Below are 138350 nucleotides of genomic sequence, written 5' to 3' on the forward strand. Positions count from 1 at the left end.
TTCCTGCATGACTCCAAGCACTTGCTCCAGCCACAATACACATCCTCTTCAAAAGGCACAGGCTAATTTTAAGCAATGCAGGCTTATTTTATGAAATGTAAGGAAATTACAATTCGGGGGGCCCACTGATTCGTACAGCCAATGAGCTGCACATTAGTGCTGGCTATACGCAGGCAGTCTCGAATTATTGTTTGGGTTGCACTTAAATCAATAGGTGCTGCCTGGAGACTGTACATTACAATCCCCACATCCATTTTCAGGGGCCACCCCCCAGGTGACAGTGCAGAACAACCTTGCTATTTCTGATTCTGCAGCACTGATCATGATTGGTCTTTGATCACTGAATTTAAATGTTGTTAAGGACTGTTTCTACAGTGTTAAGCACTCTCTATCTCAAACCTATGCAGATGCTCTTAATGATTCAAGAAGTTATGAGGCTAAACAGCCATGGCCACTTTCAAAGGTGTTTATATTCCTCATTTTTCTTTGTAGATTGCAAAGTCAATCCAGTTGAAAAATTCAATAGCTTAGTCAGTGAGCTCAATATCTGAGAATCTATTATATATTGTGTAAAAAGAGACACAACAATGGAAACCAATTCATTTAATGAATAGCATCGGATAAACTGAATGCTCACAGCAATGCTACATTCAGTGAACAAACACTGAACATGCAATGTTAACCCTTTACAACCAGAGGTGAATCAACACTAAGCCCTGAAGTCCATTTATCTGACCAGATTATTTAAATATTGTTGAGAATGTGCAACCCAATGTAGTTTAGAACTAAGACATAAGATTTGTCTTCCATATTGCCAGAAACACAAGAAAAAAAAGTTTTTTTTTGCCTGACCAACATGGCTTCTCTAGGCTACAGACTGCAAGTACCAGAGCAGGCACTATTTGTAATGTTGTCCATCAGCCATGTATAATGAATGGACCCAAACAGTGAATGCAGCTTTCTCCCAGCTTGCTCTCACCAGATGGTCATGCACACACACTATCCAGGAAACCACTAACAGCAGCTAAGTTTATTTTTACCCTTTCAGACCATTCATACATTCAGCCAAAACTTGATTGTGTGGGCTTTTGGGAGGAGAAAACTTTGCTGCCCAACTATTTTGCATTCTTTGCCCCAGTCAAAACTAGCTTCAGTCTTATTGAAAATGTACGTCAGCATCCAATACAAAGATGGAAAGGGAGTATGATTGTAAACTGTATGATATGTTTGACTTGATTTATCATTGTCACATGTATTAGTATACAGTGACAAGTATTGCTTCTTTTGCACTACACAGACAACGCATACCATTCATAGAGAAGGAAAGGAGACAGGGCAGGTTGTAGTGTCACAGTCATAGCTAGGGTGTAGAGAAAGATTAACTTAATACGAGGTAGGTCCATTCAAAAGTCTAGACGGCAGCAGAAAAGAAGCAGTTCTTGAGTCAGTTGGTACGTGTCGTCAGTTTTTTGTATCTTTTTCTCACAAAAGAAGAGAGCATGTTCACGGTGCTTTGAATTTAATCTGTTATATTTGCCTGTGTCAATGGATGAGAGAGTCAATGGATGAAAGGCTGGTTTGAGTGATGCACTGGACTTCGTTCATGACCCTTGGTCTTGGACACAGCAGGAACCATATCAAGCTGTGATACAAACGGAAAGAATGCTTTCTGTGGTACATCAGTAGAAGTTGTGATATGTGTGATGCACCTGTGTTCCTCAAATAATGCTAATTCTGTCCATCTGTAAATTCTATGGATCTAGGTGCCTAACAGGGGAAGGAAAAAAAATCACTTACCCAAATACTTCAGTTTGATTGGGACAGTCCAGGTTGTGAACAAACTGATTGTTTCAGGGTTATGTAATAATCTCCCCTTTTCTCCTTCCCCTTGGTTTTTCTTCTTCCATTTATTTTTCACACCCATTTTCTTTCCAGAGCTGGTCCTTTCCTCGTTTCCCAATACCCATGCTAATTATTCATATAGCAGTTTCAATAAAACTTAGACAGCCTTGCACGACTGCTCTATCAAAGCTAGCCTGCAATAACAGGCTGCCCGTCCACCATAATTCAACTCTATATACTATATGATTTTTAATAAACAGCTATACGAGAAAATCTTACAGAAAATGGCATCCAATATCACCTCAGTAAATATGCACCTTTCTGAAGCTTCTAAACCCTTATCTCTGCTTACCAGAGTCTGTTGATAATTGCAGGAAAATGAATTGCTTAATTTCTGGCACACATTGTGCAAATTATTTCTACATGATAACATAAACCTTTGAAGGCAAAAAGGCTTTGCTTATTTGCCAAAAAGCAAAGAAAGTATATATTTTTTTAATTATGTCACGGAAAACATATTTCTGTTTCTTGTCCAGGGTAGTGAAGAAGCTTTTCTCTTTTTAAAAAAAAATCCCACTTGGGGATCACATATTCAAACCTCTGCTGTGAATTCTGCCAGATGTCATTCTGGGAAAGGCATTGGTGTACACTCAGTTGACATCCTCTATAAATATATCAAAGAAGCAAATCATGGCATCCAGTTCAAATGTGATCATCCAAATCATCAATTGGAAAGGACCAATGAACCAAAAAAGTGACTTTTTAATTAAACAAGAGATTGATACAATGTAGGCAATTTTATGGTGAACCCATTTATGGAACAACCTAGGGTCATAGGGTGGAGGGTTTCTGTCCCGCCTGCCCTGGGAATTGTATCAAGCGGAGGGGCGCATACCATGCAAAGGTCCATTGACCTTGGGTGGGATTTGCTGGTCTTCTGGGTGGGGCGAGTGCAGCTGGAAATCCCGTTCAAAGAGTCATAGAGAGAGAAGGCATGGAAACAGACCCTTGTCCCAACTCGTCCATGCCAACCAGGTATCCTAAACTGAACTAGTCCCATTTGCCTGCAGTTGGTCCAGATCCTTCTAAATCTTTCCTATCCATGTACCTGTCCAAAGGTCTTTGAAATGTTGCCATTGTACCCACCTCTACCAACTCCCCTGGAAGCTTATTTCATACATGCACCACCCTCTGCGTGAAGAAGTTGCCCCTCAGATCCCTTTTAAATCTTATCTCTTTCATCTTAAACCTATGCCATCCAGTTTTGCACTCCCCCACCTTATCCATGCCCCCCCCATACATAGTGTTCAATCACAATAAAACAAAACAGCTTTTTTATGTTAACAGATGGTATAGATGAAAATGAGAGATCAAACCTTGTATTGGTCTGAATTTAATAGCCATGATGGTGGTTTTATTCACCAGCCAAAAAGCTGGGGGCAGTGGTGCGAGGGTGCTCTCTGACACGTGATCTCTGAGATCCCCGAAGAGATTAAATGTCAATTGGGGAGGTAACTACTTACATCTAGGCTTCTCATGCCTCCTCCAGGTTCCACCTCAACAGCTGCCAGCCAGGCAGGGGACTGGCACTCTTCAGTCCCAGCAGTGACACTAGAAGGAGTGTCCATTGCTGGAACTGCAGGCTTAAAGAGCAAATCATACAGTGCAGAAGGAGGCCATTCAGCCCATCGAGTCTGCACCAACCACAATCCCACACAGGCCCTATCCTCATAACCCCATGTATCATCATGGAAGCCCCAAAAGACTGCAGAATGGTGAGACAGGGAAGGGTGGGGTGGATGGAAAGAAAGGGCACACCTCAGTGAGGAGTGGTCTTTGCTGCCCCCTTAACTGCCTGATTGACTTGCTAAACTCAGATTTCTCATACCTAATAATATCCTTTACACAACGGATGAAAATGAAAGAAGATGCATTCGATTTTGTTGGGAAAGAAAAGATATTTGTTGACCTAACTGGTATTAGCAAGATTATAGAGGAATCAAATAAAATTGATCCGGGCAAATTATTCTGCTTTTTGGTGTTCAGGGTAGTTGTTATTTTCTCTCACTGAAATATCATAACCCGTTTAGAAAAGCCAAGCCTTTTTAATCGATCCTTCAAAATCTGCCTTGACTACACCCACACGTATGAACTCTGGTGCTCACACAGACATGAGTGGGAATCTTACCAAGAGTTATTGACGTGTAAAATTTATGTTAAAACTCCTTTGAGCACCCGTCTATCCAAACTTCACAGTGGTTAGAGTTTGCATGATGAATCATCTTTCTTGCTAGTCTCTGGCTGCAGTTCCAGTCCACAACAGGCACTTTGGAAATCATCCCCCTTTTTGCAGGAGGTGTAATTCCAATTTGTAGATCTCCCTTTAAGTGTAACATCTCCTTCTGTCAACAGTAAATATTCTTCACTATGTTGAAGACAAGATAAAGATTTTACCTTCCATAGAATCATACAGTGCAAAAGGAGGCCATTCAGCTCATCGAGTCTGCACTGACCACAATCCCACGCAAAACCTATCCTCATAACCCCATGTATTTACCCTACTAATCTCCCTGACATTAAGGGGCAATTTAGCATGGCCAATCCCACACTTCTTTGGAGTGTGGGAGGAAACCAGAGCACCTGGAGGAAACCCATGCAGACACAGACAGAATGTGCAAACTCCACGCTGGCAGTGACCCAAGCTGGGAATTGAACCTGGGTCCCTGGAGCTATGAGGCATCAGTGCTAACCATTGTGCCACCGTGCCACCCTTCCACAACTTCAAAACTTTTAAAAGAAGCTGCAAACATTGTAGAAGAAAATGCATGAGCGTTAGTATTTATTGCGTCTTTAGAAAGTCTCCCATTTTGTTATTCTTCCTGATGGAATTTAACGCTTGATCTTGACAGATGCCAAATCAGTATTATCTTTGCCTCATCTAAGTCTCTATGGTAGCATCTATTTTGGAAAACCAGATCACAATACTCCACCAATAGACTTGCCACTGAATGATTTAAACTATGTAAACATAAAGGTCTCACAAACTTTGTGATTGTTTCTATGTTCAGGAAGGAGACCGTTCCAACTGCAGAAACTACAGAGGAATTTACCTGCTGCTTGCCACAGGAAAGATGATTGCAAGGATTCGCTACAACCTCCCAACAGTTGAGGAATTCCTTCCACAGTGCAGTGCTGTTCTTGCCCATCCAGAGGCTCTGCTGACGGGTATAGGAGGAGAATATGGTGGGAAGCCCAGAAATAGGTTTCATGCCGATCTGAATTTACAGTGGGCTCTTTCACTTGTGCCTGCCGTGGCAGGTCTTGTGAGCCTCATTTACACCCCATTAATGGTTTACAGATGTAGTCTTGACTCCCTAACACCAGATCCTCCGTGATGTCACCAGGAAAACATGTTGGCGTGGAATATGTTTGGAGCAACATGATGTGCAGATGTTGGGACTCCCCTGAACAATGCCTAGGGCTGTCTCTGGAGTTTGAGATAGAGTTCGCCCACAAACCTAGTCTCTGGAATACCACAACACTGAGTCAGGGAAGAATCTGCAGGTGTATCATCCAGATTTGGTGCCCCAGAGGGGGTCCATCATGTAGCCCGAGAATGTATTTGGAGATGTATTTGCGCTCTCAGGAGATCCAGCTTCCAATCTCAGAGCGCTCACACAGATCTATCTTCATTTTCAGGATGTCCATTCTTTTTCTTCAATCGTGGGTCAATGACATTGGACACATTTACAAAATGTCACCCAAACACGACAGTGGACTACACTCCATGCAGGCCTGCCCCGCCACTGAATATGGCATGAAATACTCAGGAGCATAATTAGTGAGGTCAGGGCCAGATGATTTGGCATGTTTTCTCGGCTTTGGGAAACGTTCCATGTTTCTGAACCTGCCATGGCACTTAGGGCTTGATTTTACCATTTTCATTCTAAGTGCTGAATCTGGGCGCAATTCAGATCCGACTTGGAAATCTGCTCTCAGGTGCACCCATACCACTCAGCCTGAAAAAAAAAATCGTGATTCTGAATCACGCTGTGGGCAGGGTTTAGCGAGCCTGAAATAATCGGAGCAAAAAATTTAAAAAGTGTGTCAGATTGCTCCCGGCTGCAGAAAGTGGAGAAAGCAGCCTAGGAGACATCACTGCCCCCCTTATCCACCCGTTCCCCTGCCACCCAGACCGATCGCTGCCCCCTTCCCCTCACCGATCACCTGCAGAGTGGCAGCGGATCCTCTGTCCCCCCATCAGAGATCCATCTGCCACCCCCCCCACCAGTGAGCGATCGGGCCTTCCCCCCACCCCCACCAGAGATACATCTTACCCACCTCCCTCCTCTTCCCCCCAAGAACAATCTGGCCTCACTCCTCCCCCTCACCCAGAGAATGATCTGGTATCACTCCCCCCCCCGCCCCCCCCTCACAAGAGAATGATCTGGCCTCACTACCCCCCCACCCCAACCACTACCAGTCAATGATCAGCCCTCCCCCTATCACCAGACCACAATTGGCCCTCCAACCCCACCCCCCTCCACCAGACAATGATCGGCCCTCCCCCCCGCCACCAAACAATGATCGGCCCTCCCCTCCCCCCCGCCACCAGACAATGATCGGCCCTCCCCCCCCCCCCCACCAAACAATGATCGGCCCTCCCCTCCCCCCCGCCACCAGACAATGATCGGCCCTCCCCCCCCCCCCCACCAAACAATGATCGGCCCTCCCTCCCCCGCCACCAAACAATGATCGGCCCTCCCCCCCCCACCAAACAATGATCGCCCCTCCCTCCCCCACCAAATAATGATCGGCCCTCCCCCCCCCACCAAACAATGATCGCCCCTCCCTCCCCCACCAAACAATGATCGGCCCTCCCCCCCCCCACCAAACAATGATCGGCCCTCCCCCCCCCCCACCAAACAATGATCGGCCCTCCCCCCCCCACCAAACAATGATCGGCCCTCCCTCCCCCACCAAACAATGATCGGCCCTCCCCCCCCCCACCAAACAATGATCGGCCCTCCCCCCCCCCCACCAAACAATGATCGGCCCTCCCCCCCCCACCAAACAATGATCGGCCCTCCCTCCCCCACCAAACAATGATCGGCCCTCCCTCCCCCACCAAACAATGATCGGCCCTCCCTCCCCCCACCAAACAATGATCGGCCCTCCCTCCCCCGCCACCAAACAATGATCGGCCCTCCCTCCCCCACCAAACAATGATCGGCCCTCCCCCCCCCACCAAACAATGATCGGCCCTCCCCTCCCCACCAAACAATGATTGGCCCTCCCCTCACCACCAGGCAATGATCAGCCCTCCTCCCACCACCAGACAGATCGGCCCTCCCTCCCAACCAGATAATGATCTGGCCTCACTCCCCTCCCCCCCAACCAGATAATGATCTGGCCTCACTCCCCTCCCCCCCAACCAGATAATGATCTGGCCTCACTCCCCTCCCCCGCCCCGATCAACCAGATAATGATCTGACCTCACTCCCCTCCTCCCCCACCATCAATCTGAGTCAGAGAGCCATTGGTGAACTCACCTCTTAGCAACTGGAACACCCGATTCAGACTTTTATTTAGCATGTCAATTTCGGCGCGGTTCCAGATCGGCGCACACAGTGGTAAAGGGGGAAATGCTGATAAAGTTGGGCGGGCAGTTCATTAATACAATTTAAATACATGCAAATACATTTAAATCGCTGTTTGCGTCCATTTCGGATACGAATTGGATCGCAGCCATTCCCGTAATGGGTCTCAGTAAAGTGGCCATCTGCATGGACGCGGGCATGGACCACGTTAATGGCCGCACACCCGACTTTATCATGTTTTCACGCCCATTAGGGCTCTAAGGCTCCATGGGAGAATTCCACCCATGATTGTCACTGAATGACAAAGTCAAGAAAAAAGAAAGAGCAGCACCAATTGCTGCACATAGCTTTTCTTCACCTCATGAAAGCCTTTGACTTTTTCACCCACAAAAGCTGATGGAGCATCCTCCTCAAATTTGCATATCCTCATGAAAGAGGGTATCTGAAGTGTCCCACTGGGGTTCCCTGTATTTAACTGACCTCACGCAACCAATACATAGACTGCAAAAGACAGTGTATAGTTAAAGAATGAAAAGAAATTTATTTGCTAATGCATGCAACAGGAGAGAGAGGGGCACAGTCAATGAAGGTTGAGTGTCCTTTCTGAGCTAATCTCACAATTGTAAAATTGTTATATTATCCTGAACAATTCATTATCCCACCCCACCTCGTCAATCAGACTGGAGGGTCCAATTACAATATTACACATTATTATCTTGCCAATAACGTCCCACCTTCAACAGAAATAGGAGATCATTAGCTAATTGCCCCTCTAGGTTCCTCCCCTGTTACTAGGAAACCTAACTCACATCAATTCTGGTAACCAAGGCCATAGCTAACATCTGTCAATTTTAATTGGTGAAACGAGTCATTCTCTGCCTGAATCTGGCCTCTTCTTATCAGCTTGAGAGACTTTTCCAGCCTGACTACCTATGAATGCATCTTTACATATCAGGCCTATTAAACTTGCTTTTGCGTATCCAAAAACAGATAAAAGAAACTGTCTTTCAGGTCTCCATTGTATTAAAAGAAGTTGATCTGTCTACCATGTGTTTCCCATCGTGCTGCATTCAGAACGAAGTTGGCCAAGGTGCACAATACATTTTTATTGAAAATATAGTTTAAGCTTATAATACTTGGCTAATTTGGGGCCATAAAATATGTTTACAGTTTATAATACTTTTGCATATTTTGTTGCAGGCACATTGTGAATATTTATTATGTATAAGGCACTTTATAATTACCTTAAACTAGTCTATTTATTTTAGTAAAATTAAAATGAAGGGCTGCATACTAAGAATTCTATACTACCCCCCATCACCTCCGAAATTAGTCACAATCCTCCACCTACTCCACCATGACAAGTAAACTGACATCCTCATTAATGGAACCACCACACACTCTATCCCCAGTGAAAACTGGGGTCAAACAAAGCTATGTCATTGCATCAGCTCTTCCTAATTTTTCCCACTGCAATAGTGCACCCCACCTCCAGCAAATTACCCACAGATATGGAGATAATCCTCAGAAAAGGTGAGAAACTATTTAACCTAAGCTACCACCATGATTACACAATGTTCAGCACTATTCATGACTCAGATATTGAAACAGTCCATGCCCAATATAACATGGGCTAGCAGTGGTCAATCATCTCAGCTCCACAACACCATTGCAGGAGTTCTTAAGGATAGTGTCCTAGGTCTAATTATCTGCAACTGTTTCATCAACAACCTTCCCTCCATCGTAAAGTCAGAAGTGGGATGTTCACTCATGATTGCACAATGTTCAGGATCATCCACAACTCCTCAGATATTGAAACAGTCCATGTCCAAATGCAACAAGGTCTGGACAATATCCAGGTTGGGTTCTGAAGTGGCAACTAACAGTCATGCCTGGCAATGACCATCTCCAACAAGAGAGAATCTAACCATCAGCCCTTAACATTCAATGGCATTATCGTTGCTGAATCCCCTACTATCAACACCCTAGGGGTTACCACTGGCCAGAAACTGAACCAGACTAGCCATATACTATGACTACAAGAGCAGGTCAGAGGATAGGAATCCTACAGTGAGTAACCCCCGCCACCAATCCCCACCCTCCCACCTCTCCCATATCTCTGGAAAAACAAAACAAAATCTACCATCTATAAGGCACAAGTCAGAGGTTTAATGGAATACTCTCCACTTTCCTGGATGAGTGCAACTCCAACAACATTCAAGAAGCCTGACACACTTCAAGACAAAGCTGCCCACTTGATTGGCAGCCAATTCACAAACATTCACTCCCTCCACCACCAATGCACGGTGGCAGCCATGTGCACCATCTACAAGATGCACTGCAGCAACTCACAAGCCTCCTTAGACAGCACCTTCCAAATCCATGACCACTATCATCTAGAAGGGCAAGGGCAGCAGATATATGGGAACACCACCGCCTGCAAGTTCCCCTCCAAGCCACTCACCATCCTGATTTATGTCTCCGTTCGTTTACCGTCGTTGGGCCAAAGTCTTAGATCGTCCTCCCTAACAGCACTGTGGGTGTACATACACCACAGGGACTGCAGTGATTCAAAAAAGCAGTTCACCACCACCTTCTTGAGGGCAATAAAAGACAGGCAATAGATGCTGGTCTAGCCAGCAATGCCCACATCCTGTGACCAAACAAATTCTTAAAATACCGGCTATGATTTTCGAAAATTCTGTACATTATAGCATGGTCCTACTAACAAATATCCACCTCCTTGGCTAACATGCTGCTTGTGAACAGTTAGTTACTTGATCATTCAGCAATGAAAGGATTTGGCAGTGAAAAAGCATTTACATTTATATGCAGTTGGATACTGATCCAGTTACAATTTTATTCAGAGACATCCCAATGCAAACCTCTGGGTCTAATGTGTACTGTATTCCAATGTGGATCTCCCATCATGATTACAATTCCTTGAAACCGCTCAGTGTTTGCAAGACAGAATTTCATCTTTCCTGCAACTTTGACACTGGGAAAAAAAGAGAAAATAAAACTAGGAGACTGATAGAAAGCAAAGACAAATGAAAAAAAGATAAGTAAAAGGAGAGAAGAACCATGATGTGAGTGAGAAAGAGAGAGAGAGAGGGAGCAGCTTGAAGGGGGGGTGGTTTTAGGAAGTATGAGTTTTCTCACAGCTTACTGAGGCAATGTGACTATAAAACATATCCTCTGGCAATGCTATGGGAAACGTATATCCATAAATATGTGATAATTATAATTGAAATTGTAAAGTTGGTGTCACATACATTTCTGCTTGGCTCAAATATTATGTTTCAATAACAACAAACTACATGTAGAAGATAAAATAACATCTAAATAGATGCAAGTCAGTAAATTTCTGTAGGTTTTTGTTAAGCATGATGATTTGACCTTTCCTAAGGGGACGAACCAATGATTTATGCTGAGCAGCCAATCTAATGACAACACTTCCTCAACAAAAGTAATGAGTTTTGATTGACTTAATTAGAACATTTACTCACAGAGAGGACTCTGTGGCCTTAGAGAGACAGGTACCATAAACAGTGGTCCGCTGTTACTCTCTTCAAGACAGTTCTTTTGTGGTGGTATTCCTGCCTCAGAATCAGAAGATGTAAGGTTCAAGAATACTCTAAACAGTCCTAGTGATTGGAGACCAGAATTTAATCTTTGGTTGATATTGAATGGGGTATTAGGGGATTTTCACAGTAACTTCATCACAGTGTTAAAGTAAGCCTACTTGTGACTAATAAATAAACATTAAAACTTTACTCTTATTTGGACCATGTAACAATTGGTACAGTTGCAACATTTCCTCTGAGATAGAAGGATTGACTTTTTGGCTGCATTGCTGGCAGCTTTGGCAAACAGAATCCATCGCATTAGCTCTAGATACAAGATTGAAGTTCAGTGGAGATAATTGCGTTCAGAGGATGTGGACGCCCAGCCCCCACCATTGTAATGCATAGATGGATCTTCAGGCCTGGTTGCAGCCTATCAAGCAAAAGATACTTTGAGAATAAGAGTCATGGGAAAGGCAGAAAGGAAAACCACGTCCACTATTAGGGAGGTATTGTGGCTCAGTGGATAGTGTCGCTGCCTCTTAGCCAGACGTTTTGTGTTTGAGTCTCACCCCAGGACTTGAAGGTCATGGAGGTATACAGCATAGAAAAAGAACTTTTGGCCCATCATGTCTGTGCCAGTCAAAGACAAAACATCAAGCTATTCCAATCCCATTTTCCAGCAGATGACCCATAGTCTTGTATGCCTTGGCAGCACAAGTGCACATCTAAATATTTAAATGTTATGAGGGTCTCTGCCTCCACCACCCTTTCAGGGAGTGTGTCCCAAACTCCCAACCACCTTTTGGGTGAAAAAGTTTTCCCCTTTAAATCTTCTGCCTTGCCTTAAATCTATACGTCCTAGTCATTGATCCATCCTAAAATGTAGACACAGTACTCTAGCTGTGGCCTAACCAGTGTTCATGTAGTTCCAACATAATGTACCTGCTCTTAAATTCTATGCATCAGCTAATAAAGGTAAGTATATCATATGCCTTCTTAACCACTTTAAACACTTGTTCTGCTACCTTAAGGGACTGATGTACATGCACACCAAGGTCCCTCTCTGATCCTCGATACTTCCCATGGTCCTGCTATTCATCATGTGTTCCCTTGCTTTGTTTGTCCTGCCCAAGTACATTAACTCACACTTGCCTGGATTGAATTCCATTTGTCACTGATCAGCCTGTCTACATCCTCTGGTAATCTAAGGCTATCCTCCTCACGACTTACCATTCTACCAATTTTTGTATCATCAATACTGTTTAACCCTCCTACATTTGAGTCTATATCATTTATATAAAACACAACTAGCAAGTGCCCCAACACTTATCCTTGCAGGACAACATTGGACACTTATTTGTGTTGTTTTTCAGCTAATCCCTTCTTCCAAAAAAGGAAAAGACATCTCCTTCCACCCACCACCCTTCCCCCAACCTTCATCTAATTCCCACGCTTACCAAACTGCCACTCTCTTTGCTTGTTGCATTCTGTTGTTACTATAAAATATGGTCCTTTCAAAATATAGACCACAAAACGAAGACCTTACAAACTATAAGCAATAAAAGTAGTAAATACTTACCTGACTGTATTCACCCAAATAGCTGCTTAATCTTGTCTTGAACCACTTTTGAATCCTGACATCACCTCTGGAGCTCTAAATTCCAAGCTATCACTCCAAATTTCTCACTGCAGGTTTTCCTGTGAATTCACGCTTTGTCTTTTCAATAAGAACTGAGTGCAAGGATACTTTTCCCAGACTGCTTCACTATGACACTGACTGTGAGGACACTCTTCCCAGACTGCTTCACTCCAACGCTGACTGTGAAGACACTTTTCCCAGACTGCTTCACTACAACGCTGACTGTGAAGACACTCTTCCCAGACTGCTTCACTCCAACGCTGACTGTGAAGACACTTTTCCCAGACTGCTTCACTACGACACTGACTGTGAAGACACTTTTCCCAGACTGCTTCACTACGACACTGACTGTGAAGACACTTTTCCCAGACTGCTTCACTACGACACTGACTGTGAGGACACTCTTCCCAGACTGCTTCACTACGACACTGACTATGAGGACACTCTTCCCAGACTGCTTCACTACAACACTGACTGTGAGGACACTTTTCCCAGACTGCTTCACTACAACACTGACTGTGAGGACACTTTTCCCAGACTGCTTCACTACGACGCTGACTGTGAGGACACTTTTCCCAGACTGCTTCACTACGACACTGACTGTGAGGACACTCTTCCCAGACTGCTTCATTACGATGCTGACTGTGAGGACACTCTTCCCAGACTGCTTCATTACAACACTGACTGTGAGGACACTTTTCCCAGACTGCTTCACTACAACGCTGACTGTGAGGACACTTTTCCCAGACTGCTTCATTACGACACTGACTGTGAGGACACTTTTCCCAGACTGCTTCACTACGACACTGACTGTGAGGACACTCTTCCCAGACTGCTTCATTACGACACTGACTGTGAGGACACTCTTCCCAGACTGCTTCACTCCAACGCTGACTGTGAGGACACTTTTCCCAGACTGCTTCATTACGATGCTGACTGTGAGGACACTCTTCCCAGACTGCTTCATTACAACGCTGACTGTGAGGACACTCTTCCCAGACTGCTTCATTACGACACTGACTGAGAGGACACTTTTCCCAGACTGCTTCACTACGACACTGACTGTGAGGACACTCTTCCCAGACTGCTTCATTACAACACTGACTGTGAGGACACTCTTCCCAGACTGCTTCATTACGACACTGACTGTGAGGACAGTCTTCTCAGACTGCTTCACTCCAACGCTGACTGTGAGGACACTCTTCCCAGACTGCTTCATTACAACACTGACTGTGAGGACACTCTTCCCAGACTGCTTCATTACGACACTGACTGTGAGGACACTCTTCCCAGACTGCTTCACTCCAACGCTGACTGTGAGGACACTCTTCCCAGACTGCTTCATTACGACGCTGATTGCAAACTCACCATTCCCAGTTTGCTTCATTGCGACTGCATTCATGATGTGACCAAACAGGTTTGAGTGCCAAGCTGTAAAATCCTTCAAACGTGTCAATGGCTGGTGGTAAGAGTGGGAGGAACTTCTGGTCAGCCATGCTTGATGTGTAGTTCCCTCAAGCAATAAGCCTCTAACAACAGACTTGTGACCTGTTCCAGGAATAAATAGCTATGGAAGCAGACGAAAGTCTGCCTTAGTGCACCATTGGGTGCGGAAAGTGAATTATAATGTGCACAACTGTTGTCTAATAAGTGGTTTAAGAATTCCATGTAACATCCTCCCCAGAGTAAAACACAAAAAGGACAAAACTACTGTAAATGAACCCTGAGTGTTCCATTGTTAGTAATAATGAATGAATACTGAAACTGCTGATACATATTTTAGTAAATATTGATGAATTTACCTTAATATAGAATAATTAAAAACGAGATATTGACTAACTGAATATAAAAAGGCCATGTTAAAACTGATGTTACAGTTATTGTTTGTTGTGTACTTCTTGCTACTTAAGACAATCATTGATAATACTGTATTGTCAATAACATTTGGGGCCACCAATTGCAGCAACACCATGATGTAAAAGCAACATCAGTTGAAATCATGTATAGGATGTGAAATAATGTTTGTTAGTTTAAGCAACATCAACACCGCCTGATTGTATCAGTTAAATATTACAGAAGTGAGTTGACAAGTCTGTTCAGACACCTAGTAATGAAGTGTCTTATGCTGTTTGATTTTGTGCATGAGGGAAGTTATGTCCCTTCATTAGAAAGACGCGACTGTCATTTTGTTTTCATTCAGTGAATGCACTATATTTTTAGATTTAATAAAAAATGATTTTCAAAAATACTCCAGGAGGAAATTTAGCCGTGCCATTTGCAATTACAAGTGCTGTAGAATTTATTCAGTTACATTACCAGATTGTTCCTAAGCATTGAATCCACGTCTAAACAAATTTTAGCATGCATGTGCGTTGTGATTTTAAAGTCATCAGACTATTTTCTGGCCTCTTATTGGAGTCTTTGCCAATAGTTAGGTAAGATTCATGATGGTGCCATTTAATTTGGCATTAGTGCTAAACTGTGCACATTTTCAATGTCTTTGGGTTGCTCCTCGCGACAAAGGCAGCTTTTTTTTTCAAGCATTTCAATGCAGGACAATAGATTTTAATAAGGAGGTGGGGGAATGATGGGGGACAAGTTTGAATGGGAGGGGATGTGTTGTGTTATAAAGGATTAGACAAACAAATTGCTCAAACCGTAAAGTGAACAAAGGTGTACGTGGAACGTGTGACCTTGACGCAGAGCCTTCCTGTTTGTCCAGGCAGCTCTTTTATAGCCCACATGCTTCTGCTGAATTGCCACAATCCTCCAATGAAAACCCACCCCTGTCATGTCATTGTACATGGTTCACGTGTCTGCCACCAGCATTTTACATTTTCACATGGATTGCGTAGGCATTAAGTCGCCACCCAAATGTGAAAATGATGCCTTCTGAATCCATTTCCCGAACTGGCCACTCTCAGATTACAGATTGGTGTACTGACCAAACCCCATGTCTTGTCCTTTGGTACAAATGTTTATTTCCACCTCCAAAACATTTCACTGCTGTGTCCCTAACCCAGCACCACACAACTCTTCCTTCCCACAATAAGCATCAATGAAATCCTCGTAAGTTACACTGTCTCTGTTCATTTTTAGTAATCTCCTCATAACCGTGCTCTGAAACCTAGCTGTCTGTCACCAGTCCTAACATCTGCCTTCTTGGATCAACATCCATTTTCATTATACCTATCCATCAACCACTTTGGGACTTTTTGCACGCTATCCAATTGCTGCATTTCTGTTGGCCCATGTACTCACATCTGTAGGTCCTGAGTCTCAACTCATATTGTTTACACGCATGCTTGACATGGCAGGTCCTCTTATTGTCCTTCTCCTGCTCCACAGCTGAGATAACTCTAGTGCCTCAATGTCAATGCCTCACTGCTGTGCCAAATTGAGGAGCATGCAGGAAATGACCACTATTCTCAACATCCTCGCAAATGAGAACTGCAGCGTTCCTCCTGAGACATAAAGGTCTCTGAACCACACCTTCAAAAGCCCAATAACCTGTTTGATGACGGTCTTCATCTGTAAGTGGCTGTTGTAAGAGCAACATTGGGGCCCTGTCTCTGAACCACCTCCTTAATGGGTGTCCTTTTGTCCCTAAGAAGACAACTACTAATCTGGGGACTAGCTGGAAAAATAGCAGCAGAATGTTTCAGAATCATGGAATCTCTACACTGCAGAAGGGGACCATTCGGCCCATCGAGTCTGCACCAATAATAGTCCTACTTGGGCTCCATCCCTATAATCCCATATAATCCTCCTGACACTAAGGGGCAATTCCACCCAGATCTGTTCCCTTCAACACCAAGTATTTACCCCACTAATTCCTCTAATTTACACATCAAGCCCCCTGACACTAAGGGGCAATTTAGCATGGCTAATCCACCTAACCTATACATCTTTAGAGTGTGGAAGGAAACCAGAGCACCCAGAGGAAACCCACGCAGACACAGGGAGAATGTGCGAATTCCACATAGACAGTGACCAGAGGCCAGCATTGAACCTGGGTCCCTGGCAGCAGTGCTAACCACTGTGCCACTGTGCTGCCCCTAGAACGAAAGTGTCCCAGCAGCTGGTAAGGAAGCGTGTTCATATGTTTAGGTATATCTTAACTTTACACAACCTGCACATTGATGAAGTGGAATGGTTTTCTGTTCACAAATGTTTCTAGCTGCTGCATTGCTGTTTGTAACCATGCAGGTATTGCCTACAACTCCTTGAACGTTGAGGAAGTATGTCTCTGCAGGTGAAAAGTATGATCCTCTACAGCTGTGACACCAAATTTTTATGGAGGCTGATGTGTTCCCCAACCCAAGCAAAGAATTCATTGGTGAAGGTGGTAATGCCCCAGTGAGCGTCTGATTGAGTGATGCCACAGCAGTCTGCGGCAAACCCCTGGAAAGAGCTGACTACATAGAAATTGAGAGCCAAACTTCAGTGTAACAACTAGGGCTTGGGGATCAGTTGATCAAGGCACAAGAGTCATCAACTTGGGTACCATCAACATTAGGCAGTAAGAGTACTCAAACTTCCAAGCTTTATTACTTGTACAAGAGGAGAACATACATGCAGTGAAATGCACTGTTGGGTGTTCTGTCAATTCATACAGATAATTAGAAATTACAGTTAATTACAGCAAATGAGAAACAAGCAATTTTCTAATCCTTCATTTGCATACATAGTCTACCTATCATAGCCTAGCTTTTGCCCTTAACCAATAGAAAACCATCTCCTTCTAACCCTTTATTAGTATAACATGTCACAATATCTTGTTTTCTGGGTATTTGTCATGGTAACTCGTCTTTGTTACATCCTGTAGCCAAGGCCAGGAATGCAGTGTTTATGAAACTGACACAAGATTAGATTAGTCTCCTCACTGAATACACAAGCGCTGACCTCATCTGAAGCCATGTCTGATAATAAGCACTTTTCAGTCTTGCTGATAGACTTGTCTGCCATAGTTGTTGTAATTTAATTTCCACACAAGATCTCCCTTCACCACCATGGAGCAGATTTCTCAATTTCACTTGAAACACAGAGCCTTTTCCTACATTATCTCTCAGTCATGTCGACCGAATCCCTTCGGAGAATTCATTATCCTTCCATCAGGGTAATATCCCTTCCTCTTCCTTCCTGCAATCCTCTGTGATGGTGAGTTGACCAATTCCTGGATGGGTTCCCTGGCTCTGGTTGCAAGCTGCTAACACTGGCCTTGCTCTATCACCTCATGTGAGCGATGAAACCCATTTTTTATTCTGCTTCTCTCCTTCACTGTACACTCTTCAACCAGTAAAGCTGACAGTCTATCTTGTCTGCCACTTGATTGCCCAAGGTAAGGAATAAACTAAAGGGGCATAAAGATATGTCCTTCCAATTCCACAACAGGTCCTCGTTCCCTTCTTTGTGGTCTGCCACAAACCTCTGTCTGTGAAGGAGAACTTCTGTCTTCAGAATTTAACTTAATTAACCTTACATGCACATCTTCAGAAGCCTTCAAAAGCTTTTACGGCTTGTTCATAAAATTGTGACTCACACATTGTAGCAACTAAGTTTGCACTTATTTGAACTCTGAAGCACAGGTTTCAAATGTTTGTGCAAATTTCTGATCCGCACATGTACAAATCACGCCTTGCCCCCTTTCCCCTAATGGCGAAAATAGTTTTGACGGAAAATAGGGTGGCATGAAACTTCCAAATTTAGGTCCTGGCAGCTAATTTTAAAGGTCTGTGGTGTCTTCTGCAACTATCCAGCCCTAAAACTCCAGTCCTTCTCCAAAATGCTAGTCACACTTGGAAAACGTGACTAATTGCACACACGGAAAATAGATGGTTGACCATCAAATGATGAGTCACAACTGGTTAGCTGCTCATCAGCCCTAATATACATTTGATTGAGAAAACTGAGAAAAAAATCCCTAACAGTGTCTTTAACTCTGTGCTGGTGGACAGAATGCTGGAGAGAAGAATTGTTCATTCTATTAAACTAGTCTGGATTCAAAAGTATGTACTGAGAGTGATGTGGGACTGTTGGTGTGGATGAACAGATCAACATTTTGTAAGATCTATCTAGCCATATTTAATGTATCAGCTTTGAATTGACCAAGCATCTCAAGTCAACCATGAGCATTGTGATATACAAGTGGCACTACAATGCAAATTTCAGACTATGCGAATCCCCTTTTACTGTGAAGACCTGGTTTTAACACATTTTGAGATTCATTTTCTGTCTTGGAAGAGCCCCACAGAAGAAAATGATATATTTAAAGCAAATTGCTCTCAAAAAAGGGGAAGGACCGACAAAAGGCTTTGTTGGGAATTTTCTGGATGGAAACGATTCTTTCTTCTGCAGAGAGTTCAGGAAATTCCAATCTTCCCACTAGCCCTATCGTGTTTAAAGTGGGGTTAAAAATATAAATCTATGTTTTCTGTTATATAACCCTGTTTTGGAAAAGCACAATCTTCAGATGGAACTTTTCAAATGAAGATTACTTTCCCGGATCTAAGATCAACTTGACTTTAAAGTGGACACTGATGCCCATGACTCCACTAGTATTGAATAATACTGATACCGTTGCCATAGTAACTGTTTAGCCATTCTAATCTTCTGATCTAATCATGCTAATGTGTTCTGCCCTGTTGTCTTCCACAAAATACTAATCCAAAACCCCGCATTTTAATTCCATTGATGTCCCCTATCCCGACCGATCAAAGACTGTCATCCTGATCCAAGAAGGGAGGCTGATGTGAATCAGGACTCAGGAGTTTTTTTGTTATAACTGACAAGTGATGGGTGGCACCTTTATATCCACCAAAAATGGGCATAAAAGTGTTTCAGTGTTTGAAGTAGCAATTTCAAAGGTTCAGCACATGTAATCTGCTCTGGACTCAGTATGAGATCAACCCAGCATCAAAAGGTCACTGACACCTGCGTTCCTCCTGTGCCCACCCCCACCCCCTCCTCACCCTCTCCTCTCTTCCTGCTGTGGGTTAAACAGCAATCCCTGACCGCACAGGCTAAGCAAATGTGGCATTCAGACCATGGTAAGAGTCAACAAGCTCAGGACTATCTCCTAATTGCCACACGTGAATTTTTTTTGTCTTACATTAAGGAAGTGATACAGGCATTGAGAGGTTGTTGTAAATTCAAGCAAAGTCTATTTTAGAATGCATGATCATTCAAGGAACCCATGCAATGTGCATAAGGAAGAACTGACTATGTAAGTATATTATTCTCACTATCGTGACTCTTTAACACAACAGGATGTAAATCTTACACATTTTGATCCCAAAACTCATATGAATTCAAAGAATGAAACAGACTCCAGCTACTTATATGACCAGTTTAGGATTTCCATGAATTAGCTTTTTGAGCGAAATGCTGTCTCACAATCGCAGCATATTTAGCAACACGGTGGGGAAAAGCTTCAGCAATCATTAGTCATGCAATCACATCCTCTTACCTTCTTTTATTTTGGTCAGTTAAGGTGATGCATTCGCTTCTGAAGCATGACCGAGAAAATTCAGTGAGGCTTCCACTGAGGAGCAGCAGCGGCAGCAGATGGCTTTGCTCACAGACGTTCGTACCTGTACCTCTACATCACTGTCAGCCAGTAGTACTGAGGAGCTCTCTGCAGCTCTGCCAGCCCGATTCTCACTCACTGAGCCCAGCTTTGCTGTGGAAAACCAGGACTGGATTTTCATCATCTGTGCCACTGGGAGATATGAGAAAACGTACCGTCCCCCTGGCAGACTGGACTTTTCTGTTCCGGTGATCAAGATGGAACAGTCAGCAGAACAGTTAGAAAGATAATATGAATTTTGATTTGCCTTAGTATTTATCTGTTTTTGTTTTTCAGATATATTTTTTAAACTTTCGGAGAAGCTGGATCAAAGGGTCTGTCGCATCACTAGTAATGTGTTGGAATTGTACTCACATCAGCTTCCATCATCAGCACAAACTGAGCCAGATTAATGTGTGCATTCATTCTGGTTAAACAGAGCTCTTGTTCCCACCTTTATTTCTACAGCACCCGTGTTACTGTGTTATGTGTGTGCTGAATCTCAATGAGTGTCTATTGAATCTTTAGGAGAACAGAAGCACAGGATGGTGCAGGAAAATCTAAGTAATGACAGATTTAAGGGTGTTGACGCATAGAATCGAGGAAGAGTATTTCAAAGGCCAAGAAAGGAGCTGTTGTGGAGATAAGAATGATTCACAAATTGGTACATCTCTGCTGCTGTCTTTGATCAGGAGATTAGTTAATTTATATTTGTGTAAGATCCCTGTATCATGGGTCATCATCTATATTGGAGTAAACTAAAAACAGCTTTAGTGAGCCTGATTCTATGAAGTATCTGAATTAACAGCAGTAGAGATATGATCACTAACAGAATATATTGCTTAGGAGAAGAAACTGATCTTATTGCTGTGAACTAGCTGAGTTAACTCACAAACCAGGTTAAAGTCCAACAGGTTTATTTGGAATTACGAGCTTTTGGAACACTGCTCCTTCATCAGATGAAGTAGGTTCACAGACATGGCATATAAAGGCTTGACTATTGGTATGTGAACCTACCTTCACTCACCTGATGAAGGAGCAGCACTCTGAAAGCTTGTGATTCAAAATTGGACTTTAACCTGGTGTGAGACTTCTTACTGTACTCACCCCAGTCTAACATTTCCACATTGTAGCTGAGTTAACAGTCTAGCACTAATTTATAGGATTTGGTGTTGTGTTATGATCTCTCTAATGACCAATAATATTTCAGAAGTAATTGAATTTCTGGCTAAGAGTTCAGAATTTAAAATTTTACTGTAATAAATGACTAAAACATACAACAACTGAACATAATTTTCTTTTCATAAGCATTAAACTACAGAAAAAATATCTCATTTTAATACTTATCATATACTGCACTCCCTACAGAATTACAATTCTTATCGCAGACAGTCCACAGTTGCTCCCACCTTCAAAGGTGTTCTTTCCTTTTAAGTTTCCCAGCTGGATAAGCTCCAATCCCAGAAGCGATGCCCACAGTGAAGGCTACATTTCTTCTTCCTAGCTTAAGCAAGGTGAATCTTCTAGCCTCCTTTAAATCCTCACAAACTCAGCCTCTTCAATCTCAGCATAAGCCCTCACCAGTGCTCTGTGTGATGAACAGTATTAACATTTTCTTTGCTTCAGGTGCAAGACTGATTACTTTTTTCTCCTGTTCTCTGTCTCTCAGATGACTGTAGACCACAATCTGCCTTTGATAGTCATTGTTTTGTACAGAAGCTCGTAACCTGATCCCAAAAATGGTAGACAATGAGTGTAACTCCAATTATTTCAACATACCTTCCTTGCATGGTCAATGTCAGCATTATATTTTTGATAGGTTTATTTGTTAATGAACCTGGGTAAGTATTCAGAGTCATCCACAACAAGAAGACACCAGGCTCGATTTTCCATTTGTGCAGAATTAGATATCTCAGCTACAGGGCAGTAAAGGTTCTTGAATTGGTTTTCGATTGTAACCTTATCTCAAGAATGGCTTCTTCTGTCCTCTTCCTCATGTCAAACACATTAATCATTCATCCAATTAAAAATTATAATTAGTTATCTTTGATTCCCAACTCCCATGCATCTTTGAAGTAAATTGACAACTTGCACTGCAACTGTTTACAACTTAACACTAACAACATATTTCTGGGACTTTGGGAGACCCGGGTGAATTTTTTGGTTCTGTCCACCACGGGAATCGTAGCGGTTCCGGGGGACCATGGAAAGGTCCATTGACCTTTCTGGTTTTGGGGCAAGCCTGGCTGGAAATTTCCACCCTTAGAGTCTACTCATGGTAAACTCAGAGATTGCTACCATTGTTAAAGTGTAAATGCCTTGCATATTCTTCTCAGTAAACTGTTTAGGCCTTCCTTTGATCCTAATAATCAAACTACCCAGGCAGACAGCAAAACAGATCGTGATCCCCTTCATTTAGTCTAAAGTTAAATGTACAGCCCCTTATTCCAGGGGTGGTGGGACTATCTTCTGAAGAGGGATTTGGCAAACTGGGCCTGTATTCTGTGGAGTTTTGAAGAATGAGAGGAGATCTCATTGAAGCCTACAAAATACCTCAAGGAATAGACAGGGCAGATTCAGGTAAGATGTTTCCCTCGGATGGGGAGTCTAGAATCAAGCGGCACAATTTCAAAATAAGGGGGCCACCACTTAGGACCGAGATAAGGAAGAATTTCTTTACTCAGATGGTTGTGAATCTTTGGAATTCTCCATCCCAGAGTGTAATGGAAGTTAGTCATTGTGTATGTTTAAAGCAAAGATTGATAGATTTCTGATTATGTAAATAATGTAAATGAGAGATAATAGCCAGAATTTTACCACTCCGCCCACTATGGAATCAGAGCATGTAAGGGGCAGACAATGGAAATGTCCATTGAACTTGGGTGGGATTTTACGGAGAAAGGCCGTAAAATCCTGCCCCGTGGGTGTTAAAGGCACTGAAGTGTCCAATCAGCCATGATTGTATTAGATAGCGGAGCAGGCTCGATGGGCTGAATGGTCTACTTCGGTTCCTATGTCCTATGTTCCTAAGATAAGATAATCTACTAAACCTCATAACTGTAACAAGTGCACTGGGTTAGGTACTAGTCTTTCGGTTCTGGGATTTGAACTCAAATCCAATTCCAAACAGTCTGTAGATGATCCTTTGAAATGAGTTTGAACAGTTTCAATTCAGCTCCAAATATGTCTAGGTCCATATCAGAGCTATGCCTAGTTTGGCATTAGTTGGCTACATCTCAGAATCTCAGTCAGAGAGGTCACGGAATGATTGACCTGGGAAATTGCAAATCCTTACCTCTATTAAATTGAATGAGTAAGAGATGCTCTTATAAAATTGAAGGTAAAATGCTACAGCAGCACAGAGTGTACTTTACTGCTTAATGCTGGTAACTGTACGTAAAGCTGTTCTATTTCACAACTGTGCACGGGCATGACAACATGCAGAAAGAAAACAGTTCAGTACAGATACAATAATTGATGCAGTTTTTAAAATATAAATTCCCTTCTCTTTCTTAGAGGAATAGGACAATATTTCATTTTTACTACCCACAAGCTTGATTGACTATTCTTCACTCTGAGCCTAAACAGCATGTGTGGATGGACTTGTGACCAAAGGGGAGAGGGGAGGAGGGGAGGTGCAGTGGCGGGGAGGGGTGAAGGGGTTGGGGGGGTAGGGGGGTGAGTTCCCCTTCATCAATCACATGCATGAATACTTTTAAGAAATGTCACCAATCAGAAATAAGAATCTCGTGTGAATAATTCTTCCCTCTCCTGTCAGACTGAGTAACATTACAAACCAACTGAAGGACCTTTACTGTCCTATAGATCTTGTGGCACAGTGGGCAGCATCCCTGCCTCTGAGCCAGAAATTCCAGGTACGAGTTGCACTCCAGGATTCGATGGCCAAGGAAGGTGCGTTCATAACGCGGAGAGTATCAAGCTGCAAGTGCTTTTGCCTTGCCAATGACTGGCAGTAAGAGTAAGGGAGGCTCCAAGTCAACCATGCTTGATATGGAATGGCATCCCTGAAGCTATAAGTCTTGTGACAGGCTAGCAACCTGCTCCCAGAATTGCTAGGGAAGGGAGGAGAATTGAAATTGGAATTGGAGTTACTGTCCTGTAGCTGTGATCAATTAATTCTGTGTAGATGGGAAATTACATTCTTGGTATAGATGAGTCAGTATACTTAAATTGGTTCATTCACTGATGCACCTATCACGGCAGTAATACTGACACTGACCATGCAAGGAAGCTACTTTAAAGTAATTAGAGACATATTAATTAATACATTGTCGTATTGCGAGCTCATCAGTGATCTTGTAGTCTCCTTGTATTTGCATGTTAAATCTTCTTCACCATATTCTCAGCAATAGTGTGATGGGTCTGATCATCAACTTGCAACAATCATGTAGAGGTCATTACTGTACAGTTAGTGTTTAACCTTAGATATACTTCTGATATTTTTATTTGAACTGGATGTGAAACTATTCTCATTCAGAGATATTTAAGCAATGTATTTACTATATTCCTCAATTAGTCTTCCCAGCAAAGAACAGGAAACAATCAAAGATGCCCTCAGACCAGCTAGTAAACAGACCAAAAGCACTGGCTACAATGGTGGAAACTATACTCAAGTAGACAGCTTTATGAATGTTGATATTTACTCAATCAAATCACAGAAATATCAAGTGTGCGTACTTATTTTTTAAAATATTTATTTCAATTATTCTTTTGCTTTAAATAAAAGTAGAACAAAATCAAAACTGTCAATATTGGATTTTGTAAACCGATCCTAGTGGTTATATTTGCTTTTTGAAAAAAAAGGTTGGGGGGTGGTACAGAGGAGATGCTGTGGGTTTGTTACATAAGATTAAAGCTAGAAGGGGCCCATCCATTTCAAATGGTCAAGTTCATTCAATGATCTAATGAGATACTGCTGATTTCCTGAGATGTTACTCTCCTTTGGAACAGTAAGTTTCAGAATCATCCTGAAAAGAATATTTCATATTAGTATTATTATGTTGTCTTACAACAACTGTATTATTGCTTGTTGAGAAGAATTCATGTATGTAGACAGAGGAGATGCCCAGTTATCTGCAGTGGCCTTATTTGAAAGGACAGTGGGTTTTCTCTGATATAAATGGAAATATCTGTAATATTATGGAAATATATATTGCTAAAGAATAGTAAATGGACATTTTTTCATCATGTTTTTTAAATCTTATTTGTTAATCACAAGCAGGCTTACATTAACAGTGCAACGAAGTTACAGTGAAAATCCCCTAGTCACCACATTCCAGCGCCTATTTACCTAACCAGTGTGTCTTTTGGGCCGTGAGAGGAAACTGGAGCACCTGGAGGTAACCTGCATGGACACAGGGAGAACATACAAACTCCACTCAGACACTGACTCTTGCTGGGAATCAAACCCAGGTCTCCAGTGTAGTGAGGCAGCAGTGCTAACCACTGCACCACCACACCACTCCTGATAAGGTGCTGACAGGATGATGCTTAATTCATGCTGCCTGCAGTATCTGCTTGACACATCAACCAGGAATTGCCTAAACTTGCCAAGCTTTTAGCTGCATATAAGACAGCTGAATGGATCTTTGAAATCGAATTTTAATCAACAGCTTAATTGGAGCAATCTTTTATGTTTGCATCGCTACCATGGGGAACCTGAAGAGCAGAGAAAGATGTAATCAGATGTACTTTTATATGTGGTTGAACATGGCAGGAGGGACTGAGTACATGCAAATTCAATCCCACAGAAAATTTATCATTAGCAACTGAGAGTGCTGACCTATTAAAGAAGACTGCCCACACATTAAAAGCTTTTCTAATTACCTAATACTGCAAGTTGAAGGAATTGTTGTAATCTAGCTAAATCTGTTATGCTTGTTTATGCTTCTGTTTCAATATTTCTGCTCATTAAACTTGATGTGAAGTTTGCAGGATGAATTTGGGGCACTTGCTAGCAGTCAGGGAGAACATAGTGATAGCCTATATCATTTTCAGTGTATGGCCATTGGTAAAATAATTCATTTTGTGTTCATTGTCTCAATGACTTCACACATAGGTAACATGTTGACTCATTGATTTAAAACAACCTCATTGCCATTTCCAAGAATTTCAATAAACTAATCTGGCAGTGAAAATGTTCAGATTGCTCGCAGTGATTCATCTACAATTCCTGAGGTGGAGGAAATGTCACAGGGGCATTAAACTATTCACTTAAAATGAACAAAGAAACCTTTGAAATGCTTTTAATATTTATAAACATATTGGAGATTAGAGAGGGAGCGAAAGGCTTGTGGCAATTTGCTCTCTAATTGGGTATAAAGATTCTCTTTGTGAGGATGGCACAGTGGTTAGCATGGCTGCCTCACAGTGCCAGGGACTCGAGTTCAATTCCAGCCTTAGGTGACTGTGTGGAGTTTGTACGTTCTCCCTGTGTCTGCGTGGATTTCTTCCGGGTCTCCAGTTTCCTCCCACAGTCCAAAGAAGTGCAGGTTAGGTGGATTGGTCTTGCTAAATTGCCCCTTACTGTCTGAAGGATTAGTGGGGTAAATTTGTGGGGTTACGGGAATTTGGCCTGGGTGGGACTGTTGTCAGTGCAGGCTTGTTGGGCCAATTGGCTTTCTTCTGCACTGTAAGGATTCTGTTCTATGACGATTAACATGTCAGGTGACCAATAGCCAGGGCATGGGGAGGAACAACTGGTGAATCATCCAAGATCATGTCTAACCAGTGTTAGCAACCCAACAAGAGAAAGAGAGATTTCAAATACTGGCCTGGGTAGCCACTTCTGTGTTCATATATTGTCAAAACTCCACATGCGGAGTCTTGTCAAGACTGAAACAATTTATTAGCCTATAAATCACTGAAATTCACATCTTTCTGAGTCTCAAGTGCTGGTACATTTCGACTAGTGAATATATTTTCCCTGTTTTGATCATCACCTGTCTTTCTAACTTAATAGGTCAATAATAGGGACACAAACATGCGTTGGAGCCACAGAAATGGCAAATGTCGAATACATAAGAACATAAGAAATAGGAGCAGGAGTAGGCCACCCAGCCCTTCGAGCCTGCCCCACCATTCAATAAGATCATGGCTGATCTGTCGTGTCTCAGTTCCACATTCCCATCGCTAACACCCGGCAAATTATTCACGTCCTCCTCCGTGAAGACAGAAACAAAAAAGTTATTCAAGACCTTAGCCATATCCCCATCCCCTACCGGCTAAGGTCTTGAATAACTTTTTTGTTTCTGTCTTCACGGAGGAGGACGTGAATAATTTGCCGGGTGTTAGCGATGGAAAGGTGGTAGGACTGGAGGGTCTTAATGACATTACTGTTACTAGAGAGGTGGTGCGCGACAGACTGGAGGGGCTGATTGTGGACAAGTCCCCAGGACCGGATGGAATGCATCCGAGGGTTCTGAAAGAAATGGCGGAGGTGATAGTGGATGCCTTGGTGGTTATTTTCCAGACGTCGCTGGATTCCGGGGAAGTGCCGGAGGATTGGAAAACGGCTAATGTTACGCCGTTGTTTAAGAAGGGTGCCAGGCAAAAGGCGGGGAATTACAGGCCGGTTAGTTTAACGTCTGTGGTAGGTAAAATGTTAGAATCCGTCATTAAGGAGGAAATTGCGAGGCATCTTGAAGGGAATTGCTTGATAGGGCAGACGCAACACGGTTTCATTAAAGGGAAGTCGTGTCTGACAAATTTACTGGAGTTCTATGAGGATGTGTCTAGGGCGGTGGATAGAGGAGAGCCGGTGGATGTGGTCTTTCTGGATTTTCAGAAGGCGTTTGATAAGGTACCTCACAAGAGGTTACTGCAGAAGGTCAGAGGACATGGAGTTGGGGGTAGGGTGTTAGCGTGGATAGAGGATTGGTTGTCAAATAGGAGGCAGAGAGTGGGGGTCAATGGGTGCTATTCGGATTGGCGGTTGGTGACTAGTGGGGTGCCCCAGGGGTCGGTGCTGGGGCCTCAGCTATTTACCATTTATATAGATGATCTGGAGGAGGGAACCGAGTGTAGGGTGTCGAAATTTGCTGATGACACCAAGATTGGGGGAAAGGCAAATTGTGCGGAGGGTGTGGAGAGTCTGCAGAAGGATCTAGATAGGCTGGGCGAATGGGCCAGGAAATGGCAAATGGAATTTAATGTTGGCAAGTGTGAGGTGGTCCACTTTGGTAGGAAGAATGGTAGGAAGGACTATTACTTACGTGGCGAAAAACTGCAGCAGGCGACGGTGCAGAGGGACCTCGGGGTCCTTGTGCATGAGTCGCAAAAACCCAGCCTGCAGGTGCAGCAGGTGGTCAGGAAGGCGAATGGGATGCTGGCCTTCATAGCGAGGGGGATTGAATATAAAAGTAGGGAGGTCTTGCTGCAGCTGTATAGGGCATTGGTGAGGCCGCAGCTGGAGTACTGTGTGCAGTTTTGGGCGCCGCACCTGCGCAAGGATATTTTGGCCTTGGAGGGAGTGCAGAGGAGGTTTACTAGGCTGATACCGGAGTTGAGGGGGTTGAGCTATGAGGAGAGGCTGAATAAACTAGGCTTGTACTCGTTAGAGTTTAGAAGAATGAGGGGAGATCTCATTGAGACGTATAAGATGATGAATGGGATGGATAGGATAGAGGTGGAAAGACTCTTCCCGCTCAAAAAAGACAGTAGGACTAGGGGGCACAGCCTCAAGATAAAGGGGGGGTGGTTCAGAACGGAGTTGAGGAGGAACTTCTTCACTCAAAGGGTGGTGAATCTCTGGAATTCTCTGCCCGTTGAAGTGGTGGAGGCTGCCTCGCTAAATATTTTTAAGAAGCGGGTTGATGGGTTTTTGATAAGAGAGGGGATTAAGGGTTATGGGGAGAGGGCGGGAAAGTGGAACTGAGCCACGACAGATCAGCCATGATCTTATTGAATGGCGGGGCAGGCTCGAAGGGCCAGATGGCCTACTCCTGCTCCTATTTCTTATGTTCTTATGTTCTTATGTTCCCGCCCTCTCCCCATAACCCTTAATCCCCTCGCTTATCAAAAACCCATCAACCCGCGTCTTAAAAATATTTAGCGAGGTAGCCTCCACCACCTCAACGGCAGAGAATTCCAGAGATTCACCACCCTTTGAGTGAAGAAGTTCCTCCTCAACTCCGTTCTAAACCGCCCCCCCTTTATCTTGAGGCTGTGCCCCCCTAGTCCTACTGTCCTTTCTGAGCGGGAAGAGTCTCTCCACCTCTGTCCTATCCATCCCATTCATCATCTTATACGTCTCAATGAGATCTCCCCTCATTCTTCTAAACTCTAACGAGTACAAGCCTAGTTTATTCAGCCTCTCCTCATAGCTCAACCCCCTTAACTCCGGTATCAGCCTAGTAAACCTCCTCTTCACTCCCTCCAAGGCCAAAATACCCTTGCGTAAGTACGGCGACCAAAACTGCACACAGTACTCCAGCTGTGCCCTCACCAATGCCCTATACAGCCGCAGCAAGACCTCCCTACTTTTATATTCAATCCCCCTCGCTATGAAGGCCAGCATCCCATTCGCCTTCCTGACCACCTGCTGCACCTGCAAGCTGGGTTTTTGCGACTCATGCACAAGGATCCCGAGGTCCCTCTGCACCGTCGCCTGCTGCAGTTTTTTGCCACGTTAGTAATAGTCCTTCCTACCATTATTCCTACCAAAGTGGACCACCTCGCACTAGCCAGCATTAAATTCCATTTGCCATTTCCTGGCCCATTCGCCCAGCCTATCTAGATCCTTCTGCAGACTCTCCACACCCTCCGCACAACTTGCCGTTCCCCCAGTCTTGGTGTCATCAGCAAATTTCAACACCATACACTCGGTTCCCTCCTCCAGATCATCTATAAAAATGGTAAATAGCTGAGGCCCCAGCACCGACCCCTGGGGCACTCCACTAGTCACCAACCACCAATCCGAATAGCACCCATTAACCCCCACTCTCTGCCTCCTATTTGACAACCAATCCTCTATCCACGCTAACACCCTACCCCCAACTCCATGCCCCCTTACCTTCTGCAATAACCTCTTGTGAGGTACCTTGTCAAACGCCTTCTGAAAATCAAGAAAGACCACATCCGCCGGTTCTCTTCTATCCACCGCCCTAGACACATCCTCATAGAACTCCAATAAACCTGTCAGACACGACCTCCCCCGAACGAAACCGTGCTGCGTCTGCTCTATCAAGCAATTCCCCTCAAGATGCCTCGCTATTTCCTCCTTGATGACGGATTCTAACATTTTACCTACAACAGACGTTAAACTAACCGGCCTATAATTCCCTGCCTTTTGCCTGGCACCCTTCTTAAACAATGGCGTAACATTAGCCGCTTTCCAATCTTCAGGCACTTCCCCGGAATCCAGCGACGTTTGGAAAATAACCACCAAGGCATCCACTATCACCTCCGCCATTTCTTTCAGAACCCTTGGATGCATTCCATCCGGTCCTGGGGACTTGTCCACAATCAGTCCCTCCAGTCTGTCGAGCACCGCCTCTCTAGTAACAATAATGTCATTGAGACCCTCCAGTCCTACCACCTTTCCATCGCTAACACCTGGCAAATTATTCACGTCTTCCTCCGTGAAGACCGAAACAAAAAAGTTATTCAAGACCTCAGCCATTTCCCCATCCCCTACCACTAAGTCCCCCCTCTCATCCTCTAAGGGTCCAACGTTCACCCTAGCCAGCCTCTTCCTTTTTATATATTTATAAAAACTCTTGCTATCCTTTTTTATATTAAGCACTAGCCCAGCTTCATAGTTATACAACTGGGTGACTTGCCAATATAGATTATGATATTATATCAGTATCAAGGGGTTTTCATGTTAGAACGTATAGCTGATCTGAAGCTTTACTGTACATGTAGTGACTGACCCGTGTTTGCCCTTTTCCATTTTTGATACAAAAATTGAAAAAAAAACCCTTCTCTAGCAGGGCTGTCTTTTTTTAATTTATTCATGGGAGTCACTGGCTAGCCAGAATTTATTACCCAACCCTCATTGCCTGAGAGCAGTTGCTGTGACTCTGGAGTCACATATAGACCAGACCAGGTAAGGACAGCAGATTTCCTTCCCTAAAGGGCATTAGTGAATCAGGTGGACTTTTCCCCAACAATGGTTTCACAGTCATTGTTAGATACTTAATGCCTTTTTTTTATTGGATTCAAATCCTGTCATCTACCATGGTGGGATTTGAACCCAGGTCCCCAGAACACTGGCTGAGTTTCTGGATTAATAGTCAAGCAATCATACCATTAGGCCATCACTTCCCTCTTTTGTGAAGTGTAAAATTCACCCCAAGACTAGAATAAAATATGGATTTCCCCATGTTTCAGGAAATTAAAGGCTATAAATAACCCACCAGGCTATTCTTGGACGCTTCTGTCTAGTCAGTTCTGGCATTGCATTGTTGGAGAACAGGTAAAAGTTTTAGATAGAAAGACATTTCCCCAAAGGTTCAGGAGGTTTCACCATCAACAGAAGTAGATAAGTTATATAAGATTTATGATGAAAAAGGGAATAAGTCAAAGTGATATTTTTAAACCATCTAGGTTATGTCAGAGTTAATGCATTTTATGGAGCAAGTGGATATTGCATATTGTTAATATTTGACGTACAGACTAATCTTTCAAATTTGAAGTCACTGCTCCTCTCTAAATATCAGTGATTGTAGGAAATATTGCTTTATGGTTAGTGATGAAGTGATTGTATTTGCCACAGACTTTGAAGAAAACTGCTCACAAAGATCCAGCCATCTCTGGAGCCTGAATTTCCCTTTTCACAACATCAGTTTGAATCTAGCTCCAAGTCAAGTAGATGGTGTCATGCTTGCTGAGTGTTGTTGGAGCTGCACTCATCCAAGAAAGTGGAGAGTATTTGTTAAGTTGGAGACTACCGGGGGAGGTAGTTTCAAGTAACTCACACGGAGGCAAGCCATAGGAACAAACAGGGTTTATTTAACAAACTGTTCTCGCACTCCAGCCCATAGCTGCCTGTAGGGCAGGTCACCCCTTGCCCTGGGTCATCTAATCCGTCCTCTTAAAGGGGCTACTTCCAGCATACATAACAGTATTCTAACATTCTCCTGTCTTGTGTCTTGCACATGCCTGACAGGATTTGAAGAGTTAGGAGGTAATTACCCGTTACAGAATTCCCAGCCTCTGACCTGCTCTAATACAGTGTTTATATGGTTGTTTCCAGTTAAATGTTTGATCAATGCTACACCCCCAGGATATTGCTGGGGGAGGGGAGAGGGAGGAGGGTGGCGGGACGGGGTGCATACAGCAATTGCACGATGTTAAGTGTAAATGGCTGCATTCTCTCTTTTTGGAGATGACCATTGCCTGGCATTTGTGTAGCTCAAATCTAATCTATTTGCCAATTATCAGCACAAGCCTGTTACCCAGGTCTTGCTGCATGAGGGAACAGACCGCTTCAGAATCTGAGCAATCGTGAATGGTTTAATTGCATTCTCAGGTGACCTCAACAATGCACCAACTGCAATCGCTTGCAGCAATTTGTAGATTTCCACATTGATTAGTGCGCATATGAAATCCAGAAACTGATGTTAATTTCAGAGGAATAGTGATGGCAAATGCTAAACAGTTTCACCATCATTAGCGCCAAAAAAAAGCACCAACAAATCCAGATACTGAAGTGACAAATTTGTGCCTATGATCCCTCCTCGTCGGCCTGTGCATTGAGTATTAGGTGGCACATAACTAAGGGTGTCTATGACTTGTTGGTACTGACATAACAGAAGGACATGGGGAAATTGCATTGAGACACCAATAGTTACAAATATTTCAAAATCTTCTTCACACTCCAATAAATCTGTCTCAGAAAGTGAAGGCAAATAATGACTGGTTAAATGTCTGCATATCTATTTCCTGGAAGAATGTCACAGTCAAGAATCAACATGTAATGCCTGACTGCTGGCATTCTTTAAAGTTTCTCCATTTGATCCTTGGAGATGGAAAGCATGATCTGTTTTCTCTGCAAGTGGGAAAGCTTCACAGTTTGGAGTAGATGGAGCCTAACAATGAAATTTAATGTATTTGAAGCCTGTCTGGAAGCCCTTGGTGATAAACTCTTAAAGTACCTTTATTGTACACCTGACCTGCTTTATTTCTTTGGAGAAGAAGGAAACTTGGATGTACACATTCTGAGGATGAAGTGATGAGATGGGCAATCTTATCAAAAAACCTCTTAAGCGCCGATGGAGAATTGCACCCATTGATTGGTGCCCATACATGATCCTAGTTGTGAGGACCTCCAACAGTAAGGCCATTAAAGCAAGCGAGTCCAAGCAATTATGTTCCTGGTTCAGTAATCATATTCAAATGAACATATAAATATTTAAATCAGCCCCGCGCCCTTCCCACGTAAGAGGCTGATCACACCTGCTTATCAGGGCCTGTAATATTACAAGGCACAAGAAACTTTATAAGACCCTTGTCAGACCCTACTTGGAGTACTGTGCGCAGTTCTGGTTGCCTCACTATAGGAAGGACGTGGAAGCTATTGAAAGGGTGCAGAGGAGATTTACAAGGATGTTGCCTGGATTGGGAGGCATGCCTAATGAAGATAGGTTGAGGGAGCTGGGACTCTTCTCCCTGGAGAGACGAAGGTTGAGAGGCAACCTGATAGAGGTTTATAAGATGTTGAAGGAATAGATAGGGTGGATTCTCAGAGGCCACTTCCCCGGGCAGAAATGGTTGCTATGAGAGGACACAGATTTAAGGTGCAGGGAGGCAAGTACAGAGGAGATGTTAGGGGTAAGTTTTTCATTCAGAGGGTGGCGAGTGAATGGAATCAGCTGCCGTTGGTGGTGGTGGAGGCGAACTCGCTGGGGTCTTTTAAAAGACTTCTGGATGAGTATATGGGAGCTAATGGGATTGGGGGTGCAGATAGTTCTATGGCTTAGTAGGTATAGATGTGATCGGTGCAACTTTTGGGCCGAAGGGCCTGTTTGTGCTGTAGTGTTCTATGTTCTATGTAAACCCGGAGCAAGCCTCTCACAATCTTACTGGCTCGTCATTCAACAACATTTGCCAATATTTGTGTTTTAAAAATTATTTAATGGGACGCGGCTGTCGCTGGCTTTGGCAGCATTTATTGCCCATCCCTAATTGCCTTTGAGAAGGTGATGTGAGCTGTGTTCTTGAACCACTGCGGCCCATGTGACATAGAAGATACATCCACAGTGCTGTTAGGGAGGGAATTCCAGGATTTTAACTCAGCAATCGTGAAGGAATGGTGTTATAGCTCCATGATAGGATGGTGAGTGACTTGGAGGTGAACTTGAAAGTGGTGGTGTTTCCATAATGCAAATCATGTGGATCTTACAGTGTTGACTATCCAATCAATTAATATAGCCTTGTAAATAGTTTTAAGAACAAACAGTTCGTGAGGCAATGTGTGCTGAAAGACCTCCCAACGGCAAGTTGACTCTTTAATATTGTTTCTTAGCCTTAAGGCTCCCTCTAGTGGGGAAAATTTAACAGTACAACGTGGTTTGTTATTTATTTTTCACACGGGAAGATCAGGTAATTAATGAATGGAGGATTGCAAGAGGGAGTTCTATATTTGTAAATGTTCAGGTTACTTTCTCTCACAGCTTCAGTCATAAATTACCTGATCACATCTGGAGGCAGAACAACATGAAGAAAAGTTATTTTTCAGAGCAAAAGGGGAGGAGAAAGATGCAGACTATCATCATACAATCCTACAGTGCCGAAGGCCATTTGGCCCATCAGGTCTGCACCGACCATGGTCTCAACCAGGCCCTATCCCCATAACCCCACATATTTACCCTAGCTAAGCACAAAGGGGCAATTTAGCATGGTCAATCCACCTAATCTGCATATCTTTGGACTGTGGAAGGAAACTAAAGCACCCGGAGGAAACCCACACAGACACGAGGAGAATGTGCAAACTCCACACAGACAGTGAACCAAGCCAGGAATCGAACCTGGGTCCCTAGTGCTGTGAAGCAGCTGTGCTAACTACTGTGCCATCAAGCTGCCCTTATTACATGTGGTTTTAGACTAAAACTAGTGCAAGACATTCTGCTTGGTAGATGAAGAAAGGAAGGAGGAGAAAATACCTTAATTTAAAAAATAAACTGAGTACATTTTCATTCTGATCACCATTAATGCGCTTAAATCACAGAATCACAGAATTGTTAGATGCAGACAGAGCTCATTTGGCCTATTATGTCTTCATCAGCTCTCCAAACTAGTATTATGCCTCACTGCCATTCCCTTGCCTTTTCTCCATACCCGTACATATTGTTCCTTTAAAAGTAATCATCTAATGAACTTTTGAATGTCTCAGTTGAACTTGCCTCTAACACATCTGGGCAGTGCATTCTGGACCTGAACCACTTGTTGTGTAAATAAGTTTTCTGTCACATCACATTTGCTTCTTTTTCAAATCACTTTAGATTTGCGCTCTCTCGTTCTTGATCCACATGCGAGAGGAAACAGTTTCTATTTACTCTGTCCAGTCCCCCATGATTTTGAACATCTCTATCAAACCTTCCCTTAGCCTTCTTTTCTCTTAGGACAACAGTCCCAACCTCTCTTATCTATCCTCATAACTGAAGCTTCTCATCACTGGATCCGTTTTTGTAAATCTTTTATGCACTGTCTCCAATGCATGTACATCCCCCCTATAGTGTGGTGCCCAAGACTATACACAATATTCTAGCTGAGGTCTAACCAGCAGTTCAGCATTAGCTCCTTGCTCTTGTACTTTATGCCTCTATTTATAAAGCCCAGAATACTAAATGTAGTAACTACTATACTATATGTATATGTATATATACTACTATATGTAGCAGGTAATAGTAACTAATAAGTTATAGTCAAACAGCAACAACATACAATTCTAGCTGCTTTGCCTCTTCTATAGGGCCTTTTACAGTGCCACATGATCCAATCAATTCAGAATTGTTGATACTAATACACTCACCAACAGTCTGAACCTTATCCATAGGACTGCCCGGCTCTTCCCCAGACCAGACCAAAGACTGCAGTGGGTAATTAGCAAAAAAAATGTATAAGTTGGCAGATATTGGTATTTCACAGGACTTACTGCCTCACCTTACTGCAATCACTGAGTCAAATTTTACCATCCCGCCCGCCATGGGTATTGAAGAGGGTGAGGGATAGACCATGGAAAGATCCATTGACCTTGGGCAGGATTTTCCGGTTTTGGGGCGAGCAAGGCCAGAAAATCCCACCCACTGTGTTTTGTATGTGTGCCATGATCCTCATCCTTTATCATGCAAGTTGACCACCTACCTATTTAAATCAAATAGTATGATTAGGAGTGGATGTGTAGACATTGTGAGATGAGAACTGCAGGAAATGGGTTGGTGCTGATTTATTTTATAATAATTTCTGACTTTTGCCTGCTGTGATTTTTGTTTGGAAGGTGAATAATTTCATTTCACTGGAATTGAAAAGCAGGGTTAGTGTTTTAGTTGATAAGATTTCAACAGTCAGAACCAGATTTCCTTGATTAGATGAGATGGCATCAGCATCCACAGCCTGTGTGTTTGTGAGCTGGTTCACAAGCTAATGGAGCTCTCTGTTCGAGAGCTGGGAACATTGTTGGGGAGCCTGGCCAAGTGATAACTGAAGTCTATCCTCTCTGTAATTGGCCCCAGATCAATGGTTTGATTGACAACTCAGTCAAGCTAAAGCCTCAATAAGATGTGTAGAAGGCTTTAATGTTAAAAATGATATGTGTTAAATAAATAGTGGGATAAGGGAATCCTTTCAAAGCAGCTGAGGAGGAACAATACAAGGGGGGATTTTGGAATTGTACTTCAGAATTCAACAAGGACTGCCAACCATTTGATATTGAGCATGAAAGTTGTGATGAACTGAATTCTTAACCACCTTTGGCAAGTGTGATCTGAAGTAAATGTGCAATTATTATTGATAATAGTTATCGCTGCTTATGTTCAGCTTTGGGCCATGATCACTATCATTGAATATTTAACTTCCAAAAAATACCTTATTATCTTGCGGATTAACTTATACATTTACAATAAAAAATTAATTCCCTAACAAAACAGCTCATAAAAAACCCAGCTTTTAAATCAGAAGTCTGTGCAAGTGATATTTTTAGAGGTGTTTCCATGAATTATAATGTGGAAGAAAGAATTGGCAGAAGAATTGAACACATATTGGCCTGGATTGAGAATTAGTTACAGATGGTAAATAGAGAGTAAGGATAAATGTCTTTTTCCGAATGACGGACAATGACCAGTAGGGTATCGTTGGGATCAGTGCTTAGATTCCAGCTGTTCACGATATGTATAAACGACCTAGATGATTTGAGTTGACTTGATTTATTATTGTCAGACATATTAATATATAGTCAAAAGTATTGTTTCTTGCGCACTATGCAGACAGAGTGTACAGTTCAAAGAGAAGGAAACGAGAAGGTGCAGAATGTAGTGTTACAGTAATAGCTAGGGTGTAGAGAAAAATCAACGTAATGAAAGGTAGGTCCATTCAAAAGGCTGATGACAGCAGGAAAGAAGCTATCCGTGATCTCAGATTTTTGTATCCTTTTCCCGACGGACGAAGCAGAAAGAGAGAATGTCCGGGATTCATGGGGTCCTTAATTATGACCGCCTCTTTGCTGAGGTAGCGGGAAGTGTAGATAGAGTCAATGGATGGGAGGCTGCTTTGCGTGATGGATTGGGCTACATTCACAACCTTTTGTAGTTCCTTGTGATCTTGGGCAAAGCAAGAGTCATACCAACCTGTGATACAACCAGAAAGAATGCTTTCTATGGTGCATCAGTAAAGGTTGGTGAGAGTTGTAGCGGACATGCCAAATTTCCTTAGTCTTCTGAGAAAGTAGAGGCATTGGTGGGCATTCTTAACTACAGTGTTGGCATGGGGGGACCAGGACAGGTTGTTGGTGATCTGGATACCTAAAAACTTGAAGCTCTCAACCCTTTCTACTTCATCCCCATTAATGTGGACAGGGACATGTTCTCCTTCCTGAAGTTGATGACAATTTCCTTTAGTTTGCTAACATTGAGGGAGAGATTATTGTTGCTGCACCAGTTCACCAGATTCTCTATCTCATTCCTATACTCTGTCTCGTCATTGTTTGAGATCCAACCCACTACAGTCATGTTGTCAGCAAATTTGAAAATCGACTTGGGTGGGGACTTTGGCCACACAGTCATAAATGTATAAGAAGTGTAGTAGGGCACTGAGAACAGAGCCCTGTGGGGCACCGGTGTTGAGGATGATCATGGAAGAGGTGTTGTTGTCTATCCTTACTGATTGTGGTCTGTTCTTTAGGAAGTTCAGAATCCAGTCACAGAGGGAGCAGCCAAGACCCAGGCCATGGAGTTTGAAGATGAGTTTCGTAAGAATAATGGTGTTGAAGGCTGAGTTGTAGTCAATAAATAGGAGTCTGACATAGGTGTCTTTGTAATCTAGGGTCCAGGGTTGAGTGCAGGGCCAGGGTGCCTGCTGTGGATGTGTTGCAACGGTAGGCAAATTGTAATGGATCAAGGCAGTACAAAAGGCTGGAATTGATTTGTGCCATGACTAACCTTTCGAAGAACTCCTTTCTGATGACACAAAACTGGGTGTAATTGTGAATTGTGAGGAGGGTGTAAGGAGGCTTCAAGGTGACTTATACAAGTTATGCGGTGGGCAAACAAATGGTAAATGCAGTACAACGTGACTAGATGTGAAGTTATACACTTCAGTGTGAAAAACTGAAAGGAAGAGTATTATTTAAATGGTGTTATATTGGAAAGTGTGGATGTTCAAATATATCTGGGTGTCCTTGCACATCAGTCAATGAAAGTGGAGAGGCAGGTGCAGCAAGCAATTCAGAAGGTAAATGGTATGTTGGCCTTCATTGCAATAGGATTTGAGTTCAGAAATAGGAACATCTTACTGCAGTTTTATGGGCCTTCTGGAGACTGGTATTGCATAGTTTTGGTCTCCCTACTGAAGAAAGGATAAACTTGACATTGAGGGAGTGCAGCAGATGTTCACTAGGTTGATACCAGGGATAAGGGGAGAGATTGGCTAACTGGGCCTCTATCTACTGAAATTTAAAAGGATGAGAGAAGGTCTAATTGAAACATATAGGATTCTAACAGGGCTGGACTAGATTAGAGGGTGTTTTCCTTGGCTTTGAGGAATCTAAAACCAAGGGATACATTCTCAGGGTACAAGGTAGACCTTTTAGGATTAAGATGAGGAAAGATTTCTTCACTCAAAGGGTAGTGAACCTGTGGAATTATCTGCTACAGAATGCGGTAGAGAACAGTCACTATTCAAGAAAAAGATAGATAATCTTCTAGATTTTAATGGCATCAAGGGGTAGGGGGAAAGCAAGAATATGGCATAGAGATTGAAGGATCAGCCGTCATATTGAATGGCAGAGCTGGCTTGAAGGGTTGAATGGTCTACTCCAGCTTTTAGTTTCTATGTTTTTATGTTCCTAATCACCTAATTTAGCTCAAATCGTCAAAACATAAGCTAGGATTTTAATTCCTGCACCACCCTCCTCTCCATTTTGTTTACTCCATTTAGTTTTGGACTTGATAAGGATGACAACCTATTGCCAAGGGATGTGATCTAATCTAACTATAATCTAACCTAATGACCAGACACTTCCCCGACAGTGACGTAGCAATATCACTGCAGTAAATCAATGGCATCAGATGTCATTAAGCAGTTAAGAGATAGCCAGGTGAGTGATCGTTCCTCTGTAGCAATAAGCTTCAATGCAGCCAACAACAAATATGAAATGTATTGTATAAATCAGCAGCAGAAAAGAAAGAAAGACACAGAGAAAAGAACTACAGATTGCAGGGTGTGTGTCCATCTGATGTAAAACTTCCTCTTCACCCTCCCCCAATGGAATTAACACGGGATTTATGTTAATCCGGATTAGAGTCAGCACAACAGGAAAAGATTGGGACAAAATTTCAGAACTGACAGACAACGGGATTACTTTTGCAATATTCCCAAGGATCCCAAATAATGAATGAATCTAATTTGTTTGAATACTTCTAAGTTCACCTCTTGCAGTGTTTAAATTGATCGCAGGCAATGAGCCTGCTTTGAGTGTGATTATCTGTGCAGCTACAGTTTAAACAGAAGGTGAGCTCACTTGATTGTAAAATTAGAATTGCATGTTGGTCGAGTTTAAAACTTAATGCATCAGAATTTCTAATCGTTTCATGAAATAGTCTAGGATTTTAATTATGGTTATTCTTTACCTTGGATGTAGTTGAATAAATACTATTCTATGGGGGAGGGGTTTCCTCAGAGAATTAATCCATCAGTGATTTACTAAATGATTCAGTGTGCAGTTTATCCCAAATGGTTTCATTGCAAGGATGCTGGATAACTTATTTATCAGATTCAACTTTCTTCTCCTCCCTCACAGAAAGGCTGTTCTATTTATCAGACTTTATTTTACTTCAACTCGGTTGTTACCAGATGGCACAGTGGCATAATTGTTAGCACTGCTGACAGTGCCAGGGACATGGGTTCGATTCCTGGCTTAGGGCACTGTCTGTGTGGAGTTTTCATGTTCTCCCCATATCTGCGTGGGTTTCCTCTGCGTTCTGGTTTCCTCCCGCAGTCTGAAAGATGTGCTGGTTAGGTGCATTGACCTGAACCGGCACTGGACGCTGGCGGCTAGGGGGTTTTCACAGTAACTTTATTACAGTGTTAATGTAAGCCTTACTTAGAACATAGAACACTACAGCACAAACAGGCCCTTCGGCCCACGAGTTGCGCTGATCACATCAACACCTATCTATAACCCCCAATCCCATAAAACCCCATATACTCATCCAGAAGTCTTTTAAAAGGCCCCAGCGAGTTCGCCTCCACCACCACTGACGGCAGCCGATTCCACTCACTCACCACCCTCTCAGTGAAAAACTTACCCCTAACATCACTTCTGTACTTTCCTCCCCGCACCTTAAATCTGTGTCCCCTCGTAGCGACCATTTCAACCCGGGGAAATAGCCTCTGAGAATCCACCCTATCCATTCCTCTCAACATTTTATAAACCTCTATCAGGTCACCTCTCAACCTTCGTCACTCCAGGGAAAAGAGACCCAGCTCCCTCAACCTAACTTCATAAGGCATGCCTCCCAGTCCAGGCAACATCCTTGTAAATCTCCTCTGTACCCTTTCAATAGCTTCTACGTCTTTCCTATAGTGAGGCGACCAGAACTGCGCACAGTACTCCAAATGAGGCCTGACAAGGGTCTTGTAAAGTGACTGATAAATGAAACTTCTTCCTTTTTGTCTCTAATGGGGAACAAACAATACCAAAAACGGATTGGTCATTGAATGCGATTAGTGGGATGATACCTTACAAGAAAGGTTGGAATGTTTACTGAAAGGCAACACTCATTTCACATTAAAATAATTCATTACATGCGAACTTAGTCTTGATTTGTGGGCAGTATGGGATGAAGGGAAATGGTGACAGGGTGGGAAAGTGGACTTGATGTAGAATCTTAGCCTTGATTTTCTTGAATGTCAAAGCAGGCTCAAGGGATGGCCTACCCCTATTTCTTATGTTATGTTCTTATGTTCACATAATTATTTACTTTAATGTGCCTATTGTTTGTGGTAAATGTCTTTTGTGTAGGGCATCGTTCCATGAAGAGCAATGAAGGAAGTAAATGGTGCACCTTGAGTTATTGCTGAGACATGTGAGAACGTGCTATTGTTTTCACTCTAAGGAAAGATAGCTGGAATGGAGGTCAAAGAGTGAAGGCTTTAATTTATTCTTCCTGCTACCATACTGAATCAGCTCCACTTCCTCACTGGTTTATAGGCAGAGAGAGCAAGATTCAGTGAAGGACTGTGCCAATCACTGAACAAAAATGAAAGAAAAATATAACAATACTCCTTGACTGTCACAGTAGAGACTCTCCCATTATATTAGTTTCATTAAAGAATGAGGGACTAAATCTTCTTGGTGAGGGGACAATATTTTGTTATCAACAGCATACGTCAGACACAAAAGCTGACTCAAAGTACAAAGGATCATTAGATCCTTTGTATAAGTATGTTTTAGATACTTAGGTAAGTATGTTTTAGTTTTTAACTCTTACTGTGTACAGAAAGGCTTTGATTGGAGTGTAGCCCCTACTCCACCCCATTTTAAAGAGTATAAAATCCATCACATTTCTCCCTCTCTTCAGCTCTGAAGAAGTCATATGAACTCTCAAATGTTCTCCCAAGAAATGGCTGATACCTCACTTTTGGTCCCTTTCACACAATTCTCCAGCCATAATGCAGGACTGGAGAAATGCCCCCATTGACTCTTCTTCTCTCCACAGATTCCTGGGAATTGGAACTGGTTTTGGAGGAGGTGGGATCAATGAATGGGTTACACCTGATGTGGTAATGCTGGTGTTGGACTGGGGTAAGCACAGTAAGAAATCTCACAACACCAGGTTAAAGTCCAACAGGTTTATTTGGCAGCACAAGCTTTCGGAGCACTGCTCCTTCATCAGGTGAGTTTGAAAACTCACAGGAGGAACAGTGAGACTAGTGTTGTGAGACTTCTTACTGAGTTACACCTGGGCAGGACCGAAATCTAGTCTCAAAACATTAGCTCTATTCTCTCTCCACAGATGCTGCCAAACCTGCTAAGTTTTTCCAGCAACTTTTGTTTTTATTTCAGATTTCCAGCACCCACAGTATTTGTCTTTCATTGATTAGATTACAGTTTTGTTTTGATTCCAGAGTGTTCATAGAACAGTTGTGCACTGATGCACTGAGAGACTTTTTAGAGATAATTGACATTGATAATGCACATTGACAGAGAAGTAGGTTTATTCTACATTGAACACCTTTTAACATATTTTGATTTTTCATGACTGGCATCCCTGCAACCAAACAACTTTTACAATAGGCATGGATAATGCTTTCTATTCCATACATTATTGGGTAATTTTCTTTAGTGCTTTGTAATTCACTAATTATCTGAACATTCTTCATTGGATGCACAATGGCATCTGGATACGTTATGGGATATATGAGAGCTATTTTGCTTTAGAGTTATGTGCTAAATATTTAACTAGTATTTAACAAGGATCAGCGCAGCAGCGGAGTTTCATTGCCCTGGGAATTTCAAAGCACCAATCTCCATTGAATGAATGAATCAGTGGCGCACTGTTCTAAATGACAGTGAATTGAGGCCAGCATTTTCAATAGGGAGGAGACAGTTTGGAAGGCTCATCGCTGCTAAATGGATTGTGTTTGTAGACATTTTGGTAACTACCCAAGAGTGGTTTTGACAAGAGTCTGGGTAAAGGGAGGCAACTCAATCTCTATCAGGATTAATCTGTAACACAGACCAGAGACAAAATAACTAGAAAAGAAAAAATACTTTGACAGTAGGTGAGGAGAAAATGTCCTTTGCTATTGTGCTGTTCAAATCTTAATTCTACTCATTATCTTGATGTGTTTTTTTTGCCCTCTAATCAAGTGGTTGTGAAGCTGTCAGTCGGCCAGTTTATCAGATCTCCATGCTCTAACCAGCCATCGCCTCACACCAATTCCACACCATGTTCAGCCTCATCACAAACTGCTGTATCTGGGCTCAGAAAGTTCAGGAGCCTATCAGGTGAGTTTGATTCTGCCTTGTTGATTTAAAGGGAGGCATCTTACAAGATGTGTTATCAAACATTTTACAGTTTATTCAGCAGCATAGTCCAGAGACACAGAGCCCAAATATGTTGTCTTTATGTGAAAGCAGCTTTTCAAAATGGTTTGCCCCAGGGACTGACTTTCAAATATAGTGGAATGGTCCAATCCCGAGATTGGGAGGAAGCTATACAGGGGCAGTGCAATGCTGGATAATATATTCTCCACTGGATCTATGTGACAGCTGTGGCTTGATTTTACAATAGAATCCCTACAATGGAGAAGCAGGCCATTTGGCTCATTGAGTCTGCACCAACTCTCTCTGATACAGCATCTTATCCAGACCCGATTCCTGCAACCTTCATGTAATTACCTTTCTAATCCCCCCAAACTACACATATAGCCAATCTATTTAACCTGCACATCTTTGGACTGTGTGAGGAAACTGGAGCACCGAGTGGAAACCCATGCAGACACGGGGAGAATGTGTAAACTCCACACAGATAGTCACACAAGTCTGGATTTCAACCGGGTCCCTGGTGCTGTAAGGTAGCAGTGCTAATCACTGTGCCACCATGCTGTTGAATGGGGGACTCTGAATGGGGATAAAATAGAAAAATCATTTATTCCTTAGCATCAACACCCTAACTTTAAGTACCTACAATATTTAATTCAAATACACAATTCATTTTGTTGGCAATCATTTTGCAATGAACTCTGCAGCTTAGAATAAGCATGTTGAAATTGTTCTTTGACATGTGGGGACAAAGGAAGTTGATTGGGGAATAAGTGGGATGAGGGGGCATTGGTTTGCAAGCAGCAGCAGCATTCATTGCAGTACTGCCTTTTGATTTTTCCCATCAACAGTGATGTTCATTGACTGCAGCACCCTGAAAACACTCATCCGTTGCTGCCTGCACTCTGACACTGTGCTAAATAGGAAGTCAGAAAGAGCAGAGAATGGGGATTTGTGCATAAATCAAGTATTAATCAAATTAAACTCTGTGTCAAAAAGATGGATTATATAATTTCAGGCAGTGCTTGTATAATTCTACCACAGGAAACTTTTCTAATCTTCATTAATATTAGGGTTTAGGAACAGAGTGGCACTGTCACAAAGACATTGCATCGTCGGTGCTTCAATGGACGACGCCGTAAAATGAGTAGAAGCATGCTCAATGCCCTGCACTCAGCCTCGGGAAGAGAACATAAGAACATAAGAAATAGGAGCAGGAGTAGGCCATCTAGCCCCTCGAGCCTGCCCCACCATTCAATAAGATCATGGCTGATCTGTCGTGGCTCAGTTCCACATTCCCGCCCTCTCCCCACAACCCTTAATCCCCTTGCCTATCAAAAACCCATCAACCCGCGTCTTAAAAATATTTAGCGAGGCAGCCTCCACCACCTCAATGGGCAGAGAATTCCAGAGATTCACCACCCTTTGAGTGAAGAAGTTCCTCCTCAACTCCGTTCTAAACCGTCCCCCCTTTATCTTGAGGCTGTGCCCCCTAGTCCTACCGTCCTTTCTGAGCGGGAAGAGTCTCTCCACCTCTATCCTATCCATCCCATTCAACATCTTATACATCTCAATGAGTTCACCCCTCATTCTTCTAAACTCTAACGAGTACAAGCCTAGTTTATTCAGCCTCTCCTCATAGTTCAACCCCCTCAACTCCGGCATCAGCCTGGTAAACCTCCTCTGCACTCCCTCCAAGGCCAAAATATCCTTGCGTAAGTGCGGCGACCAAAACTGCACATAGTACTCCAGCGGCGGCCTCACCAGTGCTCTATACAGCTGCAGCAAGACCTCCCTACTTTTATATTCAATCCCCCTCGCTATGAAGGCCAGCATCCCATTTGCCTTCCTGACCACCTGCTGCACCTGCAGGCTGGGTTTTTGCGACTCATGCACAAGGACCCCGAGGTCCCTCTGCACCGTCGCCTGCTGCAGTTTTTTGCCACGTAAGTAATAGTCCTTCCTACCATTATTCCTACCAAAGTGGACAACCTCACATTTGCCAACATTAAATTCCATTTGTCAGTTCCTGGCCCATTCGCCCAGCCTATCTAAATCCTTCTGCAGACTCTCCACACCCTCTGCACAATTTGCCGTTCCACCAATCTTGGTGTCATCAGCAAATTTCGACACCATACACTCGGCTCCCTCCTCCAGATCATCTATATACTCCAGATCATCTATATAAATGGTGAATAGCTGAGGCCCCAGCACCGACCCCTGGGGCACTCCACTAGTCACCAACCGCCAATCCGAATAGCAGCCACTCTCTGCCTCCTATTTGACAGCCAATCCTCTATCCACACTAACACCCTACCCCCAACTCCATGCCCCCTGACCTTCTGTAATAACCTGTTGTGAGGCACCTTGTCAAACGCCTTCTGAAAATCAAGAATCAAGAAAAAGAGGAGGGAAAATCAAATGCTTCTCCCATCTGTCATAGACAAAAGTGGGCATTGGCAGAAATTTGGAAGTAAGCCACAGAAACATGCAACCTATAATTAGAATCGGCTGTTACTGCTACTGAGAGGGTGTGCATTTTTTTTATTTGTTCGTGGGATGTGGGTGTCATGATGGGGTGTGAGGGGAACAGCATTTATTTCCCATCCCTAATTGCCCTTGAAATGAGTGGCTTGCTAGGCCATTTCAGAGAGCATTTAAGAGTCAACAACATTGATGTGGCTCTGGAGTCACAAGTAGGCCAGACTGGGTAAGGATGGCAGATTTCCTTCCCTACAGGGCATTAGGTGGGATTTTCCTGACAATCGGCCAAGCGTTTCATGGTCATCAGTAGATTCTTGATTCCAGATTTTTTTTTAGCTGAATTCAAATTCCACCATCTGCTGTGGTGAGATTCGAACACTGGTCCCCAGGCATTAGCTGAGTTTCTGGATTAATAGTCTAGTAATAATACCACTGGGCCATCACCTCCCCTTTCTTGAGCAGAAACATGTATGTCAACTTTGATTAAGGACTATAAAGCATCACTCGAGAAACACAAATACAGCACCATTATTATAGCTGTTGTATTAACTTTCCAGCACTGATTCATAGCCCAGTTTGAGTAATCTATTGACTTTTCCATCTATCCTTCAGGAATGTCACTCTGCTGATCCTAGGGCTGAACCACGCAGGGAAAACTGCAATATTGAAAGGAATACAGACAGGTAAAGAAATAGTGACTCTACGCGCACAATACTTTTTTAAAAATTTTGCTGTGCCATTTTTGAGAGAGAGAGAGAGTCACTTTCAGAAGTGACCAATATTTTACATGGAGGTGGTGGTTCCCCCAGTAGCCAGAAATTCAGAGCCAATTTTGCCTCGTTCAGGCCATTTTGTTGTCCCGCTGAGACAGAATGTTCCCCCCTCCAAGAGCAGCCAGCCCATCAGTGGGCCAGCGGCTCTTTGGAAGCAGGGGTCACTGCTGGAGCTATAACAGGACCTGGACCAGCAACAATGGAGAAGGCTGGAGGGTAGGTAACATGGGTTGGGCCTTGCTGGGGCGCAGTGAAGGTGGCTTGATTGAGAGAGTAGATGAAGCTAACAGTGGGGCTGGCTCTTGCCACTGTTGGGGAGGGTGGGTGGGGGGGTGGCGGGCGGAGGGGGAGATGGGGGGTGGTCCCTTTCTGAGCCATAGGATCCCCAATCAGGGGGGTGTCCACCCTACCCACGCCTGCAGCAAGGCTGCCAGATTTTAACTGGGTAGCCTCTCCAGCTGGTGAAGTGCCAATCTGCCAGTGTCAAAATACCAGCCACACGTGGAAGATGCCCTCAAGTGGCCATTAATTGGCATAAGGGAAAGTGGGCTGCCTGCCACCTAACCCCCCATTGGTAAAATATTCGTGGTGGCGGAAAGGCAACAGGCATCTTCACCCCCACTGTCCCTTTTTGTTTTGCATTCTTCCCCCTGCCCCACCCTACTGCCTGGTGCTGGGGTGGGGCGGTGGGAGAGGAGGGGTGGTGGGGTGGCAGTGGATGGAGGGGAGGAATGTGTAAAATTTTGGTCCTTGATCAGGGGGAATCATTCAAAACGTGTAAGATCAAATTATAAGGAAATTAGGAACCCGGTACTTTTCTTGCATTGAATGAATAGACTCCTCACGTGTAAGAATCTACAAATAGATGTTGACCATCAGATTTAGTAATAGATTAATCGAACTGTTGAAGGAGAGGATTGAGATATGAAAATTCTCTTCCGAAGGAGACCTCCTGTTGAGTATGTGCTCAGGATCCCAACCATTCCCTCATGTTCAGGGAACAAACAGGTACAATGGTGGAAGACAAATGGTGATGAGCAATGAGAAAGAGGAAATCTCCGTGAATATCATCATTCTCAGTGATGGCAGAACCCAGTGTGTGAGTGTAAAGGTCAAGTCTGAAGTACTTTCAACCAAACTTCAGCCAGAATTGCTAAGCAGATCCAATGGCCTCCTCCTGAGGTCCCCACCATCACTGAAACCAGTCTTCAGCTAAATTAATTCAATTTCTCTGACATAAAGAAATGGATGAATGCACTGGGAACAGCAAAGGCTGTGGATCGTGAGAACATTCTGGCTGTGCTGCTAAATGTGAGAACTCAAATAGCCAGGCATTGATGTATAGAACAGGAGCCTGGTCTTTAAACATTGTCAAGCTTTTGTTTACAAAGACATATTACAGATCGTGCTTCTTTAACCAAACAGCCACAGTGAGTCTACAGCTATATATCTGTGAACACGAGTGAATTCTTAATTAATGCCCACCACCTGATTAGAATTAAATATTAAATTAATATACAAATAAGACTGAAGACATATACCCCCATCCTAGGTACACCTGTAGCCACGCTGTTCCAGCATCATTACAACTTGACATTTGTCCTACAAAGTATAAAACCGCTTATGTCCATAAGTACCTGCACCACACAGATTGGAGCATCACCAACTTCTTGAGCAGATGGAAATGGGCAACAAAATTCTGACCTTGCCAATAATGCCCATATCCCATGATTGAAAAAAAGATGGCAGGATGGAGTACCTATTTTTTTCCACTTACAAATTATTTGTAGGAGAGCAGGGATGCTGGAGTATAATAAGAATTTTAATGGAATACCTGGGGGTTATTTGGAAGTCAGGAAGTGAGTTACGTGCCTCATCAGAATAACTGGTTACTGACTTACAATACTTATGTGGCTGGTCCAGTTAAGTTTCTGGACGTCGGTAACACCCCAGGATGTCAAACACTGAAGTTAAGGTTGGGGTAAAGGTTTGGGGGTAATTGGACCAGGGTATGCAGATATAATTAAATCCTGATTTTAAAAGCTGCAGTGCCCCAAATAGGGAAGATGTAATTACAATGTGATCAATTTATGTAGGACATTTTCATTAAGTATGATTAAGTATGCAGAAACATGACAGATGGTGCATGCAGATGCAGTTTTTGTAATATCTTTTTTTAAACACTATAGACAATTTTTGTATTTCCACTAGCAGAAGTTGATAATAGCAGTCTGATAAGTTTGTGTGTCAGTCTCATGATAAACATGGACATAAGAATTTATAACGGAAAAAGTTGACAGGAAGTAAACCTCAACACATTTTAGTCATTAAAAAAACTGAATGTATACAGTAAAGAAGTCTCTCTGTTATGGTACAAATAATGCTTTTGTGATTTTGCATGGAGAAATTATTTCTAAGGAATATGGTTCATTTTATTGGCCTGGAATTTGCAGGGGGTTTTATGGCACTTGCTTTCGTTGCCCCTCTGAATCAGGATTACATGCAAACTCAGATTAACAAGCAAATCTTTCAGTTATGGCTTGTCATTCACTGCTCCACCACAAGCTGGGTTGTAGCTGTTTTCCCATCTGAAACACCCAAATCAATCGATCAGTTAAGAACATCCCTTTTTCTGTTTTCATGTCAGTGTTACAAGTATAAAAAAATTAAGATTTATTCAGTGAGGTTTGACTAGATTTTTAACTATCACTGAACATCTGGTCTAGCCCTGAAAAAAATGTGGAACATTACCAAATGTCTCAATTATGATTAATTAGTAGATTTTTGTCAAATATTTTTTAAAGATTAACTATTTTTCATATTTATGCTTCTAGCTTCACCCATGTGTATACCTCCTAATTCTCTACTTTTAATTCAATTGGTATAAAACTTTTAAGAAATAATTTGATTATTTGGTGCTTTCACTTCCTAGTTGGCTGGCTGTGAGAATTCATTAATATGATTGGTTGCTTGTTCAGCAGCCAAGTACCCCATTAAACTATGTTACAATCAATGGCACAGCAAGAGAGGTAGAGTTCTCACCACAGAGATCACTTTCAGTGCAGCTTTCTTTGAGTTCAGCGATACTTGCTTTACCACTGGCCATAAAAGTCAGGCTAATATATTGGACTGGAAAGCTCTTTATTACAATTTGTGTTATGTAAGTGACCCAGTTCACTACAAATGATAGGATGTTTTTTGCATTCTCCCATGGGCTGAATTTCCTTCGAGGTCCCACCAAGCAGCTGTTATAACTTCCATGGAAGACCAGCAGAAACTCAAATACACTCAGTGATTTTGCTATAGGCTACAGTGACTGATTGGGAGAACCAAAGGAATTCCCAGTATGGACATTCACAACTTTGGGTGACCACCTACTTTAAGGGATGTGCCACATCCAAAGTGGAAAAAAGTATTGCAGGTTCCAAAGTCTTCTTAGCAGCAAATGTTCACCAAAAATGAGGAATAGTTTGTGTCAAACTTACTATTTTTCTCATCAGAATCTCCTTACTTAATTCGTCCAAGCGGTGGATTTTCCAAGACTAACGTTATGGTAGATCGGTTTAACGTGACAATATTTGACCTCAGTGGCGGAGAGAAAGTCCGCAGCATTTGGAAGAATTATTATCCTGAAGCACATGGTTTTATTTTCGTTGTTGACTCTACGGACGTGAAGCGAATGGCTGAAGCTGGAAATGTTCTCTCGGAAGTATTAAAAGATCAGATGATGTCTGGGAAGCCTGTCCTCGTGTAAGTCCTGAAAACTGGAAGAGTGAATTTGACAGTAAATACAATTGGATGATTAAAGGTGGGAAAAAGATTGGTAACAAAGTGTTGGATAAAGCTTTTATTGATTTGTTTTAATGTGACTTGGCTAAGTAGACATTATTGACATGCAAAGCCATTGTATTATTTACATGTGACAGCATCAAAGTTTAAATGAAGGGTAATATTCTGGCCTGCTCCCTCAAAATACACTCCAGTTACCCCTCCATCTCTCTAACAGCTTGTTCAATTCCAATTCTCTTGGTGCATCTAGTCATGCACAAAGGTAGATTTTTGTCTGTTTCCATAGTTAGTTATTCCTGGATCAAGTCACTAGTCTAATTTAACTGAAGGAGTGCCACTCCACATCAAGCATGGCTGACCAGGCATCTCTCCCATTCTTACCATGAATCATTGGCATGTTTGAAAGGATTTGCAGGTTGTAAATCCCTAATTTTTCATTCCTGCTCACTTTTTCTTTTGGTTTAGCATCATTAGATGCCTTCAGCTACCTTTGGGTACAGAATCATAGAATCCCTACAGTGCAGAAGGAGACCATTCAGCCCACTGAGTCTGTACCAGCTCTTCAATAAAGCATCTTACCCAGGCTCACTCTCATATCCTGTCCCTTAACTCCACATATTTACCCCAGTAATCTCCCTAACCTACATATCTTGTGACACAAAGGGGCAACATCCACTAACCTGCACATTTTTGGACTGTGGGAGGAAACTGGAGCAAACACAGGGAGAATGTAGAAACTCCACATGGTTACCCAAGGCAGGAATCAAACTAGGGTCCCTGGCATAATGAGGCAGCAGTGCTAACACTGTGCTACCATCCCATCCTTGCCTACTGGCAAGCACTATAGAAACTTAACTTGTTGTTGAAATCCAATGTACAGAAAGTATACAAAATAGTAACAGCTTATCCCTACAATAACTGCATCCTTACCTTGTTCAATTTTGGTGCCAGATTAAATGCTATACTGAGGCTGGGAGTAAGGAAGATTGAGGTTTAATTTCAGCTGGTTACTGATTTTAATGGAAAAAAACAAACATAAGAATAAAGAAGGAACTTTGCTTCACACATATCTAGATATCACTAAGATTTGCAAACAAGAGGTCACTATTTCCATTGTTAGAGTGTAAAAGTATAGAGACAGCTTTACTTTGCATCTACTTTTTGCTTAATGTGATTGAGAGTATTTAATAGGACAGTGTATGAGGAAAATTCTTCCTTATTCATGGTTTCCCACCCACAATGGTCAACAAGGGTCTCAGCAATGTCTGACCCATCTCCCAGGCCACTGCTCTCAACCCCTCCCTCCTTTGCAGAACCAAGATAGGAATCCCCTTGTCCTCACTTTTCATCCCATCAGCCTCCACATTCAAAGGATCATCATCTGCAATTTCTGCCAACTCCAACATGATGCCACCATTCAACACATCTTTCCCTTCACTTCCCCTGTCAGCATTCCACAGGGACCATTCACTCACCCCGATCCACTCCTCCATCACATCCAACATCTCATCCCTTGTCCACGGCACCTTCCCATGCAATCATAGAAAGCGTAACACCTGCACTTTCACCTCCTCCATGCTCCCCATCCCAGGGCCCATACACTCTCTTTTCAGATGAAGCAATGCTTCACATGGCCCTCCTTCAATTTGGTCTACTGCAATTGCTGCTCCAAATGCTGTCTACTCTAGATTAGAGAGCCAAACGCTTTGCTGAACACCTTCGGCCCATCTGCAAGCAGGACCCAAACTCTCCTGTCTCTTGCCATTTCAACATCCAGCTCTCCCATCCACATATTCATCCTTGCCCTTTTGCAATGTTCAAATGATTCCCCAGACAACCTGGAGGAACAGCACCTTATCTTCTGCTGTTACAGACTTCTGGACTGAACATTGAGTTCAACAACTTCAGAGCATGAACTCTCCCCTCCACCATTCCCCATTTCCATTTATTTAATTTCTTCTTTTCATCTTATTCATTCAGTTTTATTACTTCATATTCTTATTTTTAGTTCTCCACTTCTACCATCTCATTTCCCATATTTTTTCCACCCACCACCCCACCCCCACACTGTCCCCCCAACCCTCCCCCCACCCCCGCTCCCCCTACCCTACTAGGACCAAGCGCCACATTCCTCAGGTTGTCATTTGACACTCTTGCATCTTTGTACTGCCATTCACACATTCCAATCTCTTCATGGGTGCTCTTAGCACCTTCCTCAGCTTTTATCAACACTATTTACATTCACTTTGTCATTTTATTTATGCCAGTATTATCAATGACAGCCACCCCAACATTCCCCATAGTATTTTCCTTCTCTTCAGCTCTGACAAAGAGTCATTCAGGCTTGAAACATTGGCTTTATTTTCCCATCACAGGTGCTGTCAGACCTGCTGAGATTTTCCGGCATTTTCTGGTTTTGTTTCAGGTTCTAGCATTCACAGTATTTTGCCTTTATTATTATGAGGAGATTTAGTCTGTATTTAGTCTATGATAGAAGATACAAAGCAGTGGATGCTTTGTGACTCAACATGTCAAGTAACAAACTAAAGGACTGATTGATTGAGAAGAACTAAATACAACAAAGGGTCTAACAGCACAATCATTCAGGTCTACACCTAATAACACCCTGACTATAAGTTCAGCCTCTGCTCCTGGGGATGCATGCCCTCACTTCTGATAGGCCCAGGTTTGCATGCTCGCTCCATTGGTCCTGGCCTGGTCATGTGACCTGCAAAGGATGGTTCATTAAAGAGGCCACACTACCACAGAAACCTAGTTCATATTAATATGTCAAAGACGTTCCATGTAAATTGCAACAATCCATGGCAATCAATGTATCACCTCTGGAATTTGGATCACAATTTGTCATCTAATTGGAAAGTCAATCACTATTAAGCAGTTGGAGTTAGAACTAGTGATTGTTCTGACAATTCATCCATTGTCAAAAACAGCATGTGTCATTGCTAATTGTCCTCTGATTCTGAGAGTTTTCAACTTATGTATCTTCTTGTATGCACGTACTTAAATTGACACTGGAATAGGAGTCAGAATGTTTCAGCAGACTTTAATTTGTAAGTACGTACAGAGGTTTTATATAAGGTTTATTTTATATAAGGTGCAACAGATACTGACAATCCATTGAAATATTCTGTTTCCTTCTTTAAATCTTCAAATATCCATTTGTTTTTCTCATACTGAGTGTCTCATCTTTCCCTTTTTATTTAGACTAGCAAACAAACAAGATAAAGCGGAGGCATTACCAGAGTTTGATATTGTTGAGCAGATATCCCTGGGGAAACTGGCCAATGAAAATAAATCCGTCTGTCACATTGTAAGTTGAATAGAGCTTCTGCATTACTGAGATACCAATCACCTTCCTAATACTTTGTACCTTCTACTAATGTCTTCTCCAAAAATGTTAGAGTATATTTTCCTTTGGAACACCCATTGGATACACCTCAGGCACAACCAGAGGTGCACTACACCCATCAGAGAAGAGGAGAACATACATTTCCTGCCCTGGGACATTTGTATGGCCTTACACATTCCGAATACAGATTTTCCCCTTGATCAGATATGAAATTAGGGCAGGATGCAGGACTTGTAACCTGATATTCACTCTCAGCATATTTATATTTACAGCTACATTATGTCCGGTAATAAATAAATACTGTTATATAGAGGTCTGCAGTCATCATGGAGTACAGTGATAGAGTCATACAGGTTTACAGCATGGAAACAGGTCCTTCAGCCCAATTTGTTCATGCCACCATTTTTTTAAACCCTTTAGCTAGTCCCAGTTGCCCGCATTTGGCCCATATCCCTCTACAGCCACCTTACTCACGTAACTGTCTAAATACTTTTTAAAAGACAAAATTGTATCCACTTCTACTACTACCTCTGGCAGCTTGTTCCAGACACACACCACTCTCTCTATGAAAAAACTGCCCCTCTGTACATTTTTGTATCTCTCCCCTCTCACCTTAAATCTATGCCCTCTACTTTTAGATTCCCCTATCTTTGGGAAAAGATTATCTGGCTGATCTATGCCCCTCATTATTTTATAGACCTTTATAAGATCACCCCTAAACCTCTTAAGCTCCAGGGAAAAAAGTCCCAGTCTATCCAACCTCTACTTATAACTCAAACCATCAAGTCCCAAGAGGATCTTAGTAAATCTTTTCTGCACTCTTTTTAGCTTAATAATATCTTTTCTATAACAGGGTGACCAGAACTATATGTAGTATTCTAAGTGTGGCCTTACCAATGTCTTGTACAACTCCAACAAGACATTCCAACTCCAGTATTCAATGTTCTGACCAATGAAACTAAGCATGCTGAATGCCTTCTTCACCACTCTGTCCACCCGTGACTCCACTTTCAAGGAACGATGAACCTCTATCCCTAGATCTATTTGTTCTGTAGCTCTCCCCAGTGCCCTACCATTCACTGAGTAAGTCCTGCCTTGGTTCAATCTACCAAAATGCATCACCTCACATTTACCTAAATTAAACTCCATCTGCCATTCGTCAGCTCATTGGCCCAATTGATCAAGATCCTGTTGCAATTCCTCACTGTCCATCATGCCACCAGCCTTGGTGTCATTTGCAAACTTACTAACCATGCTTCCTATATTCTCATCCAAATTATTAATATAAATGACAAATAACAGTGGACCCAGCACCGATCCCTGAGGCACACCACTGGTCACAGGTCTCCAGTTGAAAAACAACTGTCTACAACCACCCTCTGTCTTCTGTCAACAAGTCAATTTTGTATCCCTTTAGTTACCTCACCCTGCATCACGTGAGATTTAACTCAGGCAACAACCTACCAGGTGGTACCTTGTCAAAGGCCTTGCTAAACTCCATACCATTCATAGAGAATACAAGATGAATTATTTAACACAGTACTTTTATCCAGGACTGTCTACCTGCAATTTTCTTGTGAATACATCCGGGCTTATTCCTGACACAAAACATGGAAATAGGGATAAGGTTTCATTCAGGTAACAATAGAGTTGTAGCAACAGAAAATGCTGGAAAAACCCAGCAGATCTGGCAGCAACTGTGGAGAGAGAAACAGAGTTAACGAAGAGGTGGGGTATTTTCCCATCCTGCCCGCCATGGGAATCGGAGCGGGTGGGGGCAGACCATGCAAAGGTCTGTTGACCTCAGGCAGGAATTTCCGGTTTTGGGGTAAGTGCAGCTGGAAAATCCTGCCCAATGTTTTAAGTCCATTTGACTCTTCACATGGAGTCAAAACATTAACTCTCCATAGATGTTAACAGACCTGCTGAGGTTTTCCAGCATTTTCTATTTTCATTTTAGCATCCGCAGTATCTTTCTTTTATTATGTTCTGGAATTGTGCTGGCTTCCTCTGAAAGGGTTTGTGGGAGATTGGAATATTTTGAGATGTAATAAGTCTGCCACTGACCCTACCTAATTCTCATTTTCTATTGTCAAAGGTTATTCATACAGAGGGGCAACTAAATAAATGGGTCTTTGGACCCCAGCTCTGTCCCTCCCTGATTAAAGGTTTAGATAAGCAGCAAACATGTAGGACCAGAAGAAAGTCCCACTTTTCTCACAGTGGCACTGAGCAACAAATTGGTGCTGTAAGCTTTCCTGTAGATTCTGGTGGTCATTGCTGCTGCTGTTTCCTTCGCTGTCTCCAGGCACTAGACCATACAAAGCGTCGTCCTTTAGTGCAATCACATCAGGAGCATGCAAATGGCCTAAACTCACCAATCCAGGTGGCTTCAGGTGTGAACAAATATCGAGGATACAGAGAGTTCAGCTTTACAGTTCTGTTATCACATAATATAGGCTAGATTGTTTTAATTAGTAACTCATAGAGTCCTGTTTTATATCTTTACACACACACAAAAATGTTTCATAGCACCTCATCAGAGAACCACTTCACATTGTCTACATCAATTTTGCTCCATGTAAGATTACAAAATTGCACCTTTGATTTTGATTTGATTTGATTTATTATTGTCACATGTATTAGCATACAATGAAAAGTACTGTTTCTTGTGCGCTATACAGACAAAGCATACCACTCATAGAGAAGAAAACGTGAGAGTGCAGAATGTAGTATTATAGTCATAGCTAGGGTGTAAAGAAAGATCAACTTGATGCAAGGTAGGTCCATTGGCAGCAGGGGAGAAGTTGTTCTTGAGTCGGTTGGTGCGTGACCTCAGATTTTTCTATCTTTTTCCAAACGGACGAAGGTGGAAGAGAGAACGTCTTGGGTGCATGGAGTCCTTAATTATGCTGGCTGCTTTGCTGAGGCAGCGGGAAGTATAGACATAGTCAATGGTTGGGAGGCTGGCTTGCGTGATGGATTGGGCTACAGTTATGACCTTCTGCAGTTTCTTGCAGTCTTGACAGAGCAGGAGCCAAGCCAAGCTGTGATACAACAGAAAGATGCTATGGCGCACCTTTTATTGTCCTTATTCCTTATTTGTGGTATGAACAGAATACTTGTTCAAGAACAGTTATTGTTGTCCATTTATCAGGTTAACCAATATATCTCATTATTCTCTATTCCCGCTGCACTACAGAAAACTGGAAATGCAAAATGTAACAAAACCACTAATAATAAAGAACCTCAAGGTTACTTTGAACTTTGTGGGTTGTTCTTTAAAAAGAATCTCTTGCAATGTCAATATAATAAATCTTGCATTTCAAAATGACACTCCAGCTATCTTGATACAGTTAATATTGTATAAATCCAATCATCAAGGTAGAAAATAAATTCCCTGTGAATACCATGAAATGAATTATTTACAGTGTACATAGCCATTTCTGCACTGATGTGATTTATTAACAATATGACTTCTAGGACAATTCATAAGTTTCTTACTTTCTTTCCTTGTAACCTTTGTTTATCTAGCTGCTCTGTAGAAGTGGACTTGGTTCACAATCTTCTTATTTCAGCCATGTACCAGAGGGAGTGAATTTGGTATTGTTGCAAAGACCTCAGCCAAGATTCAAATATACAAGATGATCTGATGGCATCTATGCTTGAAGGCACAAGGCTTTGAACAGGGACGTTTCATGTGTTTTTCATCTGTTGTGGCTTCTGAGAGACCTGACAATAGATGCCCCCAAAGGCTACAGATAGTTTGTTTCAGTGAGACTTTGACAGAGTCCAAGGTGAAAGCTATTCCCTGTAGCAATGGATGATGCACAGGGCTAAAAAATTGTAAGACAAAATTTAAAATAGATTAGGAGGATAAAGAAGAGAAAAACATTTTTCCAGGCAATAAGTATAGCTTAACACATGGGGAACTTCTTTCAATTAAGGTTATGGATGTGTAAAGTTAAATATTCAACAGCTTAGAACAATGAACAATAGGGGCCACCAAGCCTGCACTGACACATGACGCCTTTTTAAACTAAAGACCTTTTGCCTCTACACAGTCCGTATCTCTCTGTTTATGCATCTATGAAGATGCCTCCTAAATGTTGCTATTGTATCTCTGGCAGCGCACTTCAGGCACTTACCACCCTCAGTGTAAAAAACTTGCATTTCACGTCTCCTTTAAACTTTCCCCCTTTTACCTTAAACATATGCCTCCTAGTAATTGACATTTCTACCCTTAGTTTTTGTTGGGCTAGCTGTCACCTAATATCAAAATATTGTGCCAAACACTAATAATATGAGTTTGCAATAACTTCAAATTTTTTTTAAGGAACCATGTTCAGCTACTTTGGACTACGCCGAAAAGAAACTAGACAAGACTATTCTGAAGGGGTTGAGGTGGCTGCTGCGTGCCATCGCCAAGGACTACACCAATCTGTGTACACGACTACTTCATGATGGTATGGCACCAAAGACCAAAGAACAAGAACAATCGGAGGGAGCACCGCCAAAACGCAGGATCCATGGAGAAAGGTAAAAGTATTTGTTCAGCTGCGGCCCAGTGGTAGTTCTCTCACTTTCAAATCAGAAACTTCTTGGTTCAATCCCCACTCCAGACACTGGATCATATCATCCAGATTAACAATGCAAAATAATACTAAGGGAATGCTGCACTGTGCGGTGCAGTCCTCCTGAGCGAGATGTTCAATTGATGGGTATAAATCATTCCAAGGGCGGTGGATAGAGGAGAGCTGGTGGATGTGGTCTTTCTTGATTTTCAGAAGGCGTTTGACAAGGTACCTCACAAGAGGTTATTGCAGAAGGTAAGGGGGCATGGAGTTGGGGGTAGGGTGTTAGCGTGGATAGAGGATTAGTTGTCAAATAGGAAGCAGAGAGTGGGGGTTAATGGGTGCTATTCGGATTGGCGGTTGGTGACTAGTGGAGCGCCCCAGGGGTAGGTGCTGGGGCCTCAGCTATTTACCATTTATATAGATGATCTGGAGGAGGGAACCGAGTGTATGGTGTCGAAATTTGCTGATGACACCAAGATTGGGGGAACAGCAAGTTGCGCAGAGGGTGTGGAGAATTTGCAGAAGGGTCTAGATAGGCTGGGCGAATGGGCCAGGAAATGGCAAATGGAATTTAATGTTGGCAAGTGCGAGGTGGTCCACTTTGGTAGGAATAATGGTAGGAAGGACTATTTCTTACGTGGCGAAAAACTGCAGCAGGCGACGGTGCAGAGGGATCTCGGGGTCCTTGTGCATGAGTCGCAAAAACCTAGCTTGCAGGTGCAGCAGGTGGTCAGGAAGGCGAATGGGATGCTGGCCTTCATAGCGAGGGGGATTGAATATAAAAGTAGGGAGGTCTTGCTGCGGCTGTATAGGGCATTGGTGAGGCCACAGCTGGAGTACTGTGTGCAGTTTTGGTCGCCGTACTTACGCAAGGATATTTTGGCCTTGGAGGGAGTGCAGAGGAGGTTTACTAGGCTGATACCGGAGTTGAGGGGGTTGAACTATGAGGAGAGGCTGAATAAACTAGGCTTGTACTCGTTAGAGTTTAGAAGAATGAGGGGAGATCTCATTGAGACGTATAAGATGATGAATGGGATGGATAGGATAGAGGTGGAGAGACTCTTCCCGCTCAGAAAGGACAGTAGGACTAGGGGGCACAGCCTCAAGATAAAGGGGGGGCGGTTTAGAACGGAGTTGAGGAGGAACTTCTTCACTCAAAGGGTGGTGAATCTCTGGAATTCTCTGCCCGTTGAGGTGGTGGAGGCTGCCTTGCTAAATATTTTTAAGACGCGGGTTGATGGGTTTTTGATAAGAGAGGGGATTAAGGGTTATGGTGAGAGGGCGGGAATGTGGAACTGAGCCACGACAGATCAGCCATGATCTTATTGAATGGCGGGGCAGGCTCGAAGGGCTAGATGGCCTACTCCTGCTCCTATTTCTTATGTTCTTATGACAGCATTCAAAAGAGAGCAGGGGAGTTCTCTGGTGTCATGGTCATCTTATAATCTGTCTACCAAGGCCTTCAAAAAAGGCCGTATTATCTGTCCATTTATTTCACATCAAATTATGGGAGCTTACAGTGCACAAATTGGGTCTTGTAATTCCTGTTTTAGAACAGTGACTACATTTTAAAAGTACTTCATTGGCTGCACAGCACTTTGTACACCCTGAGGTTATCAAAGGTACAATATAAATTTGAGAGAAAGCCATGGAGGTTGTATACTCTTCTGACTTTGTGCAACTCATTCCCCACACACAACAGCATGCAGTTACATAGCAGCTTTAATGCAGTTGATTAAGACCACAGCAAGTTTCATAGAAGAGAAATGGATAGCAAGCAATAATAGAAATGTCAGGGATGGTGACTGAGAACATGGTGCAATGGGACCCGCGGTTTCAAAGTTTGTATTTTTTGACACAGGCCCAAATTGAAAAGAGAAACTAAGAAACAAAACTGGACCATTCAGTTCCTTAGGAGACTAAGACTGAAACTGAGGTTGGAAACAAAAACTACTGGGGAGACTGAAACTAGTTGAAACCCTATGAAAGGATGTAGAATTGTCCAGGGTCAGAGGATGATTCTAGAGGTGCAATAGAGACAGTCTGACAATAACAATGGCTAGATCCAGATGCTGAGAATAGGCAAATATACAGTTGCTGCAGCTGTTTATGTTACTTGAAGATAATATTCATGGATCAGTTGTCAATAAGAGGCGAGGAAGCTACACCTGAATGAGACAGAGACTGAGTGGAGTAGCGAATTAGGTTCTCATGGAAATTCTCTACAGGGGAAGGAGGTGTTTTAAATAATGTTTGTTTCAATTCATAACCTATGTTAAGTTTAATCATATTTATCAGTACTAGTAAGGTTGTAAGGTTTATTAAGTTGAGGCCAAGTAACAAGTAAGCCAAAGGAAAATAAAATTAACATAAATTAAGTTAATTTAAGACGTAGCAGGGCTGCTTGATCACGTGGCGTGCATGCCCTACTGTATGTGGGAAGCCATGAACGCTATTGGATGACTATGTGTGCAGGAAATATCACTAGCTGCAGAAACTTGAGATCTGGGTTTCAGAACTTTAGCAGCAGCTGGAGCTACTGTGGCACATCCACACAGCTGAGAGTTACATGGATGGCATGTTCAGAAAGGTAGTCATGCCACAGTTAGGATATGGAGGCAGAAAGGCATGGGTGACCTCTAAACAGTGCAAGAAAACCAGACTGATAGTGCACAAGCCAGTGAGGCCCCACTCACTGATCAGGTTTCCGTGTGGATATCAGAGAGGACCTTGGTTCTGCAATGAGTGCAGTCAGAGCCAAGTTCATGGCGCCAGTGTGACTCACCCGTACAAGCTGGGAAGACCAGGGGAAGAGCCGGAGATTCATTAGCTGGAGGAACTGGCATTTCTGTGGCCATAGATGTGACTCCAGGATGCTATGCTGCCTCCCTGGTTCTGGGGTCAAGGATGTTGTGGAATTGCTGGAAATTCTTTTAGGAGAGGTGAACAGCCAGTGATCCATGTCAGTACCAATGACTTAGGAAGGAGTGGGAATGAGGTTCTGAAAGCAGATTTCAGGGAGCTAGGAAGGAGATTGACAAGCAGGGCCTCTGAAGAAGTAACCTCAGGAATCCTTGCAGTTCAACATGCTGAGGTTTATACAAATAGAATTGAACAATTGAACACGTGGCTGGAGAACAGGTGTAGGAAGATATGCATCACTTTTTTGAGGCATAGGGATCAGTTTGGAGGCAGGTAGGACCTGTACAAGAGGGACAGATTACATTTTAGCAGGACCGGAACTAACATACTCTAGGAAGATTTGCTAGTGCTGTTGGGGAGGGTTTAAACTAGATTGACATTGAGATGTGAACCTGAAAGGGAGCTCAGATTTGAGGGAAGCAAAACTGGTAAAAGGAAATGGAAAAGTTGGAAGCATAAATAGAAACTTAAAGAACTGGCAAAAATCAAACAGGACAGAATAGAGAATAAAGTTTAAAAAAGCAGAATTAAAGGCATTCTATCTAAATACATGTAGATAATGAATGCATACGTGTATATTTCAAAGTTCCTGCAGACTATAAGTTAGTGTATGTACCCCCACTATTTAAGAAGTGAAGAAGAGGGAGAATGGAGAACTACAGATTTGTTAGTTGTAGGGAAAATGTTAGAATCTATTATAAAGGATGTGATGACTAAACATTTAGAAATGAAAGGTAAAATTGGGCAGAATCAACATGGATTTATGAAAGGAGAAGCACATTTGGCAATTTTTTTGGATTTTTGAGGGTATAACTTGTAGCATGGATAAAGAAGAACCAGTGTGTATGGTGTATTTGGATCTTCAGAAGGCTTTTGACAGAATTCTGCATTGGAGGTTAGTAAATAAAATTAGAGTGCTTGGGAAATATACTGATATGGATTGAGAATTGGTTAATAAACAGAAAGCAGAGAGTAGGAATAAATGGGCCACTCTTAGGATGGCAGGCTGTCATTAGTGGAGTCCTGCAAAGATCAGTACTCAAACCACAGTTGCCCACAATCCACAGAAATCACTTGGATGTGGGGGACAAAGTGTAATATCTCTAAATTTGCTGATGGCGGAAAACTAAGTGGGGACATAACTTGTGAGGAGGATGCAACACGCCTTCAAGAGGGACCTGGAAGGCTAGGTAAATGAACAAGGCAGATGAAATATGATATGAATAGGTGTGAAGTTATTCACTTTGGTAGAAAAAAACAGGAAGACAGAATATTTCTTAAATGGTGAGAGGTTGGGAAGTGCAGGTGTTAAAAGAGACCTAGATGTCCTCCTTCATGAGTCATTAAAAAGATTGCATGCAGGTGCAGTAAACAATTAGAAAAGCAATTTGTTTGTTGGTCATCAGCCCAAGAAGATTTGAGTACAGGAATAAAGATGCCTTGCTTCAGTTGAATTGAACCTTGGAATGTTGTATACAGTTTTGCTTTCCTTATTGAAAGAAAGATATACTTCCCATAGAAACAGTGCTATGGAGATTCACCATTGGGATGGTGAAGTTGTGTTATGAGGAGAGATTGGGGAGATTGTGTCAGTATTCCCAAGGGTTTTGAAGAATGAAGGATGACCCATAGAAACTTACAATATTTTTAAAGGTGTGACAGGGTGGACATGGATAAGATGATTCCTCTGATGGCTGAGTCAAAAAACAGGGAACATTATCGCAGGTTAAGGGGTAGGCTATTTAAGACTAAAATGAAGGGGAATTTCTTTACTTGGAATGTGCTGAATCTTTGGAATTCTCTAGGCCAAAGAGCTGTGGGAACTCAAACAATAAGCATGTTCAAAACAGAAATTTACATATGTCTGGAGACTAAAGACATCAGGGGATATGGGGATAGAACAGAAAATGGCATTAGGATAGGTGATCAGCAATGATCTAACTGAATGATGCAGCAGGCTCAATGGGTAAAATGGCCCATTTCTGTTCTTACGTTCCTATCTGCACCACCCAGGCCGCTGCAAGCAGAGTTAAGGAGGTTTGGCAGGGTGTGCCATTTTTGGTGAAGTAGGGTTGGTTGTGTGCTGCTGTAAGATGGGCATCAGGCTAATTCAGGGCAGAGGAGCTGAAATTCTCGATTTTCTAGAGCTGAAATTCTAGATGAACAAGATAGAGATTTGAAGAATTTTGAGACTGAAATTGATGACAAAGGTTGGGTGGAATACTGAGGTGGTTTGTAAGATTTGCCTTTGATTTAGTTATATCTGCCATTTAATATGTAACTTATAGTTTATAATCAACCCCAATTTGCCTGTAATTCATGTTTCTTAAATGCTGATCTGGATTTTGGGATATTGGTGTTTACCTTAGACAATGTTTGTTTGATTCTTTTGTTTTGTTACCGGTCACAACTGTGCTTGTAACAATAGTGAAAGAAATATATTTTGAGAAGGTTTTGAAGACGGGGTAAGAAGTAGCACAGCGAAGGATTAATAGAAGGAATTTCCAAAAGTAAATCCCAGGAAACTGATGACATCACCATTGATAGTAGGCTGGCAAAAGTGAACAAGCTGTTAATTATTCCAATCAGTACTTCTCCTGGGCAGAGCCGCTATACAGCTCCGTCTAATGGTCAGCTCTACTAACAGGTCTCTGTGTCACCAATTGACAGTTAGGAAAATGGATAAAAGATTGCCTAAATGCCCAACAAGTGGATGACAAGTTTTTGCCTAATGCTATATGAATGACCAGTCATAAAAGTAGTTTGACTATTATTACGTTTCAGTTTAGAAACTCCAAAGAAGCCTGCCTGAATCATAAGTTTTACATCTTGAATTTGGATAGGATAAGCATGAGATGATTCAAATGACCAAGTAGGGAGCTTTTATCAAGCAAAGTTTATTTAAGAATATAGTTAACATGTATAGTAAGAAAATTATGGTGCTATGTAATGAGGCGGGTAGAATTAGGGACCTTGCGGTGAAGGATCCTCTTGGAGAGAGTGATCATTGCATGGTGGAGTTTCTGTTGCAGATGGAGGAGGAGAAAGTGGGTTCCCGGACACGCGTCCTTTGTTTGAATAGAGGGGAGTATGGTAGGATGAGAGAAGAATTGGCGAATGTGGACTGGGGGAGCGCGTTGGAAGGTAGGTCTGCTGAGGAGCAGTGGAGGATCTTTAAGGAGATCTTTCTTGGTGCTCAGCAGAAATTTATTCCGATGGTCAAAAAGGACAGTAGGAGGAGAGGTAATAAGCCATGGATAACGAAAGAGGTGAAGGAAAGTGTTAAATTAAAAGCGGAGGAATTTAGAGTAGCTAAGAGCAGTGGGCGAGAAGAGGATTGGGAAAGGTTTAAATGTCAACAAAGATTGACAAAGAAGTTGATAAAGGAGGGTAGGAAAAGCTATGAAGCTGAGCTAGCACTTAATATAAAAAAGGATAGCAAGAGTTTTTATAAATATATAAAAAGGAAGAGGCTGGCTAGGGTGAACGTTGGTCCTTTAGAGGATGAGAAAGGGGAGCTAGTGGTAGGGGATGGGGATATGGCTAAGGTCTTGAATAACTTTTTTGTTTCTGTCTTCACGGAGGAGGACGTGAATAATTTGCCGGGTGTTAGCGATGGAAAGGTGGTAGGACTGGAGGGTCTTAATGACATTACTGTTACTAGAGAGGTGGTGCTCAACAGACTGGAGGGGCTGATTGTGGACAAGTCCCCAGGACCGGATGGAATGCATCCGAGGGTTCTGAAAGAAATGGCGGAGGTTATAGTGGATGCCTTGGTGGTTATTTTCCAGACGTCGCTGGATTCCGGGGAAGTGCCGGAAGATTGGAAAACGGCTAATGTTACGCCGTTGTTTAAGAAGGGTGCCAGGCAAAAGGCGGGGAATTATAGGCTGGTTAGTTTAACGTCTGTGGTAGGTAAAATGTTAGAATCCGTCATTAAGGAGGAAATTGCGAGGCATCTTGAAGGGAATTGCTTGATAGGGCAGACGCAACACGGTTTCATTAAAGGGAAGTCGTGTCTGACAAATTTACTGGAGTTCTATGAGGAAGTGTCTAGGGCAGTGGATAGAGGAGAGCCGGTGGATGTGGTCTTTCTGGATTTTCAGAAGGCGTTTGACAAGGTACCTCACAAGAGGTTATTGCAGAAGGTCAGGGGACATGGAGTTGGGGGTAGGGTGTTAGCGTGGATAGAGGATTGGTTGTCAAATAGGAGGCAGAGAGTGGGGGTCAATGGGTGCTATTCGGATTGGCGGTTGGTGACTAGTGGGGTGCCCCAGGGGTCGGTGCTGGGGCCTCAGCTATTTACCATTTATATAGATGATCTGGAGGAGGGAACCGAGTGCAGGGTGTCGAAATTTGCTGATGACACCAAGATTGGGGGAAAGGCAAATTGTGCGGAGGGTGTGGAGAGTCTGCAGAAGGATCTAGATAGGCTGGACGAATGGGCCAGGAAATGGCAAATGGAATTTAATGTTGGCAAGTGTGAGGTGGTCCACTTTGGTAGGAAGAATGGTAGGAAGGACTATTACTTACGTGGCGAAAAACTGCAGCAGGCGACGGTGCAGAGGGACCTCGGGGTCCTTGTGCATGAGTCGCAAAAACCCAGCTTGCAGGTGGTCAGGAAGGCGAATGGGATGCTGGCCTTCATAGCGAGGGGGATTGAATATAAAAGTAGGGAGGTCTTGCTGCAGCTGTATAGGGCATTGGTGAGGCCGCAGCTGGAGTACTGTGTGCAGTTTTGGGCGCCGCACCTGCGCAAGGATATTTTGGCCCTGGAGGGAGTGCAGAGGAGGTTTACTCGGCTGATACCGGAGTTGAGGGGATTGAGCTATGAGGAGAGGCTGAATAAACTAGGCTTGTACTCGTTAGAGTTTAGAAGAATGAGGGGAGATCTCATTGAGACGTATAAGATGATGAATGGGATGGATAGGATAGAGGTGGAGAGACTCTTCTCGCTCAAAAAAGACAGTAGGACTAGGGGGCACAGCCTCAAGATAAAGGGGAGGCGGTTTAGAACGGAGTTGAGGAGGAACTTCTTCACTCAAAGGGTGGTGAATCTCTGGAATTCTCTGCCCGTTGAAGTGGTGGAGGCTGCCTCGCTAAATATTTTTAAGAAGCGGGTTGATGGGTTCTTGATAAGAGAGGGGATTAAGGGTTATGGGGAGAGGGCGGGAAAGTGGAACTGAGCCACGACAGATCAGCCATGATCTTATTGAATGGCGGGGCAGGCTCGAAGGGCTAGATGGCCTACTCCTGCTCCTATTTCTTATGTTCTTATGTTCTTAAAATTAGCAAGAAATTTTATCAATTACATACAAGAAACAAAACAATCACTATAATGTATAACTCTTAATGAATATCTCTGATGTGTTCCAATTAAAACTAAGATCTAATAAACAAAACCCTTTAAACAGATTTATCACTGCACAGCTAGAGCTCACGTGAAACTGGAATCTAGTTCCCTGGGTTGAATGCTGATTTCAAATAATCTTGAAAATTCAGAGCAGCTTGTAGTCTACAAAACACTATAATGTAAATTATTTACTGTAGGATGGCAAACAAGATATGCTTTCAGCTAAGTGGTAAAATTTTAAAAATGAAACTGGGAGACATCTTCTGGTTATGCTTGGTGAAGCTGCATTTGGAGTTCTGGTCTTTATGCTGTCAGAACATAAGAACTATGAGCAGGAGTAGGCCACCTGACCTCTCAAGCCTACTCTGCCATTCAATAAGATCATGGCTGATCCTTCTGTGGACTCAGCTCCACTTACCCGCCCGCTCACCATAACCCTTAATTCCTTTACTGTTCAAAAATTTATCTATCCTTGCCTTAAAAACATTCAATGAGGTGGCCTCAGCTGCTTCACTGGGCAGGGAATTCAACAGATTCACAGCCCTTTGTGTGAAGAAGTTCCTCCTCAACTCAGTCCTAAATCTGCTTCCCCTTATTTTGAGGCTATGCCTCCTAGCTCTAGTTTCACCCACCAGTGGAAACAACTTCCCTGCTTCTATCTTATCTATCCCCTTCATAATCCTATATGTTTCTATAAGATCTCCCTTCATTCTTCTGAATTCCAATGAATACGGCCCCAGTCTACTCAGTCTGTCCTCATAAGCCAATCCTCTGAACTCCAGAATCAACCTCGTGAATCTCCTCTGCACCCCCTCCAGTGCCAGTATATCCTTCCTGAAGTAAGGAGACCAAAACTGTACACAGTACTCCAGGTGTGACCTCACCAGCACCTTATACAGCTGCATCTTATAATCTCACTGTTTTTAAACTCCATCCCTCCAGCAATAAAGGACAAAATTCCATTTGCCTTCCTAATTACCTGCTGCACCTGCAAACTAACTCCTTGAGATTCCTGCATAAGGACACCCAGGTCCCTCTGCACAGCAGCATTCTACAATTTTTTACCATTTAAATAATAGGCCATTTTGCTGTTATTCCTACCAAAACGGATGACCTCACATTTATCAACATTGTACTCCATCTGCCAGACCCTCGCCCACTCACTTAGACTATCTATATTCCTTTGCAGACTATCAGCGTCCTCTGCACACTTTGCTATTCTACCCATCTTAGTGTCATCTGCGAATTTCGACACACTACACTTGGTGCCCAACTCCAAATCATCTATGTAAATCGTAAACAATTGCGGTCCCAGCGCTGATCCCTGAGACAACACCACTAATCACTGATCGCCAACCAGAAAAACACCCATTTACCCCCACTCTCTGCTTTCTGTTATTTAATCAGTTCTTATCCATGCTAATACATTAGCTGTAATACTGTGCACCTTTATTTTAAAGGTGGAAGGATGTGGAAGCTTTTGAGAGAGTGCAAAGAATGTTCATCAGGTCTGGTCTTGAGGGCATTGGCGATGAGGAGAGGCTGAGTAAACTAGGATTATTTTCATTGGAAAGACAAAGGCTGAGGGGAGATCTGATAGAAGTCCGAAAAATTATGAGAGGCGTAGACATGGTGGATAGTCAGAGGCTTTTTCCCAGGGTGAAAGTGTCTATTACAAGGTGGGGGGAGGGGGCACAGGTTCATGGTGAGAGGGAAAAAACTGAAGAGGGATGTGACGGGGAAACTTTTCACGCAGCGAGTGATGAATGCCAGGAACACACTGCCAGAGGAGGTGGTGGAAGCAAGCACATTAGCAACATTTAAGAGGCATCTGGATGAGTACATGAATAGAAGGGAATAGAGGGATATGGACTGAGTAAGGGTAGAGGTTTTGTTTTGTAGTTTAGTTCAAGCATCGTGATCAGTACGGGGGTGGAGAACTAAAGGGCTGCACTTTTCTTCTTATTTGTTCTTCATTGACACCTTGCTGCATTAAGAGCAGATGAAATGTGATGTTCTCTAAGCAACGAGGATAGAGTTACCAGGACTGAGCTCAGAATCCTAGTGAAGCAGACCAGGATCACTGTGAAACAGACCAGGATCACAGGAAAGCACCCCGGGATCGCGGTAGAGCAGACAGGGATCACAATGAGACAGACCATGATCATAATGAAGTAGACCGGGATCTCTGTGAGGCAGATAGGGTCATTGTGAAACAGACCAGGATCACTGTGAGGTGGATCAGGATCAGTGTGAAGCAGACCGGGATCACAATGAAGTAGGCCGGGATCACTGTGAAGTAGACCAGGATCACTGTGAAGCAGATCGGGATCACAGTGAAGTAGACCGGGATCACTGTGAAGTAGACCAGGATCACTGTGAAGCAGATTGGGATCACAGTGAAGTAGACCGGGATCACTGTGAAGTAGACCAGGATCACTGTGAAGCAGATCGGGATCACAGTGAAGTAGACCGGGATCACTGTGAAGTAGACCAGGATCACTGTGAAGCAGATTGGGATCACAGTGAAGTAGACCGGGATCACTGTGAAGTAGACCGGGATCACTGTGTAGCGGACCGGGATCACTGTGAAGTAGACCAGGATCACTGTGAAGCAGATCGGGATCACTGTGAAGTAGACCGGGATCACTGTGAAGCGGACCGGGATCACTGTGAAACGGACCGGGATCACTGTGAAGCGGACCGGGATCACTGTGAAACGGACCGGGATCACTGTGAAGTGGACCGGGATCACTGTGAGGTGGACCGGGATCACTGTGAAGTGGACCGGGATCACTGTGAAACGGACCGGGATCACTGTGAAACGGACCGGGATCACTGTGAAGCGGACCGGGATCACTGTGAAACGGACCGGGATCACTGTGAAGCGGACCGGGATCACTGTGAAGCGGACCGGGATCACTGTGAAGCGGACCGGGATCACTGTGAAGCGGACCGGGATCACTGTGAAACGGACCGGGATCACTGTGAAGCGGACCGGGATCACTGTGAAACGGACCGGGATCACTGTGAAGCGGACCGGGATCACTGTGAAACGGACCGGGATCACTGTGAAACGGACCGGGATCACTGTGAAGCGGACCGGGATCACTGTGAAACGGACCGGGATCACTGTGAAGCGGACCGGGATCACTGTGAAACGGACCGGGATCACTGTGAAACGGACCGGGATCACTGTGAAGCGGACCGGGATCACTGTGAAGCGGACCGGGATCACTGTGAAGCGGGCCGGGATCACTGTGAAGCGGGCCGGGATCACTGTGAAGCGGGCCGGGATCACTGTGAAGCGGACCGGGATCACTGTGAAGCGGACCGGGATCACTGTGAAGCGGACCGGGATCACTGTGAAATAGACTGGGATCACTGTGAAGCGGACCGGGATCACTGTGAAACGGACCGGCATCACTGTGAAGCGGACCGGGATCACTGTGAAGCGGAACGGGATCACTGTGAAGCGGACCGGGATCACTGTGAAACGGACCGGGATCACTGTGAAACGGACCGGGATCACTGTGAAGCGGACCGGGATCACTGTGAAGCGGACCGGGATCACTGTGAAGCGGGCCGGGATCACTGTGAAGCGGGCCGGGATCACTGTGAAGCGGGCCGGGATCACTGTGAAGCGGACCGGGATCACTGTGAAGCAGACCGGGATCACTGTGAAGCGGACCGGGATCACTGTGAAATAGACTGGGATCACTGTGAAGCGGACCGGGATCACTGTGAAACGGACCGGCATCACTGTGAAGCGGACCGGGATCACTGTGAAGCGGAACGGGATCACTGTGAAGCGGACCGGGATCACTGTGAAACGGACCGGCATCACTGTGAAGCGGACCGGGATCACTGTGAAGCGGACCGGGATCACTGTGAAGCAGTGGACTAGGGTCACTTTCAAGCAGGTCAGGATAACTGTAATATTCACACTGCACAAGTGCCAGGCAATGGCCACCTCCAAAAGAGAAGATCTAACCATCACCTCTTGACATTTAAGGGCACCACCATCACTGGATCACCACTATCAGCACCCTGATAGTTACCACTGACCAGAAAGCTGAACTGTTCTAGCCATATAAATATTGTGACTACCAGAGCAAGTCAAAGGTTAGGAATCTTGGGGCATATAACTCACTTCTTGAGCCGCCCCCCCCTCTCAAAGCCTGGCCAACATCTACAAGGCATAAATCAGGAGTAGGATGCCTGGATGGGTATCGCTCCAATTACACTCAAGAAATTCAACACCATCCAGAACAAAGCAGCTCACTTTATTGCTATCCCTTCCATAATCATTCAATCCCACCACCACTGATGAACAGCGATAGCCGTTTGTACCATCTACACGATGCACTGCAGGAAAACAGCGGGTTTCCTTAGACAGCACCTTCCAGAAACCACTGCCACCTGGAAGGACAGTAGCAGCAGATGCCTGGGGATAGCACTGCCGGGAGGTTTCCTTCCAAGTTACTCACCATCCTGACTTGGAAATCTATTGTTGTTCCTTCCCTAACACTGGGTCAAAATCTTGGAATATCCTTCCTAACAGCACCGTGGGTGTGCCTACACCTCAGAGACTGCAGTGGTTCAAGAAAGCAGCTCAGCACTACCAATAACATTATGAAACAATAACCTAATGACAACCATTTTCCAAGTTGACACATGAAACAGGCCACCTGAGGTACCAGAGCGTGGGATTGTGAGATCACATGAATAGCAGTTGTTACATTGAGAGGAGCAGAACATTGGGAAGAAAATGAAGAAATAAGTTTCTTTTGCTTAAAGGAACTATCAAAAGGGGTTGTATTAGATATGTTTTTAAAAGTAGTCCTGGCGAGTAGAGTTCAGAGCTCCAATTTCACAATCGCAGGTTGACAGCCAGGGGGCCACTTGTGTCAGACAGGAGTAGAGTAGTGACCCAGCATCATCTGCACCTTCCAGCCTACCCGCAAAATATACCCACCTTGTATGTAGTGGTCCTTACATGTCAGGCTAATGAGATTATGAAATAACCCCAAGCACCACCTTTTTTCTTTATTCATTCGTGGACATGGACGTCGCTGGCTGGCAAGCATTTAATGTTCATCCCTGGTTGCTCTTGAGAAGGTGGTGGTGAGCTGTCTTCTTGAATCACTGCAGTCTATGTGCTGTGGGTTGACCCACAATGCCGTTCGGGAGGAAATTGCAGATTTTGACACAGCGTCTGTGAAGGAAAGGTGATATATTTCCAAGTCAGGATGGTGAGTAGCTGGGGGGGGGGGGGGGATCTTGCAGGTGGTGGTGTTCCCATGTATCTGCTGCCCTTGCCCTTCTAGATGGAATTGGTCATGGGTTTGAAAGATGCTGTCTAAGTATCTTCAGTGAATTGCTGCAGTACATCTTGTAAATTGGAGGTAAAGACAGTAGAACAATTGGCTTACCTTATGTGCTCTTTAGCACGAAAGAGAAGCGCAAGAGAAGTGACTACCCATCATTTGATTTCATCCTCAGGCGGTTAATTTAATTTTGCATTGAAATTTTGTGTAAGAACTTAATGTGATGTCTAATTCAGGAAAGCAGTCAGCTTGCATTTTGCTTTGAGACTTTGAGGAGCATTCTGCAGAATAGACAATAAAGTCCAGACTCCTTTATTTCACAGGAAAAGACGGGCCAGAGTTGGATTGGAGAAGCAAATGAAACACCATGTGAAAATCCCTGAAGCCACACCTCACTCAAAAATCATCCCTTTGAAGCGTATAACTAATACCATCAGTGCTCAGGTATGAACATAAAGGCAGATTAACTGCAGTACTGTGGCATTTGATTTTTCATAGAGCATTTGGTTATATATTATTTAATGATCTAAATCACCCAATCAGGGTCGGAATCCCTACATCTGACCTTGATCAAACAAAAAAAAAATTCATCTTTCTCCCAATTTTTCTGGCCAATTTTCCTACAAAGGATCGTGCAAGACTTGGTCAATGCTGGAAAACCCAGAAACATGAGCAAAGGGAATCTGTGCAGAAGCTATACTCTCCTTTTACTGCACTGTTGTATTCTGTTCAATATGGGACATTTAAACAATGTTTCAGTGTTAGCGAGTGAGTGTTGTAAGGTGGGTGAGGTAAATGGCTAAGGGGATAGTGCGATAGCTGGGTAGCACGGTAGTTGGGCAGGATGATGAGGTCAGGTCAGATCGTGTCAGGGTGTTCAGGAGGAGACACGAATCAAGACAGGAGACGAGTGATGTGGAACTCTTCAGGATGAATCAGGGTGAGTCGGAGGGTGAATGGGTCGGGGGGATCAAGGATTACTGGGGAACAGGGGGATGGGGGGAGAGGATTGGTCTGTTGTATAGTTAACTGCAAGTTGCCCACTAGGATTTTTCTGTCTAACATTTCCAAGGTAACTATTCAGGGAAGTAAGTCATTACTGTCCAAATTCTCCAACTCTAACTCAGAGACATTTTCAGAGGACCCTGGGGAACTCGAAAACTGTCCATCAGAAGTTCAAATTTCTCAGAAAATCCCCACAGAATTGGGGACTTCCGAGGTGGTTTCCCTAACACATCTTTGGGAGTATATCCAGTTTCCAACAATCTGGAGACCAGAAGATCTGGGTGAATTTTTATGCAAAATGCCCTTGTATTCTACTTTAACGCAATCAATAGCCGGTTTACATTGAACCTACAGTGTAGAAACAACTTTAACATATTAAAATGTCAAAAATTGCTCCATAGGAGTTTTATGAAATAAAGTTTAGCATCAGGACATGTTTAGGGCAGTTGACCAAAGGCTTGGTCAATGGGGTATGTTTGCAGAAGCATTGTAAAAAAGGAGAAAGAAGCCTAGAGGTGGCGATATTTATAGAGTGCATTCTGGAGTTTAGGCCTCGACAGCTAAAGCTGCAACTACAGTGGTGGGCTAATTAAAATCAGGGATATGTGAGCAGCCAGAATTAGAGGCATGCAGACATGTTGGGCAGTTGTGTGGCTAGCATAGGGTACCAAGGAATGACAGCAAAGCCATGGAGATGATTTGAAAATGGAGATGAGCATTTTAAAATCGAAGTGTTACTTGACTAGGAGTTATGGTCAGTAGGCATAGCCGTGGTGGTGAATGGAACTTGGTGCTGATTAGCATTTAGGCAGCAGAAAATTGGATGGCCTTAAGTTTCTGAAGGATAGAAGATGGGGGAACCAGTCAGATGTGCATTGAAACACTGGAGCCTGAACCTAAGAAAGACATGTTTTCCTCAGCCGATGACCTGAGACAGGAGTGAAGTTGCATGAAATTACAGAGGTGGAAATAAGTGATCTTGGTACATGCATGGGTTTATATGGACATAAATACCAAAATTGTGAACAATTTGGTTCAGCCTCAAACAGTTGTCAGACAGAGAGTTGAATTGGTCTATAGGGAGCATGATTATCGACAGGGACTGAAGACAATGGTTTCTATTTTCCCAATAATTACTTAGGAGAAATTTCTGGATGTCAGCCAAGCAGTATAACAATTTTGAGATGGTGGAGTTAAGAGAGATGTTGGTGTGGTAGAGCTGAGTGTTATCTGTATACTTACCTAATTGGGCATCCTATGTTTTTGGATGATGTTGCTGAGGGGCAGCATGTAGATGAGAAATAGGAACTGGGCAAGGATAGGTCCTTGGGGGGACGTAACAGTGCAGGAATAGGAAGGGAAGATATTGCAGGTATTTCTCTAGCTATAACAGGGTAATAAGAATGGAATTGAGTGAGTGCAGGCCTGCCTACCTGCATGGCAGTGAAGCAGCACTGGGGGGAGGATGGTGAAGTCTGTTGTCGAAGGCTGCAGGCAGATAAAGAAGGGCCAGGAGGGATAGTTCAAGTTGGTCTTCATCATGTGGAATGCCATAACTGACTGTGGTAAGGACTGCTTTCAGTACAGTGTGCAGGAAGAATTCTGATTTGAGGGATTTAAACATAGAGTACACTCTGATTTCTCTTGATCCTATAAATATTTTAGTGTCACAAGTCGGCTTGCAATGAAGTCCCAGGAAAAATGGACACATACTTTGGGACAGCAGCATGTTAAAGGACGTAGAAAAAGATAGGGGTATTGAATATGAGGACGTCATTTGCAAGGTCAGATAGATTCAGGATTTTTTTTGATGAGGGGGTGATAAGGGCAGTTTTGAAGGAGAGGGGAACAGTGACAAGTGATAGAACCATTAGCAATAACAGCAACACGAGGCCAGGAAGGGAAGTAAGATGGACAGTGGTTCCATGGAGGTAGGGTTTAGAACAGAAAATGGATCTCATGGACATGATGAACTTGGAGAAGACAGGAGTGTGAATAGGAGAGAAACTAGAGAAAGCTCTGATTCCAGGGTTAGGACAGGGAGAGCCTTTGAAGAAGTTTGTCCCAGGAGACTAGTGAGACAGAGGAAAACAGGCTATGCAGCCCCGCAGATTTATATTAGCGTTTACGCTTCACACCAACTTCCTCCTAACTCTATTCCTCTAACTGTATTTGCAGAATCTTGTAATTTTCTAATCCTTTCTCCTTCTATTCCCCCATCTATTCCCTCCTATCTGACTTCCCCATAAATATATTTATGCTTTTATTGCAATTATTCATTGATGTAGCGAGTTCCAGATTCTAATCACCTTCTGGGCAAAGATGTTTCTATCCATTTCTCAATTTATGAGTGACTATTTTGTATTTATAACTTTTTTGTTTTTCTCCCTCGGCCCCCACACCTCCTATCATAGAATGAAAGAGTGATACAGTAGAGACTGAGGCCATTCTGCCCATTGAACTTGTGCAGGTTCTTTGAAAGAGCTATCCAATTAGTCTCACTAAACCCCTGCTCTTTCCCCAGAGCTCTGAAAATTATTATTCCTCAAGTATTTGTTCAATTCTCCTTCTTTTAAAATTATTGTTGAATCTGCTTCCAATTTCTCTCAGCCTGGAAGAATGGTAGTAGCAAGTCTAATAATAATTTTCAAAAGAGAATTTGATATATACTTGAGAAGGGAAAAAACCTGCAGACCTGTGAGGAAAAAATAAGAATCTGCAATTAAATAGATAGTACAAGCTCTACAGGCCAAATGGTCTCTTTCCAATGCTGTATGATTCAATGTTATTTGCCAAGAAGGATTTCTTAAAGAAGTTTTCCAGTTACATATTCATACACCGGGGCTGCGATTTTATTCTAGTGTTTCTCCATCACTCTATCGAAAGCAGAGCAAGTGCTTTCTCTGGGCAGGAAGGAAAATAAATAGAGCAAGTTCTCATTCTTGCACAGCCTCTTCAGGCAGTTAGGGCGACAGTGAGATTAAGGATGTGAAGACTGCTCAACCTTTACAAAAGCCTGCAAAACTTATGTGATAGAGGGGGACCTCAAAAGGTGAGAAAGTGGAAAATTTGCCGAAGATTAAAGACAGATGTTTGGAGATTTTTCAGGCGAGGGTATATTTTTACCTCAGCAATGGTGTTGATTTTACCCACCCCTTTAATGCTAAATTCAATGCATGGTGTACATGGTGATTCACCACTCCAAGAGGGACATATACCACTGTTGAGACTGCAGGAAATGTGCATCATACAGTGATTTGTAATTCTAAGTACGTCTCCATTTTATTGTGTCAGGATGAAGAAAAAATCAAGAATGCCTTTGTGACTAAGAGAAAGAAAAAACTCAGATTTGATGGAAGCAGTCTGACTTTGTCTGGAACCAGGAGGCTGCCTGATGAAAGCAATTCCCCTTCAGAAATGAGGAGCAATGTACAGACACCAGAGCAAGAGAGAAGAGAGGGGGATGATGAACAGCTAGATAATTCTCACTCAGTGGAAAACAACACGCCAATACCAGGCTCTTTAGACTCAGGAACTATCTCAGGTACAACAGTTTTAAAATTTATTTATTAGTGTCACAAGTAGGCTTACATTAACACTGCAATGAAGTCACTGTGAAAATCCCGCTAGTTGCCACACTTTGGTGCCTGTTCGGGTAGACTGAGGGAGAATTTAGCATGGCCAATCCACCTAACCAGCATGTCTTTCGAACTGAGGGAGGAAACCAGAGCACTCAGAGGAAACCCATACAGATACGGGAAAGAGTGTTCAGACTCCACAAAGACAGTGACCCAAGCTGAGAATCAAACCCAGGCCCCTGAAGCTGGGGATAGAGCAGGTGAGAAGCCTGGGTAAGCCATCTGTCAGAAAGTTGGTGCAGACTCAATGGGCTGAATGGCCTCCTGCTGCACTGGAGAGATTCCCTGATTTGCTCCAAATAGCAAGTACCTGGAGAAATTGTGCTAACCACAATGCCGCTGTGCTGCCCCAGCACACTCTGCTTGCTGCACATCTGAAATCTCATGAAAAAGATCTTTTATCAAACAGGAAGTGTACGAGTCTCCCTGTCAAATGAAATCCAATGCATAGTCACAAACAGGGAGAAGCTTGGTCCTTAGGATTTCCATGCAATGAGAGGGACACAGAAATAGTTTACTTCTTTGGAATATTCCAGAATGGACAGTTTCAGTTGGAAGTCAGCTGGAAAGACCTGTACAGTGTCTCTCAGAGGACGACTATTATGTAGGTAAATATAGAGAAGCCATTTTGCACACAGCAAGATCCCACAAACGACATTGAAATAAATGATCAGTTAATTTGTTTGTGCAGGTGTTGGTTAAGGGAAGAATCTTTTACCAAGGTACCAGTAGAACTCACCGCCCTTCTTTCAATAGTGCCAGGAATCTTTAATATTTCAACCCTTACGTTGTTGTTACTCGTTGCTGACTCACTGAATTTATGGAAGCGTTACCCTCGATTTCTGCATGTTGTAACATTTTACTACAATTCCATTTCCTTGTACGTTTAATTCTCTTTTTAATTGCCATATGAAGGTCAACAGGAGGAAGAATTCAGTGCTCAACAGTCATTGCTCTGCATGTCAGACTAGATAACGCATTTACGTTAGCATCCTGAGCTAGCATATTTAAAACATTAACTCATTGCAGTACTTCCTGGTGCAATTGTACTCAATCCATACAGCAATTGTAGGCCTTCAGTACATAATGAAATTGCTTTGCACTGTTGCTGTTTATCAGAGAGTGTCCTTGTTAGTCAGTCAATTAATTATATAACTTATCAAAATAGAATTTTTTTTAACTTTTCATTTTCCTTGTTTAGGATATAATGAACTTGCCTTAATCAAAGTCAGAAATGACATCCTGGCATGAACTTTAGCTTCCAGTTCAGGAGGGCAGAGTTGGGACATTTCCTGGCTCCGCAAAACCTACCCAGGAAAAAGCGCCCCAGAAATTGGGATTTTGCGTTCCAGGATAGCAGGGTTCTCTGAGAGCTGAACCGAGCAACCCCAGGATGAATACAGAGTGCTGAATGAGGAGGCAGAAGGCCTGCCTTGATGCACCTGAATTATGTCAAAGATTTTTTTAAAAGCATTAAAATATAAAATGACTCTCACCCCCACATGCCCTCTCATTACCCACACACACCCCCATTGTCCCATGCATGACAACACATGCCACTTCATGTCTTCTACTCACACCCATGTCACCTCATAGTCTCCATGCCAATGTATACCCCTCGACCAACCCTCATAACCCTTAGACCCTCATTACCTTCCTCATCCTTTCAATCACTCCGTAAAAACAATCTCTTTGGCCAAGTTTTTAATCACCTGCTCTCCTATCTCTTTGACTCAGTGTGGCTTTCTGAGTGATTCCATCCTTGTGAAGCACCTTGTTATATTTTTCCACATTTAAGTATTAAGAACCCAGCTGATATTAAATGCTATGCATTCTAAATCCCAGAAGGGAAAATTGGAATACCAGATTCTAACAGTACTCTTTGCAACTGCGTATAATGTGCAGAAAGAAGTGGAAGACCAGGGAAGAATGTTAAGATCTTGTAATAACGAAACAAATGAACGTTTATTAACAGTAAAACACAAAACATTAAATGCAACTAAAACATATGCATAGCTATGTAATGGCTATGCACATTACATTTAAATTTGGCTTAGTTCCAAATCCCTCTACTTTCCTAACCTCAGAGCTAAACTTCCCTGACAACATTTTACAGGTTTTCAATTTATAGACAAAATCCAGCAGTAGTTACCACACTTGGCACCTATATCTCTCGTGGGGTTGTTTCTGGATTAGAATTGAGACAAAACGGCTGTTCAAAAACAATTTCTCCAGGTACTTGCTATTTGGAGCAAATCAGGGAATTTCTCCAGTGCAGCAGGAGGCCATTCAGCCCATTGAGTCTGCATCAGCTCTCTGACAGATGGCTTACCCAGGCCTTCTCACCTGCTCTATCCCCATAACCATTCACATTTACCATGGCTAATCCATCTAACCTATACATCTTGGGACACAACGTAGCTTTGTGCTGTGTGTAGCTGTGATCTGTATAGGATGAACTCTGCCACTGATATACTGCTTTTTCTTTTGATCTTTTCTTATGTGAACTACCTGTCTCAGATTATTTTTTTCAATTTAAAATTATTTATTAGCATTACATGTAGGCTTACAGCAATTAAGTTACTATGAAGCTCCCCTCGTTGTCACTCTATGGTAAGTGTTTGGGTACACTGAGGGAGAATTCAGCATGGCCAATGCACCTAGCCAGCACATTTTTCAGACCGTGGGAGGAAACTAGAGCACCCAGAGGAAACCCATGCAGACACAGGAGAATGTGCAAACTCCACACAGGCAATGACCCAAGCCTGGCACAGCAAGGCAGCAGTGCTAACAACTACGCTACAGTGCCACCCCCCAGAGGTTCTTCTTAATGACGTTTCTTACATGAGCTCATCCTTTAAAATATAAATGCGATATTCACCCTCGTCTTCTCTTTTGAACTTTTACTATTTTTGCTTTAACTCCTGAAATTCTACATCTTACTGTTATCAATTTCTCTGTGGTAAGTAACTATTTACAGTTTTACTAGATTAATCCACGTATCAAAGACCTCAATTCCTTGACCTCAGCCAACCTACGTTCCTATTCAATTCCCATTTAAAAATAGTTTGCTCTATTTTAATCATTCCCCACCAGAACACATTTCCAATTATTAGATTCTTTAATTTAATTTTACCATAACTTCTTGACATAAAACATTACATAAAAATAGCATATGGTTGAAAAAAAATCATTAAAACTACCAATCAAGTAAAGCAAAGGATTGGATGTACTGGGGGAACTGGAAGCAAGCAGTATATTTCTGATGCGGCACAGTGGCAAAGCAGTTAGCACTGCTAATTCACAGTGCCAGTATTGCTGCCTCACAGCGCTAGGGACCCAGGTTCAATTCTGACCTTGGGTGACTATCTGTGTGGAACCTGCACATTCTCCCCGTGTCTATGTGGGCTTCCTCCAGGTGCCCCAGTTTGCTCCCACACTACAAAGATGTGTAGATTAGGTTGATTGGCTGTGCTAAATTGACCCTTAGTGTCAGGGGGATTAGCAGGGTAAATATGTGGGGTTACAGGGATAGGGCCTGGGTGAGATTGTTGTTGGTGCAGGCTTGATGGACTGAATGGCCCCCTTCTGCACTATAGGGATTCTATGATCCTACGCACATTGTAGCGATCATTCTTATTGAAGTTTAAGATGTCCCTATTCACTGTCATCTTTCCAAATTTATTGAATCCATGTTTATACCTTCCTCAATTCGGTTCACTGTAAACATTTATTTTAAAATGGCTAACTTTTCTTCATAATTGTTCCTGCTTGCCATATTTGTTTCCTGTTTAAAGACGAGTGCATGGAGTGGGTGCGGCTCAGTGCAATAAGTGAGAACTTATATAGACAGTATAAATCATAATGCTTCTACTTTTGTGGCATCAGCTAATTCAAAGTCCATCGGAGCAAATCCCGTAATTTACTCTTTGAGTTTCACTGGGGACTCGTAATCCGTTTATAATAAAGGAGATTTGTTGCAAGTTATGTGTCAGGGGTCAAGACAATAGCAGAGAAGGAAATCCATTGTAAACCACGTTCGGTCCCAGAAACTGAGCTTTAATTGGAGTTAATGAATGATGAGGCGTAATTATTATAATGTCACTTGACAGTTTTTGAAAATACAAGGTAAACAGGTTGCTTTGTTGCAGTTTGGGTTTAAGGTCATGGACAAATTTTATGATTTTATCTCTTTTTTAAAAAAATCTGGCTTAGATTCTGAAAAAAGAAGCAAAAGGAAGAAATTGAAGAAGAAAAGCAAAAATAAAATCAATTCAGCTGACACCGAAGATAATTTTTCCAGAAATGTGAATTTAACAGCACCTCTGGGTAAGGCTGATTGGTTGATTTAAATGGTTGATAAATGAGCAGAACAACATCAACAACTTGTGTTTATCTAATGCCTTTCACATAATAGAAAAACCCAATGCAAAGGGGCATCGTTTTAAAAAAAGACACAGGGCAGGATTTTCCGTCCACCCCAAAACCAGATAATCCCATCCCAGGTCAAAGGACCTTTGCATGGTCCTGTCGCTACGATTCCTATGGCGGGCAGGATGGGAAAATTCCAGTGACAAAGTCATAGCAGGAGATATGGGAGCAGATATGATTTTAGGAAGTATTTTAAAGGAGAAAAGCAATTTGGAGAGACAGAGAGATGTTGGGAGTGAATTGCAAAATTTTGGGCCATAGCTGAAGACTCAGAAACCAGAGTTGGAGCGATTAAATTTAGAGATGCTCAAGAGGCCTGAATTACAGCACAGATATTTTGGAGGATTGTGGTGATGGAGGAGATGGGGAAGGGCGAGGGTGTGGAGGGATTTGAAAAGAAGCATGAGAATCTAGAAATCAAGTCATTGTTTAATCAAGAGCCAGTGTAGGTCACCGAGAACAGAATAGCATTTGGTGCAAGATAAAACAAGGGCTGTGCAGAATATGGGATGACCTTAAGTCTGCAAGGGATAGAATGTAAGAGACCAGCCAGAAGTACATTGAGATAATGAAGTCTGGAGATAACAATGCAAAGGACAAGCGATTCAGCAATAGGTGAGCTGAGATAGGGGCAGTCATATAATGTTGCAGTGATAACAATAAGTGGTCTTAATGATGATATGGATATGCTACAAGATGTACCAGGAACTCACCAAGTTTCCTTAGACAACACCTTCTAAGCCCACAACCACTACCATCTAGAACATAAAAACATAAGAACCATGAGCAGGAGTAGGGCACCTGGCCCCTCGAGCCTGCTCTGCCACTCAATAAGATCATGGCTGATCTTCTAATAGACTCAGCTTCATTCACACGCTCGCTCACCATAACCCTTAATTCCTTTACTGTTCAAAAATCTATCCATCTTTTCCTTAAAAACATTCAACGGGGTAGCCGCAACTGCTTCACTGGGCAAGGAATTCCAAAGATTCATAACTTTTTGGGTGAAGAAGTTCCTCCTCAGCTCAGTCCTAAATCTGCTCCCCCTTATTTTGAGACAATGCCCCCTAGTTTGAGTTTCATCCACCAGTGGAAACAACCTCCCCGCTTCTAATCTTTTCCCTTCATAATTTTATAGGTATTCATAAGATCCTCTCCTCATTCTTCTAAATTCCAATGAGTATAGTCCCAGTCTACTAGTCTCTCCTCATAAACCAACTCCCTGAATTCCGGAATCAACCTAGTGAATCTCCTCTGCACCCCCTCCAGTGCCTGCGTATTCTTTCACAAGTAAGGAGACCAAAACTGTACACAGTATTCCAGGTATGGGCTCACCAGCACCTTATACAGCTACAATATAACCTTGCTGTTTTTAAACTCCATCCCTTTCGCAATGAAGGAGAAAATTCTATTTGCCTTCTTAATTAGCTGCATCTGCAAACCAACTTTTTGTGACTCACGCACAAGGACATCCAGGTCCCTTTGTGCGACAACATGCTGCAATTTGTTACCATTTAAATAATAACCCATTTTGCTGTTATTTCTACCAAAATGAATGACCTCACATTTACCAACATTATGCTCCATCTGCAAGACCCTCGCCCACTAATTTAAATTGTATCTACCTCTTTGCAGATTTTCGGTATGCACTTTGCTCTACCACTCATCTTAGTGTCATCTGTGAACTTTGGCACACTACACTTGGCCCCCAACTCCAAATCATCTATGTAAATTGTAAACCCACCACCTGCAAGTTCCACTCCAAGCCACTCACCATCCTGACTTGGAACTATATTGCGGTTAACCCCCGTACGATCCGGAATGGCTGATACTTTTTCAGGCAGAGTGCATATGGGGATGGGGGGCCTGAGAACAGGTCTAAAAGTCAGACCTGAAACACTGCCAGTTTCAAGTTTGCCCAGCACTTAGAATCAAAATGGTAAAATGGGCCCCATGGACCTAATGGGAAGTGCCTGGAAAGGTTAAATTTCCAATGAGCATTTGCCCTGTTCCCCGAGATGCTCTGTGAATATCTCTGACTTTGGGTTAGAGTTGGAGACTGTGGATAGTTCCATGGGACTTACCTGAATAGCTACACAGGAAAGATTATACATACAAATATCTAGTTTAACATCTGGGTAACTACATGACTGACCCCCAACCCTGACTATATCCTCCAACCTGCATCCCTACCAGACCCAAGTATTCCCCTGATCTCCCCAATTACTCAATCACTCAATCTCCTGACTACCCCACCCTACCCCTATGACCTGACAATGCTCCCAACCCATCACGACTATCCCTCAACCTCGACAACTCCCTTACGCCCAATAGACCCGCTGACCCACTGATTACCCTGGCCACCCAATTATTCCTGATCCAGCCCAATCTGACTATCCCCTCCCCTCTGATCTGACTCAACTCAACCATGCGATTCACCCCCCGACCCCACCAACTGCACTTACATATACCCCCAACCATCTGAATACCCCTCAGAACCTACCCACCCACCCCACTAAACAAACCCAACATGCTCCAACCACCCAACTACACTCGGACTGCTTGACTACTCACCTGACTGTGCCCCTAGCCACTTAATGCCACCCCTGATCATAAGATTATCCCATCAGCTCCACTCAACTGAATTGCCCAATTATTCCTCTGACCAGTCTCAGCAAGACTAATCCCCCCCACACCCTTTGACTATCCAAATGTCCCCTGACTATACCTCAGAGACACCTGACCACTCCCTGATCAACCTACCACCACTTACCCACCATACCCACCTTCCCCCTTACCCATGCTCTCACCTATTTACCAACATTGTGCGGCATTATGGTATAGTCATTCACACTGCTGCCTCACAGCACCAGGGTTTGATTCTCAACTTAGGTCACTTTCTGTGCAGAGTTTGCATGTTCTCCCTGTGTTTGCATGGGTTTCCTCTGGTGCTCCAATTTCCTCCCACAGTTCGAAAGATGTGCTGGTTAAGTGCATTGACCATGCTAAATTCTCCCTCAGTGTACCCGAACAGGTGCCGGAATGTGGCAACTTGGGGATTTTCACAGTAACTTCATTGCAGTGTTAATGTAAGCCTTACTTGTGACACTAAGAAATGAACTTTAACTTTATTTTAACATTAAGACTGGCTATTTATCAAACAGCAGCTAGTGTTATTGAAAGGGGTCATGTTCTGTCCTTTCCCAACTCTACACCATTGCAGCAGAATTTGCCACGCTGCACGTTTCTGGGAAAGTTCGACTCGGAAAGTTCCAGCATCAATACTCAGCAGTGTCGAGCTGGGGGGATCTTCAATAGTCAGACAATCATTGCTGCTGCTCAGAAGACCCATTATAAATAATTGTACAGCAAAACCCTGCATACATTTCAATGTTAACTGCTAATGAATTGAGAAGATTCCACAATAGGCACTTCAGATTCACCTAATCATTCTCTTTTCCTTTTTTTAAATCCCTTTTAGATCTCTACAGAAAAGCACTCCTTGCATTAAAGACAAGACCACGAGCTAACAACCAGACAGTTTAATCAATTAAACTGTAAGGATGGGTATCCAAATGAGTATCTCAGGGTTTTTCAGTCACTGGATACTCTCCACATTGAAGCATGCGAACAGTTGATACTTCATTTGAAACCCTTGCTTTCTTAAACTATATCAATCTTGGAGATGGTTCAGTAGGATAGGTGTCTTTCAATAAGTGCACAAAACAATTTTTTCTATAAGATTTCAAAAAAAAATTGACAAATCATGCAATTTAATAGTCAGAAACCAAGATAAATTTATTTTCCCATGACTCCTCAGAAGTAGGAGACCTTAAACCCTGGCTGCCATTTACACCATATTGTAATTCAAGGACACTTCACAACTCCTTTATGATCTATGAAGTACGTCTTTTCTATTCCATGTTGCCACATTCTTCTGTTGTTATATTTTGTAATCTTTGTTTCATGCTTAATGTGTTTAAAGGAAAAAATATTGACCTGTTTGATAAAGGGAGCTAATTAGGCTAATAAAACACAAAACCATGGATATAAAAACACTAACACAATATTGACTTAAGAGTGAATGATCTTAGGCTATGGAGAGTGCTGACAAGGGCTGTTGCTATAGAAGACAGCTTTATATGAATAACAAGTATTTATCATTTACAACATGTAATTTGAATTTATAAAGTCGATGCAGTTTGCTTTTAGTGACACTTTGTGAAAGCTTCAGCCAATGGCAAAACTCAGCGCAGGGCTTGATGGATGAGGCAGGGGATAGTGCCTGCATTCCAGAGGACAATAGTTCCACTGAAAGCAGTTACATTATCAGCAGTGGGTGGGAACAAGATGGCTACCAATGCCAATTTGATGAATAAAGCTATACAGCTCCGAGCTGATAACGCAGTGGAAGGCAGGCATAAGCGATTCCTTAGGGTCGGACAAGTGTCACGTGGGTTCAATTCGGTGGGAATCATTCTCACATTTCGCTGTCCAATGACTTATGTTGCTGGGCAACAGAAGGAGATAACGTCCGTAATTACTAACAAGTGAAATCCCATGAGGTCAAGATGTGTACTGTTATTGGCTGGAGTTCATGACAAGATGATTATTGACTGATTTGTTTTAATGCTTATTGGATAATGCCCGCTGGAAAGGTGGACAATATGATTTTGTAACTGTATAATTGTCCTTGCGAGGGCTTTGTATCTTAGAGTGACATTGGGCTGCCTGCATTCTATACCTTGAATGCTGGGCTACCTTACATCATTCTCCCATTTGATCGTTTGGTTAAATAAAGTCAGGTTTTAAAATCAGTACACTGTGTTTCATGAGCCTTTGTATTAGCTTAAATTTAGCAATGCATAGCCTCGAGAGAAAGACCTTGGTGACACTGTTGCATAATCTTTAATGTAATAAAGAGAGGTACCTAAATATCTGCCAATGTCTCTCACTCCATCAGTATCCAATGCTTGGCACTGCTTTTCAGGAAGAATGTGCAGGTTTTAGAGAGGGTACAGGAAAGATGGATGTGAATGGTTTCATGGATGAGAAACTGTAGTGACAAGTAGAGATTGGAAAAGCTGTGGTTGTTCTCCTTAGGGAGGATAAGGTTGAGGGGGGGATTTGATAAAAGTGCTCAAGGCAATGAGTGGTATAGAAAGTATCGATAGAAAGAAATTGTTGATTTTGGCAGAAGGTTGGAAAACCAGAGAACACAGATTTAAGGCAAGTGGGGGCAAAAGAACAAAAGGAAACATAAGGAAAACCTTCATGCAATAGTTGTTATGATCTAGAAAGCAATGCCTCTGAGTATAATGGAGGCAGAGGCAATAATAGCTTTCAAGAGAGGATTGCTAAGCACCTGCAGAAAAAGGAAATTACAGGCCATGGGTAGAGGGTAGAGGATTCATGACTAGCTGAGTTGCTCCTGCAGCATGCTAACAGCTTTATTGGACTGAATGGTCTCCTTCTGTACTGTAATCATTCTGAGATTCTATTCTATGATTATTCATAAAGAGGAAAGTTAAAAACTTCTCAGCTTGCACCCAATTATATAGTTATTGGAAACATCTAAGATTCAAGATGATTTTGTAACACTTAATTATTTAGACTTGCCCTGCACCATGTTGTTGACTGCAGCAACTTTAAAAAAACTAACTTTGATCTAAGCAAGCATATGTCATCTTGAACTGCACGTTAACAAGGATTGCACATACATCAGATATTTCCTTATTGGCTCAAAGATGAATAATTTAGTCTCAGATAATAGATTGTATCAAACAGGAACTACACAAACATTTCAATTTAAAGATTGTAAAAAAAAGGGTCATAACAAGAAAGAACAAATTTGCATCATTATCAGCCAGGAACAGATAGCCATGGTTATTTAATGGTTTTTGAATGACAATTTCAATAATTAAAGAGCATTTTCAGCATGGTGCACTCTACAATTGATTTGGGATCTGTGTGAACAAAGTAATCAACATTCAACAAGCATAAACTTCATTATATTGATATCTCTCTGAAAATATGAAGTTGCAAAACATAGGCATAAAAAATACCGGATACAGTTGTAGCTTGCCCATTCAATTATTAGTGAATTTTTAATCACATGATAAATTTTAATTCATGCTAAATAATGGGCCCGAGTCGCCCATAAAAATTCTAAGTGCTGAATTGGCAGGAAAACTGTGTAAATCACTATTGTTTTCTCAGTAGGAGTTCAGGTCAAATCTCCCACAGTCTGTACACTGCAGAAGCGCAGAGAATATCATTAAAAGCTTACGAGGAGGCCAGAGGGGCCTATTCACACCAGAGTCTGACAGTTCCGGGCCTCTGCACATGCTCAGTGGCACCGATCTGTCAGCCTGCCGTTTGCTGGCCAGCTCAGTCGCTGAGGCAGACCCCTCCTGAGAGGCAGACTGCCTTCCCCGACCCGGAACACCCCTGATCGCTGGCCTTACTGACCTCCCCTCCACCTGTGAATCACTGACCTACCTCCCCAGGCCAACCCCGATTTCGCTCACCCCAGGCCAGATCTATCCCCACCCAATGACTGGGCCTAAACACCCGCCCCACCAATGACCAGTCTTGATCACCCTCCAGATTCCCTCTCTCACTGATCCCAATACAGGGCAGCAGCTGGTTCCCCCCCTCACTGATCATGCCCCCAGTAGACCTGGTCTCCAGTATGCCCTGCCCTCTCTGGCCCTGCTCCCTTTGTATTGCTCAGTGTTCAGTGCCAAGGTGCCCAGTGGGCAGTGCCAATGTGTGCCTTGGGCAGTGCCAGTGTGCCAAATAGGCATTGTTAGACTAGCACTGCCCAAGGGGCACACCCCTCCTTGCCCCCAACCTCCTGGGGGACCCTCAGTTGCCTCTGCCCACACCAGCAGGACGAGGATGCCTGTTCCCCATTAGTGGGAAGCAGTTGTTAACCCCACTGGTAGGAACCACTCGCGGCAGTGGGTGGAGATGCTAGCGGGTCTGGGGACTACTGGAGACTATCAATTTCCATGAGATTGCCATATGATAATCAACTCCATGCTGATTTCTGGCACAGAGCTGAATGCCTGGAAGACTCGCAACCGGCATCCAGCAAAAGATCCCTGCTGATGCCTCCCAGCCCACTGCTCTGCTCAAACAATGCAGTGAGCCTGGAGAATCCCGGCCATGGTTGCTCGCCGTGCTCAATTGGCAGTGCAGCAAACAGTAAGCACAGTTCATCAATGAGTGGAAAACTTGAACTGCACTCTATCCACCATCTTAAACATTCATCCCCTTTCATCAGAGACACACCATGGTTGCAGTGTGTACCATCGATAAGATGGTACAATGGTAAGATGGAGAAAATCACGAAGGCTTCTTAAAACATTTTACAAACCTGCAACCTCTAACATCTAGGCAGGCAAGGACAGCAAATGCATCGGCACACCACCACCTGCAAGTTCTCCTCCAAGTCTCTCACTACCCTGACCTAGGAATATATTGCCGTTCCTCCATTGCTGCTGACTCAAAATCCTGAAAAACCCTACCTAACCACATTGTGAATGTACCTACACCATACAGACTGCAGAGGGTTCAAGGGGGCATTTCACCACCACCTTCTTAAGGCCAATTAGGGATAGACAATGCTGGCCTTGCCAGCAACACTCCCATCCCATTAGTGAATTTTAAAGAATCCTTAAATGCTTTAGGCCAATGATTTTTTAAAATTATAATCACAACTGTATGGATACATGACTATAAATTTTCACAAAGCAAAGTTCCACAAACTGCAAAGAAATAAAGGGCCAGGTAATTTAATTTTGCAATATTACTTGGGAAGTAAAAGGTGTCCTGGACACTCGGGGATCCCTCCTACTCTTCTTCAAGCAGTCCTGTGGGGTCATATACATCCAGCTGAGAGGTTAGATGATGTGGGCAGCACGGTGATACAGTGGTTAGCACTGCTGCCTCACAGCGCCAGGGACTCGAGTTCAATTCCCTGCTTGGGTCACTGTCTGTTTGGAGTTTGCACATTCTCCCCGTGTCTGCATGGGTTTCTTCCAGGCACTCCAGTTTCTTCCCACAGTGTGAAAGATATGCTGGTTAGGTGCATTGATCCAAACAGGCACTGAAATGTGGCAACTGAGGGAATTTCACAGTAATTTCATTGTTAATGTAAGCCTTACTTGTGATATGGTGTGGCAAAATCCAAGCTTCTTTTGGGGCTATTCTTTGAGTATCTCATAGTAACTCCTTTCAACCTTAGATAGAGAAACCCAGAGTACAAACATACTTTACTGGGTCTGCAAAATCTGATAAATCCCTTTGCAAAGGAAAAGAATCAGTTAAGATTATTACCTTTTTCTGGAGAACCTTTTATATTTTAGTAAGTTACAGCCAGATTAGAATTTCTTTGGATATTAAAAGGGTCTGAGCAAAAACTCCTCTGTCATGTACTCCCCCACCAGAAGAGAGTGCGGAGTTGGGTTCGTCAAGTTATTGATATAGAAAATTATGTGAGACGGTATGAATTTAAAAATACATAAAAATTTATTTAAAAACCGAACGTGCAATTCAATGCTTATGAGGCGAAAACAAATAGCAACACTCAGCAGATTAAGGAAAGAAGAAAATAACTAGGTCTTATTTCTAATAGAGAATCAAAGTTTAAGCTTTAGTTGTTAAGGAGGAAATACTTTTTAAAAAGGCTATGCTGTGATGCACGGTGGCACAGTGGTTAGTGCTGCTGCTTCCACAGTGCCAGGAACCTGGGTTCAGTTCCTGCTTCGGATGAATATCTGTGTGGAGTTAACACTTTGTCCCTGTGTCTGTGTGGGTTTTTTCCCATAGTCCAAAGATGCACAGATTAAGCTGATTGTCCATGCTGAATTGATCCTTAGTATCAAGGAGATTAGCAGGTAAATACATGGAGTTACGGGGAATTGTTGGTACAGTCTCATTGGTCCAAATGGCCTCCTTCTGCACTATAAGGATTCGATGATTCTATGAAAAATTAAATTAAATTAAGATTGTCTTAATCCTAGAGTGAGATTGTCTCTGTTCATGAAACAAATCTGAATTGTTTTTAGATAATTAATCGTAAATTTTTGAAGCTGCAAAATTTCTTACATAAAGAGCTTGCTCTTTGTTTGTAAGGTGGCTATGAGTATTAATGTTCATATCTGGTTAAAAAAAATACAACCTGTTATAACTGATGTAATTGTCCAATTCCATGAATTCATTGCCTGACTTGTCTTTGGATGGCAAGACCAAGCTAACGGTGATGTTGGTCAACATTTTCACTGAGTCAAAAGATGGTTTCATGTGAAGTAACACGACATGGAAGCAAAAGTTCTCTGTGATTGTGGTTTTGGTTATCACTAACAAGCATTGTACTTGTTACATGCTGACGTAAGTGAAAAAAATACATGGGGTGGAATTTTACAGCCTCCTCGGGGCTGCTCTGGAAAATGCTCCTATTCAAAATTCCATTGACTTTGGTGGGACTGGAAAATTTTGCCCGCAAGAAGGGCTGTAAAGTTCCGGCCATGGTGCTGTTTTTTTTCAGTTGTCCAAATTCGTATCACATTTTTGTGGAGGGACATCTTGTCTTTGTAATCTGCCTCAGACTTTTTGTTAAAAATAAATAATATTTTGTAGGTTTACAGGGGAATAACCATTTTTAATCTCATATTCCTGCATTATGGCCATATCTTTCTACTCCTATTCCTTCGCAGTGAGAGTGTAGCACTCACCCAGTATTGTTCTGAAGTATCCTGCCAGAGTGCGCTCAGAAATCTGAAGTGAAGATTAATCCAAGGTCTTCTGTTGTGAAAGAACTATCACTGAGTTAATAAATGTAACAAATGTTCTATTTAATCGTTGAAGGGTGACCATGCTTTGCTGCTAATTCCCTGCAGTTAATGACTGTTTCTGTGTACTTCCTGGTAGATGCAACTGAAACATTCAAAGAACATTACATTTGGTTAACAGTTAAGAGACAGAAATACAGAAAAATTGCTACAAAAGGGGGAAAAAACTGCATGTAATGGAACATTTTCCCCTTTGAACTGTTTGCATTTGATAGTCCACTTTTGTTTCTCAGTCTATTTTTCGCTTTTCTCACTTCCTTATTTTTGCACCTCCTTGTTTTATTTTCACCCTTCGTTGTCCAAATTGAAGATCCTGTCGGAACATCACTAGGCTCAAAAATGCCTGAATAACTTGGACCATTGTACAGAAGCATCTACATTACACACTATTATGAGAGCTCAGGTTTTTCAGAACTTAAGACAGAAAGCAGCAAGTAAATGTGAATGCCCTTTCTTTAGGCTGGAGAGCAAGTTTACTAGAATGAGAGAAAGACCCACAATTGGCAACTAAAAGTGGGAGCTGAAGAAACTCAAGCCAATATTCAGGTGCCACCGCAAGCATTTACGCTCAACTATTGAAACTGCTCCTTCACAGCAATTGATTCTTCATGGGGAAGGAATATTACCAAAGAACAAAGAACAATATAGCACAGGAACAAGCCCTTTGGCCCTCCAAGCCTGCACCGCTCATGCTCCCAACTAGACCATTCATTTGTATCCCTCTAATCCCAGTTGTATTGAGTCCTGAACTACCACCAATCCCAGAGGTCCAAGAGGTCTCAATAACTGCAATGGAATGGCGACAGTCACAAAGGCCATGGGAATAATACTCACCAGGCAAAGAACAAAGAACAGTCAGTATGCACGCATTCCATTAAGAGACCTGCATGTTTTAAACACTATGGCCAAAATTTTCCAGCCCTTCACACCAGTGGGATCTTCCAGTCCCACTGATGTGAACAGAGATTTTAGTGGCTTGCAGACCTCACTGGAAAACTCCAGCCTATGTGTGCAATGCATAGTCAGAGATTGACTAGTTGTTAATACATAAGAACAGAGGGTAGGTATATGGTGGTTGACAGTATCATGCATGCAAACGTGTCTTTTAATCACTAAGTAAAAGGGGATGTTAATCCTTAGTTCATTATGAGAGGGGGATGTTATTTAGCTTTTGAAATGTAGCAATTTGATTGACACCTCAGGCTTTCAGTCATGTGCTATACCTTGAGATCAAGTCAATAAAAGCCTCACACCTGAACACACACTAATGAAGGCTGTTGACCACCCACATGCCCTCTCCTCCACATTGGGACTGGCATCTGATTGAAAACATTGTATATTAAAATAATGATGCGGAAATCATACACAGCTACATTTTCTCCCTCTTGAAAGATGCTGTTTAAAGAGCTCAGATAAGGTACCTTCTTCAAGCTATTAATGCTCCACATTTCCTGGGTGGGGCAAATTGTAACAACTGTTAAATGATTACTTGAAATATATTTCCTTTATGGTCATGTGGGGAGAGATAAATTCTGTGGACTTCAACCTGTTCTTAATGCAGACAGAGTTCCATTTCCACTCTGGTGGAACGTTGGTGGAAATATAAAGTGTAGGCCTGACATGAAAACTCCAAAAATGTCACTTCTGAGTGTTATTTTTACAGTCATCTTCATGCTGTTGGCCGGTACATCTACTGGACAGACTTTGAAACCTCTATCTTCAGTCCTCAGTATCACAGGAGGTACAATGCTGGGTGAGTACTGTCCAATATCAATATTGTTGGTCAAATATACATCATTAATGTTGAAAGTGTTCTCTAAGTGTCACTGGGGAGCTTTGTTACGTGCAAAAGTTTCCGATTAAGGAGGATTCAAAAAATTCTATGCTAAAATAAATCCTCTTGTGAGATTGAATATTTTAAAAGTGCTGCCCCAGAATGTTCTCCCTAATAAGAATACATATAAAGGTAGTATTTGTTAATGTTGGCATGAGATCATTTAGATTATTGTTTCATGATCTCAGGGTTGCACTAGACAGTTTATCTATCCATGGACCAGATTTTCCTGCAGAATAACAGCATTGTGACTTAATAAGAACAACTTGCATTTCTGGACCACCAGCTCTTCCCTGTTGGGTTCTGTTGTAGCTAGTGTCCCTAACTATATGACATTAAAATCTCATCCCAGTCTCATGGACATCATTGGTCTCCAATCAGCATATAATTAATGGGACTCCCACCTGAAATAGGAGGGTGCTTCAAAACCAAGTATAATCAAGGACCCCTACACGCGCCGCACATACTGGATAGGATTTTACAGCCTTGTTCTGGTGAAACCAGAGGTGAGCAGAAATTTTCGTTGTTGGACCCTCGCTTGCCACAAAATCGGCGTGGTAGCACTCTGGCCACTCTCTTCCACCTTTTTCCATTGGGAAAAAGATATAAAAGCCTGAGATCACATACCGACCAACTCAAGAACAGTTTCTTCCCTGCTGACATCAGACTTTGAATGAATGTACCTTATAGAAAGTTGATCTTTCTCTACACCCTAGCTAGGACTGTAACACTACATTCTGCACTCTCTCTTTCCCTTCTCCCCTATGAACAGTATGCTTTGTCTGTATACTGTGCAGGAAACAATACTTTTCATTATATCTCAGTACAAGTGACAATAATAAATCAATTCAAATCGAATCAAAAACCAGCAGAACTAAACCTGTGGTGAGTGAAATGGAGCATCATACAGAGCCACCTGATTTTTAGTTCCATTTCCACTGGGAAAAGTATTTCCTGTCCTCAAAGATTATTGGGCCTCTCTGACAGCATGACTATTTCACTCCACAGAAATAATCAAAGTACAAACCTATATTCTACCATGAAACAGCATTCTGCTGTATCACTGTACTTCTGCCATTATTTTAGATTGTTGTTCTGGGATTATGAAGATCAGAGACCAAATTCCCTCACGTAAGAACATAGAGGGCAGCATGGTGGCACAATGGTTAGCACTGCTGCCTCACAGCACCTGGGTTCAATTCCTGGCTTGGGTCACTGTCTGCTTGGAGTCTGCATGTTCTCCCTGTGTCTGTGGGGGTTTCCTCCCACACTCCAAAGAGATGCTGGTTAGATGAATTAGCCATGCTAAATTCTCCCTCAGTGTATCTGAACAGATGTCAGGTTGTGGCGACTAGGGGATTTTCATTGTAATTTCATTGCAGTGTGAATGTAAGCCTACTTGAGCCTAATAAATAATTTTTAGAATAATGGAAGTAAAGTTCAACTTCAACAGGGGTACAAAAGGTGTGTAGCAGTTTCCCCTCCTGTCAATGGGTAGGAAAATAGGGTTGGGTGAATAATGTGGCAGCCAATCCATTGCTGCATATTTTTTGCAGACCTGCTTATGTTCCTCTTAATGTTTCAAATTGATAACACCAGGGGGATATTTCATTCCTCACAACTTTTTAGGAAACCATCTTTTCCCTGTTAACATTTTTCTCAACATCCTTTCCGTATTTTTCTTCCAGAAAATTGCAAAAATATTCGTGACTACAATCCATGTTTGGTGAACACCTGTCCTGAGAATATGCCTTGCTATTGTAAGGAGGAGAAAGAATATTGCCGGTAAAAATGTGTTTGGAAATGATATTAATAATGAGATTTAATTAGCACTGCCCCAAAAATGAAATTCCTAAGAAAGCTACATAAAATGAATTTGTTAATATTGACATGAGGTCATTTAGATTATCATTTCATGAAATACAAAGATAGCTCTCTGGCTGGTGTACACTTGGGCCAGATTCTGCTGAAAACTATCAGCACCTTAATGGCTGTAAATTATAGCGAGAAAAAGATATGCCATAAATTGCAAATTGCCCAAAAATTGCAGGCAAATTTACATTTCTTCACTGCTAATGTTTGTGAAAACAGCATTTCACCCTTTCTTCCCTGCGATTTTCACAAGATTGCTTTATAGAAAGCTGCAGTGCAGGAGGAAGCCGTTCGGCCCATCAGGTCTGCACTGACTGCAATCCCAAATGCATTTACTCTAGCTAGTCCCCCTGGCACGAAGGGATAATCTAGTATGGCCAATCCACCTAACCCGCACATCTTTGGACTGTTGGAGGAAACCGGAGCACCCGGAGGAAACCCACGCAGACACGGGGCGAATGTGCAGACTCCACACAGGAGCCAAGCCAGGAATTGAACCTAGGTCTCTGGCACTGTGAGGCAGCAGTGTTAACCACTGTTGCCACCATACAGCCCAATTAACCAATATCCACAAAAGTGTCATGTAGTCTCCTTATTAAGAGCATTAGCAGGCAATAGCAGGCAACTTAATTGACAAACAGGCCACTAATGATCTTCTGAGTGGTTGTTCCTAAATCTCTTTTTAACTCCTTTACAAAGATGGCATTTCGTGCTAAACTGATGTTAGCCTCTAAGACCAACTTGTCCAACTCAGAGGCTTTTTGTGCCAAAAGAATCTGGGGAAAGTCATTCTCTGGGAATGTTACTGCAGCTCACAACAGAGAACTGGTACTATCAACAGCACCAAACACATTCTGCAATAGATTAAACTAAAGTTTACCCAGCGGTGCAGCCCCAATTTATAATCATTTGTGGGAGCACTTCAGGTGGAAGTTAAAATGGTTGCCTGGTGTAGTCCCACAGTGTTTCTGTCGCTTGCCAGTTTAAATGCCAGCATTCTGGCTGCTTACAAGCTGCCAACCATGGATATGGGTGGGCCTAATTAAAATGTACAAGTTGTGGCCCAAAAACGGCATTGCTATGGTGCAACCTAGAGTCACGGCAATAAAGAACCAGAGCTATCAGTGAGACCGAGAATGAGACAGCAGCATAACCAGAAAATACAAAACAAAAATTGAGTGGAAAGAAACGTTTGTGAAGGAGCTGCGCAGTCCTTGTGGTAAGAAGTCTCACAACACCAAGTTAAAATCCAACAGGTTTATTTGGTAGTAAACACCACAAGCTTCCAGAACATTGTCCCTTGTGGACCAAAAGAAGAAGTAATGGTCCTTCGAGCAGTGCCGATTTCCCCACCCCCCTCATCCCAGCAGACCACCCCCCACACTACCCCCCCACGCCCCCCCCCCACCTCAGCCTCCGCCAATCGCTGGCCTCCCCAGCCCCAACCGATCTTGTTTGCAAATGGCAGCGGGACACCCTCACCCCCCACTGATTGCCCCCCTAGGACCTGCCCACAGTAGGCCCCATCCCCTTGGCACTGCCAGGACATTGGTAAGACTACAGCTGGCATTCTCCAATCTCGTTCACCCTGGCTTTCTTACGAGGAAAGGTTGGAGAGGTTGGGTTTGTATCTAGTAGAATTTAGGATAGTGAGAGGCCACTTGATCAAAACCTTTCAGATCCTGAGGGGTACTGATTGAGTAGATGTGGAGCTTCTTGTCGGAGGATCTAGAACAAAGGTCACTGTTTAAAAATAAGGGGTCGCTCATTTAAGACAGAGATCAGGAAAAAGCTTTTCTGAGGGTTATGATTCTCTGGAGCCCAGTTCCTCAAAGGTAGCGGAAGCAGATTCCTTGAATATTTTTTAAGGCAGAACTAGAAAGATTCTTATTTAACAAGGAATTGAAAAGTTATTGGGGTTAGGCAGGAAGGTTACAGTCTGATAATTCATGATCTTATCAAATTTCGTAGCAGGTTCAAGGGGCCAAGTTGTCTACTCTTGCTCTTAATCTGTATGTTTATATCAAATTAATTCTACTCCCCCACTCTTCCCCACAGCACTGCAACATTTCCCTTTGGGTATATGTCCAAATACAGCATTATTGTAGAATACACCAAACTATTTAAAAACTCATTTTTTCTTTCAATCTGTATGACCAACATCAATTTGTGTAAATTGTTGTCACTTTCATACATTGCAAAAGTGACTACAATTCATTGGCTGCAAAGCACTTTAGAAAATTGTTCAGTTGTGAAAGGTACTAAGTAAGTGCAAATGCAAGTCTTTTTAAGATCTGTGCATCTGTAATTGTTAGGTAACAATTGAATTGCTACAGGGTTGTAAAATTTTCAAAATATGTTTCCTAGGTGTGCAAATTTTAAAGGTCCCTTGGGAGATTACTGGTATATGGGACCAAACTGTGAACAGAAATGGAATACCCGTGACCTGATTCTCGTAGCTGTGGTTCCTGGAATTTGCCTTGCTCTGATTGTTGCTGTTTGTATGTACACTATCTACAGCTGCAAGAAACGGAAACATTATGCAAATGCTGATAAAAGGTGAATCATATTATTAAAGGTATATGTAGGGCAAGTATGATTGTCAATGCTGAGACTATTACCAGGTCAGCAGAATGATTCACATAATCAAATCTGATACATTCAAAGGGCTTGCAAAGTAATTTGAAGCTTTTCCTCTTGCAGCCCAGAGTGGGGATAAAATTCTCTAAACCCACCAGGTGGTTTGAAATAAAAACAAAAATGCTGGAAATACTCAGCAGCATCTGAGGAGAGAAACAGCTAAAACATTTCAAACCATGGCCTTTCATCAAAGCTTCTCACTAGCTGTAAATAAAAGTGAATTAATGTGGATGTTGGAATCTGAAACCAAAAGATTTTCCAGCATTGCTATGTCTGCTTTGACAAAGGGTTATCTGGACTTGAAACATCAGCTCTTTTCTCTCCTTACAGATGTTAACACAGTAAAAATTCTGACAACACCAGGTTTTAGTCCAACCGATTTATTTGATAGTAAACTCACAAGCTTTGGAGGGGACTCCCTCTTCGTCAGGTGAATGGAGAGTTCTGGCCTCGGACAGAGCAGATAAAGCACAGACAGTTTAGAGATTACTGATTAGAATGCAAATCTTTACACCTAACCTGCTGTTCAAGTCCTAAAGTGGCCGACAATGTGTGTGGAAGGAGAACTGATCACAGGTTAAAGAGATGTGTATTGTCTCCAGACAGTACAGTGAGTGAGGTTTTGCAAACCCAGGCAAGTCACAGGGGTTACAGATAGTGTGACATGAACCCAAGATTCCTATTGAGACCGTCCTCATGTGTGCGGAACTTGGCTATCAGTCTCTGCTCAGCGACGCTGCGCTGTCGTGTGTCGTGAAGGCCACCTTGGAGAACACTTACCCGAAGGTCAGAGGCTGAATGCCCGTGACCACTGAAGTGTTCGCCAACAGGAAGGGAACAGTCTTGCCTGGTGATTGTCTAGCAATGTTCATTCACTACGACATTCGCCCATCCCTTGTTGCCCTCATTCACAGGGCAGTTGAGAGTCAACCACATCGCTGTAGCTCTAGTGTTACATGTAGATCAGGCCAGGTAAGGACGGCAGATTTCCTCCCCTGAAGAACATTAGTGAACCAGATGGGGTTTTCAGACAATTGACAATGGTTTCAAGCAGGTTCTGAATTCCAGGTATTGGAATTAAGAACATACTGGTGAAGGCCTTTCCACATTTAGAACCCACTATCCCCCAGTCACCAGCAGCTTTGGCGAGGAGACCTGAAATTGTGTGTTCACAGTGGATGGAAACAGATTAAATCTGCTCTAGTTGTGATTGCGCTACAAAAGTAATCCTTCAGTTGTAAAGAATTTGAAACAAGGCAGGAATTTATCCTGGAGTATACTTTTTTTAAAACAGATAACACAAACATTTACATAATGAAACTACCTACTGGTTCTCCAACATTGCTTTGCCAGAAATATGCACCTCTCATTGTGCAAATTTGAGCATTAACAACATGGACCTTAAAAATGAGGCAAAATTGGTCAAAGAAGTACTGTGAAAGTACAAAACATTTTTGTCCTACTTTTTTTAAATAATGTATATTGTGAATAAATTCAATACAAATTGGGAGTCTTAGGCTGGTGTGGGGATTATTTGTTTTCTCCTGTCACACTTCTCAATCCAAGAGGTTAACTCATGGTGGGATGATTTTCATTGTCTTGCCTTAAAAGGGTGTTGTGATCTCCAAATGGGGTCACTAATCTCACCTAACTGTAAGCTTTGGTGATGCAGTTAGCCGCACTTTTGAAGGAGACCCACTGCCCATCAAAATGCATATCTGTTTCAAACCACAGTCCCCTTTCAATCTGAAAATCAGGGCCCGTCAACTTAAAGAGGACCTTCATTTCCATTTTTGATCTGGATTGGTGAAAACACACTCCGTCTCTATTCCAGCCAGTTCTACGATCAATGCAAATGAAGAAGCCTAGTAGATGTAGGCAGTAAATTATTTTTGTGCATCCCAGAGGATCTGGAGAACTCCCACAATGCATACAGGAATAATGGGCCTCTGCCATTCTGTCCAGCGGGCAGTTACACTGTTTTAAAAATGCCAGATTTAACAATGTAAGTGCAGGGATTCAGCGCGTGAGTATCTGTTTCCTAGTGATTTGAGGTAAACAAGTGGCATTGCAATCATGTCTAGAAGCAGTAGTTTTAGGTTTAGAAGAGTTTTTATTTAATTTGCCAATGCAAGTTATCAGGAAAGAGTTGCAATTCAGAACTAGTATAAAAACCTTTCAATTAAGTTTGGATAGATGAGAATTATCTACAATGTGGTCATGCTTCAAATATTAGTTTTTTTCCATGTTAATAAGTGGAAAGCAATTTTTAATGAAAAATGCCATTTTACCTACAGGAAAGAATTAACTGAAAGTAAAACCAAAATCAAGCATCCCATGGCAAGAAACATTCACCAGAACAAAACCTTTATGAATGATGAAGACGACTTCGAAGATCTGAGTGTTCAACAGCAAAATATGGTAAGACAGCAAGAGTATTAGCTCAGATAAAGTATGTCCCAAAGATGCTGGGAGGCTCCTAGAATCAGGCCAATAGGGAGACTTGACCATAATATGATAGAATTTTATATTGAATTTGATAGTGAATTAGTTAAGTCCAAAACCAGGGTCTTGAAACGAAACAAAGTAAACTATGCAGGTATGAGGCACAAGTTAGCTAAGGTAGCTTGAGAAACTATATGAAAGTCTCACCAGACAAAGGGGCAGCACTCCAAAAGCTCGTGCTACCAAATAAACCTGTTGGACTTTAACCTGGTGTTGAGAGACTTCTTACTATATGAAAAGAATCAACATAGTCAAGCAATGGGTCGTATTTAATGAATTAATGCATAACTTACAACAAATACACATTTTTTTAAGGCATTAAAACCTCACAGAAAATGTGATCCAACCATGGCGGGAATTAAAGATCAAAGATCAAAGTAAAAAGCTTATAATATTGGCAAAAAAAGGAATAAACATGATGGTTGTGAGGATTTTATAATTCAACAAAGGAGCGAGACAGAAAAAGAGAAGGGAATAATGAGAATAGATTTGTAAGAGGCATGAAAATAAATTGCAAGTAATTCAGCAGCTATGTAAATAGGAACAGATTAGTGAAAGTTAATGTGGGCCACACTGAGACAGAAACTGGTGAAATTATAAAAGGGAATAAGAACATTGCAGAGACACAAAAGAGACACTTTGCTCTGTCTTCACAGCAGAACGCACAAAAAAGTATTCTATAAATAATAAGCAACCAAGGGTCCAGTGAGGAATTTAAAGAAATCAGTTTTAAGTAAATAAATAATACTACAGAAACTGACAACAAATGGCCAGAACATGACAGTCTGCTTGCTAAGGTATTAAAAGAGGCAACTGCAGAGATACGTTAGTTTTGATGTTCCAAAATTCCTGGAATTCTAAAACCATTCCCAAGAATTGAGAGGTAGCAAATATTACCATGCTATTTAGGAAACAAGGAAGAGAGAAAACAGGAAGTGATGGCCTGGCAGCTCAATATCAGCAGTTGCAAAATATTGGAATCTGTTAATAGGAATGTGGTAACTTTAGAACATCATAACTCGGTGTTGACTTTGCTTAGCCACATGATTGGAGGGTATTGAGTTTGACACATCCTGCAGGATGAAAGGGGGATCAGTGGATATAATGGGCTTGATTTTACCATCGCGTTGCGCCCATTTTCGGGTGTGAAAATTTGGTGAAGTAAGGCTTGACACGAGTAGTGTGATCCGCTCCCGCTTCTGCACCAGTTCCCCCTTTAGCAGGGCCCGAAAATGGCCACGATCAAGACAGTGCCCAAAATGGCATGCATGCATTTAAATTGATGTAGTGGGCTGCACACCCAATCTTACAGGCAATTCCCCCTTTACCACCGTGTTTGCCCATCCAGATTGGCACAAAACAGACATACTCTAAAAAAGCGTATTTCTGGCACTCCAACTAGTGAGGAGGTAAATGCTGAGCATCAGACAACTCTCTGCTTGACATCAGTGGGGGGAGGTCTGCTGCCATTTTGCCTGTGATCAGTGAAGGGAAAGGGGGAGGGTCCCACAATTGGTCTGGGTAGCAGGGGGTTGGGGGGGAATGAGAGGGTCAGTAATGTTGTGGGGGTGGGGCAATGTCTGTGGGGCCAGGGGGAGACATTATCCAGCCCGGGAGGGATGTAGCAGGGTAGTGATATTCTATCTTTTTTTTCTGTGCATACGCAGTTAGAGGTGCCAATCAGAGCTGCAAGGTTTTGGGCGTGTTAGCCCACCCACAGGCTTCTGCAGCACAATTCAGACTCGCTGCTATTTTTTCAGGCAGAGTGCGTATGGGGGCAATGGGGCTAAAAGTCAGAACTGAAACATTTCCAGTTTCAAGTCCGGCCAGCACTTAGAATTAAAATGGTAAAATAGTGCCCAATGTATTTAGATCTTCAAGAAGCACTCAATAAGATGCTACATAAGACGTTGTTACACAATATTGGAACTCCTGGGATTAGGGGAACTTTTAGCTTCAATTGAGGATTCAACTGATGGACAAAAAATTAAGAACAAGAACAATGCGCTATTGTCAGCTACTTGGCTATAGCTAATGGAGCACCCCAAGGATCAGTACTAAGGCATCAGCTATTTACATTAATTTATATTAATGACTGAGAGGAGGGAAGTGAGTTTCTGTGTGTAACACATCCAAATCTGCTCATGGTGCACAGTTAGATGGGGACATAAGCGGGAAGGAGGACGCACAGAAGATTCAGAGGTAAATAGACTGATTTGATATGTGATCACAGTCACAGTTGGAATGTCATGTGAGGTTATCCACTTTGGTAGGAAAAAAAAATTTAAAGTACAATCTTTTTCAATAGGAAATATTCACAATTAAAGGAATCTGGAAGTCTTTATAAAGGGATCACATGTTGAGATCAAGGTACAGCAAGCAATTAGGACAGTAATTAAAACATTAGCTTTTGTTACAAAGAGGTTGGAATATGAAAGTTTATTAATTACACAGGGCATTAATGGGGTCACGCCTAGAGTGTGGTGTTCACTTTTGATCTCCTTACCTAAGAAAAATACTTCCCAGAGGGAGTGTAATGACTATTTCCAGGAATTAAGACATTTTCCTATGAAGTGAGACTAGATCTATCTTCCTTTGAATTTAGAAGAATAAGAGGTCATCTAATTGAATCAGAAGGAAATTCTTAAGATTCTGAGAAAATTCTGAGAAAATCATTCCCCTGGCTGGGAGTGCAGGGTCACAACCTTGGGTAGGCCATTGAAGAAAAGGTTGAGAATCTTAAGAGTTCTCTACCAAAGAGAGGTCTGTGAATGCTCAGTCATGCTGGGTCAACAGCAGATGGGAAAATGGGTGAATGAACCTGCACTTTAGGGCATTGTGTCTCAGCAATGTGCCCACCTCCAGCCTGCCAGCTACACCCACCCTTCCAGCTGCAATTTAATGATCAGTAGGCAGGCCTACAGTTCTGAAGAATCATATTTGACTCAAAACCTTAAGTCTGTTTCTCGGTCCACGGATGCTGCCAAACCAGCTGAGTAATTCCAGCATTTTGTTGTTATTTCAGATTTGCAAAATTTGCAGTGGTTTGCTTTTTATTTTAAGGTTAAGAGCAGATTTGATGGGGGTGTTTAAAAATTCATGATAGAGTAAATAAAGAGAAACTGTTCCCAATGTTTGAAGCCTTAATAACAAAGGGCACAGATTGCCAGAAGTGACGTGAGGAAAAACATTTGCATGACAGGTGGATTTTGGACTGCACTATCTGATAGGAACAGATTCAATAGGAGGTTTCAAACGGGAACTGGATAAATACTTACAGGAGAAAATAAATTGCAGGGGTATGGGGAAAGAGCCAGGTATGAAACTGACTAGTTTGTCCTCTGAAAGAGCTGACACAGACTTGATGAGGTGAATGGTCTCCTTCTGTACTGTTTTATTTCATGGGCTAGATTTTCTGTTTCCTATCAGCGTGAGGTGAAGGTGGAGGGAGGCACATAAAACCTAGTGGGTGGACTTCCTGGTACCTATGCACTCGTTCCCAACCTGTCTGAAATTTTACAGGAAGCTGGAGAGGCATCAGACCACCCACACAAACTTGGGCCCATTTAATGACCTGGATTTTGCCTGCAGTGGGCAGGTCAATGCCATGTGAGAAGCTGGGAAGCTTTAGCTGCATAAGAACATACAACATAAGAAATAGGAGCAGGAGTAGGCCAACTAGCCCTTCGAGCCTGCCCCGCCATTCAATAAGATCATGGCTGATCTGTCTTGGCTCAGATCCACATTCCCGCCCTCTCCCCATAACCCTTAATCCCCTCTGTTATCAAAAACCCATCAACCCGCGTCTTAAAAATATTTAGCGAGGTAGCCTCCACCACTTCAACAGGCAGAGAATTCCAGAGATTCACCACCCTTTGAGTGAAGAAGTTCCTCCTCAACTCCGTTCTAAACCGCCCCCCCTTTATCTTGAGGCTGTGCCCCCTAGTCCTACTATCCTTTCTGAGCAGGAAGAGTCTCTCCACCTCTACCCTATCCATCCCATTCATCATCTTATACGTCTCAATGAGATCTCCCCTCATTCTTCTAAACTCTAACGAGTACAAGCCTAATTTATTCAGCCTCTCCTCATAGCTCAACCCCCTCAACTCCGGCATCAGCCTACTAAACCTCCTCTGCACTCCCTCCAAGGCCAAAATATCCTTGCGTAAGTACGGCGCCCAAAACTGCACACAGTACTCCAGCTGCGGCCTCACCAATGCCCTATACAGCCGCAGCAAGACCTCCCTACTTTTATATTCAATCCCCCTCGCGATGAAGGCCAGCACCCCATTCGCCTTCCTGACCACCTGCTGCACCTGCAAGCTGGGTTTTTGCGACTCATGCACAAGGACCCCGAGATCCCTCTGCACTGTCGCCTGCTGCAGTTTTTCTCCACGTAAGTAATAATCCTTCCTACCATTATTCCTACCAAAGTGGACCACCTCACACTTGCCAACATTAAATTCCATTTGCCATTTCCTGGCCCATTCACCCAGCCTATCTAGATCCTTCTGTAGACTCTCCCCACCCTCCGCACAATTTGCCTTTCCACCAATTTTGGTGTCATCAGCAAATTTCGACACCCTGCACTCGGTTCCCTCCTCCAGATCATCTATATAAATGGTAAATAGCTGAGGCCCCAGCACCGACCCCTGGGGCACTCCACTAGTCACCATCCGCCAATCCGAATAGCACCCATTGACCCCCACTCTCTGCCTCCTATTTGACAACCAGTCCTCTATCCACGCTAACACCCTACCCCCAACTCCATGCCCCCTTACCTTCTGCAATAACCTCTTGTGAGGTACCTTGTCAAACGCCTTCTGAAAATCAAGAAAGACCACATCCACCGCCCTAGACACATCCTCATAGAACTCCAGTAAATTTGACAGACACGACTTCCCTTTAACGAAACCGTGCTGCGTCTGCTCTATCAAGCAGTTCCCCTCAAGATGCCTCGCTATTTCCTCCTTGGTGACGGATTCTAACATTTTACCTACAACAGACGTTAAACTAACCGGCCTATAATTCCCCGCCTTTTGCCTGGCACCCTTCTTAAACAATGGCGTAACATTAGCCGTTTTCCAATCTTCCGGCACTTCCCCGGAATCCAGCGACGTCTGGAAAATAACCACCAAGGCATCCACTATCACCTCCGCCATTTCTTTCATGACCCTCGGATGCATTCCATCCGGTCCTGGTGTTGGGTGGAGTGTCTGCTTTGGAGGCCCCCCCCGTCCCATTGGAGGCACCTCTCCAGAGGTCATCTCTCCACCTTTAGGAACAAAGAGCAAAGAAAATTACAGCACAGGAACAGGCCCTTCAGCCCTCCAAGCCTGCACTAACCATGCTGCCTGACTTAACTAAAACCACCTATCCTTCCAGAGCCCACATCCCTCTATTCCCATCCTAGTCATGTACTTGTCAAGATGCCCCTTAAAAGTCACAACCATATCTGCTTCCATTACCTCCCCCGGCAACGAGTTCCAGGCACCCACTACTCTGCGTAAAAAATCTGCCTCTTACATCTCCTTTAAACCTTGCCCCTCGCATCTTAAACCTATGCCCCCTCCTCTTTAACCCTCTCCTCTTGAACTTTGCCCCCCACCTCCCCCAACTGTCTTCAAAGCCCAGATTTACCTGAGCTACTCTGCATGATTGGGTGGCCTGTAGTCCTAGCAGTAGCCTCCATTCTTGCCTGGCACTGCTGAGGCTACAGAGCGTGATATTCATCTCTCAAAAGTGGAATTTCCTCTTGAGAAAGGGGCAGAAGTCACACCTTAAAACAGTTAATGGTGATTCCTGAGAGCTGCCAGCTAATCAGGAGCCAGCGATAGTGCATTGTTCAGCAACACCACTGAGTGTTGGTGGCACCTGATGGGAATGCACTCACATAAAGCTTAGAATCACTGATAGACCCAGGCCACACTTCTAATGATAGCGGGATGGGGATTGCACTTTCCACTTAAGAGTCTTAATTGATGGGAAGATGGAGAGTTCTACACCTAGCATCGTCTTGTCCTCTGCCACCAAACCCACCTGGGGGGAGGGCATTAAATTCTGTCCTTCCCCTGCTGATCCTGCTCCACCACCACAATCCTGATGGGCATTGTATGGAAATGTTCAGCCATGTGGGAAAACGACCAGTGTGTCTAACTACATGGGGATGCGGACGTAGCGTGGTTCTGAGGAAATTACTGCCCAGTATATGTGGATCACACATAGTTCACACCTTTGTGTCAAATTATGTAACATTTATGTCTGTACTTGTAATGTAAAATCAGCCCAGGAACATAGGAATTAGGGCTAGGAATAGGCAATTCAGCCCTTTAAGCCCACTCCACCATTCAGCATGATCATGCCTGATGGGGTGGCACGGTGGCACAGTGGTTAGCACGGCTGCCTCACAGCGCCAGGGTCCTGGGTTCACTTCCAGCCTGGAGTCACTCTCTGTGTGGAGTTTGCACATTCTCCCCATGTCTGTGTGGGTTTCCTCTGGGTTCTCCGGTTTCCTCCTACAGTCCAAAGATATGCGAGTTAGGTCGATTGGCCATGATAAATTGACCCTAGTGTTTGGGGGATTAGCAGGCTAAATGTGTGTGGTCACAGGAACAGAGTGTGGGTGTAATTGTGGTTGGTGCAGACTCGATGGGCCGAATGGCCTCCTTCTGCACTATAGGGATTCTATGACTCCATGATTATCCCGGTCTCAACTTATTTTCCTGCCTGCTGCCAATAGCCTTTTATCCTGCTTTTCGTCAGAAACATATCTGTTTCTTTTTTGAAAAAGATTCCAGATAGGTTATTGCAACTGTTGCGTGATGAAATATTAGGGAGCATTTCATAATGCTGAAACTCTTTGCAAACCCTTTAAAATACAGATGGATATTCATGCAAAGATTGACCTGATATAAAGATTTTATGGAATCTTGGTTCCCCAACGCCATTAGATTACACTCGTTAAATATGTTTTCAGTGGCACTATTCTAAAATCAAAGAGCAAATTTAAAATGACCTGTTGATATCAGCCTTCATGAGACTAGAATGGCTGATATCTTCTCCCGCATAACTTCCTCCACGATTCCATGTCAGTCCTGAGGAGAAGAAATAACACGGTTGAAGCAATAGGTTTTGCGGAGGTAATGTTCATGATTTTGAAGAGGATTAACAAGGTGAGACCTCACCTGGTGTATTATGTACAGCTTTGGTCTCCCTATCCAAGGAAGGATATACGTAGAGGGAGTGCAACAAAGGTTCATTTGACTGATTCCTGGGATGGCAGAAATGTCATATGAATAGAGATTAGATTGACTTGAGCTTAGAAGAATGAGAGGAAATTTCATTGAAACATGAAATTCTGACAGGGTTGGACAGACCGGGTGCAGTGATATTGGTTCTGCTGCCTGGGGCACGGGGTGTGGGGAGGTATCTAGAACAAGTTGACGCAATCTCAGGATGTGGGGTAGACCATTTAGGACTGAGATGAGAAATTTCTTCTCTGAGGGTGGTGAACCTGTGGAATTCTGTATCACAGAGAGCCGTGGATGCCAAGTCACTGAATATATTTAAGTAGGAACTGGATTTCCAGGCTGTAAAGGTGTTAAGGGGTATGAAAAGAGAGCACGAGTATTGTATTGAAGGTCAACCTTAATCATATTGAATGGTGAAGCAGGCCGAATGACCTGCTCTTTTCCATGACTATGGGATACATTTTGACAAAAGTGATTGAATATTCTGGTATTATGGAGGGAGGGGTGTGCTGTACAACAATCAAGATTGGAAGAGTGAAGGTACAGCAAAACATAGCTCTGGAGGGGGTTGAGTGAGATAGGAAAGAATAAAGTTTGGTGATGTTTGAAGACATGAGCACAGGCATGAGAGGTTGGCTGAATTAAGGCTTTAGTTGAGGAAGATTCTATGCAGTTTTAGAGGTTAAGTTTGTCAAGGGTGAAACTAAAGGGGTTTCCCACCTTAGATATCCTTTGGACTCATCACGAGCCACGAATATCATGGTTGGACTCTGACGTAATCTGCTGTTGATCACATAAAAATCTTGATATTGCAGCAAGCTTGCTACAAATTTACAGTTAAAATATATCCAAATTATTCACAACATACAGAGCGGGTTCCTGAACAGACCATTTTTGCCAATCGCAGTCTACAGTCTGTGAATTCAACTGGCAAAGTTCTGACCTCTATCATTTTAATTTATGCAGAGTTCATTGTTCATCAAGATATTTGTCTTTGAATAATTTTCTTATGCTTTTAGACAAAGATCAATATTTTTTCCATTACACTGCCATAATAAGATAATTGCAAAACTAAAGGAATTTCTCAAGGTTACTCTATTTTTTAAAAAAGTGAATTAAGTTAATGAATGATTTCTTATACATAGTTCAAAGGTACAAGCAGTCAAGTATGTATCATGCTGGTACTGGGTCAATAAGGGAACGATTGTGGAAGGAGACAGTAATCAAGAAGGTGCCCTTTCTCCTACCATTCAGACTTACTCTTGTAGCTCAGGAAGGTGCAGAGTTGACACAGTGGGCAGAATTTTACCAGCACGTCCGCCTGGGGCTCGTATGATCTCACTTGCGGCCAACGGAGAATGCCGTTCTCCAAGCCTCGCCCACCATCAGAATCGGGGCAGACGTGCCGGTAAAGTTCTGGCCAATCTGTGGAGCTGAATCTGGAGTGAAAAAGGTAAGATGAAGGCAGAAGGTTGAGTTTGAGACAGAGAAAATAAGTGATTCAGTAGCATTAAAAGAAATAATATATAGAAGTAATGCAAATCCATTAGATTTTTATAGAGCAAATACTGTGCATAATACTGGAAAGCATTTTAAGATTTGTAAATGGTTCTGTATTTAAACTGGTCCCACTAAATTAGGTGGTGATAGAGGCAAAAGGATGACATTATAGTCACCTCTATAATTGTCATTCACTTTAAGATTTTGACCATATAATCTAGGTTGGAGCTTCAGTGCAGCACTGAGGGAGTGGGGCATTGTCAACACTGCTCTAATGCTTAGAAGAAGGGGAGAAAATTTCCTAATTGCTTCACTTCTTAAAAAAAATCTTGCAATGGTTACCATGGCTGGGCCTTCACATTCATTCAAAAATCAAAGTCAGAAATCTTCCAGCACTGTCCCAGTGTTCCTGAAAAATAAAGAATCCCTTTTTGGCCTATCGCGTCTGCACTGACAACAATCCCTTCTGGGCCCTATCCCCGGAACCCCACATATTTACCTTGCTATTCCCTCTAACATACGCATCCCAGGACACGAAGGGGCAATTTAGCATGGCCATTGCACCTAACCCACACATCTTTAGACTGTGGAAGGAAACCTGAGCACCTGGAGGAAACCCAAGGGACACAGGGAGAGTGTGCAAACTCCACAGAGGCGGCCACCCAAGACAGAAATCGAACCCAGGTCCCTGGCCCTGGCAATAGTGCTAACCATTTAAATGGTGGCTGAGGGAATATTACTGCTAGAAATGCAACAAGGCACACCCTTAAAGTGCTTTCTGTTTCCATCCTAGATGGGGAGGAGAGGCAGCCAGGCCAGGCCACATTTGTGATTTGAATGACATGGCTTAAGATAACTTGGATAACAATTGAGGTTGGGGCTACGAATGGAAGCATGCTGTAAAAGTCACAGTTACCACACTGAGGGCAGGTAGATCTTGAATCATGAGGAACCAGAATGAAATGGCTATTCCATTGTGGTCAGTGCCACTGAAGAGGCACTTTACTGTTTAACTTATTAGTCCTTTGGCTTGGCAATTATTACATTAAGATGCATGAGTGAAAAGTTTACTGAATATGGCAGACTCAATGTTCATTTTTCTTTTTGTCACAAGGTTTATCCTCCAAGAATTCCAAATGTGAATGGAGCTCATGCAGGCCAGATGGAAAGTAACCATAACGCCCGAATGATGCCTAATCCCAAAGCTAACTTCAGGTTTGGAAATTTTTGTGTGTTGTCTGTCATTTGGCAATGAAAAGTTTGAACAACAGTTGTAACTATTGACCTCAGCATCATCTCCTATATAATGCATTGAACTTGGAGAGGGGAAATCACTGTAAGCACGTATTACTCATCCTACAAAGGCCTTCATTCAAAAATGTAACCAAGAAACTAATTCAGTTAAATCACTTTGGTATTGGAGCTAATTTCCATTATTGAAATCATGCTGAGACACCCTGGAATCTTTTTGCTATCATGCTTTTGCTGCCTTTAATGGTTTAAATTACAATGCCTCTCTCATGTAGTTTGTGTAGGTTAGGGCTATAGGTGCAAATTTCTAAAACAGATAGATGGTTTTGTTATGATCCCAGTTGATGTTACTACTGGATGGGATGATCCCAAAATGGAACCCTAACTCAAAAGATCAATGCCAGATATCTCCAATCTCGTCTATGGCTGGGATTTTCTGGTGTCGCTGTCATGAATGGAGTTTTGGCTTCGCACTAAATTCTCCATTCTCGCTGGTGGCGGGGCTGGGAAAGGACAAGATTTGAGAATCCTGCCCGATAACTTTTACTTTCTTTCAGAAAATGTGAATGAACTGAGTCATAGGACTGCCAATTAGCTTTCAACAACAAAAAAATTATTAAACATGAGAAGTTTGACTATAATACAATCCTCCTTCACTTACAATTATCTACATAGATTTAAAAGATAACACAGGTTACAAAATATATCCTATGCCATAATGTTCTCAATAAATACACAGCCCCTGTAACCCAACAAGCTGACCGTGGTCAGACACATCCCACTCTGAAGACAAGTGACAGATGCCACCCAATTGAGCTTCTGTGGATTTCTCCTCAAATTACCTCAGATGATAATCACACCGTGAGCAAACTGATCTCACTGAACTCCAACTTTCACATGAAAACTCAATTTTCAAAAAGAAATGTCTTAGAATCTACATTCAAACAATACTTTCCCTCAGCTGCTCCCAGCAAGGATCCACTTCCAGGTTGTGCAACTGTCCTTCCAGCATTCCTTTGCAACGAATAGCCATGTGCTTTAAAACTTTCACACAAACTCTCAGATCCGTCCACCAGTGGCTTCATAATTGCTTCAACTATCGCTTCACAGACTATAGTAATATATTACAAACCTTAGGATCATTTCAGATATCCTTGGCTTCTCACTAGGCAACTTCACCAATTGCTTTACAGCACAATGCAGGCACAGACTGAACTGAAGCCAAAAAACCCCATACCAGCAAGCACTGTTGTTTAACATGAATGGAACTACAGATTTATCCTTTCTTACTCAGAGACACTAAATTAAACCCACTCAACTACCTCCGCTTCCTGACAGTTTAATTTAATTGATCCTAAAGTACTTTGACGTTTTCACTTCAAAAGCCTTACTCTAGAAAGAATTAGTTTTCCTTAGTTGAATAAAGACAATGGACAGCTGATGCAGAAATGGATCTCCTAATTTAAATGATGACCGTGTTATTTAAGATTCGTTCCCTTAAAACCTGCCACAGCTAAAATTCAGTGATCCCAGTCACTGTATATTGCCCTCTGGTGGTGAATTTCTTCTGCACGACACTAACAACAAATTTTAGTTGCAGAATATGTATATATACATTGTTAAATATCATTTTGAGTTGCAGAATATAATATTGCACTATTTTAAATATCATTTTAATGCAAGACATATTCTTTACTGCAAGTGCCTTCTTAAAAGCCTCTCCGCCATCCCCTCCACCCTCAATTCCAACACGTGCAAGGAACTCATGCACCTCTGAGTCTGCTGCCTTATGTCTTCAGGTCATTTACAGAGGGGTCTACTTTCATACCTGAACTGACAGCTGTTCAGCTTTGTTCACCTGAGATCCGAGACAAATGTGAATGAATTACTCATCAGAGAGTTGCTATACGCTGATGCAGCTGCTGTAACATTCCATACTGAGGAACACCTCAAGCAGCAAACAGACAGATACTGTCACACTTGTATAGAGTTTGGTTTGATCATCAGCATCAGGAAGATATGAAAAATCATGGTCCACAATATTGCCATACCATGATCTATCACCATTAAAATGCTGGAGGTGTTGGCAGCTTCATTTTGCTTGGCCACACGCTCACCAGCAATGTGACACTTGATGCTGAAAAAAGTATAGAATAGAATTTAAAGTTGGCCTCAGAAATAGTACCATGAAACCAGCACTGAAAAACCTATCTGGTTCACTAATGTCCTTCAGCGAAGGAAATCTGCCAACCTTACTTCGTCTGGTCTACATGTGAGTCCAGACCCACTTAAATGTGGCTAACTCTTAACTGCTTCTGTTGTCTCAGATGTTTCCTCAGCATCTTTTGGTAGGACATGTCATAACTCCAAGATTCAGGAGTGTGCTAATTCCTTCAGCACACACTCATTGCTAATGGCCTTATTCATTGGTAAGATGAAGGCCAATTCACAAAGACCTTCTGTATAATGAACTGACAACTAGATCACAACCTCCTAAGAGTGTATACCTCCACTACAAGAATACCTGTAAACAAGATAATAGACATTGACACTGACAATTGAGAGATAGTCAGTGATGGCCATATTCCCTGGTGGCTGACTGTTTGGGGAGACATTGAAAGGATCAGGCAGAAACAAAAAGCTCAGTTGGTCATAAAGGTAGCTCAGAGAAAATAGAAGCTGGTGAATTATGCACCTTCTCAAGCTACTGCCTTGTCCTGCATTAAATGTTGTTGACTCTTCTTTACCAGAGTGGGGCTACTGAGCCACACCAAGCAAAGTTTAACAGAATTGCCCACCACAGTGTGAACCATTGTCTAATGAGACAGAAGGCTGTGATTAAGATTGACAATCTAATTTGTTGTTTCTGTCACATCCCTTCCTCCCTCAATCCCACCTGGCCAAACTTCTTTAAATGCTCCCCCTGCACTATTCCTGAAAGTGTACCTTTCTCCTCCCCCCCACCCAACTATTAACAATCCATTCCCATCTTTCTTGGAATTCCATGTTTGAATCCCTCCAATCAGGTGTCTGTCCCTGCCACATCACCAAAGGAGCCGTCATAGATGACTAGTCTGCAGCCTTCAATACAGTTGGCCACACCATCTTCCCCCAATGCCCATCCACTGTTGCTGAGCCAGGTGGACCTGGTTCCATTTTATCTACCTAATCATAGCCAGAGAAACACTTGCAATGGCTTTCCTTCCTGGTCCCACACCATTATCTCTGAGGAGCTATCCTTTGCCCCGCCTACGAGATGACTATGAGTCATCTGATGCTGCCGCTTGACAACGTCATCCAAAGGTACACTGTTCATTTTCACTGATTATACCTGGCCATACATCGCTATCACCTCTTTCAGCTTTTCTACTGTTGCTAAATTGTTAGATTCTTTATCCAACATCCATTATTGGACAAGCAGAAATTTTCTCCAATTAACATTGGGAAGATTGAAGCCATTGCTTTCAGTCCACACTCCAAACACCATCCCTGTTTCCATCTCTCTTCCTGGCAACAGCCTAAGATTAAACATTGTATTTAATTTAGAGCTCAAGTTGAGCTTCTGGTCTCATATTCATGCCATCGCAAAAATGACATATTTCCTTCCAGTTAATGTCAACTGGCTCTCCCTTTTCTCAATTGATATGCTGCTGAAATCTTCATTCATATCATTGTTACCTTAACTATATATAGCATTTGTTGCTGGTGTTCTGCAAGCTGTCCTTCATAGATTTGACGTCTTTTAAAGCTCTGCTGCCCCTAATTGTAAAATTAGAGGCCAATGTCATTTCTCTGTCACCCCTGTGCTTTCTGACCTTCATTGACACCTGGTCAAGCAACATCTTGATTTTAGAATTCTCTTTCTCGTTTTCAAATTTCTCCATGGTCTCATCTCTCCCTGCTAGAGGCCCACAACTCTCCAAACTCTAATGCTGGCCTTTTATATATATCTCATTTTAATTGCCCCACTATTGGTGTCCATGCATTTAATTCTTAGGTCTCAAGTCCTGGAACACCCTACCTACACTTCTCCAGCTCACTGCTTTAATTTCCTTCTTTAAGAAGGCTGCTTTAAAAACCTTTCTTTCTGGCCAGGCTTTTGGTCGCCTGAGCTTTTATCTCTTTTTTTTCAGCATATTTTCACACTCACATTGTTTTACACTTTGGGGAATAGTGGGGGAAGGATTCCTGAGTTGATTATCACAAGATGAAGGCTTTTTCCATGGTCAGAAAGTCCTGGTGTTAGACTTGAACCTGGAGCTTTCTGGTCCAGCAGTAGGGGTGTTACCCCTGTGTCACAAGACTTCCTATCTCCTTTTGTGACCTGCTGTCATATTTTGTTTTATAATGTCCCTGAGGAGTGCCATGGGATATTTCATTATGTTAAAGCTGTAATATATATATATATAAGTTGTCACTGTGTCTGGATACGAAGTTCATTAAAAGTCTGTTCAAGGAAAATTAAAGTGCTTTGAAAGCATATTTGCTTCAGTAAGCCTGTTCCATTTAATGCAGTACTTTCTCTTTCAGTTACCATCAGCCGGAATCAAATATTGCCCGAGAACATTTCTCACCTCCAAATCCATCACAATATGAAAACCAGCATTCCATTTCTCAATTCCACCCAATGAACAAATATCCGGAGCAGGACTACAGTGTATCTCCTGTGGCATCCATTATGAGGCCTGGGGTAAGCTAAATCGATAAATCTCTGCAATAGTATTAGGCACCAAAATTCCTGGAATCTCCCAAACCAATCATTGAGTAATACCAATAAGCATGATCAATCCTACCTTATACAGGTAATGCATTTCTCTGTCACCCCTGTGCTTTCTGGCCTTCATTGACATCTGGTCAAGCAACATCTTGATTTTTCAATTTCTCTTCCTTGTTTTCAAATTTCTCCTTGGTCTCACCTCATCCTGCTCTAGCCCCACAAATCTCCAACCTCTGTGGGTGCCATACCTTCAAAAGTCGAATTCTCTTTGTTTTAGCTTTGCTGCCTTCGAATTTAAACAAAAATGTTTAGATACTGAAAAACTATTAGTAAGTTATGCTGCAAAAGTAATGAGGTAATTTTAACAATTCGTATAATTAAGGTACCAAATGGTAGATCTAACTCTGAAATGCTTATGGGATTTTCACTTCATGAACCTTTTAGGCTATTTAATCATTTGTATAATTTCCTTAGAAGCAGTGTAAGGCTTAAATCAAAAGGATGCATTGCTCTGAAACGTCATGTCGTGTTTCTGCTTTGCAGGTAAAGGGGATAAGGGTTTTGCCTCCAGTAGGACCCAGTCAAAGTTTCGGAATGGAACAATTACACAAGGATCCAGAACATCCACAATTTCGCAACCCTGCCGGATATGAAAGGCAACAATTTTAAAGACTGAAGATGGGATAAACAAGGGAATCAGACCTCTTTTAAGCATAGGCATTGCCTGCAACACTTGCTCATGTGGCAAATTAATTCAGTTAAAAAAATCAATATGTAAATGATCCATCAACAAATGTTGGAATTGTGAAGTGAAGATCCACGCAGGAGATCATGGAACAGGGCTCACTAATGAAGTCAATAGTGACAAATTATGATTTTTTTGGAAGTTTGTGCTCCTGGTATGTACTAATATTAAAAGGATGTCAGCACAGGGAATGTAATTCCTTCCCATATTAGGTACAGAAGTGTCAATTTTAAATTCCAATGGTAATCGTTCGGATTGGAGCTGAGGCAGAAGGTAACCATCCACCGCTCCACAGCATGAGGCTTGCGGAATTTCAGCTGCAGAACTTCACCTCCCTAAGCCCCATCTGTTTCTATCTATGTCAGTGGGAGATGCCAGCTGGTTGTCTGTTGGCAGCAGGGTTAAGGAAGAAGGCTGACAGGGTAAGAAGGCACCCAAGGTTTCCGCATGGGGCCTAGAAGGGCGCTCTTACTCTTCATAATCAACTTGAAAGAGAAAAGATGACTACAATTGCTTGAATGGAAAAGGAATCAGGCCTGATGCACATCACACAGCCAATCTGAGAATCACTGCAGTGCAGAAAACAGCCACTTAGCCAATCAAGTCTGCATCGGCTCTCCAACAGATCATCTTATGCAGGCCCAATCCTTGTAATTCCAAGTAACTCCTCTGCTAATTCCCCTAACTTACATATTTTGGGACACTAAGGGAGAATTTACAACAATCTACCCATCTTACCTGTACATTTTTGGACTGTGGGAGGAAACCGAAGGATCTGGAGGAAACCATCGCTGACACAGGGCGAATGTGCAAACTCCACATAGACAATTACCCAAAGTTGGAATCAAACCCAGGTCCCTGACACTGTGAGGCAGCAGTGCTAATCACTGTACCAGTGTGCCCCCCCCTATCTTCTGTCAGCTTCCTGCCTCACTGACAAAGTTAAAATGTAGTCTTAAATATGTTGTTGCTACGCTCAAGAAGGGGCAGGCGGGCTGATGGGGAAGTTCACAGTAATTGTATAACTCCTGTTTTCTTACATAAATAATATTTTCTGCATTGGTTAGTGCCATTGCTCTCTTTCTGAGACAGTGGGTGGGATTATCTTGCCCCAAGACTGGAAAATACCACCCAAGGTCAATGGACCTTTGCATATTTCCCTCCACACACCACCTGTGGTGGGCAGGATGGGAAAATTTCATCCTGTGAGACTATCTACTCAACCAAAGAAAATTCTAACAACAATGTCAGAATTTGTAATTGCAAGAAATATATCCTTTTTAAGACCTAACATATATTTAATTCTATAAGCTCTTGCTTGTCCTGCGAAGTAATCATTGCAGGTTACAAATGAGAAGCATGAATGTCAATTAGTACTAATCAGATAGCCATCTCTCATTTTCTGAATGTAGTTATATTTAATTGCAAACATACTGAATATTAAAGTTATATTATTTAAACATGCATACTTTAAACACTGATACTTTAATCAAATGTTCCTTCTCCTTTCCTGAAAGTAGTGACTCTGGTTGGGAGTATGGTTCCATTTGCATTTTGTGCTTCCTCAGATTGATCAACCTTTGGACTTATGTCTTAACTTGATCCAGTGATAGCAGTTTACTTTCAGCCAATTGTTGATCCCAGACCTAACTCTCCACTCACCTGACAAAAGCTAATGGCTTTAATCTGTTGGACTTTAACCTGGTGTTGCGAGACTTCTTATTGTGTTTACCCCAGTCCAATGCCGGCATCTCCACATAATGTCTTGAGCATATAGTCCAGGCTGACACTTCAATATAGCGTCATGGGATTGCTGCATCATTGCAGCTGCTGTCTTTCAGACATTCTATTAAACCAAGACTCCATTCAGGTGAACGTTTGAAGGGTTGCCCTTGTCAATGTTTAATTTTAACCTACGCTACCAAAACTAGATTGAATACTTATTTCACTGCTGTTTGTGGAATCTTGCAATGTGCAACTTGGCTGTTTGTTTACTGGCAAAATAATAGTAGCTGCACTTTATAACCAAGTCCAGAGGGGTAAACAAATTCATCTCTCTTTCACTCTTGAGGTTGGTTATAACAGGAGTTAATGTCGATTTTTCAATTTTCTATGTATTTGACCATTTGTAAAGCTATATAAAGAAATAAGCCAACCCAGACCTCGAGTTAACAAGGAGTTAGTTTTATTGTTTTAAAAAAGTCATTGAGGTAAAACTGTAATACTTATTAAAATCCCACAACATACACAGACAACACACGCATGCAAAATAAAACAGTTTACAGAGGAGTGGAGGAGATGAAATTAATGAGAGCTGAAGTCCATCAGAAACAAAAAAAAAGTTCCAATGTTTCTTTGCCAGTCTTAAAATTCAGGATATTGCAACTGATGTAACCTTCCTGGATACAGTCTTTGTTGATTCATTCATGGAATGTGGGTGCTTTTGGCAAGGCTAACATTTATTGCTCTTTAGAAAATAGTTATAAGCAGTTTATGTGGTAATAGCCACAGCCACAGTGTTATTAGGGACAGTGTGGTAGAATCTTGATCCAATGATCACGAAGGAAGGGTGATATAGTTCCAAGTCAGGATTATGCATGATCTGGAAGAGAACTTACTGGTGGTGGAGTTTCCATGCATCTTCTACCCTTGATTTTGGGCACAGTTTGGAAGGTGCCATCAAATGCCAAGTTGGTACAGTGTGTCTTGCATATGGTAGATGTCCCTTGTGATGAAGTGAATGAATTCTTGGGGTGATCAATTAGGATGGCAATCAAATTGGCTGCTTTGTCCTTGGGGTTAAATTTCTTGACTGTTGTTGAAGTAGCATTCGTCCAAGGATATGGCGAGTGTCTATTGCATGTCTGGCTTGTGCTCTGTCGACGGTGGAAAGGATTAAGGGAGTCAAGAGGTGAGATACCCACTGCAGAATACCCAACATCTGACCAGCTTTGTAGTCACAGTGTTAATGTGGCTGGTCACCTTAATGTTTGGTTAATTCCCAGAATATTGAAGGTGGGGGATTCAGCGATGGTAATGCTGTTGTCATGGGGAAACTAAAGGCTTTGCATGAATGCTCTCTTATTAAAAGAAAGACCTGATTCAGCAGGCTACTCGAGGGAGAGGTCCCTCTAATGCAGTGATGGACAACCAAGGTAGTGAGTGGGCGTTCATCACAATGGGCTGCAAGATTGAAATCAGATTTGTTCACTAACCATGACCCCATGATTAAGATTAAATACGTTTAATACTCATCAAATATTTCATCACAAGTTACAGAATATGCTTAATCATTTATGTATTAATAGAACTACCATCAACTTCAAATGGTTAAAAGCAAAGGAAATGTTTATGCTTTGGATACAGAGGTAGCGCACAGTTCTCACAGTCAAAATTGTGTGCTATTTACACAGTCCCACACATTAACCTTACAACCCTAATGATACACACACTGCCGCACATAATATTTAAACATAAGAACATAAGAAATAGGAGCAGGAGTAGGCCATCTAGCCCTTCAAGCCTGCCCCGCCATTCAATAAGATCATGGCTGCTCTGTCGTGGCTCAGTTCCACATTCCCGCCCTCTCCCCATAACCCTTAATCCCCTTGCTTATCAAAAACCCATCAACCCGCGTCTTAAAAATATTTAGCGAGGCAGCCTCCACCACCTCAACGGGCAGAGAATTCCAGAGATTCACCACCCTTTGAGTGAAAAAGTTCCTCCTCAACTCCGTTCTAAACCGCTCCCCCTTTATCTTGAGGCTGTGCCCCCTAGTCCTACTGTCCTTTCTGAGCAGGAAGAGTCTCTCCACCTCTATCCTATCCATCCCATTCATCATCTTATATGTCTCAATGAGATCTCCCCTCATTCTTCTAAACTCTAACGAGTACAAGCCTAGTTTATTCAGCCTCTCCTCATAGCTCAACCCCCTCAACTCCGGCATCAGCCTAGTAAACCTCCTCTGCACTCCCTCCAAGGCCAAAATATCCTTGCGTAAGTACGGTGCCCAAAACTGCACACAGTACTCCAGCTGCGGCCTCACCAATGCCCTATACAGCCGCAGCAAGACCTCCCTACTTTTATATTCAATCCCCCTCGCTATGAAGGCCAGCATCCCATTCGCCTTCCTGACCACCTGCTGCACCTACAGGCTAGGTTTTTGTGACTCATGCACAAGGACCCCGAGGTCCCTCTGCACTGTCGCCTGCTGCAGTTTTTCGCCACGTAAGTAATAGTCCTTCCTACCATTATTCCTACCAAAGTGGACCACCTCGCACTTGCCAACATTAAATTCCATTTGCCATTTCCTGGCCCATTCGCCCAGCCTATCTAGATCCTTCTGCAGACTCTCCACACCCTCCGCGCAATTTGCCGTTCCACCAATCTTGGTGTCATCAGCAAATTTCGACACCATACACTCGGTTCCCTCTTCCAGATCATCTATATAAATGGTAAATAGCTGAGGCCCCAGCACCGACCCCTGGGGCACTCCACTAGTCACCAACTGCCAATCCAAATAGCACCCATTAACCCCCACTCTCTGCCTCCTATTTGACAACTAATCCTCTATCCACGCTAACACCCTACCCCCAACTCCATGCCCCCTTACCTTCCGCAATAACCTCTCGTGATGTACCTTGTCAAACGCCTTCTGAAAATCAAGAAAGACCACATCCACCGGCTCTCCTCTATCCACCGCCCTAGACACATCCTCATAGAACTCCAATAAATTTGTCAGACACGACTTCCCCTTAACGAAACCGTGCTGTGTCTGCTCTATCAAGCAATTCCCCTCAAGATGCCTCGCTATTTCCTCCTTGAAGACGGATTCTAACATTTTACCTACAACGAACGTTAAACTAACCGGCCTATAATTCCCCGCCTTTGCCTGGCCCCCTTCTTAAACAACGGCGTAACATTAGCCGCTTTCCAATCTTCCGGCACTTCCCCGGAATCCAGCGACGTTTGGAAAATAACCACCAAGGCATCCACTATCACCTCCGCCATTTCCTTCAGAACCCTCGGATGCATTCCATCCGGTCCTGGGGACTTGTCCACAATCAGTCCCTCCAGTCTGTCGAGCACCGCCTCTCTAGTAACAATAACGTCATTGAGACCCTCCAGTCCTACCACCTTTCCATCGCTAACACCCAGCAAATTATTCACGTCTTCCTCCATGAAGACTGAAACAAAAAAGTTATTCAAGACCTCAGCCATTTCCCCATCCCCTACCACTAAGTCGCCCTTCTCATCCTCTAAGGGTCCAACGTTCACCCAAGCCAGCCTCTTCCTTTTTATATATTTATAAAAACTCTTGCTATCCTTTTTCATATTAAGCGCTAGCCCAGCTTCATAGTTTCTCCTACCCTTCTTTATCAACTTCTTTGTCAATCTTTGTTGACATTTAAACCTCTCCCAATCCTCTTCTCGCCCACTACTCTTAGCTACTCTAAACGCCTCCGCTTTTAATTTAACACTTCCCTTCACCTCCTTCGTTATCCACGGCTTATTACCTCTCCTCCTACGGTCCTTTTTAACCATCGGAATAAATTTCTGCTGAGCACCAAGAAAGATCTCCTTAAAGATCCTCCAATTTAATTAATTAAACTGTAAATACTGGGAGAGGAGTTCTATACATTCGTGTAATACATTTTTGTGCTAATTTTATCTCAGGCAGGAGTCACATTCACATGAGGACTGAAATCCAGACCATGTTTACTTGTCTCAGGATAGTAGATGCAATGTGAATGTGCCCTTTAGACACAACTAAAGATCAAACCAGAATGGCTTCATCAGCACATTATTTTTAAAGATTTTGGATCTTTATTGGGAAACATTGTCCTATTTTCTCATGTTTTTGATGTGGAGAGGACCTGCTTTGTACTTTCAGCATTTTCTGCTGCTGTTTCAAAATTCAAGCTTCCAAGAAAGTGTATTCACAAAAGGAATGCAAAATCATTTATTCAATAAAATAAACAGGAATTGATTTTTAATTGCTGCTGGGATTGGAAGCATAGGTGGGTGAGTGTGAATACTACAACTGATGAGCTGATTCCCTGGATCCTCTCGGTCTCATCATTTGCAGAGTAGGGATGGAGGGGACCTCAAGGCCATGCATTGTGTATCCAGGCAAGCTAGTTAAGGACCTCTTCGGGTCAATTAAAGGACTTTGACCAAGATTTTGCAGTCAAGCAGCTGGGATAAGTTTAGCTGCTGGAGGTGGCCACTGAGCAGGAGGGCAGGAGCCCAGGGACCCAGGCAGGCCCTCCGTGCCTGGACGCAGCTGTAATTGCAGGCCACCCTACTCTCTTAACAGTATTAGCACATGGCTATAAAATCCATTTTTAATTTTAAAATGTTGAAGGGAGTGCACTTCCATTAGGGTTCACCTTTTCCCTCACTTATGGTACCTGCTTCAATCTAGAAAATCTCTGATTGGCCATCCAGTTTCAAGGGCCTGCCTGCCATCTTTCTTTGGATGATGAATTCATCCTCTGGTCATCAACTGGCCAATTGAGTAACTGTTTCTCATACATTGATCCAGAACTAAATGAAGGTAATTTCTAGAGATAACCTTATTTTGGTAACCAGATGAGAATTGCAAATGAAATGTTATGATACCCTAAAAATGTTCAGTTCAATAATTATCCTGTAATCATCTCAAAACATTGAAAATAAGAGCAGGAATAGGCTATTTGCACTTCAAACCGTCCCTACCATTCATTATGTACATGGTTCAGCATCCAATTCAGTAGCCTTTATCCAATTCCACATACCTCCCCCGCCCTCACATCCTTTGATTCCCTTTGTTCTAAAAGCTATTTTTTTTAATCATTGATGGGACATGGGTGTCACTGGCTGGCCAGCACTTATTGCCCATCTCTAGTTGCCCTTGGAGGGCAGTTGAGAGTTGACCACATTGGAATCACATGTAGGCCAGACCAGATAAGGGCGGCAGACTTCCTTCCCTAAATGACATTCGTGGACCAAATGGGTTTTTCTGACAATCAACAATGGTTTCATGGTCTTCAATAGATCCTTAATTCCGTTTTTTTTATTGAATTCAAATTCCACCATCTGATAAAGCAGTGGATAGACAGGGATCCTGTTCTATCCCAGGTGAAGAGATTCCTTATGCAGAAATGGCTGATGGTTGTGGGAATGATGAAATGAGACCATGTGTAAAGTGGAAAGATGAGCTGAGTGTGCAGGATTGTTTGCATTCTTTAGAGTTCCAGAGTGGTTATCCCACCCCCTGGTCATTCACAAGTTTTGAATGATATTCATGAGGCTCACCCAGGTGCCTCCCAACTGAAAGGTTTAGCCAGGTCATATATTTGGTGGCCCAACGTGAGTCAGGACTTCAAATGGTGAAAGCCTGTTCTGCGCATCAGATCAGCTATAACATGGCTCCACCAGCGCCAAGATAACCTTGGGAGTGGCCTGGCCAACTGTGATCCAGATTTCATGGGTGCTTTGCAGGGCATTTTATGGGTCCTATGTTTCTAGTCATTGTGGACATGTGTTCTATGGGGGTTAGAAGTACACATCATGAGCAACATCACAGTTTCCAATATGTAGAGAAGATATGCCAACATTTTGCAACTCATGGTTCACCAGATTCTCTTATTTCTATACGGTACAATGTTTATGAGCGATTTGTTCCAAGAGTTTATGCAAAGGAATGAAATACGTCATGCACATTCTGCACATTTTCATAAAGCTTCGAATAGTTTAGCTGAACAAGCTGTTCAGACACTGAAAGGATTGAGGAGATTGGTAGGTGATACTTTGGGAACCAAGCTCTCATGGTTCTTGTTCCAATATTGTATCATGCCACAAAGAACACCGGGAGTCTCAGCAGCTAAATTACTTAAGGGTAGGAAGTCAAAATCTCACTTGGATCTGCTATGTCCAGATGTCAAAGCGAGAGTGGGAAGGAGGCAGGAAAAGCAGAAGGTGAAGCTTTCAATCTGAATGACTGTGTCAATGTTGGGAATTTTGGCAGTAACCAACAATGGCTGCATGGCATTCTTCTCGCCTAAGTGGCCCAGTATTTTTTTCTAATAAAACAGACAAATAGAAAAGTCATTTGCAGACAACGGGGTCACAATTTGATTTGATTTGATTTATTATTGTCATGTATTAGTATACAATGAAAAGTATTGTTTCTTGTGCCCTATACAGACAAAGCATATCATACATAGTGATGGAAAGGAAAAAGTGCGGAATGTAGTGTTACAGTCATAGCTGGGGAGTACAGAAAGATCGGATTAATGAGAGGTAGGTCCATTGAAAAGTCAGATGGCAGCAGGGAAGAAGCTGTTCTTGAGTTGGCTGGTGTGTGACCTCAGACTTTTGTATCTTTTTTCTGATGGAAGAAGGTGGAAGAGAGAGTGTCTGGGATGCTTGGGGGTCATTAATTACGCTGGTTGCTTTTCCAAGGGAAGTGTAGACAGAGTCAATGGATGGGAAGCTGGTTTGAATGATGGACTGGACTTCATTCATGACGCTTTGTAGTTTCTTGCTGTCTTAGACAGAGCAGGAGCAATTGCCTGTGGCACAACTCAGAGATAGCAAAATGTTTCGGATAACATGGTGAAAGGAAATGGCGTCGTGGACATCTGACAGGAAGTAGTTCCTGATGTACAAGGATTTCCAGTGGAGAGGAGGAGGGACGTTCATGCACAGATATTCGACCTACTCCTTTGCCCACAAATCAAACTCAATTGAGGCAAACTTCACCACTGTCTACAGGGTAACCAGTGGTACTGTGCCAGTCACAGTGCTGTTGCTGAAGGACTGACATATAGTTGAGACATGAGTTTCATTATGTTTCTTTCCTGAAGGGGGATGAAATTCGGTGGGGGAGAAGTGTTATAGAGTGTAAGTATCCTCCTGATTGAATGTATATATTGGTGTCTTTAGTGAGAAAGAGCATGTGCGAATGACGTCATCAGAAATGCAGGCTTATCACAAGGGAGCTGTACAGCTTGCTGCCTCCAGTTCTTAGTTCATGCCATACTGTATTTGGATATTTTTATAGGAAGAATGAATATTGTAATGCATACAACTACTTTTTTGTGGCCGTTACCACAGAATTTAAAAGAGAAGGTGCTGCTACCCTGTGCCCGATTATCTCAAGGTATTAGAGCCATCAGGAGAAAAAGGCATTTATTTCAAGCTGACTTTATTCAGCTGATTTTAATTGGCATGGTCATGACAAGGCGAAAACACGTGGGACAAGATTTTCTCCACAGGCTCCAGAATTAAGCTGAAATGTGAGTCAGAAGCCCATGCTGGGAGAGAAAATTTCACTTGTGATTTTCACCGGGTCGACCATCTAATGGCCAGCAGGCAGGCTCTTCAAACAATTAAGGATGGGGCACATGGACATGCGAAGCTAGAGGGCTGCAATGGAAGGTAAGTAAAGAAGAGGAAGCCACACAATGGAGGCACTGTCCAACTAAGTTTAAATTCATTTTTTAAATTTATATTTAAAATTGGCTTCTGCCACCAGGTCAGCATTGTGGGTGCAGAGCCTGTGGCTATTGCAGCTACCAGGCTGGAGGGGGAGCCCTTAGGCTCTGTCCGAGCACTGATGTCCCAGTCTGATGACAGGAGGCTGTCAACAAACACCTAACCGGCCTTTGTTGCCTGACAGGTCCTAGAGGACAACTGGAAAATCCCAGTTAAGACTCCATTAAATTGAGCTTTAACTAGTTTGCATGTAGGTGGGTAGCCACCCATATCCTCTCTCTGCAAAAACAGCCTGAAGCTGGGATAGAGACAAGGAGAAGTCTCACAACACCAGGTTAAAGTCCAACAGTTTATTTTGTAGCAAATGCCACTAGCTTTCAGAGTGCTGCTCCTTCGTCAGGTGAGTGGGGAGTTCTGATCACAAACCAGGCATATAAAGGCACACATTCAGTTTATAGAATACTGATTAGAATGCGTGTCTTTACAGCTAATCAATTCTTAAAGGTGCAGACAATGTGAGTGGAGATAGCATTAAGCACAGGTTAAAGAGATGTGTATTGTCTCCAGACAGAACAATAAGTGAGATGTTGCAAGCCCAGACAAATCAAGGGGCTACAGATAGTGTGACATGAACCCAAGATCCCGCTTGAAGCTGTCCTCATGTGTGTGGAACTTGACTATCAGACTCTGCTCAGCGACTCTGCGCTGCCGTGTGTCGTAAAGGCCGCCTTGGAGAACACTTAACCGAAGATCAGAGGCCAAATGCCTGTGACCGGTGAAGTGTTCACCAACAGGAAGAGAACAGTCTTGCCTGGTGATTCTCAAGCAGTGTTCGTTCATCCGTTGTCATAGCGTCTGCATGGTCTTCCCAATGTACCATGTCTCGGGACATCCTTTCCTGCAGCGTATCAGGTAGATAACGTTGGCTGATAACCGGGACATGGTGGACAGAGTCCCCATCGTCGTCCAGTACATCCCCAGAGCAGAGAAGTTATGACATCTTCTCCAGAGTCTTCAGCATGTATTGATGAAGACGAATATCTCGCTAAGGCCATCCCCACACCCCCACTTCTTGCCTTCAAATAACCACACAATCTCAGACCATTGTCCGCAGCAAACTACCCAGCCTTCTGAAGAACAGTGACCACAACACCACACAATCCTGTCACAGCAACCTCTGCAAGATATGCTGGATCATCAACATGGATACCATCATTTCACATGAGAACACCATCCACAAGGTACACAGTACATACTCTTGCAACTTGGTCAACTTTGTCTACCTGACATGCTGCAGGAAAGGATGTCCCAAGGCATGGTACACTGGGGAGACCATGCAGACGCTACAACAATGGATGAATGAACACCGCTCAACAATCACCAGGCAAGACTGTTCTTTTCCTGTTCGCGAACACTTCAGTGGTCACAGGAATTCGGCCTCTGATCTTTGGGTAAGCGTGGTCCAAGGCAGCCTTCACAACACTGACAGTGCAGAGTCACTGAGCAGAGACTGATAGCCAAGTTCCACACACATGAGGATAGCCTCAACCAGGATCTTGGGTTCAGTACACTATCTGTAACCCCCATGACTTGCCTGGGCTTGCAACATCTCACTTATTTTCCTGTCTGGAGACAATACACATCTCTTTAACCTGTGCTTAATGCTATCTCCGCTCACACTGTCTACACCTTTAAGACTTGATTAGCTGTAAAGACTCACATTCTAATCAGTATTCTGTGAACTGAGTATGTGTCTTTATATGCCCTGTTTGTGATCAGAACTCCCCACTCACCTGACAAAGGACCAGCGCTCCAAAAGCTAGTGGCGTTTGCTATCAACTAAACCTGTTGGACTTTAACCTGGTGTTGTGAGACTTCTTACTGTGTTTACCCCAGTCCAACACCAGCATCTCCACATCATAGAGAGAGGGAACTAAGCCTATAGAGTGTTGCATTGAATGATTCGTCCGCCTTTTATTTGAAGGTGGTGGCTCAAGTGATGTTGACAGACATAGGTTGCTGATAGTTGTTTCCATTACCAGACAGATCCTAAACACAAGTAAATCACATTTACAGAATGCATTATAGAAGTTAACAGATTATCAGGGATATCCAAACTGCAATCTAATTTCAGAATTATAAGACATTCAAGCATCATTCTTAGTTTATGTTATTATTTGAATCCTGAATTACATTATTGCTTTCTGATTACTCAAACATTCCTAATCTCCATGTAACACAATTTGGATGTTCAATTGACTTTACAATTATATCTGAGATCAATCAACTATGTTCCAGCTTTAATACACACACTATCATATGTTTCTTTGAAATTTGGTTTCATTTCCATTTTATGCCTGCTTATAATTTGTGGTTTTCATGCAAAAAATAATGGAATCACAAAGGTGTTTTGAGCATAATTTTATAAGTCTTATTAATGTATTCATAGACTTGGGTAGTTCAACAGTAAGTATTTATTAATTAATAGAAACTGTACACATAGGTACAGTAAAGATTCAAGCTGGGAGCTGTCTCCATACTTGCTTCTACACATGTCTCTGTCTAACACTGTGCTGACCCTCTAGGTTCGGGCCATGTGTTCTTACTTCAGTGTGGGCAACACTGTACACATCTCACATTAATCCTTGATGCCCCAAACATTTACACTACAAGTATGATTCCCAAACATTAACAAAACTTGGAAACATTCCATAATTTCACACAACAAAAATAATATTTGATTCCAAATGTCAATGGGCCTTATTATAAATGGAAGGAGTCAAAGAAACATAGAAAAACTACAGCCCAAACAGGCCCTTTGGCCCACAAGTTGTGCCGAAAATATCCCTACCTACTTGGCATTTCTATAACCCTCCATCTTACTAAGTTCCATGTACTTATCCACAAGTCTCTTAAAAGACCCTAACGAAACTGCATCCACCACCACTGCTGGCAGAAGACAATCCTTGAAACTGTGGTAAAAATCCCAGAAACCTGTGTAATCAAAATTGAATTTAATCAGTTACACTTAAACCAAGAGGTCTGATTACATGACATCAACTTAATCAAAATATAATGGATGGATTTTCCAGTCTGTCAGCCTGAAGTCAATGGATCTTTTGCTGGTCCATCAAATTTTCCATCCTGCCCATGATGGTTCCTGAAACGAGCAAGAGCAGAAAATTTTAAGCCATTTGTCTTGTGCAAATGTTCTCAATTACTTTGAAGTATCCTCAAAACTATACTAGTTAAAGAGTGTTGCAGTTTAAATACTTAATAGTACTGTATATTTGAAATGCTAAATATATACAGAAGTCTCATCAGTATCTCAAAACTAATGACACTTTAAAACTAAAGTAACTTAGCTAAAAACTCTTTTGTCAGATCAAAGCTGTTCTGACCAAACGTCTTCACCTAAAATATCATCCTACTCTTTTTTTCAATTTATGCATTAATAGGGAGAAAGTTCAGTTATCTGTTCAGATGCATCCCCCGCACCCCCACACAAACCCCACTGCTTTTTTTTTTCACCATTGGAGACATAGTGGGATTGATATTAGCCTCTCTGCAATAGGGTATCCAATAATGGGCTCCCTAGCTTGTGAAACACAATGAAACCAAGGTAACATTAAGCCACTCTTCATGGGGATGGTTAAATTGCAGGAGTCCTGATTTGAACAAAGGCTCAATGCTCACAGCTGCTTTAACTGTATCCTCTGGGAAACAGATTGGTGAGAGTATTTGCTATGAGAGATATATTTGTGCAGTTTGGAGGTGTTGATACATAAAACATTAGGATTGTTGGCATCATAGCTGCTTCTACTAGCCTCAATGCATGCTATGCTTCTCATGATGCATTGGTTCAGTAGCCACATGTTAGTGCCTCTCATCTTGCATTTGTCTGGTAGTCACCTTCAATGATTGCACTGTATCCATTTGATGCAAGCATGACTTACAGGCACCCATAAGCCTTTTGGTCCCCTTTGAAATAGAAGAGAGCACAAAATACAAGGGAGAGTCAGCAAACCAGAGATGAGCAACCAATAGATGCAGTGCAATTGCTGAAGGTAATTACCAGGTATCGTTAGAGGCACTAGCATGCAGTTGAGGATGCTTTGGCATGTCCGTTAATGGAAGGCTCATTATTGTGGATGGCAGCCACTAAGTCACCGTTTCCACTTGTGTCACAAATGTATGGTATTCCCACCATAAAAAATTATAGGTTTTGCAATAGACTGTGATGTTATTCTATACATATGCAATTTAAGTATTGGAAGAGGAAATAGTTACATTTTTGATTCAGCAATACGCTAATTTTTTTTAAGGTCAGGACTTTTATAAGACAAACCTTGAAACAAAATCTAGTCAGAGTGATTTGGGGATGTAAATTTCTTGAATGTCAACTTCTTTTAATGTCAAATAAAGTTTTTAGCTTAAACTAGACACTGGTTTCTTTGGAGGATTCACTACCCACATCACATGCTAATTACAATAAATCACTAATAAAATGGATCGGATTTTACAGCCTCGTTTGACCTGAGACTGGAAAATCTTATCCAAGATCAATGGACATATCCAGTGGTAGAATTTTGGTGATTAATAAATCCAAAACTGTGTATTTTGGAACATACAGAATACAGAAGAATAGCATCAGGAGATTTGAAAAAAAATATTGGTGGAATGGATGATTACACTTTGAAACAAAGAACTTTGATGTCTGACTAATGGATAGTTGAAGAAATCTAAACAGCATTGCCAAATTCAGTCATAAGCCTCCTCAAGTATTTATTGGGATCAAACTGGAATATTTTTCTGATCCATTTTTGTATTTGCTAACTACATCTCTGAGCTGAGGGTCATCACATTCTCATAATCCATCTCTCAATCTCATAGATCATTACTGTCAAACCACTTCCTTCACACCGTCTGGTTGTATTTTTCACCTTTTCTATACTTCACATTGTTAATTTTCAGTACATTGTAAATGCAATAGTTTTCAATTGTTATCAAAAGCAAAAGTAATTTACTAATTGTGAAATATTTTGGGACATTTCAGAGAATGAGAAATACTATAATAATAGAAATCCTTTCTTGCTTCCATTTTGGAAACAACAGCCAAAAGGACATTTGAGGCATTTAATGAGAAAATTGGTCAAATGTTCCTGTTCGCTGCCTGGTATTAATTTTAGGAGATTTGGTCCATTTGGAAGGCCAGGCCCCATTATCATTTAGCTGATATCTGTTGGCAGAAAATGAGACCAATATTGGTTGGCCTGGTTGAATTCCAAGCCAGGAGAAAATAGATTCTTTGGTGCAGGATTCATTTTTGTTATGGGTAGTAGGCGAGTGTTGGTTTTCTGATTGTGGCAGCCCAGGTTAGTTCTGTAGAAGTGAAAGGAGTATTGCTATTTATCCCAGCACCACAAAAATACCATAAAACTTTAGCTCAGCTGGAATGGCAGCTGACACTGGGCAGACCAATCGAGCTAAGGTGTCTTAAGATGGCAAACTGGGTCAATTTGCATATTAAAAATACCCATTGCCTGAGTGAGGTGAACACTCCTCTTGCCCAGCAGAAGGCCAAAAGGAAAACTATAGTCAGTGACAAGTCATTCTACATTATTTTCAAACAGTGACTGTCTTCTTTCTACTGTGTGGGATTTCTCATATTTTCCAAAATAGCTAGATCATGTAGTGAGGAGACTGCAGATCCTTTGGGAATGTGTACATCTTGGACTATTCACACTTGCACAGAACAGTCTTAATAACATTTCCCAATTATGTCTGTAATATAGTTAACCAAAATCAAAATGTTTTATTCTGACAAGTTTTACTTACACTATAAATTGTAATTTATTCCTTTAGCAACAACAGACTTCTACATTTTACACATGATATAAATCAGTGTTTCAGCATTATTGGGATATGTGTGACAGATCCAAGGGCCACCACAACATTTCCAAAAGTGAAACCTACAGATGTTTAACATTTTAAAGCTTCCTTCATTGTGTAGGACAGGCTATGAATTCCTTCATGATTGCTATCAATGTCGATTGTACGATGGTTTTCAATAGATAAGACTCTAATAGATCAAATCAGATTCCAACTTTCTCTTGCATTATAAAAGACTTCTGTCATCTTTTCATATGTCCAGATTTTTTCACGGTTCAGATCAAAAGTGCTGTAAGACCACTGGGCTTTTTCTGTGTTTCCTCAACAGATAACAGGAGTTTGACCAATGTAAAGGTTTTCTTGGCTTAGAAATTGCACAGCCTTAATGAATTACAGGCTTAAGTACTGTTAAACTCACATTTATACTGCAGTTATTGTGATTGTGTTAGTTGTGTGTTGTCGTACTTAACTGAAATTTAGTTATCGATTGTGTCCAGAGCAGGATTTTATAATTTAACTCTTTTAAATTAACCAAGACAGAATTACATTTTCTCCTTCAAACATGAAAAATATGGCAGCAGCAAACAAACACATTCAGGACCAGGTTTTATTTACTTGTTATGTTATTTATTGGTAATTCCTGCCATGTTGAAAAAATCTTTAAAATGAAACAACTTATTCATACTACAATTTTAGAAATTAAGACAGATTGGCACTGAAAACTGGAAACATTTGTTCTTATTTTGAAAGTTCATTAACAGAAAGGAAGTCAAAATGTTTACATATAGCAAGGAATAGACCCACTAGATCTTCTGCAGTATTTTCTCGTATTTTCTCATATTTCACTTACAGCCTTACACATCTGCCATCTAAACAAGTTTTTTATTACATGGCCTGGCCGATGCCACTGCTCTTCACATAACCTTATGTATTGCCACTCAATTCTCTTCAGGAAAATTGCAGTAATAAATTGAAAATCAACTGAGATTTATTTCCACAACTTAGCTGTCCCACCAGCATGTCATCAGAATCACATCTCATTACAGTTTGCTGTTGGGTTTGTGAGATTACTAGTCTTGTAGATGTGACCTTGAAGATGTTTCTCATTCATCAGTATGTAGAGCAGTCAAGGTATGGGTTTGCAGTTTGCTTCGATTGTATTCACATTTTTCTTTCTTTGCTTCTTCTCTTAGCCTTGTTATCCTGAAGGCAGCCAAATTTGCTGAGGCACAGTGCCAAGGATGGTGAATTCCATCTGCTTCCTCCACCTAGAGGCCAACTCTAATCAGTGACCCAAGTAAATGAATGGCTAAGATATTGTACAGGCCACAGACAGGTGGCTTGAGCAACATAATTATTTGAGCACTTGTAGTCAGTTGGTGTTACGATTATGTCACTATCTTAATATTGACTTCTATATACAGGGTAAATATTCCATGTAACATTTCAGCAAGTGAACAGCATCACTTCAGCTGTTATCATGTGACACAAAAGATTAATAGTTAAATTCAGATTGTGATTCAATTGAAGAGATTCAGTATGCATTGCTGCCAAATCATTGCTAACGACCTTGCATTTCACAGACAGTACATTTTAGGCTTTATGAGATTTAAATAGCACACAAATTACTTTCAATAAATGTACACAAAAACAGAAACCTGCTGAGCCAGCCAAAAATGAATGCCTGATCTTCAACCTCAACTAAACTTTCATAGCTTATCCATATATCCCTCAGTTTCTTTAGTGTCCAAAAATTTACTGACTTCAGTCTTGAATATACACAATGACAGAGAAAACACAGCCCACTTGGGTAGACAATTCCAAAGGTTCACAACCCTCTGAGCGAAGAAATGTCTCCTCAACTCTTAAATGACTAACACCATATCCTGAAACTACACTCCTAGTTTCAGACTCTCCAGCCGGGAGAAACATTCTTTCAGCATTTGCTCTGTCGAGCTCTGAAAGAATGTCATGTATTTCAATGAGAACATTTCTTGTTCTACTGAACTCCAAAGAATACATGTTAACAGTAGTACAAGGATCTTACACATCTAGGGGTAATGCGGGACTGGGTACAATACTGCCCACAGTGTTGTAAGAGAGCACCTGACTGCACCTAGTGGTCAGTCTGGTGCTGGACAGAGCTGTGTGCACAAGCAAGCATGGAGGCAGCTTCTAGTTTGAACCCTTTACTGTATTGATATACATAGTTCTTGTACTTAATAAATACCTACAATTGACCATATTTCACTACGACCTATTGAATGGTATCCAACACCCTCCAACACTAACCATTGCTGAGTTCAGCTGACAATCAGCTGTTTAAGCCATATGCCTGTTTGGTATGTTTAACAGGATAAATTTTGTTTGTCCTGGGATCGGAAATTGTTAGCATTAACCAGACAAGTTAAAGAATGAGACAATGGAAATTCTCCAGTTGGCAGATCCAGGACCACTTTGTGATTCAGGACTTGCCAGCTTTTATCTATTTTTATTCTGAGTAGTTTAGCTTCTGTATTTCAGATACTTCCATAAGTGAGTTTTAGCTATTTATGTTCTAGGCATGTTTTAATTGTCCCAATATCTATATAAAATGTGCAGCATGCCCATGTGATGAACAGAAAACACTTTTCCACATTATTTCAGTACTATATCCTATGCCTTCATGAGATCTTTTTTGTCATCATAACGCAGAATACTCAGACATTAAACCATATCGTGGGCTGCAACTGCCTAGCTTACTTATTAACTAACACTGGAATAAATTAGTTCATTTTTTTCCAGCAATCATTAAGTTAAGCTACTTCCGTATTTTAGTAGAACATTCAACTGCTGCGCTAAACTAGGTTATTGCTTTTTTTTACATAGTGATTCTCCTTTTTCTTATCCTTTCTCATCAACCAGGCAGTTGTTTAGCATCAACAGCTCATTTTAGAGATTCTAGAGTGAATTATTTCAAAGACTCCAAACAGACTTGATAATATTAATATTTCCAAGCTAATATTTATATTTTCACTAGAACCAGACCATAAAAATTGGGGTTACGTTCAATAATAAAAAAACTACTTCCCTGTATTTGTGTACAATGCAGACGAGTGGAAATTCAACTGGGACCATAGCACTAAATGGGCAGAATCATCTCTGTCTGCAGTTATATGCTTCAACTGAGATTCAGCACAGAAATTGGAACTGAATATCAGGCCCTGCATATAATGGGGGATAGATCAAGTATTATCCATTTTTCACCACTGCTTGAGACAAATTGAAACTCTTCAATGCTTGTATTTGAGTTCAGGAGTTTAGTCATATTTCCACCCTCCCCTCTATTATAGCACACTGTAACTGCCATTTGTGGTGTATCTTGTTACAACCAGGTGAAGAAGGATGAAATGACTCTTCTCTCTTTTTCCACACCTGGTTGGTTATGACAGAATGTGAATTTCAAAAAGAAATATATATATTGTCAATTCTACATATAAACATGTCTGCGCAGTTTTGTAAGAAAGAAGCCAGACAGGTAATCTTGAGTAAAACAAGGAAGGAGTTAATTTTCTTGCTGCACTCCACTCGGCTAAAATAGTAAGAATATTTTTAAAATGTATAAGTATATTCCTGTTCACACTAAATGCAAAATTAATCACACACACACATTTCGAAGAATGCAAAAAGAAATAAACTTCAGAGTAACAGATTTTTAGTCATGGCTAAAGTCAATAAAAATAACACCAGCTTTAACAAATTGGGTTCTTCACTGAATCAGTTGCTCAGTAGTAGTATCTTATCGATTTCCTTTCCCTGGAATCACTATTCCTGAGTTGGAATCTTTCTTTCTAATCCTCTATTTACAGCAAGGCGATTTCCTGGCTGGTTTTCAAGCCACAAACGAGGCTGAAAGCTTTACTAAGAGTTTAAGAGAGTGAGAAGTGGGAGGGCAGAGCAGTCACCCCTGCTATCCTGTATCAATTTGTCTCTGCAAGTTCAAATTCAGTATTTGCATACAGAAGAGCTGGGTCACGTGACATCCCTCTCTGGTTTGATCACAGCAGTTCACCAGAAACAATTGTGAATTCTAAAAGGGAAGTGTTCACCCATATCTGCGGCTTACACTAGGCCCTCGTCCTTTTTAGCTGGGGTAATTTTTTTTAATGTTCCAGTTAACTCCTGAATGATCCATCCTCAACCTTGATGAAAAAGCAAGGAACTTTTCATACCCCCACAGATGCCATAGTCTGTTTCAGATCTTCATAGCACTAGGGATGACTAATTAAGTTGCAACTAAGGGGTGACCTAATTGAGACATACACAATTATGAGCAGCCCAGATAAGAACAGTAGGAAAGAATTGTTTCTCTTAGCAGGAGAGTCAATTATCAAGGTAGGGGACTCAAATGTAAGGTGATTGGTAGAATGATTAGGGGGAACATAAGGAAAACATTTTTCACCCAATAGGATGGTGGGCATCTGGACATAACTGTCTAAGTTGGCGGTTGAGGCTTTAAAGCTCAACTCCTTTAAAAGGTACCTGGGTCTGCATGTGAAGTGTTGAAACCTGCAAGGCAACAGAACAGGTGCTGGAAAATGTGATTAAAATGAGTAGCTAGTTTCTTTTCTTCTCTCTCTTTTTTGAGCTGGCACAAATACAATGAACTGAATGGTTTTGTTCTGCACCACAACTTTTTGATGGTCTTCTGTAGTCCCAGTGTTCCCAGGAAGTGAAATATTCCTTCACGGGTGCAAACCAATAGCCATTTTGTTCTTGTTTCAGTTTAAATTCTATTTTTCTTTAAAGTTTAAAATGTGAAATCAGATGAAGAGATATCAAATTAATATTCAATATAAACACACTTTCTTAACAATATAAACTAAAACCAGAATAAGCCAGTTCAATTGGGTAGTTGAACTCCATGAGTCACGTCTCTTTTTATCCAACAAAGCTATTACAGTCTGATGATGAGGATAGGATTACAGACTCTCTAGTCATGCAAATCTCGTTGGAGTACTTCCAGCAAATCAGCAGGGCGACTGTGAGGTTGTTTTTTTACTGAGAAATGGGCTTAAAAAAACCTGTCTAAGAAAGAAAAGACTGTACACATGGGTGGACTGACCCTCGAAGATGGTTGCATCAGCAGGTATCATGTACTGCAAGAGTACAGCCATGAGCCAGAATCTTTTGATACATATATGGAGGGTCTAGAAATATTTCTCACTTGTTAATAATATTCTTGACTGTCCTGATAATCCAATTGTTAACCAGATGGTGGGTGAAAGAGAAAGGGTGATATTTTTGAAAGAAGCAGGGCCAGACATGGATGAGATACTCAAGAGTTTGTTTTCCCCTGCCAAGCCAAAATACACCACTGTCGGACATTGTGTGCAGCTTTCAGCAACACTACAATCCCAAACAATTGGCGATTGCAGAAAATTAGCAATTTTGGACAAGGATTCAATTGCCCAGCGAGGACGTTGAAGGTTGATCATTGCTTTACAAAAACTGTGTGTTTTATTGTAATTTTGGAGAATTTCAAGAGAGAGCATTGTGGAACAGATTTGTGTGCAGTTTAAGAAGTGAATCCTTTGCAGTAAGTAAGTTGCTAATTTTGCCAAGGTTAGCTTTTGACAGAAGTTGTCAAGCAGCATGTCCATGGACAAGATGGAACATGACTCAAGAGAAATTAACTTCAAGTCATTTGTTGAAATAAATATGTAGCAACTGAGTAAGCCAAAAGCTCCAATGAAAGCAGGTAGTGGTAGTCGTGTTAATACAAAGCCCTGTGAACTGCTCTTAGGAAAACACTGGCCACAGAATTCTCTCTTTATGAAGAAGAGTGCTACAACTGTGGGAAGAAAGGTTATGTCAAGCCATTTCAAAAGAAAGTAAATGGATAAAATGCTGGCTGGACGAAATGGTAGTCATTGAAAATGGTTGTCAAACAACAGCAGGTCAAGGGGGAGTTAAGATCCATGTGATCCGAAGCACAAAGATGTCTACCACAGAAGTTGTAATGGGCTGGACAAATTCAGCAGACCATTTAAAGATCCATTAACCTTGGGTGGGAATTTCCCATCTTGGGGTGTGTGCAGTCAGAAAATCCAGCCTGTTGTCTTTCATTTTGGAAGTAAGATTTCATAAATACTTGCATAGTCATAGTTTCAGAATCAAAACTGATCATAAACCACTGATGGCTATATTGAATCCAAATCCTCTAATACCCATTTTATCTTTAGCACAAATGCAGAGATGGACTTTTATTGTGTCTGCTTAACAATGCAGCATTAAGCACATATAATGAGATGATCAAGTCACAGCCCTAAAGGGAAGGTGTTTTTTTTCACACAAATGAGTTGCAGTCACATCAGATAATCTTGGTGGAACCATAAGATGTAGGAACAGAAGTAGATCATTGACCCATTGAGTCTGTTCTGTCATTCAATGAGATCATGACTAATCTAATCTTCAATTCCACTCTCCTACCTCAACCCCATAACTTTTAATTCCCTAACTGATTAAACATTTGTCTATCTCAGCTTTGAACATACTTAATGGTCCAGCCTGTACAACTCTCTGAGACATAGAGAGTTCTCAGCAAGCTTGACAGGATAGATGCAGAGAAGTTATTTTCCTTGTGGGGCAGTCTAGAACAAGAGGGCACAATCTCAGAGGTTGCCCATTTAATACAGAAATGAGGAGGAATTTCTTCTTTCAGATAGTGAATCTGGAATTCTTCATCAGGTCCTAATGAAGGAGCAGCGCTGTGAAAGCTTGTGGCGTGTGCTACCAAATAAACCTTTAACCTAGTGTTACTGTTCAATCAGTTAGCCAATCCACAATCCATAATATACTACCCTTAACGTCATGGTGCTTATCTAACAAGATAAAATAACACATGTCGTTTCTGAAATCAGTTCAGGTCCGAATAGGAGTCAGACACACAGGCCTGATGAAATGGAACATATAATTGAAGGTGGGCAAAATCAGTCTTTGTTGAAGAAAATTTCTCCTCAGAATCATCACTTGAGGTCTGTCCCCAAATTTTGAGTTTGGGTCAAGTAAGGTAGTATCTTAACAGGAAGCAGGTTAAGTTGGATTTGTAAATAAACGAAAACCAATAAACATACGTAGGTTGTGTGTAATTTGACCATCATGTATGTAACTTCACAGAACTCATCAGTGTTGGTGCCATTTGTGTA

At 42.4% G+C, this 138350-nt stretch overlaps 3 protein-coding genes across 4 annotated transcripts; all 3 read left to right on the forward strand.

The window, feature by feature from the left end:
* Nucleotides 1-40214: 40214 nt before the first annotated feature.
* LOC145342687 (ADP-ribosylation factor-like protein 13B) lies at nt 40215-86414 on the forward strand. Of its 2 annotated transcripts, XM_080188244.1 has the most exons (10): nt 40215-40404; nt 43769-43906; nt 47039-47109; nt 50700-50949; nt 54214-54319; nt 58695-58897; nt 72864-72984; nt 76840-77089; nt 81399-81512; nt 85096-86414. In XM_080188244.1, the coding sequence occupies exons 2-10, from the start codon at nt 43848-43850 to the stop codon at nt 85158-85160; spliced, it is 1239 nt and encodes a 412-aa protein (XP_080044370.1). In that variant the 5' UTR covers nt 40215-40404; nt 43769-43847; the 3' UTR covers nt 85161-86414. The 2 variants fall into 2 exon arrangements, with proteins under 2 accessions (XP_080044370.1, XP_080044371.1); XM_080188245.1 differs by lacking the exon at nt 81399-81512.
* A 6632-nt stretch (nt 86415-93046) lies between these two features.
* On the forward strand, nt 93047-97743 carry LOC145342460 (meprin A subunit beta). Its single transcript, XM_080188024.1, has 3 exons — nt 93047-93227; nt 94997-95093; nt 97548-97743. The coding sequence occupies exons 1-3, from the start codon at nt 93095-93097 to the stop codon at nt 97741-97743; spliced, it is 426 nt and encodes a 141-aa protein (XP_080044150.1). The 5' UTR covers nt 93047-93094.
* A 2378-nt stretch (nt 97744-100121) lies between these two features.
* LOC145342688 (uncharacterized) lies at nt 100122-117814 on the forward strand. Its single transcript, XM_080188247.1, has 4 exons — nt 100122-100241; nt 110190-110290; nt 114857-115016; nt 115587-117814. Exons 1-4 carry the CDS (start codon nt 100158-100160, stop codon nt 115710-115712), a joined length of 471 nt encoding a protein of 156 aa, XP_080044373.1. The 5' UTR covers nt 100122-100157; the 3' UTR covers nt 115713-117814.
* Nucleotides 117815-138350: the final 20536 nt, after the last annotated feature.

Source organism: Carcharhinus amblyrhynchos, chromosome 4 (genome assembly GCF_965287045.1).
Source record: "Carcharhinus amblyrhynchos chromosome 4, sCarAmb.v2.hapA, whole genome shotgun sequence".
Lineage (NCBI taxonomy): Eukaryota > Metazoa > Chordata > Chondrichthyes > Carcharhiniformes > Carcharhinidae > Carcharhinus > Carcharhinus amblyrhynchos.

Excerpts from the sequence above, each read along its gene's own strand:
- LOC145342687 (XM_080188244.1), top strand. The coding sequence starts at position 43,848 with ATGTTCAGCCTCATCACAAACTGCTGTATCTGGGCTCAGAAAGTTCAG. Across the intron at positions 43,907-47,038 it reads AAAGTTCAGGAGCCTATCAG|GAATGTCACTCTGCTGATCC; the intron begins GTGAGTTTGATT and ends TCTATCCTTCAG. Across the intron at positions 81,513-85,095 it reads GAATTTAACAGCACCTCTGG|ATCTCTACAGAAAAGCACTC; the intron begins GTAAGGCTGATT and ends AATCCCTTTTAG.
- LOC145342460 (XM_080188024.1), top strand. The coding sequence starts at position 93,095 with ATGAAAACTCCAAAAATGTCACTTCTGAGTGTTATTTTTACAGTCATC. Across the intron at positions 93,228-94,996 it reads CACAGGAGGTACAATGCTGG|AAAATTGCAAAAATATTCGT; the intron begins GTGAGTACTGTC and ends TTTTTCTTCCAG. Across the intron at positions 95,094-97,547 it reads GAGGAGAAAGAATATTGCCG|GTGTGCAAATTTTAAAGGTC; the intron begins GTAAAAATGTGT and ends TATGTTTCCTAG.
- LOC145342688 (XM_080188247.1), top strand. The coding sequence starts at position 100,158 with ATGGCAAGAAACATTCACCAGAACAAAACCTTTATGAATGATGAAGAC. Across the intron at positions 100,242-110,189 it reads GTGTTCAACAGCAAAATATG|GTTTATCCTCCAAGAATTCC; the intron begins GTAAGACAGCAA and ends TTTTGTCACAAG. Across the intron at positions 110,291-114,856 it reads AATCCCAAAGCTAACTTCAG|TTACCATCAGCCGGAATCAA; the intron begins GTTTGGAAATTT and ends TTTCTCTTTCAG.